The 144,179-nt window shown below is 38.4% G+C and overlaps 5 protein-coding genes across 6 annotated transcripts in view; 3 read left to right on the top strand and 2 right to left on the bottom strand.

Annotated features, from left to right (window-relative positions):
- The window catches only part of LOC121888176 (NACHT, LRR and PYD domains-containing protein 12-like), a 23,236-nt gene extending 5,285 nt beyond the window's left edge, over positions 1 to 17,951 (bottom strand). The window contains exons 1-10 of the mRNA XM_042399579.1: positions 17,900 to 17,951; positions 15,537 to 15,686; positions 14,407 to 14,556; positions 12,180 to 12,427; positions 10,308 to 12,096; positions 8,594 to 8,770; positions 7,404 to 7,577; positions 6,788 to 6,961; positions 6,145 to 6,318; positions 2,977 to 3,150 (exon numbers count right to left, since the gene is read on the bottom strand). Of these exons, the coding sequence (XP_042255513.1) occupies positions 2,977 to 3,150; positions 6,145 to 6,318; positions 6,788 to 6,961; positions 7,404 to 7,577; positions 8,594 to 8,770; positions 10,308 to 12,096; positions 12,180 to 12,427; positions 14,407 to 14,556; positions 15,537 to 15,667 (3,191 nt within the window). The 5' untranslated portion in view covers positions 15,668 to 15,686; positions 17,900 to 17,951. The remainder of the gene's footprint in view (positions 1 to 2,976; positions 3,151 to 6,144; positions 6,319 to 6,787; positions 6,962 to 7,403; positions 7,578 to 8,593; positions 8,771 to 10,307; positions 12,097 to 12,179; positions 12,428 to 14,406; positions 14,557 to 15,536; positions 15,687 to 17,899) is intronic.
- Positions 17,952 to 19,023: 1,072 nt separating this feature from the next.
- On the bottom strand, positions 19,024 to 24,716 carry hus1 (HUS1 checkpoint clamp component). The gene is made up of 8 exons (XM_042399600.1): positions 24,554 to 24,716; positions 23,526 to 23,653; positions 23,120 to 23,296; positions 21,697 to 21,804; positions 21,404 to 21,478; positions 21,063 to 21,162; positions 19,921 to 20,055; positions 19,024 to 19,462 (listed from the first exon to the last, which is right to left on the bottom strand). Exons 1-8 carry the CDS (start codon positions 24,603 to 24,605, stop codon positions 19,380 to 19,382), a joined length of 858 nt encoding a protein of 285 aa, XP_042255534.1. The 5' UTR covers positions 24,606 to 24,716; the 3' UTR covers positions 19,024 to 19,379.
- A 2,045-nt stretch (positions 24,717 to 26,761) lies between these two features.
- On the top strand, positions 26,762 to 33,458 carry cidea (cell death inducing DFFA like effector a). The gene is made up of 5 exons (XM_042399602.1): positions 26,762 to 26,981; positions 28,744 to 28,882; positions 28,985 to 29,137; positions 31,061 to 31,233; positions 32,963 to 33,458. The coding sequence occupies exons 1-5, from the start codon at positions 26,914 to 26,916 to the stop codon at positions 33,063 to 33,065; spliced, it is 636 nt and encodes a 211-aa protein (XP_042255536.1). The 5' UTR covers positions 26,762 to 26,913; the 3' UTR covers positions 33,066 to 33,458.
- Positions 33,459 to 35,993: 2,535 nt separating this feature from the next.
- On the top strand, positions 35,994 to 47,031 carry tubb6 (tubulin, beta 6 class V). Its single transcript, XM_042399597.1, has 6 exons — positions 35,994 to 36,192; positions 40,038 to 40,146; positions 41,569 to 41,679; positions 43,131 to 43,246; positions 43,626 to 43,754; positions 45,073 to 47,031. Exons 1-6 carry the CDS (start codon positions 36,136 to 36,138, stop codon positions 45,889 to 45,891), a joined length of 1,341 nt encoding a protein of 446 aa, XP_042255531.1. The 5' UTR covers positions 35,994 to 36,135; the 3' UTR covers positions 45,892 to 47,031.
- Positions 47,032 to 60,170: 13,139 nt separating this feature from the next.
- Positions 60,171 to 126,997, top strand: dipk1c (divergent protein kinase domain 1C). Of its 2 annotated transcripts, XM_042399590.1 has the most exons (10): positions 60,171 to 62,034; positions 63,306 to 63,373; positions 64,017 to 65,492; positions 107,345 to 107,548; positions 107,649 to 107,702; positions 107,816 to 108,006; positions 110,503 to 110,812; positions 115,397 to 115,561; positions 123,205 to 123,279; positions 124,351 to 126,997. In XM_042399590.1, the coding sequence occupies exons 3-10, from the start codon at positions 65,268 to 65,270 to the stop codon at positions 124,567 to 124,569; spliced, it is 1,443 nt and encodes a 480-aa protein (XP_042255524.1). In that variant the 5' UTR covers positions 60,171 to 62,034; positions 63,306 to 63,373; positions 64,017 to 65,267; the 3' UTR covers positions 124,570 to 126,997. The 2 variants fall into 2 exon arrangements, with proteins under 2 accessions (XP_042255524.1, XP_042255526.1); XM_042399592.1 differs by lacking the exons at positions 60,171 to 62,034; positions 63,306 to 63,373; positions 64,017 to 65,492 and adding an exon at positions 101,034 to 101,100.
- Positions 126,998 to 144,179: the final 17,182 nt, after the last annotated feature.

The following is a 144,179-nucleotide window of genomic DNA, read 5'->3' as shown; positions in this document are numbered from 1 at the left end:
ATGTCTTTAATAGTTACATTTACGTTATCCAAGAAATGCTTTAGTTTAGTGCAACTCCATAAAAACATGAGTATGGTTGGCCACACTGTGTCATACACATTTTATACCATTCTTCAGCTGAAATTTCAATATTTAGCTCTGATTTCCATTTGTTTCGTTATGTATAATGCTGAGCTTCTTCTGCTCTCCCCTAAGGCTTGGTAGAAGGCTAAGATGACCAGTGGTCTGCCTCGGGGCTGGTTTCACAAAGGTATTTTACACTGGTCTGTAGTGTTAGGCCAGTCTTGATTTTGCTCATAGATTAGTCTAATGCAAGTTTGACTGTTTCACAAAAATAAAGACTGACTAATTTTAAGCCAAAAAATGAGACACCTTACCCCCAGGCTAACTAAGGCTAACAGGCCTAAGACCCATGTTACCATGGTTACAATCAGTGACACCAACTGACCAGTAGCACCCAACAAATTATGAGCCATGTTTCCCTTGGGAAACATGGCTCATAATTTGTGGTTTGCTAAAATTCTTATAGAGAGAGCAATGAAAAGGGAAAGAGTTTTTAAGTCCGCAGTAACCCACTGGCTCACTCAGCTCTGCTACAGGTTTGCACTGCATTGAGATTTTGTCCAACAGGAAGTTTCCTAAACGTTGTTGAGGACACTCTCAGCAAATCTTGAGTGTCATGGGTTGTACACAGGGTATCGAGGGCACTTTCAGATAAGGTCCCTCAGTTTCCAAACCAAACTACTGAGCTAAACAAAATCAAAAGTGGGCTCTTCAGCATTGCAATGCTTCCCAATGTTGTAGGAGCCATTGATGATGTCAGAATCCAAGCGCTGTCAACTGATGAACATCTGTTTGTAAACAGAAAAAGATATCACAATCACAATCAAGCGTCGCAGGAAATCCACCATATCAGCTCCCTTGGATCCCTCTGGAACTCCAACAATCAACAGATTTGACTGTCTACTCTTATTTTCCATATAGTCCACTCTTGATTGTAGTGAGGCTTAATTCTTCTCCAGCACTTTTATGTGTTTTAGCGCATCTGCCACATCATCTTCAGATTTACTCACCCTTTGTTGCATTTCGACATATTGCTCTGCCAAGTTTGTCATAGCAATGTGAAGTTGATTGACTTTCTTTTCTGTTCCTTGAAGATTAGAGAGGACTTCTTTTTTGCTGTCCTCAATTGCTCGGAGTTTCTTTTCCATTGTGAATTCACCTGCCATCGTTACGCACACAGTAAAAAAGGTGTTGACTTCCAAATGAGGGTGATTTCACACCACCCTTGGTCCCTGTTAGTGGGTAGAGGGAAATTCCTCTTTTGTGGTGAAAGTGGATATTTCACATATTCTAGTAGTCCAACTGTTCCTATGGTTAAAAAGTTCTCAGAGAGAGAGGACTGTATAATCCAGATGAGGTCTTTAGTGTGAATAGTATATCTCAGTAGACCACCTTCATTCAAAGTAAAAAACACTGTCTGAAAGGCTTTTAAAGATCTGATAGTGCCTGCTATAGTGCATTCCAGAGAAAGGGGATGTGTGTGTGTAAGGCAAAAAAACAAAATATCTTACAAGATTGTCAAAGTAAATCAAAATATCCCATATTTTCACTGAACTAAAAAGAAAACTGCTCTAAAAAGAAAGGGGAAGGGGCAACTAAAATAGACTCAGGGAAGATGGGCAAATATTCATTAGTTTAATATACCAGGGCACTTGTTGCAATAATGCCTTATAGATAAAACAGCTGCTTCCATATTTAGTTAGCATTGTATTACATACTGTAGGGGAGGACTGATTACTTTGGGGGAATCCACTCAAATTCCTGTAGCGTTTCCTTTGCTTGGCAGGCTGCGCCGTCACCCTTTCTCCCCCCATCTTGTTGGCATGGCTGTGTCAGTTGAAGCCACTCCATCGTTGCTTCTGTATCCATGGTAGTGGATTTGGGTATCTCCATGGTGTATCCCTGCTTCATCAGGTCTGGAGTCCCAATGGATTCTTATTTTAGTGAGGGGGGGCCTAGAAACAGATCCCCTTTTCACTCAGTATTTTCTTGATCCTGATGTATGCCTTATGTTTCTGAAGTAGTTCTGTTGCAAAGTCATGGTCAGAATTCAGCTGCTGTCTTTCTAAGACAATTTTCTTTTGCCAAGCTTTTTTCAGGACAATCTTCTTGATATTAAATTCCAGAAAGTTAACAACCATGGACCTTGGTGGTGAGTTTCGGTCTGGTTTCTGGGCTAGCACTCTATGGGCCCATTGGATTTGTAGGCTGACATCTGATGACAGTCCAATGATAACTTGGTTGTGAGTAGTCCCTCAACATACTTCGAGGCTAAGTTCCCTTTTTTGTCCTTGGGTATTCCAAAGATATGAAAGTTATTTCTTCTACTCCTTCCTTCAATGTCTGTCAACTTATCTTGCAGGATTCTCTGTTGTTTCAAAGACCTACACTGTGCATCCTTCCCTTTCATATTCCATTGTCTCTGTTTCGCTGATTTGCACCTCTGCTTCATTGATTTGAGTTTCATGTGTTTATATTGTTTTGATGTTAGCAGAGAGTTGCTGGTATATCTCCTGTTTTAGTTTGTTGAGTTCAGACTCAACGTCTTTTGTGACTTGTTCTTTAAGTGAATTTAAATCTATTTTCATTTCAGCTTTGATGTCATATATCTCTCAGCTAATTGCATCTATCCCAAAGCACATTGTTGCAGTTAGTGGAATGCCAAATTGTTGTTTTGACCTTGTTTCATTTTGAATTGATTATATCAGTTAACGGAAGAATTGTGGGAAGTTGGTTGGTATAGACATCACATATCATCATAAAAGTTTTGATTCAAATAGATGCTGAATATGTTTTTTATTGTCTGATAGTGTGGAAAACATGAATGTCTGCTTTTATTTAAATTAACATAAAGGTTAAATTTAAGACTTTAATGACTTTTATCTCAGCACAGTGGTAAAAATGGTATCTGACCTCAGAGTCTCCAGTCTACAGTGTGGACTCTCCAGAAAATCACACAGCAGCTTCACTCCTGAGTCCTGCAGCTTGTTGAAGCTCAGCTGCAGCTCCCTCACATGAGAGGGGTTGGACTTCAGAGCTGGAGTCAGATAAGTACAGCTGATCTCTGACAAACTGCAGAAACCCATTCTGAATAAAAAAAAGTAAATGATGTCACATTAGAAGACAATGTTCCTGCTTGAAATTATTCAATGTTCATAATCTCCAAAATTGCATGTTGTACAGCCAAACACAAGTAAAAAAACACTAATTTATTTCAGATTCTACAGCACCCAAAGGTTTACAAAAGATACCAAATATAGCAGGATTGATTTTGGAGAAATGTGAACATATTGTTTCTCCAGACACCTACAATAGTTCAAATTTATGGAATGATGAATCAATAAAAACTCATTTAATATTTAGTCTTAATATTTCAGTCAGTATAAACTCAAAATATCATCATAAAAGTCTGGAAAAAGCAGATACTGAATATACAGTGCTGCTTGAAAGTTTGTGAACCCTTTAGAATTCCCTAATAGTAGTCCTAATACTAGATAAAGGGAGCCCAATTAAACAAATGAGACAAAAAAAACATTTTTTTCATTTTTTAAACTCATTTATTGAGGAAAATTATCCAATCTTACATATTTGTGGAAGGCAAAAGTATGTGAACTCTTGCCTTCAGTAACTGATGTGACCCCCTTTTACAGCAATAACTGTTTATCAGCTTTGCATATTGGCTTGGAGGAATTTTAACCCATTCCTCCTTACAGAACAGTCTCAACTCAGGGATGTTGGTGGGCTTCTCAACATGAACTACATGCTTCAGGTCCTTCCACAGCATTTCTTTGGGATTAAGGTCAGGACTTTGACTTGGCCATTCCAAAACATTATACTTCTTCTGGTAGAACGACTTGTGTGTTTAGAGTGGTTGTCTTACTGCATGACACTTTCTGTCAAGCTTCAATTCACAGACAGATACCTTGACATTTTCATGTAGAATTTGATGGTATGACTCAGAACTCATAGTTCCATCAATGATTGCAAGCTGTCCTGGTTCAGATGCAGCAAAGCAGCCCAAACCATGATACTACCACCACCATGTTTCACAGATGGGTTTAGGTTCTTATCCTGGAATGCAGTGTTTGCTCATTGCCAAACATAACTCTTCTCATTCAAACCAAAAAGTTCAATTTTGGTCTCATCCATTCACAGAACATTGTTCTAATCACCTTCTGGCTTATCCACATGGTCTTGAGTGAACCGTAGATGGCAGCAATGTTCTTTTTGGAAAGTAGTGGGTTTCTCCTTGCAACTCTGCCATGCACACCATTGATGTTCAATGTTCTCCTGATGGTGGACTCATTAACATCGACCGTAGCCACTGCAAGAGAGACCTTTAGTTTCCTAGATGTTACCCTGGGGTCCACTGTGGCCTCACAGACTATTACAAGCCTACTCTTGGTGTGATCTTTGTTGTTTGACCACTCCTGGGGAGGGTAACAGTGGTGTTGAATGTCCTCCATTTGTACACGATCTGCCTGATAGTCGACTGGTGGAGTCCAAACTCCACTGGTTTTATAACCCATTCCAGCCTGATGAGTATCAGCAACTCTTCTTCTAAGATCCTTCGAAATATCCTTTGTTTGAGCCATGATACACTTCCACAAACCTGTGTTTTGAAGCTCAAAGTTTGAAAGTGAAGACTCAGATTTATCTTCTTTAATAAGGTAGGGCCTCCCAGACTCACACTTGATTGTCATCCCATTGATTGAAACAACTGACTGTAATTTCCCCTTCAAATGAATTGATAATCCTAGGGATTCACATACTTTTGCCACGCACAAATTCATAAGATTGGATCATTTTCCTCAATAAATGAATGAAAAAATGTTTTTTTGTCTCATTTGTTTAATTGGGTTCCCTTTATCTGGTTTTAGGACTTGTGTAAATATCTGATCATGTTTTAGGTCATATTTATGCAGAAATACAGAAAATTCTAAAGGGTTCACAAACTTTCAAGCAGCACTGTATTTTTTTGTTGTCAAACAGTGTAGAAAACATGAATGTCTGTTTTTATTGAACCCTTTCATGCATGGTGTCCACTACAGTGGACAGATATTTGGAAGCCATCTTGAACCATTTCAGCTGTAGTATCATGTCCCAACTACCAGGTGGTGAACCCCCAAAGTGTTGTCTACAATTCCATCTGAATATCATTTTTGACTCTCTCTGTGATTTTGTGATATTGAATCATAAATTCAAAATGACGGAGGATAGAGGAAATGCACCAAGTAGCTCAGAAAAAAAACAGGTAAAAACAGGTAAAACAGGTAAAGTATATTTTTCAACTAAGTGAGATGTTCTGTCTATTGGGCCTAGGTCTTGTTTTTCAAATATCCTCTCTATTGTTGTTGTTATCTAATGTTCTTATGTGTATTCATACCATTTGCTCTTAGTAATAAAATAATATATATATATAAACATAAATATATATATATTGCCTATATTGATTTCCATAAATCACTTTTTACTCCATTAATGCATGGTGTCCACTACAGTGGACACATTTCAAAATTCAATATATTAAAAAAAAGTTACTGACATGATTTTTCACTTGTTTAAGAGTAAAAGTAAACAATAAAAAATTTTTACTCTGTGATTTAATAATAAATGCATGAATGATTACATTTAAGTTCAAGATCAAATGTTTCAGAGGTTAAGAGTGAATTAACCAGTGTAATACTTTTAATGTTATATTAAGTATATTTTAAATATGACTTTCAACAAGATGTACAGTGTGGGTCAACATAAAATTGGAGGTCAATGCACCATCAAAACTACTGATTGATTTTTCATGAAAACTACGGTTTCAGTGTTTGAAAGAATGTTTTTATAGTGTTAACAATGGTTTACAATGTAATAATTAATTAGTGTTTTCATATTTAAAAAAATTTGAATATCTAAACTTGAAGGGGATTTTTACCTCATAAAAATCATCCTTCTGTTGGTGTCACCACAAGGGTGAGAATCAGAAACAGGTTTATTGCCAAGCAGGTTTACACATACAAGGAATTTGCCTTGGTGTTGCGGTTTCACATCATACTGATCTTAGCACAGAAGTATAAAATGGAGTCTGACCTCAGAGTCTCCAGTCTACAGTGTGGATGCTCCAGAAAATCACACAGCAGCTTCATTCCTGAATCCTGAAGCTTGTTGTGGCTGAGTTCCAGCTCTCTCTGATAGGAGGGGTTGGACTTCAGAGCTGAGACCAGAGAAGCACAGCTGATCTCTGACAAACTGCAGTCTCTCAATCTAAATAAAGAATAAATTATGTTGCTTTAGAGGTAAAAGTTCATGCTCCAAATCATTTAGTGTTTCATTATGTGTTTAGTTTTACTCAAGTTTATCTCATCATCTCATCTCAATCTGTTGAGAGCTGAAGGTTTAGAATGTAGATGTTTTCCTAACACCTGAACCCAACAGGATGCAAGTTAAAAGCTGTCAAATACAAATAGTGAAAAGGAGCTCTCATTAAAATAAATGACAACACGCTGCTACTTCAATAAAGACGTAGTTACTTCACCTCTTATACTCTGCCATCTACACCAGTGACTCCATCTATACAAATATTATATTGTGCAGCCAAACATTGACATTCATTTCAGGTTCTACTCATCATCCGTAAGTTTACAAAGATACAAAATATGTCAGGATGAATTTTGGAGAAATGTGAACACATTTATTTCCTACAATTCAATTCAAGTCAAAAATGGTGTCTGACCTTAGAGTTTCCAGTCTACAGTGTGGACTCTCAAGAAAATCACACAGCAGCCTCACTCCTGAATCTTCAAGTTTGTTGTAGCTCAGGTCCAGTTCTCTCAGATGGGACGGGTTGGACCTCAGAGTTGAGACCAGAGAAGCACAGCTGGTCCCTGAAAAACTGCAGCGACTCAATCTGAAAAAATAATAAATGATGTCACTTAAGAAGAAAATGTCCATAAGGTTTGGAACAAGCAGATATTTAATATATTTTTTATTTCCTGATAGTGTGGAAAACATGAATGTCTTTTTAAAATTTACATCAACATAAGTTTCAATTTAAGGTGAAAATCAAATGTTTAAGAGGTTAAGAGTGGATCACCTAGTGTTTCATTTTTAATGTTATATCAAATATGTTTTAAATATGAAGCTCAACAAGATGTTTAGTGTGGATCAGCATAAAACCTATGAGGTCAAATCCCATCAAAACTAATAACATAAAAACTAAGATTTGAATGTTTGAAAGTATGTTTTTGTATGTATGTATAAATATGTGTATATATGTGTGTGTGTACAAGTTGTCACCACAACTTCTACATGATTTTTATGTCAGCACAGTGATTAAAATGGTGCCTGACCTCAGAGTCTCCAGTCTGCAGTGTGGGATCTCCAGAAAATCACACAGCAGCCTCACTCCTGAATCCTGCAGCTCGTTGTAGCTCAGATCCAGCTCTCTCAGATGGGAGGGGTTGGACTTCAGAGCTGAGGCCAGAGAAGCACAGCTGATCTCTGACAACGTGCAGCGACTCAATCTGAATAAAGAATAAATCATGCAGATAAAAACCTATTAGAGTATAATCAGATCATTTCAGTTTTTAAATGTATAATTCAACATTATTATGTCCTAATCAATGAACTTTTCCCTAAAATGAGCACAGTGACTTTGTCATTGTGTTATTGAGGATCATCATGTCAGCCTTCTACAGACATCCAAATGTCACCACAACATTATCAACACTTATGCATGCCATCACAGATCAGCTAATAAAATGCTGCTAACCTTGATCAAGTCTGTAATAATGATCAAATTAGACATGTTGGATTAAAAGGCTTTTGCATTATTTTTATCTTCTTGTAAATTCTGATAATAATGTGTTGTTTCATTAAAAACAGAAAAGTAAATATTTTTCCTCATAATGAGGCACTTATTTCTGACCACAGATTTACTCTCATCATTACTCGAATGATCAGTGCCAAACACCAGACTTTCACATTCATACACATTCAACTAATTAATTAACTACACAGAGGCTTATCTTCTGTTCCTCACTACACTCACTAAATCTGACAGAATGCTGAATCTGTATTATGTCACAATCTTGATGAGTCTCTTCTGTATGTTATCAATTTCATTCATGTGTTTTTACCCAGAACTCGTTCACCTCTACACCGGTACTCTTAACTACACCCTGAATCATCAATAACTGGATTAAATGTGCACCGAGCACGGTGACGAACATGTTCTCCTAATCCTAAATATAACCTAGAACCATCATTTACAAACATGCCTGCAGTGCCATATTTATGCTGTGTTTCTGTACGTGATTGTGTGAGACTCCCACAGTTTTCTTACAAGTTTTAGCCTCTTTTGGTTAGAGACTAGATTCAAAGTGAAACCAACTGTTTGGGCATTTGACTGAAACTTTAAAAACTTGATGTGATTTGTGGGGCAAAAAAATGAGTCAAGCTAAATTTGAAATTTCTGTCACAGCTTTAAATAATTGGGTAGACATAAAATGTACAAGAGGAAAACAGTCAGTGAACTGACCTCAGAGTCTCAAGTCTACAGTTGGGACTCTCCAGTCCAGCAGACAGACGCTTCACTCCTAAATCCAGCAGGTTCCAGTTTCCACTCAGGTCCAGCTCTTTGAGATGGGAGGGCTTAGACTTCAGAGTTGAGATGACAACTTCACAGTGAGTCTCAGACAGTCGACAGCCAGAAAGTCTGTGATTACAGATAAAATAACATTTAAAATACATCATCATCATGTCATTCGATGTCAAATATGACATCAAACATTTTTATCACAACTATTGATATTGTGATAGAGAGGTCTCCTCCTCTCCAAAAACAAATGTAAATGGGGATTAAAACCAGTAAAAATACTGAATAAAGTTGTTTCACGTAAAAATCTATGTTTCTCCGACGATGTTCGGCGAGCACCGGACTTCTGGGAGGGGCTGCTAGCCGAGCTGCTGCTAATGGTTGCTCAACTTGTTTCTCTGATAACTTAAGATTCAGACATCTGATGACTAAAATTCTACATCCGGTATAGTTAAAAACAACCAAGATCTAAAAAAAAGTTTATCATAAAAATTTGGCTTAAAACTGAATAAAAGTCAATTCATAACAGTTTCTGATGAATAACCACAATGTTGACGTACTACCTTGTATGTGTATACTCTTTGGTAGACGCCATTGTGGCGAACAGCCACAACTCCAATGTATTATTTTGTACGCTTATACTCTCTGGTAGACGCAATTGTAGCAGACAAACAATGCTGACACATGCATTTTGTGCACATATACTCTTTGGTAGAGGAAGTATGACGCCACTAAGGCGACCAAATGAAATGGATCATTACCTTGATTAAAATTACAGATTTCTCTCGGTTTGAACATTTTTGGAACATTTGGGATAATGTAAGTACACAACTCAACAAAATATACAACATAGGTCTAGCTGTTTTTAGACATTTTAATGCGGGATAGTTACATATTATAGCTTTAAAGGTGCAACACATAAGAACTGGCCACCTTATCCAAGCAAATAGGGGTGTTTAGAAGGAGTCCCTCCATTTCCTTTTCATCTCCCATGAAATTAGTTCCTAACTCTTGTTGCATTAACAGTATGATAAGGACTAAAAATTCTATTTTTTATAAATGTATTGGTGTTCAAGGGCTTAATTTCCACACACACTTTTGATTTACTCCTTAAAATCTCTAAATACTGCCCTCTGACTGTCCACCTGCTCGAATCCAGATTAGAGTAGAGAGGAGTTGATGAAAATGTTGACATGCTTATCTAAGTCACCTTCAGCTATCACAAGAAATTAATCTTTGAGTAGCAAGGGCTTTGTAGACTTTTGTGCCCTGTTTTTTGCTTTTCACGTTACATACAAGCTGGTAGCTGCAGCTAATCACAGATATTACATGTATGTGTCTCTCTACTGTAAAATACTGCAGTCTTTTGTCATAAAATAATAATAAAACTAAAGAGATTCATTGTGTTTACTAATTTGATTAGTATAGACACACCAAAAACAAAATAAAGTTTTTCTTGCTCTTGAAGAATTTGTAACAACTGAACATATAGTGAAGCACTTCTCATATATGACTTTAGTAAGAATCAGGTGTAACATGCTTAAAACTTTTATAATGTGCAAGCTTTACAGTGTTCATGTGTCTATCTTTACTGTAATACTAATGGCTTCAGATGAGAAGGCAGCTTTCTAATGTTGATAATCACATCTGGACTTACACAGCCTTTCTGCAGTTCCTCACAGCTGGGATCAGTCTCAGTCGTCCCTCCTCTGATGTGTTGTACTTCCTCAGGTCCAACTCATCCAGAACCTCCTCTGACATCTGCAGCATGTAGGCCAGAGCTGAGCAGTGAATCTCAGAGAGTTTCTTCTCTGATCTGTTCTCTGACTTCAGGAACTCTTGGATCTCCTGATGTACTGAGTGGTCATTCATCTCCATCAGACAGTGGAAGATGTTAATGCTTCTGTCAGGAGAGATATCCTCAGTGCTCATCTTCTTCAGGTTGTTGATGGCTCTCTGGATGACTTCTGGACTGTTCTCTGTCCGACCCAGCAGGCCTCCTAAAATACTCTGATTGGACTCTAAAGACAGGCCATGAAGGAAACGAACAAACAGATCCAGGTGGCCTGCTCTACTTTCAAAGGATTTCACCATGGCTCTCTTCAGAAAGTCATCCAGGGATGAGTAACTATAGTATTTTCCCAGGAAGTCCTTCAGTACCTCTTCCTTCCTGTTGGTGTAACAGTGGTACATGTAGACTGCAGCCAGAAACTCCTGAACACTCAGATGAACGAAGCAGTAGACTGTTTTCTGGGAGATCACGCTCTCTCTTTTTAAGATCTCTGTACAAAATCCTGATAACACTGAGGCCTCTGTGACATCAAGACCACACTGCTCCAGGTCTTCTTGGTAGAACATGATGTTTCCTTTCTCCAGATGTTCAAACGCCAGCCTCCCCAGCTTCAGAAGAACTTCCCTGTCAGCCTCTGTCAGCTCCTGTGGACTTGTCTCATGTCCCTCATCATACTTGTGCTTCTTCCTCTTTGTCTGAACCAGCAGGAAGTGTGAGTACATGTCAGTCAGGGTCTTGAGCAGTTCTCCTCTCTGGTCTGTAGTCAACATGTGCTCAAGAACTGTAGCAGTGATCCAGCAGAAAACTGGGATTTGACACATGATATGGAAAATCCTGGATGTCTTGATGTGTGAGACGATTCTGCTGGACAGCTCTTCATCACTGAATCTCCTCCTGAAGTACTCCTCCTTCTGGGCGTCAGTGAAGCCTCGTACTTCTGTTACCCTGTCAACACATGTAGGAGGGATCTGATTGGCTGCTGCAGGTCGGGAAGTTATCCAGATGAGAGCCGAGGGAAGCAGATTCCCTTCAATGAGGTTTTTCAACAGCACATTGACTGATGACTTCTGTGTGACATCAGACACAACTTTCCTGTTCTTGAAATCCAATGAAAATCTGCTTTCATCCAGGCCGTCAAAGATGAACAAAACTTTACAGTAAGCAAGCTTCTCTGCTGTGACCTTCTGTAATGTTGGATGGAAAATATGGATCAGCATGAGAAGACTGTGCTGCTCATCTCTGATCAAGTTCAGCTCCCTGAACGAAAGCAGAATCACCAGACTGACATCTTGGTTTTCCAAGCCCTCTGCCCAGTCCAGAGTGAACTTCTGCATTGAGAAGGTTTTTCCAACGCCAGCAACACCACTCGTCAGAATGACTCTGATGTGTTTCTGTTGTTCAGACAAGACTTTAAAGATGTCGTGGCACCTGATTGGAGTTTCATGGGGGATCATCTTGGAAGCTGTCTCAAGCCGCCTCATCTCATGTTGGGTATTGACGTCTTCACTCTGTCCCTCTGTGATGTAGAGCTCAGTGTAGATGCTGTTGAGGAGGGTTTCATTTCCTGCTTCATCAGTTCCTTCAGTCACATGTTGACATCTCTCCCTCAGACTGATCTTATGCTCATCTAAAACCTTCTGGAGAGCATCATTCACTAAAACAGAGAAAAATGTGAAACTAAACAAAGGAAATCTGACAATTATTTATTATTATCAACACAAAAACAATCTGTCTTACTTTGTACAGGGCTGGTCTGACTGTCTGTCTGCAGTCCAGGTCTTGTTCTGGATCTTTTTCCACACTGGGGACAGGAGGAGTCGCCTGATGAGGCAGACTGGTCCCTGTATGAGGTGATGCACTGTCTGCAGAACCAGTGTCCACAGCTGGTAGAGACTGGATCCTTCAGGATGTCCAGACATAAAGAACAGCAGGACAGCTGCTCCTTCACAGAAGCATCACTCCTCCTCCTCTTCTTCTTCTTCTCCCTGTGAAGACATTTCTTTATAATTAAAATGTCAGTCATTAGTTGTCATTTGTATTTTGATAGATTACCAACCTTAAGAGGGTGTCTTCTGTAATATAAGCCAGACTGAGGGAAGATGCCGTAAGAGGAGAGGGAGAGAAAAAGTAGTGGACAATGAGGAGAGAGCAGCATGCTGCTGCTTGTGGAGGCCTTGATGGACAATGAATGATAACCCTCATCCCTGAAATAGTTTTTATCTCATGCAGATTACCATCTTATTTACATGTGTATATTTATTACATGAATGAAGGAGACTACGTTTTTCATTGAGATAAAATGACTTTCTTTCTCCCTTCATGATTTCAATGTGCATGCTGCTCCAGCCTCAGGTAACCAGCTGCCAGGCTGACGGGTTGTGCGTTGTGCATTAGGCTGCGGGAGAGGGGGCTGCAGCAAGAAAGTTGAACCAGAATCAACTTTTGGAGAGACACAACCTGTAACACTGTACTTCCCTGCCATGAGGGAATACAAAAACATTAGTAGGAAGAGGGGAGGACATTTCTCTTGGTTTGATAATGTTAAAAGTAAAGTTAGGCTTTGCTGACGGCTTCCTGACTCATTTTAAAAAAGACGAGAGACAGAGAGAGAAAGAGAGAGAGAGAGAGAGACAGAAAGAGAGAGAGAGAGAAGTAGTGGTGAAACGAGCTAGAAAGCGGTTACAAATAAGTATGCCCTAAACCGCACCTCCACACAAACCTGCAGAGGTACGCTGCGATACCTGATAGTGGCATTAGTCTTGTCAAGTTCCTTGTTTCCTTCGACATAATAAAATCCAAAATATGTCCAAATGATTGCCTTCATTGCCGATGGGGCAGGTTGTATTTGTTTTTCTGTCAAGTACTCCACTGCTAGCGGTCTCTCCATGACACACACTACACTTCACCTCCTTCTTGCCCCCATAGTTGGGTCTGGGTGGAAACCAGCACGGCATCATTGCGTGATCTCTAGGATTTAGCGAGCTAACTCATGTCAGGAAAAAATGGAAAACAGCATCATGGCAAGACTGAAAAATGTGAATTGATTCTGAATCAGCAGAGATAGAATCATGATTCTTATGTGAAACAATGTTTTTGTGCACCTCCAGTGTAGAAGTGTGGGAGATTATATGGATTTCCAGTGGTTGAGAATAAGTTTCTTAAATACAATTAATGAAAAAGAATAATCCAACTATGCAGATAACTCACTGTATCCTCTAATACATCTTGAAAAGTAACAAATTGAAAATCAAAATTTTGATTCAAATTAAGTCTTACCCCCCATTATTTCTAATAAACACTTTTCTATATCAAACCAAATCTTTTGGATTTTTCTACAATCCCAAAAAGCATGCATCAGTGAATGCATAATTCCATATTCAACACTGCACTCTCATATATTTTTATTATAGTTAGGCTATTCATGATTATCTATACTTATTTTAAAGTATGTGCAAATTATGTACATTATTTTATATTGAATGAAACAACTTTTCATTGGCTGTAATATTTCTCAACTTTCTTCACATTTTTAATACAAATATTCACTGTGACTTCAACTTAAAGGCACAGATGTGTAAATCATCATTGCGTTCTTTTCATTGACAGGTCTACAGACTGGTGCAGCAGGCAGAGCTGTTTATATGAAAACAGGTGATTATGAGCGTGTCTGCATCCATCTATGGGGAACTTTGGGAGGGGAAATCAGGCTACTAAACCAACTTCTACAATGACCGAGATTAATAAAACAGTAACACAAGTATGCTGTGCTTTATAAATGGAGTGAAGAGTCTGTATGCATATTTCTGTTTTTGTGTGTGCTTTGTGATTTTTGGTTATGAACCAGGATTTATTTTATGAATCTAACCTTTAGTATGTTTCATTGCATTTCCTACAGTGTTTCATTGACACATGTCTAATAATCGAAGCATCTTCAGGCCATTTTAAACTAAAAACAGTCTCTTACTTCATGTCTGAGGGTCCAGGTTCATTACTGAAGTCTGGCGGATGATCTTTGGACAAGTCACTCTTCACTGATGGACAGCTGGATACTGGAGACCCTGCTCTGTCCTCCTCTTCCTCCACACAAAAACTCATCTTGAGGACTTCAGTCAGTCTGAGAGGTAAACCAGAAACACTGACTGTGAGATTACAAGATCTTGCAAGATTCAAGAAAAACAAGTCTGTTAAAGAGTCACAGTAACAAGAGACAAATATTTATATGAATTTATATTCAATGACTCCTCTTCCCTCTGCAGTCCTACAGTCATTGTCACTCCTTCCCTCTCCATTTACAGGAAATCAGCTGAGTTTACCTATGTGTGTGTGTGTGTATGTGTGTGTGTGTGTGTATGTGTGTGTCTAATGCTCACACAAATCAGCTTTTTAACATGATATGTTTGTGAGCATCTCTGTTGGCCTCAAAATGATAAAATAAAATGTATTTTGGTCCAAATGTTGGTACATTATATCATCTTTGTTTATATCATGCAAATTTAGTTAACAATTTAAGTGCTTTTTCTGTAATGATTTCTTATGGACTTCTAGTTATTTATAATTATCTATACTTATTTAAAAGTATGTGCAAATTATGTACATTATTTTATATTGAATGAAACAACTTTTCATTGGCTGTAATATTTCTCAACTTTCTTCACATTTTTAATACAAATATTCACTGTGACTTCAACTTAAAGGCACAGATGTGTAAATCATCATTGCGTTCTTTTCATTGACAGGTCTACAGACTGGTGCAGCAGGCAGAGCTGTTTATATGAAAACAGGTGATAATGAGCGTGTCTGCATCCATCTATGGGGAACTTTGGGAGGGGAAATCAGGCTACTAAACCAACTTCTACAATGACCGAGATTAATAAAACAGTAACACAAGTATGCTGTGCTTTATAAATGGAGTGAAGAGTCTGTATGCATATTTCTGTTTTTGTGTGTGCTTTGTGATTTTTGGTTATGAACCAGGATTTATTTTATGAATCTAACCTTTAGTATGTTTCATTGCATTTCCTACAGTGTTTCATTGACACATGTCTAATAATCGAAGCATCTTCAGGCCATTTTAAACTAAAAACAGTCTCTTACTTCATGTCTGAGGGTCCAGGTTCATTACTGAAGTCTGGCGGATGATCTTTGGACAAGTCACTCTTCACTGATGGACAGCTGGATACTGGAGACCCTGCTCTGTCCTCCTCTTCCTCCACACAAAAACTCATCTTGAGGACTTCAGTCAGTCTGAGAGGTAAACCAGAAACACTAACTGTGAGATTATAAGATCTTGCAAGATTCAAGAAAAACAAGTCTGTTAAAGAGTCACAGTTACAAGAGACAAATATTCATATTAATTTATATTCAATGACTCCTCTTCCCTCTACAGTCCTACAGTCATTGTCACTCCTTCCCTCTCTGTTTACAGGAAATCAGCTGAGTTTACCTATATGTGTGTGTGTGTGTGTGTGTGTGTGTGTGTGTGTGTGTCTAATGCTCACACAAATCAGCTTTTTAACATGATATGTTTGTGAGCATCTCTGTTGGCCTCAAAATGATAAAATATTATATATAATATAATATAATATAATATAATATAATATGATTTCTTACGGACTTAGAGGAAACAAAAACATGTTTAACATCAGCTCCTGCATATTCCACTGGATCTGAAGTAGAAGACTGCATTAGGATTGGGATCCTAATTGGATCCTGGATTGGGATCCTGCGAGTTCTGCGGGACCCAATGCATATCTTGCAGGAGCAGACGGTTTTAACTTTGCTGCAGGTAGGAGCGGGCAGTCAAAAAGAAACTGCAGGTCCTGGGTTTTATGGCAGTTATATGCAGTTGGCCTGCAGCACCAGATAAAACTCCAACAGAGCTAGGCTGAGTGCTCGGTCAGTGCTCCTCCTAGTGCTCCCTGACACTGCTACTTGCTGCTGCTCCTCCTCACACATACACACACACTCATGAATGCACACTACTGCTGCAACCTGCTGACTTCACCTGAACAAGCAAAGAACAGAAACACCAAACAATGTGTGCATATTGCATTATGCGATATCGCAGGTTATTACTACTTTTGTGCTCTTTTAGGAGGTAATGGAGGAGTTGTAAGCTTGCATAAAGTTACATGCCATTATCATTAGGAGCTCTACTCCTGATCAATGCACTAAAAGACACAGGGAAATGAAAAAAAATAAAACAATCTCAGCAAAACAAACAACCACAGCCAACAACACATGTTCTAAAGTAAGAAGCCTAAAATAAATAAGTACAATGTCATTTTGCCTTAGAACAGGAGTACTTTTTGTTATTACCGACAGATATGCATGTCTTTAACAGGCCTACTACACAATAAAATAACGGTAACAGGCTGCAGAGAGGAAACAGCTGCTGGCAATGATAACTGACAGCTGATCCAGCTGTGATCAGCTGTAGCCGTCATCAGAAACGGACGTCGATTACTTCAGAGGAAAGCACGTCTCATATCTCTTCAGACAAATTTCCTCGTTTCCTTTCTCCTCGCTTCGTTTTCTTGGGTCTTTCCATGCATCCTCAATGGGAGGGACGTATTCAGCCGGTGCGGCAAAAACGCCAGTTCCCTCATTCATTTGGATGGGGGTAGTGCGGCTCGGCTGCGGCCGTTGTAGCCGCTGCGGCGCCGCACCGGACTGCGGCCGGAAAGTTGAGACAGAGTCAACTTTTGGAGAAACGCTACTCGACGTCACTGCAGCTGAAGGCTGCGGTGGCCAATCACAGCGGGAGATCAGACTGATAAGAGTATAAATACTGATGACCCCACAAAAGGCCTCATGTCCAATAACAACGTTATTATTATTTATTATATTATCACTGTTAGTGTGAGCAGGAAACCCAAGCAGCCAAGTCTTGGAGCCACAACAACCTACTGCTCAGTACATCCAAAACTCATCAGATATAGCATCTCACCTGACAATAAAACTCCCAGACATATCTCAGGTGAATTATCACACCCATTTAATTTTTCACACACACACACACACACACACACACACACACACACACACACACACACACACACACACACACACACACACACACACACACACACATACCATCATGTAAAAATCGAGCTTTAACTACATCACCAAAAAAAGCTCAGCAGAGAAACTTCATCAGACAACTCAAGAAACTCAGTGAAAATCGTATTTAAGTCATTTTAAGACCTAAAATTCAGATTATTAGATTTTAGACTTTTAAAGACTTTTTAAGGACCCGCGGAAACCCTGATTATCGTTTGTTTCCCAGGGAGCGAATTAATAAGGTCTCGTTATTTATCAAGAACAGAGGCCAATCAGAAAGCGGTAATTTGGTGCCTGTGCCAAACAATAAGCATTCTTATATATTTTTCCAACTGAAAACAAGAGAAAGAAAAAGTCTAACGTTCCTGGACTGAGACTGGTTTATTAACACTCACCGTGCATCGGGCGACAGTTCCTGTCCGTACGCTCTGCTTCATCTTAAAATGGAGTCTGACGGAATTATGGACTGAACTGCCACTGCCACTTACAAGAAGTCACGTGACCGTGTAAACGTGCGTGTGTGTTTGTCATAAACATAAATGTTTATGTGGATATCTTTTGGCTTAAACAGGTTAAATTAAAATGGGTTTTGGTGGAAATGTTAGAACTTTATCTCACCTTTGTATTGAATGGATGGAAATTAATTGATGTTTTTTCTAAGTTTTGTGGTTTTATTTGTTAGTCTAGGACAGGTCTTCACACTGAGCTGAGGGATGTAGAGACAAGAGGCGTGTGCCGCAATTTGTGTCAAAACTCTTCTTCCTTCCTCGATGACAAAGTGAAATCTGAACACACACATAATACACACATTTTTAGATTCAGCGTGACTTACACTCCCCGACGCTATCATTATATGTGACGTTCCTAACGAATAAATGTCCATAAATCTAATTAGAAATCACAGAAAAAAGACGTTCTCCATAAGTTTTCTTCAATAACACGATAATCCAGCAATGTCTATAGATCCATGGCTACACTGCAAATTGAGAATAAAAAGAAACTGATAACTCATTCGGGATATATTTTGTCAGCATGTAAACAAATGGCTAAAGGCTAAGAAACGGGGCTCAAGGTAGCCCACAGCTAACTCGCAGTATCCATAGCTTCAAACTCAAGAGAGCAGAAAATGGTGACAGGGCAAACAAAGCTAAAGTTAGTTGGATTTGGACAAGCTAACGTTTTGTAGCTCAGTTCAACAGCTTCTCTTGCTTCACAAGCAAATGGTCAGGCAAATTATGTGGATCTACACTAATCATACAGGTTCCATATTTGTCATACACCTAAGTGATGAGTTTGCAGCTATGGTACAAAGTCATTCCAGTGAAAACTTTGTATTTTGGACATCTGGGTTATTTTTGGAGGCTTTGAAATGAAAATAAAATTCAATTCACATCTAATGTATTTTAAGGAAGTGAAACCAAAATAAATAAAACCAAACTAAACACCACAATGGATGCATGGAAAAATGTTTTTAATGTGTAAAAAACAACAACAATTTTTTTCTTTTTAAAAACACTTTTAATACAAAACACATACTCTGAACTTTAAATGTCTAACTTCTTTTTCCCTTTTATCTCAACTGTCCAAGTCACTTTTTCACCCTCCTCCTCGATAAATGTGTATTTACCAGCATGTCCACACTCTTACCAAAGGTCAGTGACTAAAGTCTTCCTGAGGTCCTCCAACCTCCAAGTCTCTTTCAAATGTAGGACACACTCCCAGACATTGTGAGTTTTATCTCAGTCTGGGTTGGGTTTGGCGTGACAGAAGATTCCTTTGCCATGTGGGGAAGCACTTGAAACAGACACGCAGTCCATTTTTCTTTTTCCTCAAACTGACAGTGAGCAGAAATAACTTGTGTGGTCTGCAGAACGTCTACGCCACAGCGGGGATAAAATACTGCAGCGACACATCTTCATGAAGCAGAATCAGGTGGACAACGCTATGATGGACGATATCTGAGGGGACAAGAGAACAACGTCGGCGCAAATATGATTTAACCAGCGATGTAGCAAAGAGTAAAATCCTTTACCTAATTAACAGTAGTGCATTTACTGTTTACTGTAGTGCATTTGCAGCGTATTCCAAAGCATAATACTGCCATATTAATAATAAAATTGACAGTAATTGTGCATGCTCAAACCCAAAACTTAAAATGAAAAACAGACTTCAATATTTTTTGTCATACATAATAAACACACAAATGTAAAAGTGTAAAATGTGAATCTACAAAGTAACCAGCAGCTGCAGCCAACAGATAAAAGTAGTGGAGGAAAATCAAAAGGATGTGTCATCTTCTTCCACTGTAAACCTCATATTCAGATCCAGCTCGATGATCATTATGGGAGATATTTTCCAGCATCTCCTACTTTAATTTCCATCTAAGGTGAGTGTGTGCAGCTGTGGGTCGACTTACTGCACATGGCCTTGCTGGGGTTGACCTGCTGTCCCATGAGGAACTGCTGCAGCTTCCTGATGTCCACCCTAGCCTGGGCCATGTTCTCTGGATCCCTGCTCTGAGACAGACCACCGTCCTGGGATGCGTCATCACCTGGAGGGATGGAGAGAAATGAGCAGGAGGATAACGGGAGAAAGGAACAGGGAGAGACATGCGTGAAACATTTCACCCAGCGAGGAGCTGGAGTCGAATCCTGAACCATTCCTGAGCTCCTCCATCAGCTGGGAAATAATGTTTTTCTAGCACATTTAATCTGCTGATCTTGACACAGGATCTCAAGGGCAGGATAATGTAATAATCACACAAGGCTGTGCCAAACCGGTATTTTTATGATAATTTTTTTATTTATAATTTATCATGTTTTTTTATTTAGCAAGAAACAGAGGCAAAATGTCCCCAAAATAATAATTGTTAAAAAGCTTAATCTTGAAGCAGAAGAATTGGAAGAAGAACTAAAGCTCACCATGTTTACTATCTGAGTACTAGCATTAGTTTCGCAAGAATTTGGACAAAATGAACGTTTCACCTCATGATGGAATCAGAGGATCACCAAAGTTATTACAATTCATCCTGAGGGGAACATGAATGTGTGAACCAAATTTCATGGCAATCCATCCAATAGATGTCAAGATATTTCTGTAAAAAACAAAATATCAACCTCATGGTAGACTCACAAGTCAGTCTCTAAATGCTTCGCTCGACTACTAAAAACCCTACAATGCAGAACCAATCCCAAGTCATTATGTAGCCCTTCATATTGGGACGGTAATATGCAGGAGTCATGTGCTACCATTATTTCCGGTACGGCGTTGACAAAATGTAAGGGGTGCAGGTTTGTTAGCAGCTGTACTCTCCGCCATTCAAGCAACTACCGTGCATTTAGAAATCCCCAGACGACTGGCAGGTGGCGAGATCTGTGATTGTCTGGTATCGCGAGACTGACCTTGTAGTGATACTAAAGGAAATGTCAGAGGATCACCAAAGTCAGGGGGATTCATCCTGAGGGGAATGTCAATGTATGCACAAAATTTAGTAGTGGACAGACAGACTGACATAGCTGTGCTGCTAACGTGGCTAAGAAACAGTAACATTGTTTTTACCCCACGGAGGGTTTCCAAGGTCTTTGAAGTGAGTGGTGACAGAAACCAGATCTGTCTCAATCTTCAGGTTCATCTCTCCATTCAGGTTGGCCTCTATTACCTGAGACACAAACACACAAAAACTTGAATTTTACCTCTAACAAACCAAAACTTTAAAATTAGCTGACAAACTAGCCAACATGTTGCAGGTTTCAAAAGGCCAAATATGAGATTTGAACTTTCTGGACCAATTTTAAAGTATAATTCTGGTTTGTTTTAACAAGTTTTGCTAGAAGTAGCTAAAAGTTTTTAGTGGCGGATTTATTTGGAGTTTGGATTTATTTTAAGGAATGTGAAGTTACCAGGAAGTTGGAGAGGTTTTTCATTCTGTCCACAACGTTCTTCATGGTCTTCAGAGGAGGCAGGTAGATACTGACCTGCGAAGAAAGACAAATCACAAAACATCTTTTTTGTACTCCGACATTCACTCTTTTTAGCCAAACACAGCGCTTGTTGGAGACTGAAATTTTTAAATCCACCTTCATATTTCAGAGGAATGCTATCGTCTGAATGTATTTCCCTTTAGAAGCTTTATGTGTATAACATCTCCACAGTTTTTTGGGCATGTATTGCACCTCGTAGCAGTGTCACTTACATCAAAGTCTGGCATGTCTGGTTCTTTGAACTCGTGCCAGAGTCTCCGGGGGATGACGTCAACTGGGACATCATGAGTGACGACTCGGCTGATGCTAGACAGGGTGGGCTGGACAGGACAGAGGGAGAGAGGACATCACTCGGTTAAGTTTCTCAGACATTATGCAACTGTTTACCCAGACTGAGCTGTACTCCGTGAAGTTCCCCTTTAACATTAGTCTAAGAGTAGTACAGAAGTTCCCAAACCTGATCTTTAGTAAAGTTTCTGTGTCTGTTTAGATTTTGGCTTCATCATTTCTGACAAGTGGGTAAATTTTAAGGTCTTTACTTCAATAAATTGTGAGTTTTAAGCTTTTCAGAATGAGCTGCTTATAAGTCAATTCATTCATTGAACTGTTCTGGTATCGATTAATCGTTTTAAGTTGTTTTTTCAAGTGAAAACACAGAACATTTAATAGTTATAGGTTCTCAAATGTGCAAATTTGCAGCTTATTTTGGTCTTACATTATAGTGAATTGAATAATGATAGTGTTATATTTTTGTTATTGACAATCCAATTGACTGATTAATCATTTAGTCAATAAAACAATGAAAAATGGCCCTCACATTATCCTAAAACATAAATTGACGTCATTGTTTCCCTCATGTGGTGACAAACTGTCTGGCAAGAAAACATCTTTCTGATTCCTCCAAGTATCTTTTTTAGTGTGGCAGAGTTTTTATGCCTCCATGCAGACAACAGCTGTGGATGAAGGTATTCTGTTTTCAGGTTGTCCGTCTGTCCCCTTCTTGTGAACGCCTGGAGGCTACAAATGTCCACTTGGACTAAAGGATGAACTGATTATAATTTGGTGGTCAAAGGTCAGGATCACTGTGACCTCACAAAACACGTTTTTGGCCATAACTCAAGAATTCATAGGCTAATTATGAAAAATTTCACACAAATGTCTAATAGGATAAAATGATGAAAGGTCAAAGGTCAACTTCACTGTGACATCATAATGTTCTGCAAAAACACTTTTCTGGCTGTTATTCAACACAATAACTCAGGAACAGAAGGGGAGATTGTGACCATATTTCATATTTGGTCAGACACTTGAACTGGTGACACTAATCTTGGTTCCGACTTTGAAACTGTGGTGATTGTTTGGATCTTCTGTGCTGCCGGGTTGAAAATGTGTGAGAAGCATCCACGTTTTAGAATATGTAGCTTCTTTGCAGCAACAGCCGTACCTGAAGCTTTGTCTACTGTCATGACTACAACTTTGTGTTCTATCAGAATCAGCTTTAGCAGCCAAACGTGAACATATACAAGGAAAACACACTTAATACCTTTTATTAAATTCCTTCAGAGTCTTCACTACAAATATTATACGAGTCTGGACGGACATGGATGTAAACTGTAATTTGACTGGTTGTCTCACCAGCTCAGCGGCAATGGTGAGGCAGGGGCAGTGCTTCTTCGTCAGTTTAACTTTGACGGCCTTGGCGCTCTGGACCGTCTTCAGGGCTCTGGACAAGTTCTCTGGAGTCACCTCCAGACAAATCTCATTGGCCTCGGAGGACACGCCCTCCATCTGGTATTCATCGAAGAAGTTAGCCTGCAGGGAGGAAAACAAACTACTGATTGGTTGGTATATTTAAAAAAGCACAGACAGTGTTATGCTTTAAGATCTAATCTATTGCCTCCATGTCACCATTTCTCTGTTAATTCATCTCTTCTCATTCCAAACTCCATCCTAATCTCTGTTCGGTCTGCAACCTTTGACTGTGTTTTATTTCCAAACAGGTGAAACATTGAGGCTGAACTACAAAATGTGCCGCTGTTACCTGTGACAGTTCACACCACATGCTGACCCCTCCGTTGGCCACTTTACCAGACAGAACGAAGAACAGGTTGTCAGGAGTCAGTCTCAGGACACACATCTTTGTCAGCTTTGAGATGGTGGTGATGACTCCTGGAGAGGACGAGGAAGAGTAAAGTTATTAACCACAGTGACAGAGACTTAACTTAAAGCTGTAAAAAAACTGTTTTCTCGATTAACCAATTAGTTGCTTGGTCCATAAAATGTCAGAAAAAAGTAAAAAATGTGGATCAGTGTTTCCCAAAGCCCAAGATGACGTCCTCAAATGTCTTGTTTTGTCCACAACACAAATATATTCAGTTTACTGTCATAGAGAACTAAAGAAGCCAGAAAATATTCACATTTGAGAAGCTGAAACCAGTGAATTTTGGAAGAAGTATTCCAATAATTTACATAAGTACCAATACAGCAATGTAAAAATACTCCAGTATAAATAAAAGTCCTGCATGTGAAATCCTACTACAGTAAAAGTACATAGGCATTATGAGCTTGATGTAGTTAAAGTATTGCAGTAAAAGTACATAAGTATTATGAGCTTGATGTAGTTAAAGTATTGCAGTAAAAGTACATAAGTATTATGAGCTTGATGTAGTTAAAGTATTGCAGTAAAAGTAGTGGTTTGGTCCCTCTGACTGATATATTATTATATATGACATCATTAGATTATTAATAGTGAAGCATCAGTGTTAGAGCAGCATGTTACTGTTGTAGCTGCTGGAGGTGGAGCTAGTTTACACTACTTTATATACACTTAGCTAGTTTAGTCCAGTGGTTCCCAACCTAGGGGTCGGGCCCCTCCAAAGGGTCAGCAGATAAATCTGAGGGGTTGTGAGATGATTAATGGGAGAGGAAAGAAGAAAAAACAAAGTTCTGATACACAGGATTTCCACTCCGTGGAAGTATGAAGTAGCATCAGATGGAAACAACATTAGCAGCGTCCGTCAGTAAAAGTTTCTCGGTTTCCTCGACGTATAAAAAACTAAAGCGACTTACGGGTGAAATGGTTGAGACAGGCTATATCCACGATTTTCCCTCGAAACTTCATTTTTACTTGTGACAGTAAATATAGTAAATATCAGTTTCAGCTCCTCTTGTTGGGCGCTTCAGAGCGTTTGTTTGGTCCGTCTGTGTCAAAGGTCCGACGGAAACATCAGCCAGCCTCAACGTCCTCTTCTGCTTCTTCTTACCGCCACCTTCTGGTTGGAGCACCCAAAAAATTAATACTTAAGTAACCCTTGGTCTATTTAAATCCATGATCAGAAACCACTCACTTCTGTTTGTACCTGTTTTAATTGATTTGTTTTCATATCTTGTATCTTTTCTTATCTGTACTTATATATCTGTTTTGATTGTTTTCCTTTATTTTGTATCTTTGATCATTTTTAAAATAATTTTAAGCTATATTCAACATCACTGTAAATAAGGGCCAGCCCTCAATGATTTGTTCTAGTTTAAGGGAAGTGCTGAAAAAAACACTGGCCCATGGTTGAACATAATTGCTGACCCTTGACACACTGTATAATAAACATTACATGTCTAAATTATAAGATACATTTTTAAAAAATGAAATAGTTTTACTTTTTCATTTCTTATCATAAGGTTTGACTTAGAATCTAATTATTTTTTTACTGAGCATGAGTATTTTCTTCAGATTTATAACATTTAATCTATGGAAAAGCTGGTGGAGACACACCATCATACAATGTTCTTTGATTTTACTCTGTCTGATGAAAAATATCATCATCATAGCCTTAGGTGATGTAGGAAATAAAGCTGTCAAATAAAGGTAGTGGAGTAGAAAGTACAATATTTCCCTCTGAAATGTAGTGGAGTGGAAGTATAAAGTAGCGTCACATGGAAATACTCAAATAAAGTCACTCAAAATTGTACTTAAGTAGAGTACTTGAGTAAATGTGCTTATAATTTCCACCACTGGAAACTGCAGGCCTATAAAAAAGAACAAAATAGCCAACATGTTGAAGGTATTCTGCGTGTAGGAGAGGGATCAAACAAATCCAGCTTCTCTGGCTGACCTTTACTTGTGTGTAAGTTCATTTTCTACAGGATTCTACAAATAAAGGCTTGCTTATTATTTGCTCACCAAATTAAAATGTTCTCTCTAATCTACAAGCTCATTTAGTCTGAAACAATAGAATATTCTCTGTAAGCTGCTTAAATGTCTGGACCAGAGTCAGTTTGCAGATTTGATCACAGTTTGCAGCCTGGACCTGAACAGCCACGGTGAAATTAAACACTTTATAGGGAAATCCTGTTCTTTTTACTCACTTTAATTCATATAACAACAACTTAAACACTCAAGTGCAATATTCAGGTACTTCTACTTGAGTATTTCCATTTTTTTTCTATGTTGTACTTCCACTCCACAACATTTCAGAGGGAAATATTGTACTTTTCAAACCACTACATTTATCTGACAGCTGTGGTTACAACTCTTTAGATAAATATACATAACAACGGATTCTAAAACAACACTTAAAGATTACTAATAGCATTATCTTTGCGTGGATAAATGAATGAGAAAAGTCTCAGACTTATAGATGAGAGACTTTTTTTCTTTGTAATCTTTGTTTTAAAACGATTTAATCGTATTAATTAATTGCTTGTATGCTGATGTTAAACACATTGAACCACAATTGTGAATGTAAGATGCTATACAAATATAATTTTCTAGTCAGTTTATATAATATTGTGGCATAAATATCAATTATTAATGAAAATAAAGAGAAATCACACACTTGACTTTAGACTATATTTTGGTGACTGTGCCTATCAGTGTAAACTTAATTATTTGTTTTATCATGCTATAGAAAAAGAAGATCCCACCACTACCTCTCTACCCATTATTGTTATTTTGATGTTTTTTCTAAATGTAATTTAGAAAATGAAATATGTAAAAATGTGTTTTAGATCCTTGAAATGTCTTAAGTTTAACAAAATATGTAACAAAGAAACTACACTGTCTCATGTACACACCCTTTTCTTTTTCTGTATTTTCCTGTTTGATTATGTTGTTTTTGTTGTATTTGTCAATTTGAATTGTTCACTTTTTTGTGAATAAAGTATTTTAGAAGGCAGTCGAGGCAGGTTTCTGGGTTTTGCTGCTGTCGTCCTATTGGTTCTGTGGCCTGCTCAGTGACCAATCACAGGCCGTCATTGTTAATAAAGTTCAGTTGGTTCATAAACATTTCTCATTAAGCAGAAACAGGTGATCCGGGTCCAAACTGCAACGAACAGGTCTCTGCAGCCTGACTCAGACCGGCTGCCCGTTAAAAGGATTATTTCTAATCTATCCTTCAGTTAACTGACTGATTGATTGATTGATTGGCATCACAATGGCGCCGCTCTCCATCCAGTCAGGAGTGAAATACGCCAAAACTCTGCTGCCGGAGACTCTGGTGAGGTCGGTACAAAAAACTTCTAATGAATTTTAGTTTAGTTTTTGTTTGTCTTAAAGCTGAATATTAATTTAATTCTTCGTAATAATTTAATAATATTGATTTGGCGCAATGAGTCCATGACACCAGCTGCGCGTAAAGGTTTTCTTTTTGTAAATGAAGGTGCATGTGAGTTAAACGCGCTGCAGTCTGTCCAGAGGTCTCATTTTTAAAACTAAAATAATCAGATTTATAATCCGCGCGAATGCACGTATTTTTCCTTTTTTGTAAATCACAATCAACTTGAAAATGTGCACACGTGGACCTCATATCCCACCTCTACAATCCCACAATTAACCATAAATGGTCAATGCAAAATCCTTCATGAATATTGATCATGTTGTTCCTGTAGTATTAAAAACAGAAGAAAGTTTGTGAGGCTGACAGCTGCAGCAGCTGTTAATACAGTCGGTACAACAAACAAAACAATTCACGAACTTAAACAAAGTGGTCAGACATGGAGGTAGACGCCAAGAAGTGCGTTGCTGCACAATGTCAGGGTATAAATGGACTAATGGAGGCACTAAAGCTCACTGCCTCGTGTTTATATATCTACTGTATATAGACACATACATGACTGATGAGACCATACACTCAATATCTAAAACACTGTATTCATTTATATTTACTCCAAAATCCAGCATACAGGTCTTTCTCTAATTTCCACAGTCCATATATGAGTGCAGGTGGTGAAGATGTACTGGTGGTGACTGGAGAAGGCAGAGTGTGTGTGTGACAGCCATCACAGTATCTCCAGTGACAGTCATGTGTTCACTGCAGCGATTTTACACACAAAAACTATATGAACACTAAAATCATACCTGGTAATATATGCAGAGTATTAAAAGATCTCTGTTCTGCGATACTTTAAAGGTATTTGATGTCATCTTGGATTTCTACAACTGATGATGATGATGATGATGATTTCATTAAGTTAACATGGTTGAAATGTTTTGAACTGTCAAATATATCAAAAAACACAGACAAAAATGTCAGTGTGTTTATGTACTTGCTCTGTACAAGCTTGGATTAACCCTAGATCTATTCAAAACCCTAAAAACACTTTGTTTAAAAGATGTTAGTATTTTTAATGCTGATTATTTCCACCTAAATGAACTAGATGTTTAGGAAAAAATAAACAAATACTGGATTAGAAACTGCATCCCTACTCAACTCAGAATATTCAATCAATTCATTGATCCTACTAAAATGTTTTCAAATGTCTTAAAACACTCAGCTGCCCAGATGAACACTGACAAATGTTTTTTTTTCTTGCTATAATCATTCCTGCTGTTCATACCGGCCATTAGAAGATTCCCTCCAAATGGTACAACATGGATTGCATAAAATGCATTTAAAAGTCTCTGTGAAGCTTATATTCAGCTTCAGCAGTCTGAGTTAGTCATATCAAGTGGATATGACTCTTTGTGTTTCCTCGAACAGTGTTTCCCTGTTGAGCCGCAGGTGGAAGTATAGTAACAAAAAGAGGGACTTTGGCACTAAAAAGACGCTTCATATTAGCTTCAGATAAACTTTTAAATACATTTTTGCACAGAAGGAGGACTGTGGATTTTGTCCCCCATCACTTCCATTGTAAGGTCATTGTGAAGGGATCTTCTAATGGTCAGTATGAACAGGAGGAATGATTACAGCAAGAAAAACAGGTTTCACTGTTCATTTGGGCTCCTGACTGTTGTTTTAAGACTGACTCCTCATGTTTTGTGGCAGGTCAGTATCAACAGTCCAGACCACCATCTCTCGGCACATCCTGCCCTCAGCTCAGCTGCGCTGCTTTAAGGTCTGCACCCACAGCCGCAGGCGGCGGCGGGGTCTGGCGGCGTCCTCTCTGGACGAGCTGCTGGAGCAGGTGAAGAGGGGAGGGAGCTGTTCCACTATGATATTATTATCATAGAAAGATTACTGGGTCCTGACTGTGCTGCAACTTCAGTGACTGGTTTTTGTGCCTCAGGCTGCGAGGGTGTTCATGCTCTCCTGCCACTTGCTGACTCTGGTCCTGGAGGACGACGGGACTGTGGTGGACTCGGAGGAGTTCTTCCAGTCTCTGCCAAACAACACGCCGCTGATGGTGCTGGAGAAAGGAGAAATGTGGACGCAGAACAAGGTGAGAATCAACTGATGAGAGAAGAGGAGGTAAACTGTAATGATTGCAATAATTGATGAAGTTCAGGAGATTTTTCTGAATAGATATAAGACTTAATTGATCTCTGGAGGGGAAATCTACATGTTGCAGCAGCTAATAATCTAATAATATTTACTCATTTAATTATTATATTTAATTGTTTTGTGTCATGTTGCTGGTGCTCCCCGTCTGAGGGATTTGTTGTTTGTTAATTTGTACGATAACTAATAGAAAATAAAATCATAAAGTTGGATAAAAACTCAAGAAAATATTAATACAATCACAAGAGATGTGCAGGCAGAGACAAAACGTCAAAAGGCTTCTCATGTGGTTTCCCTATAATAAGTATCAAAGTTCATATTTCAGGAGAAAAATTACTACAATTGATGTTCTTGCTCTCATCTGTGCAAACTGAATCTACAATATAGGAAATAGAAGGGTATTAAGGGTGCAATGTGTAAGAATTGGCCACCTGATCCAAACAAAAGGGGGCAGCAGAACACCCCTCCACCCCCCTTCCACACGCACACATCACCACCCAACAACATTATTACTCACTGAATGTAGCGTAAAGCTTACTGTTTACAGTGAATCTGTCCTATGATTAAGATATCAAAATGCTACAGAGACATTAGCGTCAAATTACCAAAGAGCTGCACAGATCAGTTCATCAGATCATACAGCTGAGATGACCGACTGTCTCACCAGCCAGCGGCTGCACCAGCAGCAGCTTTCAGCCTGGCTCCACCATTGCTGCTGTTGCCTCTGGGCAGCGCTACTTCCTCTCATGCTGGACTGAGGGCAGACTGGACACTACAGTGATTCACTATCGAGATGAAGTACAAAGTGGTATTAAACAGGATGAGCTGGAGCTAGCTGGTTAGCATGCTAATTTCAGTAGACATCTCTGCAGCACAAGACATTTAGCTCTTTGACATAACGTCAAAACTGTTATTTCTTCTGTTTATAATTTTTGTTAATTTGTGAATGTTTTAAACTAAAATTATGGCCAAATCTTACACATTGTACCTTAAGGGCTTACAAAGAGGGATTTCCTAACATAAATATTTTTTAATCCCAGCCTTTTTTGAAAACTCGGCCAGTTTGTTTGTTAAGGCAAATCATGAACTGTTACTTTCTCCAGTTCTTCCACAAGATGGCAGCACTTTTCTTTATTTTCATTTTTAACTTGTGGCTTGAGGAGATCCTGCTGACAGAAGTGTCCTTTTGCAATAACAATAACTACATGAACCCATTTAGCATTTATCAGTAGTATATAAACATTTATAAATGGTTTATAACAAGTGTTTTGTTTTATGTATAGTATTCATTAGCAGTTATAACTTTTCCTATAAAGACATTTTTATATTATCACAACTGTCTTATTATTTTCATTCATTGTTTATATAGCCGCAAACACTTATGGGTGTCCACAAGAGGAGTTATAGTCGTGTACTAATACATTAATAAACACTTATATCTGCTTATGACTACATTATACTGTTATATGCTGATTATAAATGATAAATAGGGAGCGCTGAGTTTTTTTTTTTCCCCCTCAAACTAGACGTAAAAAAAAAAACAAAAGTGCTGCCATCTTTTGGAAGAACTGGAAAAAGTGAAAGGTCATGATTTGTTTAAAAAAATCTTTCAAACTTCCACCTAAATTTCTTATAAGGTCAAAAAAACAAGAATTACATAAGGTGTATTTCGCTCTTAATCTTCTAAACACTGCACATAGTTTATTCTGAGGCTGTAAATTTAGACTGAGCATTCAGATTGATTGATTGGCTCCCTGTTCTGTGACTGACCGTGACCTCTGACCTCCCTGTTGAAAGAAGGACGGTCCAGATAAAACAGATCTGCTTCTGCACAACTTCAGGTTTGGTTTACTGCACATTTCAGATCTTCCCGAGCTTCCGTCAGCCAAAGAAGAATGGGATTGCTAAACTGACCTTTGACCTCTACAAACTGCACCCTAAAGATTTCATGTGCTGCTTCGCCATCAAGGCCACCCTGTATGAGATATACACGCTCTCCTATGACTTCAGATGCACCAGGATAAAACACATCCTCAAGTGAGTTGACCTCTACTGACCTCTGCTGGTCACCTGTAGGACCTGCAACATATCTTCAACTAATCTCTCCAACAAGTCTGATAATAGTTTTTTATTTAGTCTGCATGCTGAGATTTCTGATTATACATAATTACAGTACAGACAGAGTCAGTGTGTAGCACTAGTGGAGTTGGACACAGTTTAAAAGTCAACAATTACAGAAATATAAATGTAGACAGCTTTCCTTCCCTGCTCCACCTTATGTATGGATGGATGGATAGTAGTTAGTTAGTTAGTTGAAAAATAAAACATTTTTTGTCTTGAGGCTGCCACCGGAGGTCAAACCAGAAGGGTTTGTTTGGTGTCTATTTTAGACCATCTCAGACTCTTGTCTTATCTTTTATGAGTGTAAATTGATGTTTAAATAATAACTTTATTTATATAGCACCTTTTTAAAAACAAAGTTTACAAAGTGCTTTGACAGACAAAGCAAAAGCAGTACAATGCAAAGCAAAGACATGAGACAGAAGACAATAACAGATCTGACCTTTAAAAAGATGGCGGCCAAAGGCAAAGACAGACAATAAAGAGATGATAAAAAGTTTAAAAGAAAGATGATCTAAAGACAACATTACATAAAAGCAAGTCTGTAAAAATGGGTTTTAAGAAGTGATTTAAAAGACGTCAGAGATTCTGCAGCCTTATCTGCTCAGGCAGGTCGTTCCAAATGGTCCTGATGGAAAAAGCTCCTTTTAGATTTAAGCCTTGACTTTGGAACAGCCAGAAGGCCCCACCTGAGGATCTAAGGCTGCGGGCTGGCTCGTACAGGGGTCAACATATCTGTTATGTAGCTTGGAGCTTCAGACCCAGACGTGCTTTAAAAGTGATCAGTAAAATCTTAAAATCAATTCCAAAACGAACAAGGAGCCAATGGAGAGAAGCCAGGATCGGGGTGATGTGATGTTGTCTGTTAAAACCAGTAAGAAGCTGAACTGCTGCGTTCTGGACTAGTTGGAGGTGGAACAGGGATTTTTGTGTTAGTAGCACTCAACCAATTAAGCATTGCACTAGAACATTGTCAGACTCATGATGGATGCAGCAACCTACATTACCCACAATGCAACTCGATTCGATTCACTCAACTTTAGAGTTTCAGGTGCGTGATGCTCGCAGTGCCTGTTAACCTCACTTCTTTTTAACTTCTCAAATTTGAGATAACCTGAATTACTGAATTGTTTATTTATGATTTCAATGTGTTTATAATTTGTGTGGATTATTGATCAGCCCAAATGTTTTAAGGAAGGTGAAAATTATGTAAATATATCTCACATCAAACTATTTTGCACATATGACTGACTAGAAAAGCCATATTTAAAACAACAATAATACATCATGCTACATGCTTCAGTGTTAAAAACATACAACATAAAGAAAATAACGAGTTAAGATTTTCTATCTCAGTTGGTTAGGATGGCTGTTTTAATAAGTGTGGTTCAGCAGAGCAGACGTTTCAATCTCCAGTTCCCCGAGTACTAAGCTGCTGGCAAACCTGAGGATGCAGGTGGAAGTTTGGTGGTGTGATCAGTTCCTGTATGTAGGGAGGCACATGACTGTTGATGGATTTGTATGCGAGTAGCAGGACTTCGTAGACAACAGACTCTCCTCTTTGGTCCTTTTTTAATGCACAGTTAGTGTTTTTCTTTCATCTCTGCAGCTGAACTGACAGTTTGTGTCTCCTCCTCCCCGTCAGGTCAGTGATGCGCTGCCTCACCTGCCTGACCAGACTGATAGGCCAGCTGCTGCTCTGCACGTCCTCATCATTACTGCAGTTCACCGGAGAGGACGACTGCTAGTGTGTGTGTGTTAATGTCACTGGGTCTGAACATCAAAAGCATTTTCACAACTCTCCATCAGACGGAAGAATTGAGTCCGTCCATTTGTGTGTGTTTGAGACAGACTGAACTTTTAGTTTTCCTCTTGTTCACACTGCTTTTATCTTCACTGAATGATTTTCTTTCTTTGTCTGGATACTTTACATGTTTTAACTCTTTTGTGTGTTGAACTGTCACGCAAATTCTATAACTGTGAGGTTGTGGAATTTATTTTTCTGAATGTTTTAGCTTTGATTTGTCTTGTTTTTGTTGAGCTTCGTTAGTATTAAGAGGATAAAATGTTGGGAACTGTACATTTGATTAAAAAAATACTCTATGTAAATCAAATATATGAATAAAGATTTGTTTTCTTAAGTTTTTCTAAGTCATGAGAATCTATTAATTTTAATGTGTCCATATCATAAATCCTAAACCTTTATTCAACTTTTGAGGAAGGACTGCTTCAATTTTTTTACACTTGTTTCATACTGTTTGTACTGTTTAAGTTACTTTTGACTGTTTTCTTCTCCTGTGCTGAACCATCTCTACCAACAGACATTAGTTTTCTCTGTATAAACTGACTTCAGGAAAAGGTTTAAGCATATATTTATCTGATGTACATGATGATATAGAGTAAGTGTTCTCACAGCTTGTTCACGGCAGGATGAAGCAGAGATTGGTGTGTTGTGTGTGTGTGTGTGCACACAGGGAGCAGAGCAGAAGTACGGTATCAGTGATAAATTCCTGTTTTATAGCTCATGGTGCTTTGTAAACTGACACTGCTGCTGGCCTCAGCAGCAGCTGACCCATGCTTCATCTTCTCTCCGTGGGAATGTCTGGCACATGTTTCCTGACAGAGGGAAAAAAAATCCCCTCCAGAAGTCCTTCCTCATTTCTCTGATCAGACTGCAGAACAAATCCATATTGTGAAACGACTGTTTGTTTCACAGTATGCGAATATTCAAACCACCTCTTGGAACCGGCTTGTGGTTCATTCACAAACTCACTCGTTCACATTTGGCAGGCTGCAGTTCTTCCACCAGGGGGAGCTATTTGATCAATCAGATGGGATTTACACCAACAGCCTGCGCCACCTGCAGGCAATGAGTGTTACAGACAGTTTTTTTCTTTTTAATAGCTGCTATTGTCTTTGAGTTTTTACATTTAACATTTTTTAACACCTCAGTCTGTTGCTAGAGGAAACTTATTGGATGGGTATCAGATTTCAGATTTAATAGTTAAATAATGGGAATGTTGACAATATTTCCGTTTTATTTCAACAATATCATGTATGTAACAGATTTGTAGAATAGAGCCATACTATTCAGCAATCCTCTGCCTACTTCCATGACGTGGATCAGTTCACCTGTGTTCACTCACTCCTATCATAGCCTAATCTATACATCCCACCCATACTGATACAGAAAAACTCTTCCGCTTATGGTTTAGGATTTAAATGACTGACCTCAGTATTTATAAAATCCTGGCTATATGTATCGCACATCATAATTGCTGCTGCTGTTACTTTTCTTGCCCGTAGGCGGCGACATCAACATGCCTGCACCTGCAGCTTTAAGTTAATAATCATAATAATAACTTTATTTGTATAGCACCTTTCATACAAAAAATGCAGCTAGAAGTACTTTACAACAAAAAATTACATGCACCAAGTGCTTCACAACAAAAAAGACAAATGAACATAAAACATGTAAATGTATATAAGATGGAAAATAAAAACCACTTGATAAAATAAATAAAAATAAGATAAAATAAAGTGAAAATATGATACATAGAATGTGTACTCAGTAGTAGTAATTTGAGACTTAATAAACAAAGACCATATCGTGTGTACAAAATCTGTAAATTGGCACTTAGGTCTGTGAAGCCATAAGCATAACAGAAGTGCAGCTGAATGATCATTGGATCCTGCGATTATGCTCTGTGACATTGAGTTGAGTTATATTGAGGTTATGTCACTTTAAATTAAGTGGAAGTTTTTAAGTTGTACACCTGTAATTTACCTGACTTTATTTTCTTGTTAGAATCAGAAACTGGTTTACTGCCAGTTAAGTTTGCACATACAAGGACTTTGCCTTGGTGTTGTGATGACAATCAAAAAATAGAAGGTAAGAGAAAATAGAACTACCACGAAAGTCAAGTTATCATAAGTAAGCAAGAAATACAGTAGGCCTACAACATATATATGACCTGACAATAATGTAAGATATTAACCAGGAATGTGCAAATGTTCACAGTATAAATACTATAAACAATACATGTAATATGCAAATGCAATCCTTTTCAATATTACACTTTTTAATATTTTCTAATGAATTTTCAGTGGTCACCCTGACAGTAAACATATAGGTTTTTTGGCTGCCAACAATGTTGAATGCTTCCTTTATTTATTTATTATTACTTTATTTATTATTATTATTTTATTACTTTAGGGTTAGGGTTACAATAAGTACAATAATCACAATTAGTAAACATGAAGTACACACAGTGGAAAATACTTTTTGGCAAGTAAAATCTAGTAAAAATACTGCATTTAAATGTTCAAGTAAAGTTCACTTCTCAAAAGTATAAAAGAAAATGCATTCATGAATAAGCAGTAGGCTGTTTTATTTATAGACAACTTGATGAAAGACAGGAATGCATCACCTTTAATGAGCTTTATTAATTATAGTTAATTAGGATAATTTTAATCAGCAAAAAGTCGTCAGATAAAATACTGAACCTCTAAAATGAAATATTTACTTTCTGCCTCTGGAATCATATATTTGCCTCACTTATGTATTAGTATGTAGTGTGTGGGACAGTAGTAGTGTTGTTGTGTGACAGATAGAGTAGACAGGACTTTCTGCTGAGTGGGACAAACTCTGCCCCCCCTCAGGGCGTGGTCGCGTGTCCGCGCACGAGAGCAGCAGCAGATGAAGCCGGCCGCGCGCTCCCGTGGTGGATCAGACACACGCCGGCATCCAGCAGCGGAGGAACGACTGATCTCAGAGAATCACCGGAGAGAGAAAAAGACCGAGAGAAAAGACGAAAGATGAGGGAAATAGTTCACATCCAGGCCGGACAGTGCGGGAACCAGATCGGGACCAAGGTACAGACCACTTTATATTTCATGACTCAACTTGTAGCTGCAACAAAAGTAATATCACAGTAATATCTCCATGACTTGCATAAAGCATCAGGGTTTCCATACATGGCTAACTTCTGTCATAATTATGAAGTGTTACGATTAGTGAATCAATCAGCGACAAGTTTGGTAATTTATTGATTATCTGAGCAAAGATGATAAAGGGTCGGTGGAGGGCTTAAAGGGTAGGTTAAAAAATTTTTCAAGTGTGTCTTAAAACAGCAGTCAGGTATCCATATGAACAGTGAAAGAGGTTTTCCTCGTTGTAATCATTCCTCCTGTTCATACTGGATATTAAAAGATCCTTCAAATGTGCTTTCAATGGAAGTGATGGAGGCCAAAATCCACAGTGTGTCCACACAGTCATTTAAAAGTCTCTGTAAAGCTTATATGAGGCTTCAGCAGTCTGAGTTAGTCATAACAAGTGGATATCTGACACATTAAACCGTTACACATCACTGTTAAACAATAATGATGTTTTATGATGTGACAATGCTGCGGTTGAGGTCTGGTTAGGTTTAGGGAAAGATGATGGTTTGGGTTAAAATGATCACTTTGTTAAGGTTAGAGAAACATGTGGTGGATTAAAGTTACTACTTCCTTAAAGTTAGGCCACCTTCGTCATCATGGCTACAATAATATGTAATAAAATGTTCTTTAACAAATTCTGTGAAGAAACCAAAACCAACAATGAGCTGATGTACTAACGAGTATTGTGATATATCTTATTCCTCTGTGCTGTAGACTTCTGTTGTTGTCCAAAAACTATTAAAAACACGTCAGTGAGCCACACCGCTGCACCGGGTGACATGTTTCGTCATCACCATGAACACACACACTGTAGTTTATTCTGACTCAGTCCCACACACACTGTCCTGCTGCCCGTCTTCACAAGAAAAACGACAGTATAGGTCAAAAATTCAGGTCAGCAAAAACAGCCTATAGTTACGTTTACGCCATCTAGTGGTCGTAGTAATTATGACCCGAGGAAGTGACGCAGTTGGGTGGATGGCGAGATAGTTAGATGGCAAAAAGTGGACTTAGCTGCAGGAGACCGCTGTTTTGCTTCCTGTTTCCAACCACGATTGTCATGTTTCCAACCACGAGTTGGGACAGTTTTTTAAAAAAAAACAAAGGTTGTGCAACTTTAAGGAAGTAACTAACCCACTCCATGTTTCAAGTGATCATTTTGACCCAAACCATGATCTTTTCCTAACTCGAACCAAGTGGTTTTTGTGCCTAAACCTAACCAGATCTTAACAACAGCGTTGTCACACCATAAAATACAATTATTGTTTAATATTACTGCTGATAGAAGCAGCATAATACTCACTAGAGCACCAAATGTGGATCCATCCGCCACAGAAAATAGTCCCCAACAAATGCAGCTCCCCCTGTGTTTGTTTGATAAAAACTACAGTGACCAGCTGTTTTAGGAAAGTCCCCCTTCTATAAATGAAACTGTATTTCTGAGTTGAACCAATGGGCTTATAGCTGACAGAGTACAGAAGAGACAAGCTATTGTTTTTGAGGTTAATATGATGAATAAAAATTAAAACAATGGATAGCTAACAGTACATTTTTGAATGAATGAATGAATTCATTGGGCCTTGGTTCCTTTCTGTTTAGTAATAAACTCTTCACAGTGGTGCGGAGGAGTGAACTTAGAGCCACTGTGAGACTATTCAAGGAATCTGGATAGACACACACACACACACACACACACACACACACACACACACACAACTACACTCTGACTCACACAACTATTTCAGTATGAGTTTTCTGGGCTGGAAGTCAAGTGACCGAACATAGTTTTAGTAACAGAGAAAGTGAAACATGAGAATACAACTTTGTTGTCCACAAAAATGGAAAACTGTCTGATCCTATCCGGCAGTTCATTAAAACATGAAAACATACGCAAACCACACAATAACACTGACACTATACTCCAAATAATGAAGTGACTGTAATCGATATTTTTATAATAACGTTGTCTGAACTATCAGTGTGTAATGTGTTGGTTGTGGCTGGTAGTGATGAACCTACAGAGAATTATCAGTGACTCTGCACCTCCTCTTGGCTTTACAGAGCTTTATAGTGAGTTTCAGCTCATTGTTTATCTGTCCGGCTGCAACTTTACTGTTCTGGTTCACTCTCAGCGCTCTCATAGTGTTGTTTTCAGAGAAAAAGCTGTAAAAAGCCACTGTACACTACCTGCTCAGCACCGAACGGCAAACAGACACAGTTAGCTGTAGACTAGCTGGTGAACATAGTGGAGCATTTAGCAGCTAAAGAGCCAGATATTTCCCTCAGGAGTTGGTAGAGAGTAAAAACAGAGCTAAATGAGAGTGAATATTGGACTTACATTCACCAGGTGGACAGAAACACGACTAATGTTGCTCCGTAACTGCTGGATGTGGAAATAAGCAACTGTTTGCTAACAAGTTCAACATATCAACTTAAAAGCTGATGATATGTCAGAGTTGTGTTCACTATTTGTTTCTGCAAAAAAAACTAGTGGACAAAAAATTAGTTAATGCGGATTTAAAGCTGGAGGGTAGGACTTTTGTCTCCCCCTTCTGGCAGTGAGAGTAAAGGGAGGCGCTCAGCTGTGAATAACAGGCACACAGAGAGTGTGTTGGTAAAAATGGATATGTTTTGACAGTGTTTTGGTCTATCAGACCAAAAACATATTTTATGATGGTACACCAGCCCACCAGGATTTGTCCCAGTATGCCTGATGGCCAGTACACCACTGGCCGTAACCTGCTGTTGCTGCTGTAAAATGGTGGATAAATTGTTTTGAGTGTCATACAACTCCTGCCAAATGACTCCTTTCACTATCAGAATTTGATCCATTTGGTCCAATAACACTTGGAAAGTCTAGAAGAGCCACACGATTAACAGCCAAACGGCCAGCATGGGAATGTCGCCACTGACATGAGATTTAAAAACTCTTGACTTGAATGTAATGGACGTTCATTTATATGTAGAAGTTCCGCAGAGCAGGATTAAACAAAATAAAAAAAAGACGAAAATTATAATCAGAGAAACAACAAACACTCAATGAGCAGCCAGCAGGTTCCATAGTGCAAACACAGAGGCTGCTGGGTAACGAATCCCTGTGACTGTGTGGAAAGTATGTAACTCAGCAGGTTGTAAACAAATGTAGAGAAACGGCCACAGCATTGTACAAAGTATCTGACATTGTTTAAGTTTGAATATTTATCTTGCTGTTCGACGTTTTATTATCAACCTCTAACGTCTGTTTTCACCTTTTAAACTCTTATTTAACTCATGACAAACTCTTTAAATTCCATCCCAAAGTTTCCAAATGAATACATTTCCCCAAATGTAATGATTCACAAGTTAACTGAATGTTTTTAAATATTTTATGTTTTGGACTCTATTTGATTTTTTGGTTCAAAGGCAAAGAACTAATTAAAAATGTCATTCTGAATTTTTAAATTAAAAGCGCATTTCATCCAAATCACTATATATATATAGTATATATAGTATATATATATATATGTAGTATATAATTTCTGGTAATTATCCATGCAGATTTCTTGGTAATTATTTCCTCAGTATAAAGAAATCACCATGAAAACCTTCTGTTTTTTTCAACCATCGCTGGTTAATTATCTTCTAGAGAAAGCAGTGGTTACCTCTGTGACCCAAATATGCTAATACATAGATGGAAGGAGCTCTGTGGGAGAAAAAGGGTTTAACAAAATGTTCAGGTTAACATCTGAGTTCTTCTTCTTCTTCTCCTTCATCTGTTGCTGCTTCTGTGACTCGATCAGTTCTGGGAAGTGATCAGCGACGAGCACGGCATCGACCCTGCAGGAAACTATGTGGGTGACTCAGCTCTTCAGCTGGACAGGGTCAACGTCTACTACAATGAGGCATCCTGTAAGTAAAATAGATAATGAGTGTGTGTGTGAGTGTGAGTGTGTGAGTGTGTGTGTGTGTGTGTGTGAGTGTGTGTGTGTGTGTGAGTCACTGTGAATATTCCCCTGAATCACCTGCGATGGTCTGAGTTTGGCTTCTACTGGAAAATTAATCACAATTCACCTCTTAAACCAACACAAAGCTTGTTTTTTTTCCCCCAAGTGTTTCCAAATTGATGGATAAAACTATAACGCTCTGAAATGTTAAGAAAATAATAGACACAAGAGAGGAAAATTGCCATCTTTTTTTGCATTTTTTAAATATTTGGGACACCGCACATTGTTTTATATCTTATTAATATATTTTTATCTACGGATTCAGAAACCTTTAGTTGGTTTGCTCTGGTCCGTATCAGTGAATGAGTTGCATTTTCCTGTTTGTTTGGTTACTTTTCACACAGAAAAAACCAAAATGTATTACTAAACCATTCTCACTAAACATTCTGTCATTGGTCAGTTGTGTCTGGGACGGTATTGAGAACATAAACACTGGAAGAAGGTGCTGAGGAAGCTCCTTCATCCAAATTCTTTGTTGTTTTAGTCCAGGTTGGACCTTGATTCATTTTCAGAGTAGCTGCTAGCAACTGTTGAGTTCATTCATCCACATCCCAGCATGCAAACCACTTGCAGAGTACACCTAGTTGTCAGATCAGATGGAGGTTGGATCACAAGTCACAAGTCACTCCTGTCACAGGTGAGAACTTGTCACTCTGTGTATTTTAGGTTCGGAATTTCTAGGACACACAATCACAAACCAAAGCAGAGAAGTTTAACCAAATTTTAGCTATATGTTTTTAGAGTGTAGGGAACATAAAATGCAAAGAGTAGTAAAAAATATAAAAACAGTAAAAATGGAAATAGAATAGATTCTTAAATTAAAGAAACACTAAAAGTATATAGTGCTTATCTGAGGAACAGTATTGCAAATTGTTTTCTTGGCAAATGGCTGCTATGTTGTGCGTAGTTTGCTTAGCTGGCCTACTGGTAGTAGCTGGATCTCTGTCGGATCTCCAGTCTCAAAGGGTCCAAACCCAAGTATGACTGCTGTGTTCAGACCTGCCCAAATGAATAGTACCAAGGAGGAAGTACAAGAGTCTCCTTCAACTGGACTAAACATGGCAGGTTTGAAAACTCCTTGGAACAAGGGAATAGTAACAGGAGCAAAGTTTGTTCATCACAAAAACTCAATGATCAGGATTTGGAACAATATATATAGTGAGCTTAACAGGTGAGGCATGAATCGAGGCAAACAATTGGCCACCAGTCCCCACCAATGGGACCTGAGACAACTCCAAGAGGTCACTTAACAGGAAAATGTAAACAACATAAAAATGTGACATTTTGGTGCCAGAAAGTATCATGTTTCTTATGTTTGTTTGTGCAGCACATAAATATGTCCCCCGGTCAGTGCTGGTCGACTTGGAGCCAGGAACCATGGACAGTGTTCGTTCAGGAGCCTTCGGACAACTCTTCAGACCAGACAACTTCATCTTTGGTAACAGTCAACTGCTTTAATTCAAGGAATATGGAGGTTAATGGAGGTTTTAGCAACGAAGTTGTAAGTTTGTGTAAGTTTACAGGGTTGTTTATGTAAAAATGCCCATTATATTTACCTAAGGTTCAATAATGACTGAAGACCCTTACCTGGAAAATGATCTGAACTCTTTTAATTTGCTTTAGGATAAATAAGATAAAAAGTTTTGAGATAAAGGTAGTTTTATGGCATGCTGATCTCAGCTTAAATGCTTCATTATATCAAAGAAAGCAGCCTAAAACTCAGGGGGTTGATTAAGGTGCAATTCTGCAAACAATTATATAAACCAAATGTATTCTTCTCCTCATTAATGTCTTCCTCAACTAAGTCACTGATTGAGGATAAAAATGAAAGAAAATCTTTATTATTTAGAAATAAAGAGATAATAATATTATGAAATGCTCACATTGACACATGGCTCACCAGAGAGCTTCATTTACACAGCAAATGTCAAACTCTTCTGCATAAGATTTTTCCAGAATACCAACATTAGATAAAAAAAGAAATGGAAAAGCTGCAGCTATGAAAAAATCCAAACATAACTGTAATTAAAGGAGCAGGAGATTTTTATTTTTAGAGCACCAGTCAGCAGGTAAAAACCCTTAAAGCTGCATTAATTGAATTGTGGCCTCTTGGGGGCAGCAGAACTAGCTGTAAACACAGCATATGATATATTATCGGTTTATAAAGCAGTTGTGGTTAACATGTCAAGAAACAGCTGCCCACTTCCACATCCTGCAGACACATGATCATCCCATTATTGTTGACAGTGTCAGTAATTACTTGTGGAGTTTCTCAGGGTTCCATTCTTGGTCCTTTATACTTTAAATTTGATTGAAGCTAAATTAAAGTTTACTTTTTTTTGCTCCATTTGGTGGCAGCATAAATAACACGACATCTGACATATTATCATCTTATAAAGTAGTCATGGCTAAAATGTTAGCAAACAGCTGCCCACTGCCTGAAACTAGCGGCTAAAAGAGGCTAAAATGCTCTGCAGAACTGCAGAGATGGTGACATTGCTCTCTGGGTTTATTACTACAAGATAAACTTTATAAAAAGTATGAATTATTGCAGCTTAAGGAGTTGTAGGGAGGTTTGTGTTATCACAGAGATGGAACAGCAGTGAAACTTTCCAGCGTGTAATTTGTACAGTAAACACAGTGAAGTAAGTCCAGCATTTGTTTTATAAACTGATGTCTGAGTAGGAGAAGAAGCAGGGAGGCTGTAGATCTCTCCATGTCTCTCATGTACACACACATGAATTAAACTCTGTCCTCTGATACCCCGGCTGAAAATGGGTCACCAGTGGAGTGTGGGTCTGCGTGCACATTCCCATCTGTCGTGGTGATCATTTTACATTTCACAGATGGATTTGCAAAATGTTTGTGCTGATGATTGGTTGTCTGCAGGTCAGACAGGTGCGGGGAACAACTGGGCTAAAGGTCACTACACGGAGGGGGCGGAGCTCGTAGACTCAGTCCTGGACATAGTGAGGAAGGAGTGCGAGCACTGTGATTGTCTCCAGGTGAAGAAGACTAGTCTTCTTTTGGCTTTTCTGAAGAAATAATCAATAATCTCATTGGTTGGTTAAACCCTAAACCAGGTTAAAATTAAGCACTTTTGTAGTAAAGATGGAAACAAAACATTTTTATTTGAAATTGCATTTTTTTGTCAAACATTTTTATATAATATAATATCATCAAAGGTGATTTTAAGGTCAGTGTATTACAATGCAGTAATTTGCATGTCTTTACAATTTATTTGCTAGATTACATGAAAAGGACAGTTCTTTACTGAAGCCAAACCTACACCCATGACCAATTAATAAATATCTGAAAGCAGACTGTAACTTTCTCATCACTGTTTGCTGTGAAATGACAGAAATAAACAACTTCTCCTCACAGGGTTTCCAGCTGACTCACTCTCTGGGAGGGGGCACCGGCTCGGGTATGGGCACCCTGCTGATCAGTAAGATCCGAGAGGAGTACCCTGACCGGATCATGAACACCTTCAGTGTCATGCCCTCACCTAAGGTATCAGGAAGGAATAATCTGTGTTTATTCCCTCTCTTTTTTGTGCTTCATCCTACTTTCTTTCATCTTTCTCTTATAATACCCTTTCCACTTATATTCTTCTCTCACAACCCAAAACCCTTTCCATATAGTCCATGGTGTTGCTCTGATTTCTCTTTAGAGCCCAGTCACACCAGAAAATAATAAGTAGAAAAAGTAATATAAAAAAAGATCAAACAGATTAAACCAAAGTGAAAATAATTGTTAAATATATCCTTAAAAGTAAGCAGGACAAGGTTTTTTTTTGGCAAACTCAAAGCTCATGACAGAGCTATTAACGTCAACAGTACACAATTATATAGAAGGTCTTTTACTTTTTATATGCTGCTTGAATTGGAATAAAAAGGGATTAAGTACTCTTAACCATAGCATGCTCATGCAGGACTGTGTGTGCAAGAATTACTGCAGATTATGCAACTGTTTTGTGGAGCAGTTTATACTCCAGTAGAGCAAAGTTAAATATAATTGCTTCTTCTGTTTTGGAGACTGGCCCTATTCCTGGTCAGTAGTCAGTACTGTCAAGATTAGTAGAGGGAGTTACCATCATGGATTAAAGGACAAGCTTCATAATTTTTCAAGTGTGTCTTAAAACAACAGTCAGGAACCCAAATGAACATTAAAGCTGTTTTTCTTGCTGTAATCATTCCTCCTGTTCATACTGACCATTAGAAGATCCCTTCATAATGACCTTACAATGGAAGTGATGGAGGACAAAATCCACAGTCCTCCTTCTGTACAAAAATGTATTTAAAAGTTTATCTGAAGCTAATATGAAGCTTCATCCATCCAAATGAGTCAAATCAAGTAAATGTATATGTAAATGTTTCAGATATCCACTTGATATGACTAACTCAGACTGCTGAAGCCTCATATAAGCTTCACAGAGACTTTTAAATGACTGTGTGGACACACTGTGGATTTTGGCCTCCATCACTTACATTGAAAGCACATTTGAAGGATCTTTTAATATCCAGTATGAACAGGAGGAATGATTACAGCGAGGAAAACCTCTTTCACTGCTGATATGGACACCTGACTGTTGTTTTAAGGCAGACTCTAAAAATTGTGAACCCATCCTTTACAGTCTGAATCCTCCTAAACTGGTATCATGGGAAATTTTCAAATTCTTCCCATTTGGCTGACAATGTGCAAATGAAGGATAATCCTGTAATCCTTTAATTTCTCTTCCTCCTTGTCTTTCTTTTTCCCTGTTCCTGCTTCGCTTTTTTCATCACACCTCAACATCCCCTCATATCTGATCTTCTCTCTAACTCGTCAGGTGTCGGACACCGTGGTGGAACCCTACAATGCCACCTTGTCAGTCCACCAGCTGGTTGAAAACACAGATGAGACCTACTGCATTGACAACGAAGCTCTTTACGACATCTGCTTCCGCACTCTCAAACTCACCACACCCACCTACGGCGACCTCAACCACCTGGTTTCGGCCACCATGAGCGGCGTGACGACCTCTCTGCGGTTCCCCGGACAGCTCAACGCAGATCTCCGCAAGCTGGCTGTCAACATGGTGCCTTTCCCCAGACTCCACTTCTTCATGCCAGGGTTTGCTCCTCTGACGGCGAGAGGCAGCCAGCAGTACCGAGCACTCACCGTTCCCGAGCTCACCCAGCAGATGTTCGATGCCAGAAACATGATGGCGGCCTGCGACCCTCGACATGGACGCTACCTGACCGTTGCCACTGTTTTCCGCGGGCCCATGTCCATGAAGGAGGTGGATGAGCAGATGCTGAACGTCCAGAACAAGAACAGCAGCTACTTCGTGGAGTGGATCCCCAACAACGTCAAGGTGGCCGTCTGTGATATCGCTCCCCGGGGGCTCAAGATGGCAGCCACTTTCATCGGCAACAGCACGGCCATCCAGGAGTTGTTCAAGCGCATCTCAGAGCAGTTCTCCGCCATGTTCCGCCGAAAGGCCTTCCTGCACTGGTTCACAGGCGAGGGCATGGACGAGATGGAGTTCACGGAGGCGGAGAGCAACATGAACGACCTGGTGTCCGAGTACCAGCAGTACCAGGAAGCCACTGCCAACGACGGCGAGGAGAACTTTGAGGACGAGGAGGACGAGATCAACGAGTAAGGAGACCGAACACGACTGGTAAAGCTCTGAGGGAACGCTGGTAGAGCAATCATGTGACATCAGAATAATAATGCTCAAATCTAGTAGTTCTGAAACAGTAGTAGTAGTTCTTTTAATGACGTCATCTCGTTGTGTCCTCTTCTTCTGCAATGGTTTAATGGCACCAACTGAAGAAGCGCCACCTACTGTTTATCTCTTAATATTCACACAACAGCAGTGGATGGAAACAAACATTAAATTTAATTTTCTTTTGGCGATTTTCTGGAAATTTGGTTAAAACTTAATGTAAACTTGGCTAATAAGACAATTCGCCAGTTAATAAACTAGTCAGTTTGAATATTGATAGTTGATTTTTACTTGATTTTTATGAATGTAAAAAAATTTGCAACAACTGCAAAAATCCAAAGATTACAATGGATATTTTCTGGGTTGTTTTGGGGTGCTAGAACAACTTATATAAGAGAATGGAGTCATTATTTTCAGCATTTAAAATCTAGACAGCTAATGGAATGATTGAAAAAATAATCAACAAATATATTAAAGTAAAAATAATTGTTAGTTGTTTTTTAATTTCAAAACACCACTGACAAATTCTTAAAAATATTTTCTCCCACGATGAGCTCTTGTTTCTACAATGTTTCTGAAATGTGGGAATATAATATTGAAAATAATTTTTCTCAGTGTCCTTCCAACAGTCAACAGTGGTTTCTTCTGACAATGACCTAAATGTAACCAAACTAACCATAAAGCTGTCAGATCAGAAAATACAATGAGCCATTTTGTCATTTAGGTTCGAGGATCTGTTGATCGTTAGGAATACAAAAAAAATGTTTGGTAACAGTTAAAAATGTAAAATGAATATCTAACAATTCAATTTAAAGTAGTGAATGAAGTAGGTGCACTGACAGGATGCTAACACTTTAAAGTGGAAACATGAAGGCATCTTTGACATTACCTTTGTCTTTTCTACACAGACACATGCTACTCGTTTTTTATTTGACCACTTACTTACAAAATCCTGATTAACTGTTTTTGTACTGTACTGTGTTTGCGTGTGTTTGTTTTCAAACTGTGATTTTTGTACATTGTGAGCACGTCTGGAGTGGCTGAAATTAAAGCATTCAGTGCCTTAAAGTGTTACATGTCTGCCGTGTCAGTGTTTTCTGGATGTGTGAACTGTAGTCTGTTATGTATTGGATCTGTCCCTGGTGTATTTCGTTTCATTATTCTGGTGGTTTATTAAGTTACCACAGTCATTTGAATCATGAAACAGCTTGTTTTTACAATAAGAAGATTAAGTTATTAAGTATATCACTTTTTTAAACAAAAGCCAATCATTTATGTGAACTGACCTTTAGAGATTTTGATCATTGTTCTGTTCCTGTTTATGTACAAAAATGATGCCTGTCTGAGTCTGCTTAAGTGTGTGCATATTTGACCCAAAAACTTTCTTTTATATAAAAAAATGCAAATTTTCTGTTGAGAAAACGTCAACTTCCTGTTTGCTACAGATTAGGGCTAGTGAACGAATCTTAATCAGAAATGTGTCTGTACCACTGATTATTAAAAACCTTCTTTACTTATTATTTGATAAAATAGTTCTTAAATTAAACCATAATTTTTTCCAGTTTTTAGACTGCTTTTTATTTACACAAAGTTCTTGCATGGCTGCTTTGTGTTGAGATAATGCATTTGATAAGTTAAGATTATTTTGTTAAAAAGGAAAAGGGATTTATAGAAAAGTGTGTTTATATCATGTAAAGTGTCTTTTTTTAATGTTTTTTTTTATTGGAGCAAAATGACAACAGAAACAACATGAAATATAAAAAGACAAAAGGACAGAACATAACATAATTGTTGATTGTAATTTAGCTAAAGTTGGCAGGGATTTGCACGATTGTTGAGAAGTAGTATAACCAGGGGGAGGATAATGAGTGAGGAAAATTGGATGAATTAATGGATGAACAAATGAGGAAAACAAACACATGAACAAACAAACAAAACAACAACAACAAGAAAGCATCATTTTGGTGTCAACAATGAAAACTGGACACAGAGAGCTGAATGCCTTAGATGAAGAGTAGGTTTCCAAACCACAGATAGTGAATCTGTCAGGACCTGAGCTCACCTCCCTGCACTCACAAAATACCACATCAGACAGAGAGAATCAGCCCGTCAACAGCTTGTTAATCTCCCCCGCCCAGCTTTGTGTGTGAGAGTTGATTTCCCAGCAGTTCTGTTTGTGTTGTGGATTACGGGGCGAGCAGCGGCAGCCGTCAGCTTCAAAGACAAACGCTTTGCTCATGTCTGTCGGCCTGAGCTGATGTCTGTGGATCTATTCTCCACCTGCGGGTCTTTGTATCTCTGTCTCTACATCACTGGGTATTCAACAGACTCATCAGTGCTGTTGCCATGGTTACATGATGTTTAAAGGATAAGTCTAGTGATTTTTCTACATTATTCTTATTGTCAACAAATCTCATATGCAGAGCCAAACCAACAGTGAACTCATCCTACTAACAAGTATTGTGTGTGGATCAAAGCCTGAGCCTGATATATCATATTCCTCTGTGCTGTAGACCTTCATTGTTGTCCAAAACTATCGAAAACAAGTCAATGAGCCACTCCGCAGCATGTGCAGGAAGGTTTGGACTACAAGCTGTAAACAGAACCATGTTCCTGCACATGCTCAGTGGCGTCTGCCTTACACAGAACTACTCTCTGGAGACTGAAAACATGATGCTGTTATTAGTCTTTGGAGCCGTTTCTCAACAAACTAACGTGACCAAACTCTTCATGATGAAGGAACATGTCACTCAGTGCAGCGGTGTGGCTCACAGACACAAGAGAGGTCTATGGCACAGAGGAATAAGATATATCAGGATTTGGATACACACACAATACTTTCTAGAAGACCAGTTCATTGCTGGTTTGACTCCAAGCATGAGATTTGTTGACAATAAAAACATTTTTGAAAATCACCAGCCTTATCCCTTAAAAGTGTGGACATTTCCCACTCCTGACTTCTTGATAGGACTGTTTGTGTGGATAGAGATATTTTTTCAACCTGATGTATTTCCCATAAATGTGGCAATTGTAGCTCTATGGGTCATGCTAACTTTGCACTTGCTAGCTCTGTTATAGAGATTCAGGTGAAATGAGGACTCGTATATCAGACAACAACAACGAATATCAGAACAATCTGCTGACACCCCTACAGTTTTGCAAATGAACATTTTTTGCATGAATCATAGAACCTGGCCTGGAACGGCCATGATGGAGATCTATATCTGGGGGAACTTGCACGTCGGTTTGTTTACGTGTATGAGGCTGCAGATAGCTTTCCATTTAATGTGTATTCAAAAATAGTGGCATGTAGACGAGATCCAGTTGATTTTAGGGAGATAATGTTGATAAGCGCTGCAAATTAATTTGTGGTAGTTAAACAGCTGGAATAACTCTCATCTCTGGATACCTCTAGATTTTCCAAGTCTGGCAACAACAGGTTCACTTGGCCAGGCAGCTGGATTCACAAGATTACATTTTGTCAGGCTTCAAGTTATGTGCTTGTGGCGAAACCAATGGTGGTTCGGATCAATCGGCGTTGTGTGAGGAACTACTGGCAGCTACAGGCATGGTTTAGATGTGACAACAGCAAGAACTGACTGTTTGTTTCAAAAATTACAATGGCAGCTCCGAAAGAGGTTAGTGTAGATGCTGCTATAGCATCAGTTATATCAGAACTGGAGAGTATTTATATAACTACACCACCTAGATACACTGACTTGCTTGCTAGCTTTCAAAGTTCCTCAGACTGCAGCTTGTTGCTGTGTTTCCTCTTTGGTGCTCTCCTATTACGTCATATGGTTTGTGGATTTGATTGGTTGAAGTTAGCCGTGATAGACGGTGATAGACTGTCACCTGTCAAGTATTTTTTGAAAGTGCCTGTCCTTATCCAAACAGTTTCCAAGGACGACTTCTCAGATGGTTCTGTGTAACAAACCATTTGGTGCATCAGGTTACCAACCATGGATGTATAATAAGAGCTAGACACTCGCGGTATTGCAGTGAAAAATCCCCCTGCGGCCCAAAAAGCATTTTCCCCATAGACTACCATTATAAAAGAGACATCTATCAAACTGTTGACAGGACACCTTGAACTGCAAACAATGTCAATTATGACTCTTTCTATTATGAACTTTTGGTCCATGGGGGTTTTATATTTGTGAAACTCTCCCTGCGATAAAACTGTCTTTTTTGGCGTATGCGCCAGCTGAGCAATTCCTCTAGGACTGAATGGGTGCCATTTTTAGTCTGGTATCCAGCTCTTATAAAACATCCATGTTATCAACAGGTCCCACTCTGCAGCAACATTTCTCCTCTTCACTCAGCAGGAGAGCAGTAACTGTCTTTCAGGATGGTACTCTTGCCTTTCTGCCTCAGCCTCTATTGATTGTTTTTGTCTCTTCCATTTGATTGAGCTCCTCTCTGTGTGTCTCTGTGCCTGTGAGAGACAAGCATTTAAAATGACGACTTTAAAAAAAATCATGTTTATCTAGAAAGCTGTTTGAGGCTCAGCGGCTTGTTTTGTGTCAACAGTTTGTATTTGTCCTTTTCCTGTTTCAACATGACAAAAAAACAACAAACAAACAAACAAAAAAAGTGTTGGAAGCTTTTGTTTACTAAGTTTGTCAGAGTGATTGATGAGAGAAATTGCATTTATCTGTCTGAAGTTTACTGTTTTCCCTCCAACAGGAGCTGGGATGCAGAGGGGCAGCTTGATGAGCCAATCAGAGAGCAGGAAGACAACTTTAGCCCAATTAACTAAAGGCAGAAGGGGGTCATCAGCTAAAAGACAAAACAAAAAAAACAAAAAACAACATACAATAACAATAACAACATCCAAAACCAATCTGGCAAATTCCTGATTTTCTGAAAAGTGTTTGAAGATGTGTGACTCATGAAGAGCAGCAGTGCTGATCCAGGATCGCTGTGTGTATAACGTGTAGGTAATGACTCCAAACCTTTAGTCTAAACAAACAGAGCGTTAATTCTGGATAATTCTGCAAAACACTGGATCATGTTCAATTATATTTTTGAACATTAAATGTGGTAATTAATTATTCTTGCAATATCTCCACATGACAACTACTGGCTTCTGGTTAAGGGAAAGATTGTGACTGCGGTTTAATATATATTAATAAGCCATGGATGAAAGTTGAATGTGTTTAGACTAAACAAGTCTGACATTTCACATTAATTCATTATAAAAAACTTCTTATCTATGATGTCTTGCACAGAGTCAAGAACTGTCCTGCTGTAACGGTGCCTTGTACTTTTTATTTGTAGATACATAATGCAAAATTCCCTGAAGTGCTTCTATTTGTAGTGATGATTTTACTGGGATTACATTTCTGATTGTTTCTACTTGTTTGTGTGATGGGAAAAAAAAAACTGTTTTTACTTTTTACCAAAATCAAAAATACAGATTAGTCGAGCTAAAAACAAGTCTGCAGTTTAGACCATGTAGAAACACACACAGTTATGACTCTTAAATCTCTCGTTAGTATGAGAGGCAGTCAGAGGCTCCAAATGAGCACAGTGCAGGAAACTTGAAAACTGTATTATTTTAGGACGAGTGTTTTCTGACTGCCTCTCCATGCTGATGTATAAACTGGGACATTTTGAAAGTATTTGTTGCTGTGAGTGTAAACATAAAAACTAATAAAGATGACTTGTGTAAAATAAAATGTTTTTTATGCACATTTCTTTTTGTCAAAATATTAGCAGAAAGCACAAATATCCACTCATAATCAAAGGAAATAGAGCCCTCCAGTGGTGAAAACACCAGATTAACTACACTTGCATTTCAACATACTTTGCCAAATAATAATTAATTTTCCTTATTGAGTTTAAATTATGAATTAATTTTAAAATGGATTTTATTTAACAAGGCTGTGAAATTTTACTTTCTATTTTCCATTTCTGTTCCATCATATTCCATCTCACAGTTTATGTCTTCCTGCTTTAACATTTACAGTTTCTCTTTCATGACAGCTCCCTTTAATTTAAAGTACCTATAATTGATATTTTTTTATAACTACAGTCTGATCTGTCAGTGTGTTGGTTGTGGCTCGTAGTGATGAATCTACAGAGAATTATCAGTGACTCTGCAGCTCCTCTCGGCTTTACGGAGCTTTATAGTGAGTTTTAGCTCATTGTTTATCTGTCCGGCTGCAACTTTACTGTTCTGGTTCACTCTCAGCGCTCTCATGGCGTCCTTCTCAGAGAAAAAGCTGTAAAAAGCCGCTGTACACTACCTGCTCAGCACCAAACGGCAAACAGACACAGTTAGCTGTAGACTAGCTGGTGAACATAGTGGAGCATTTAGCTGCCAAAGAGCCAGATATTTCCCTCAGGAGTTGGTAGAGAGCAAAAACAGAGCAGAGTGCCACCAAAAGAAGTGGAAAATTTAGAGCCATTGGTTCAAAAGTGAGTCTGAGCTGAGGGTTTTGGCCCAGATTGACAACCCCCTGTACAAGCTGTTTATTTTAAACAACAACTTTAGCACAATTTGTTTGTTCAGTGTCAGAAGTTTGCTGGTTTATTTGAGTTATGAAAGATGTGGTTTCAGCCTTGTATGGACTGTGGAGTAAATCTGTCTGTACACTTGATGATGATGGACAGTTGATTCTGTCTTTCTGATTGTTGTGATAGTGTGTTCATAGTTCTGTGGTGGTAAAAAAGAACTTTACAAACTTTAATCAAGGATTAAAATGAAAAAGCACACTATTTTCTCTCCTCTTCATCTTCTCTGCTGCTCTCCAATTTCCTCTCCTGCTTCCTCATCATACTCCTTCTTCCTCTTTTCCTCTCCTGATGTACTTTTCATCTTTTCATGTAACTGTCATGAGCGGCCACTAGGAGGTGCTGCAACACAACTCTGTCTCCAACCGCCTGACTTACCAACCTCAAATGTTTTATTACTAATGACTGGACTCTACATAAAAAACACTTCTGTTAATGTTTATGCACCAATGCATTCACTCAGCACTTCAAGAGCAGCAGCCTGAAGCGCCTCTGTGTGTGTTTGTGTTTGTATTACTTATGTTGTGGGGACATCTGTTTACACAGTCACACTGTGGGGACCTGTCTTTGTTTTGGTCAAGTCCTCATAAAGAAAATCATTAAATTTTAGTGGGACAATTTGGTTTAATGTGAAAGTAAGTCTCCAGGAAATAAATGTCAGTCAGTGTAACGTCCTCTTAAGTGATGGAAACATGATTCTGTGTGTGTGATAATACCTCCAATGCAAACAAATGCATGTACTTCAATGAATAATTCACCCACTTTCAACCTAATTTAAGCAGCATGAAGAGTTCTTGCTTTCTTCTCCCCTGAAAAACACATTCTCCTCAGACTGAACTTCAGGAAACATGAAGGTGAAAATCTCTGAGACTTTTGCTAAGCCAGCAACTTGTGAATATATGTTTTAGTCAATTAATGCACCTGTGAGATAAGTAGCTGCCCTTAACGAGCGACCTTAGATAATTGGCTGCGGCTAACGAGGAGCCTGTGATAAGTGGCCGGCTGCAGCATGGCGGCTTAGATGAGTGGATAATGTTAACGAGAATACTGCTCTGTGATCGACTGCCAAAAGCAGCGGAGACGAGCTCGCCACGCGCCAGATGGTTTAATTGGCAATTACAGGGACAAAAAGAATATTCAGAGAGGCCGTCTGACCGGCCGCAGTCATCTTTAAAAAATGGACTTGGATTCTGCTGCTGGATGCAGTCTCTACTTTCAGAGAACAGGTTTCTGTTCCAGGTCTTTCCCATCCTGTCTGTCTTCAGCATCAGCCCCTCTTCTCTGTCTCACAGTCTTTGTCTCTTGTCCTTATTCATTCTACATTCAATGTCCGATCAACCATTTGGTGGACATTTTTATTGTGTGGCCCAAAGCAGCTACACACAACAAGGTGTCCTCCCTCATATACAAATAAAACATACAAGACAGACTCGGTTATTTCTATATCAGGGCCCTGTTCTTCAAACGTCAAATGTGGTTTAACTAATTCAGGCTAACACACTGTTATCAGGCTAAAATAATCCTGTTTGAGGATTGATTTGTTAATCCTGGATGACGTTATCTTGAATAACAAAAGGAAATTGAGTAGAGAGTTGAAACCATGATCAGTGCTGATCATGCGATTGCAGTTAAATGAGTTAAATGTGTTGGGAACAAGCAGCAGATCCACGTCTTGAGGCAGAAGTACTTTAAAGTGCTAATGACAGCTGCCAGATGCTCCAACTGACTCCCATTCAAAAAGCCTCAACTTCTCATGAAATACTGAGTCAATCATTTTTTTCAATGAGTCATTATGGTCAATTCAGGCCCTCTAATAAGTGTGCTGGTGGTCATTTTGGAAATTATTGCTCTATTAAAAAGATTTGAAGACTTATAGTCTATGTCTATAGTCTATATACTCTATGAGTTGTTAACAGCTCCACCAAATAGTGATTTTTCCCTCTAAACTTCTCACATGCTTTCATTTCAATAAATGTTCAAATGATCCAATATTTCAGCAAAAATCAAAGATTAGAGAAAAAGTCCAAAAACTGAAAACAGATTTGTGTATCAGAACTTTGTTTTTTCTTCTTTCCTCTCCCATTAATCATCTCACCACCCCTCAGATTTATCTGCTGACCCTTTGGAGGGGCCCGACCCCTAGGTTGGGAACCACTGGACTAAACTGGCTAACTGTATATAAAGTAGTGTAAACTAGCTCCACCTCCAGCAGCTACAACAGTAACATGCTGCTCTAACACTGATGCTTCACTATTAATAATCTAATGATGTCATATATAATAATATATCAGTCAGAGGGACCAAACCACTACTTTTACTGCAATACTTTAACTACATCAAGCTCATAATACTTATGTACTTTTACTGCAATACTTTAACTACATCAAGCTCATAATACTTATGTACTTTTACTGCAATACTTTAACTACATCAAGCTCATAATACTTATGTACTTTTACTGCAATACTTTAACTACATCAAGCTCATAATACTTATGTACTTTTACTGCAATACTTGAACAACATCAAGCTCATAATACTTATGTACTTTTACTGCAATACTTTAACTACATCAAGCTCATAATACTTATGTACTTTTACTTAAGTAAAGGACCTCAGTACTTCTTCCACCACTGCAGTTACAACATAACTTCTAAACATCACCATTACCATGTTTTCTACTTTAATATACTATGTGCACTTATATAGAAGTACTTAGAACATACATTATGAATAAATTACAATTATTTTCCATGGCCATTGCGTAAAAAGGCCTAATAGTTCATTCAGTAAACACTGTGGCTGCATGCAGTTTCAGTTCCTCAAATATTTTCCTCTCAAATTTGCTTATAGCTATCTACAAGTGTTTTCACATGTGCAGATTTTTGTTTTTATAAATGTAACAGCAGTTTTTTGTTTTGTTTTCAGGAGCTGGATGTAAAAAACTTTTCTGCAAAGGTTTAAAACATGGCTGTATGTGAAATTAAATTGTTAAATCAAAATGTCAGTTGATGTATGAGTTGATAAACTATCAGGACACACATTTACAGCTTAAAGGTTAGTGTACAAAGAATAGAAAGAATATTGTGTTTCTTTCTTTCATATTGTTCCTGTTTTTTTCCTGCTGCTCAGACTCAAAATGAAAACAAAATCTTTAATTAAAACTGCAATCCTTTGAATAAGACTCTGAATTCTGGCATTGTTGCTACACCAGAGGGCTTTTCTGTCATTCTCTCTATCTTTTAGATTAATGTTTGCAATCTCCGAGCCGACCACAGATTGCACTGAGGGCAAACACAAAGAGAGAAAAAGAGACACAGTTAGCTGTAGACTAGCTGGTGAAGAAAGTGCAGCATTTAGCAGCTAAAGAGCCAGATATTTCCCTCATTGAGGGAAGTTGGTGGACACCAGACCACAGGTAACATGTTAGCCACAGCTACTTTATAAGCTGATGTTATGTTTTCAGCTTGTTCCTTAATTTTCCTCCAAGTGGCCCAAAAATAAAATAAAGTTATAATCTTCAAACCTGCAATTTTCTGTCTACAACATTAAAAATTCCCTAGCAAGTCTATCTGAATTCTGCATATTTCTTATTCATGTCAGGTTTCTGAAAGAAGGATAATGATTAAAAAAACTGAAAGTATACTATATACTACATAGTAATATGGAGTATTTTTGGAACAGGGACTAATTTAAAATGTAGTTAAAATGTAGTCGTAAAAGCTAAAGAACCACAACTGTTCTGGTTAGCTAAAATGTGAAGAAAGAACTTGACTTAAAATCATCCATTAGTGGCATTCATGATGCTCAAAGGTTAGCAGTTCAGCTAGCTAGCTTATTGTGATAGCATTGTTTATGTTGAACATAGGCCTACTGTAAATGGTCAGCTAAGCTAATTAGCGGATCATGTCAACAAAGAAAAGTTAGGTTGTAGTTTATTAACAAGACCACTACTTGTCTACTGACATATCATCACCTTTTAAGTTAATATGTTGAACTTGTTAGCAAACAGTTGCTTATTTCCACATCCAGCAGTTACGGAGCAACATTATCATTCATGTGGAGTCGTGTTTCTGTCCACCTGGTGAATGTAAGTCCAATATTCACTCTCTTTTAGCTCTGTTTTTGCTCTCTACCAACTCCTGAGGGAAATATCTGGCTCTTTAGCTGCTAAATGCTCCACTATGTTCACCAGCTAGTCTACAGCTAACTGTGTCTGTTTGCTGTTTGGTGTTGAGCAGGTAGTGTACAGTGGCTTTTTACAGCTTTTTCTCTGAAAACGGCGCTATGAGATGCTGAGAGTGAACCAGAACAGTAAAGTTGCAGCTGGACAGATAAACAATGAGCTGAAACTCACTATAAAGCTCCGTAAAGCCGAGAGGAGCTGCAGAGTCACTGATAATTCTCTGTAGGTTCATCACTATGAGCCACAACCTACACATTACAAACAGACAGTGAATACAGTAGTATTATGAAAAATACTGATGATAACCTCTTTAAGATTTCAGTCTTGGTGGATTTGGCAACACCTGTGGTTAGTGGTGGTAACAGCAGGTGTGTTTTAGGAGTAATTTTTATTTCATAACAGTAAACAGGCTTGAGGAGTTATGGAATACATGGAACGCTGTTACGCAATTAGGATACAAAAAAAGGAGGGCTAACTGTATTCCGTTAAAGGCACAGAAAAAGGACAATCAGATTACCGATACATTTAGTAAAAATTATTAGCAGGATTACAATTTTAAAATACAATTTAAAATAAAGAACGATATTCTGCCATGCACTGTAAACGTAAGCAGAGCAGGAACGAGGAGGCAAAATAACTCACTGATTCACCATGGATGTATAAAGAGAACTGGATACAGGAAGAGCGCCAGGCTTTGAAGCAAATTTGACATAGCGGCCAAACCGTGTAACTACAATGTCACGTGATGCACACTGGCTCAAAAAGACTTTTTCCCATAGACTTAGATTGTGAAAGAGACATCCGTAAATCAGCGAATACATTTTTTTGAGCATCACAACCCCCGCGAAATGACTCGTTTCACTATCAGAATTAAATCCATTCAGTCCAATCACATTACAAAAGCCTAATAGAGCCGTATGATTGAATTGTTTTATCCCCATTCAAGTTAGCTGGAGGGCTAAACCGGAAGTAGCCGGCTCGGCCAGCGAAAGTCACTAGTGCGCTTGCTCTTTGGGCCACACAATGCGGAAGATCCAGGTAAGTTAAAAGAGAGCTTGAGTATATGACAGCTTGTAGCGTCACCGTGATGACTGTTTGTATGTGTGATGTTCCCAGAGCTGACAGCACATCAGTGGTCGCCGAGCATGTTCAATACTGAATGAGTTAGAGGAAATGTATCACGCAGATAGAACCGAATAAAAGGACACGGTGAAGGCCATAATGCTGTAACACATATGTCTGCCATTGCCATTCCTCTGAGAAGAGCTGTGGAGGAGGATGAAGCTCTTGTAGAGTGGGCACGAATACCCGGGGGGGGGGGGGGGGGTCTTCCCCCTGCTGCGACATACATTATACCTGTGTGATAGATTCACACAGCCAGTGAGCCGAGCGCTGTTTCATCAGAGTCTTTCCCTGAGAATGTTCTCTGTAATGCACATCATGTGTTGTGCACTTTCATTTTAGGTTTCTAGGCTACTGCCTGAATTTGCTTAATGAAAAGCAAGTTTTTCTATAAAAATACACTTAGCAGAGGACACATTATTGATGCTAAAAATCTTGGTTTCCCTGTTTTTTTTTCTAAGGTTACATTGTTCTGTTGTCTTACAGAATACACTTAAGTAAAAGTCATCTTATTGATATTTCTTTTCTCTTGTCTTTATTTGCATATTTGGTATTGAGGTAATCCAAGAGTAACAGAAAGTAATCAAGTTATGTTATTTTAATAGTGTGATACTTGGATCAGGTTACTGCTTACATTTTTTAGGGTTAGGGTTAGGGTAAGGATTAGGGTTAGGGGTAAGGATTAGGGTTAGGGGTTAGGATTAGGGTTAGGGATTAGAGTTAGGGTTAGGGGTTAGAGTTAGGGTTAGGGTTAGGGTTAGGGGTTAGAGTTAGGGTTAGGGGTTAGAGTTAGGGTTAGGGGTTAGGGGTTAGAGTTAGAGTTAGAGTTAGGGTAAGGATTAGGGTTAGGGGTTAGGATTAGGGTTAGGGTTAGGGGTTAGAGTTAGGGTTAGGGGTTAGGGTTAGGGTTAGGGGGTAGGATTAGGGTTAGGGGTTAGAGTTAGGGTTAGGGGTTAGGGGTTAGAGTTAGAGTTAGAGTTAGGGTAAGGATTAGGGTTAGGGGTTAGGATTAGGGTTAGGGTTAGGGGTTAGAGTTAGGGTTAGAGTTAGGGTTAGGATTAGGGTTAGGGTTAGGGGGTAGGATTAGGGTTAGGGGTTAGAGTTAGGGTTAGGGGTTAGGGGTTAGAGTTAGAGTTAGAGTTAGGGTAAGGATTAGGGTTAGGGGTTAGGATTAGGGTTAGGGTTAGGGGTTAGAGTTAGGGTTAGGGGTTAGGAGTTAGAGTTAGGGTAAAGATTAGGGTTAGGGGTTAGGATTAGGGTTAGGGGTTAGAGTTAGTGTAAGGATTAGAGTTAGGGTTAGGGGTCAGGGTTAGGGGTTAGAGTTAGGGTTAGAGTTAGGGTTAGGGTTAGGGTTAGGGTTAGGGGTTAGAGTTAGGGTTAGGGTTAGGGTAATTAATAATTACATATAACAGGTAATTAATAATTGTATCAGAATACATTTTTAAAGTTACCCTCCCAACCCTGTAAACAGACATGGAGAAGTGTGGAGAATTTGAACTGGAGATGTGATTATGTGGTACACTTTCTGAGACCACAGAGTACAAAACCACACTGATTACCAGTCTGGTGTGTACTCCTACAGAAGCTGACCTCACACACAAACACACAAACACACACACACACAAACACACACACACACACACACACACACACACACACACACACACACACACACACACAAGTGCATTTCCAAAATAACCACCTCAAACATTTTTTACCCCTGAAGACATCAAACTCCACATCAAGCGGCCTCCGCTGGGCTGCCCTGTCTTTATGTTTGTGAACTTTATTGGCATTTTTACAAAAGGGCAATTACCAACATGCCTTGGGCCTCTGAGCTGTTTTTATTGGAGCGTTTGTCATGTACGGCACAGGAGGGAGAGGAGGGGGGGAGGAAGCAGGGAAGAAATGGAAAGCGATGGGAAGGAAAGAAGGGAGATAAATGGAGTGAGCTTTTAATTTGGCTAGGCTCCGTGAAGCTGCATGTGGGGACTGATCCTTAGCAAAGGCTTGCTGCCGTGGTAACGGGGTAAAACGTGGGAGGAGCAGGAGGGTGGGGGGGGGGGAGGGGGGGGTCAAAGAGAAAGAGAGAGAGAGAGAGAGAGGTACAGTAGCATGTAAATATAAGAGAGGGGTGAGGAAGGGGAGGAGAGAGGAGGTTTGAGAGGAGGGACGCCGGAAGATACGCCTTCACGGAGACACACACAAACACACACACACGCGCACACACACACACACACACACACACACACACACACTTGATAGGAAAGGAAAGAAAAAGGAAAAAGCTGGGAGTGCAGTAGACTGAAAGGAGGAAGGAAGAGGCTGAACGAACAAGCCTGAGTGCGACACACACACACACACACACACCTTACATACACACACCCACCCACCCACACACACACACACACACTTTGCTCCAGCCAGGCAGTGTGTGGAGCGTCAGACAGACGGGGAGAGAGAGCGAGGCAGCAGCAGCAGCACTGTGAGGAGAAACCAGAGCCGCTGAAACACCAGACGTCTGCCGGAGCTGCCTGACAGTCCTAAATCAGGGTTTACAGCAACATTTGATGTCAGTTGTGATCCTCAGTGCTGACAGAAGGCTCGTCTCCTGGTGGGAAAGTCCTACAGTTGATCTCCCCGAGCATCTTTACGGACTGAGACCTGCTCCAGAGAGTTTTCACTCAAAACAGACATCTGAAAGGATACAGCAGGATTGCACTCTCTTTCACAAGGAGAGTTTAATCATCTGGACTTTGCAGACAACCTGCAGACTTTCTGACAATTCTTGAGTTTACTTCAGTAGGTTTTGTAGAGTTGAATGTCTGATATAATCCTTTTTTTTTTTTTTTTTTTTTTTACAGTTTTGTTACTCTCTTCAAAGGAAACCCAGACAACTAAAGGACCCACAAGCCGCAAGGATTACTCCGAATTTTTTGATTTCTTTTTCACAAAGGGAGAAGTTATCAGTATTTTGCAGACAATTTGCAAACGACCTTGTGGATAATTTCAGTAGTTGTTGAAGAGTTAAAAGTCTGAGCTAATCATGGTTTTGGAGTTTTAAAAAACCCATAGGATTTACAAGCAACAGGATTGCAAATATTTTTAGGATTTCTTGTTCACAAATGAAGGAGAGAAGTTTAGTCATCTGGACTTCGCAGACAACCTGCTGACAATTTATTTCAGTAGCTGAAGAATGCTGGTTTTTGAGTTTTGTCCATCACACCAAACTAAAACCAGACGACTGACGTACCTACAAGCAGCAGGATTACAAACCTTTTTCACAAAAGAGGTCATTTGAGTCATGAGTTTACAGACAATCATTCATTTAATTTAATAGGTTTTGCAGAGTTAAAAGTCTGAGCTAATCCTGATTTTGGAGTTTTGATCATCACTTTAAAGGAAAACCAGACAACTAAAGGACCAACAAGCAGCTCGATTACAAAGAGTTTTTTGAGTTTAATAATCTGTTTTCTGCAGACAACTTGCAAACAAAAAAAATATTCTGAAGTTGGAACTGTTTAATGATTTAACGATATCCTGACTTGCTGACAATCCTTCAGTTAAGTTCAGTAGGTTTTGTTGGATCACTTAAAGGCAAACGACAAGCACGAGGATTACAGACAGATCACAATCAGGGAGAAGTTTAATAATCCAGATTTTACAGACAAACTACCAACAATCTTTGGATTTATTTTACGAGTTGTTTTAGAGTGAAATGTTAACCAGACAACTGAAGATTGTGTTCACCTGATTTTTATTTTGCAAAGAATAATTTGCAGTGAAATTATAAAATTTGGGAGTTTTTTGTGTCGTTTCAGAAGCAAATCAAGGACAACTTTACCCAGATCACTGACGGATCTGAAGCTGACAGGATTACAAAACCTCGTCAGATTTTTACTTTTATTTTTTTCCTTTAAGTGAGAATAGTCGTTTGGATTTTGGTTTCTCTGTCATCTCATGAGACTTCTACTAAGGACACTGTCCGCTGAATCTTTTCTAAGGCAGCAAGGAGTTAACTGTGACTCTTAATGTCTTGTGGTTGCTCACCAGACTTTTGCGGACATCCTTTTACATTTTCATAGATGCATGACGGCTCTAACAGCTGCTGCTGCGACTCAAGGACTTCAAGGACTGTCTGCTGTCATTTTTTAAGAGACTGTAAAAGTTGACATTGAAGAAGCAGGATTTGGCTCTGATTAAATAAAAACTGCACAGATCGGCTTCAGAGGCCACATCGAGAGCTGGGTAAGTGAAACAAAGTGGCTGGTGGTTTTCTCTGGAGGAGGAGATTCTCAGGGTTACTTGGGGATTTTGCAGTTTGAAGTTTGGCACCTGTTGCATCTGTGCAATCAACTGCAGCTACTGTCTGATTCAAGGACTCCCACTATGGTGGTTTTCTGTAGAAGAGAAGTAAGTTGAGAGTTTATTATCATTTGCACGTGGAGCATAATTTGGATTTTTGCTCCTTCCTGCACCCGTTCTGCCACAACTACATCAGTGAGCTCATAATGAGAGAAGAGTCTTCAGTCATGCCACCAGCTCTGTGAGGCTGCACTGACACTTTAATGTTCACCTTTTTCACTATCCTAGTTAAGCTTGTTAGCAAGCTAATTTGCTAATTAGCCCTAAACATAAAGTAAACCTGAGGTTGATGGGAATGTCATTAGTTTTGCAGATCTGGCCATAAACCAAAGTCACAAAGTGGAATTTTGACCTCATGATGGTGCTAGATGAAAAGTCAGAGGATCACCAAAGTTAACACAATTTATCCTGAGGGGGAAATGAATGTTGGTACAAAATTTCACAGCAATCCATCCAATAGTTGTTGAGATTTCACTCAAAATCAGAAATATCAACCATCTAGTAGATGTTGAGATATTTTACAGGATAAATGAAACTTTTGACCTCCAGGTGGCGCTAAAAGAGAAGTCAGAGGATGACCAAAGTTATCAGGATTCATCCACTGGGCACAATGAATATCTGGGCCAAATTTCATATCAATCCATCCAGTAGTTGTCAAGATATTTCAATGAAAGACAAAAATGTGCAACCTCATGGTGGCGCTAGAGGGACTGTCAGAGGATCACCAAAGTCAGTAGGATTCATCCTTTTGGGAACATGAATGTCTGCACAAAATTTCAAGGCAATCCATCAAATAGTTGTTGAGATATTTCAGTCTGGAGCAAAGTGGTGGACCAACGGACAGACTGACATTACCATCCTTAGAGCCATGCAGCTAGTATGACTAAAAACTGCCTGCAGGGTAGAGTTAGAGTTAGAGTCACAGTCTTACATACTGTACATTTGAACTTGTTTAGTATGGACGTACTGCAAGGATCAAATCTATGAGATCACATATAAATAGTGTTTTTATCTCCTGGGAGCAACTAAGGAACAGCTGCAGCAGCCGTAGCCTTTCTGCCACCCACATTCCCATCAACAAGAAACAAACGCTGATATTTTAAGAAGCAGGCAATGATTGACCTTCTCCTGGTTTCAATTCTTCTTCCCTTTAGGATTCGGAGAGTAAGATTTCATCTCTCTGTGACAGACGATAACGACGAAGTCCGCCTGGCAAGAATCTGTGAGTTTTCCAATTGCATTTTCTCCCTCCTCCCACCCACAGTTCATGGTTTTGGATGCTTCAGTGAGGAACAACAACAACCACATCAGGAAATTGTAATAAGGGCTAAATAATTGGAAGGCAGAGTTTTGAGATGTGTCAGCGAAAATCTTTAGAAACCGGGAGACAGAAAGACACCAGACAGCTGACACATCTCTGATAGTCTGATAGCGAGAGCAGTTTGTTTTTCTTTAGAAAAAAAACCAAAAAGAAAAACAGGAAACAGATAAAAGTCTACAAACTTAAATCCAACTGACCCCATAAAAAGAACAGATAATTAGCTTTTTCAACAACAACATCGGAGGAAGAACCCAGATAGCTTTCAGAGCGGCTCTCTGAACCCTTCATGAACTTTGGGGAAAAGAGGAGTTTTTATTAGTTTGGATGCCTTTAACTGAAAAACTTTCGGCAGATAAACCATCTGAGAGAAAGCAGTAAAAGTTAATGATATATTAGAGTTTTTCATAGTTCTGGAAGGGAAAAAGAATTTTAGATGATTTCAAAATTTTAAAGCTTGAGTTCATAAAATGAAAGCTCATGAAAATGAAGGTTTATTTGCTCCTCTTCTTTAGGGTGAACCTCATTCTTTTTCTCATCGTTACAGGTCCAAGGACATCTTTTTCCATCATTCACCATCTCCTTTTTCAGAGATCAGAGCTGTAAAAAAAAAACTCCTCTGCTGACACCAACAAAGCATTTTTCTCTTTTTCTTCTTCAAAGACGCTTGTTAAAGGACATTTTCCATCATCGCAGAGCTCTTTTCTTTGGATATTTCCATCGTTTCTTTTTCCAATCTGAAGATTTTGTTGGATGTTTTGAAGTTTTTTTGCCCTGTAAATGATTTTCAGCTCAATGGTCAGATGACCACAGAAACAACGGAGACCATGAGGAGGTGATGCGAGGACACTGACAGCTTTTGGAGGAAGCAGAGGGTCCGATGGGAGAGTGTGTGTGTGTGAACAGAGTGTGTTTATGTGAAGAAACTCTGTGTTTGTGAGTAGAGTTGCACGCATGTGCATCCAAATGCTACAGTGCACTGCAGACGGGCCCAGACACCCATTGATTGTTATTTCCTGTTGCTCAATATTTGTTGACTCGCTGTGAGGAAAACAAATCAACCAGTCAGATATGAAAGAAGGAAATCTCAGCACGGACAAACAAAATTTCCAAATATTTCTTGTGGAAACGCTGCAGAGCCAAGCTGGAGGTCGGACCAGTCAGCTGTCACAGTCTGGAATGTGTTGCTCTGATTTCATGATTACGGAGAACTCTCCTCTTCTGCTGTTTTTGTTTTTCGGCAGAGTTTTATCCTAAACTGATTGTTTTTTGGGAACAAAGCGGTCCAAACACTTGTTTTCATTTCGCTGAGACGGACCATCAGACGGCTGGCGGCGACACACAATCTCGGAAAAAAACAAAAAAAAAAGGTCTTGATGTCACAGATGTGTTTTGATGAGTGACATCTTGGATTACAGCAGTGCTTCAAAATTTCCACCTAAATTAATTGCAGGAGCATCATGGGAGTTGTGACGACACAATAAAAGTCTGGGTCTTAACTGGTGTAGCAAGATGCACTGGCAATATCATTAACTATATTATAATACGAATGTACAATTATATATTTTAATCAAACACAATAATTGATAGCTTAACAATATTATTTTTTTTTTCAGTTTTAACAGCACATTTAATCAACATGACCTCATAGGTATTTATTTTCCTTTAAGAGGATTATTTAACATTTTCAATCTACTAAATTTAGCTTTTTTGTCCTACTGCTACACCAACATTTTTGAGAACTTTTTAGGAGACAATTCACCAGCTATTTTGAAGATTTTGGACGCTTTTTGGCAGCATGCTCCCAGGAGGACTGATGTCAGGCGGAGGGGGTCGTGGTGGCGGCGGCCTGTGCCTGCTGCGGTGGCTGGGTCTCAGGCTGTGGTCCCGTCGGGGGACCCTGGTGTTCGCTCTGCTCTGGTTTGGCTCCTGGTTGTTCCTGAACGGCCTGGTTCTGGTCCACAGGAGCATCCTGTCTGACTACTGCACCGACGACAAGAGCAAGAGGATCCTGCACAGACTGGTGAGTCAGAAACCTACTCAGACGTTTTTATTATATTTATTTTATTTTATTTATATAAGGAATTTACAAAATAATCTGAACTCAAGGTCCACTAAACAAGTAAAAAAATCAAAATCATTGACCTCAAGATTTTTTTTGTCATATTTTGATTATATATTGACTTATTACCTAACTGACATAGAGCTGCAGCTGATTAGTTGACCGACAGAAAATTAATCGGCAACTGTTTTTATAATCGAATAATCATTTTAGCCTTTTTTAAAAGCAAAAATACCAAACATTTGGTGGTTCCAGCTTCTCAAATGTGAGAATTTGATGCTTTTCTTTATCATACATAATAATAAATGAAATACCTTTGGGTTTTTGAACTGTTGGTGCGACAAAAACATGTATTTGAAGACGTCAACTTGGACTGTGGGAAATTATAACAGCCATTTTTCAATATTTACTGACATTTTATAGACAAAAGGATTAATTGAGAAAATAATCGTCAAATTGGTTTGTCTGATTTATACAAATCTGATACGACCTGCAGCCACTTGATTACAGCCTCTGTGTTTGTACAAGTCGGACTGACTTTTGTTTCCACTGATGGTTGTGAAGCTTTCTGAGTCACAGTTACACCAAATTAGTACACGACAAATGCATTAATGCTATAGATGGGTTGTGTGTTTGTATTTGCGTGCCGTCAGTCAGTGTGTTTGTATATGAAGGTGTGTATGAATCAGGATCTGTTGCAAATCTTTGTCTAAAAATACAAAAACCTGTAAAGCAGCTCTGTGCTGAGGTTTGGAGTCGAGTCGGTACATTTTTTATTTTGATCATCAACAGTGTCAGCTAACCTGTGTCCTGTTTAAGTTTCATTTTAATGGACTTTGGTTTTACCTTCATACCTTGATATCGTACTGTCTATTAAAGTTGCCCTCTGCTAAAAAAAAAACATGCCTTTCTTCTTGTTCTTGGTTGTTCTCTTCTCTCTGCAGAATGATGTACGTGCAAAGTTTGTTTTCACATTTATCAGCTGAAGCAAGAAAGTTTCTCTGAGCTCAGCTTAAATCTCAGTTTAACACCTGGACTAACCAATCAAACCCATCATGATCCAGTATGCAACCTGAAACCTCCAGCGCACAAACACTGAGAATGGACTTTACAGTGAAGTAGGAGGCATCTTGTGTCCATCAGTTACACTTCTGAAATGAAATACATTTGCATATTCACAGATTCTGGAGTTTTACATGAAGACAAGGAGGAGATGTCGTTCTAAGAATTTCTATGAAATTGCACTCCTTTGTGTCTTGAAACATGTCTGGAGGGGATCTTTAAATGGTAAAATAGTTGCTGCATCAATATTGCAGATATAAAGAAGTAATTCTAAAAATGTTGGCATTGAACATTAAACCTCCCCTCCAGACATGTCATATATAAAAAAATAGTCATTGCATTGGAACAATAATGTTTGTCTGATTTGGTTTTTCCACTGAAACAAATAATTTCCAGTTTAAAATCCTTAAAACTGCATCTACTCCTTCTCTCTCATTAAAAATTCCAGAAGCTATAAATATGCAAATATATCTTATCTCAGAAGTTTTCATGCTGGACTGAAGATGTCTCCTTCTTCACTGTAAAGTCCATTCTCAGTGTTTGTGCACTAGAGGCTTCAAGTTTCCACATCGCAACTGTGTCAGTTGCATACTGGACCACAATTTGGCTGATAAACTAGTTATGATGTCACAAATCCTGCTTGTAGGCCTGACACAGATTTTCAGTGAGCTCAAACAGACTTTCTGTTATCAGCAGATGAATGTAAAAACAAACTCTGCACATACATCATTCTGCACAGAGAAGAAGAGAACAACATCCAACAAGAAGAAAAACATTTTTTTTTGAGTGGAGTTTTTTTGATAGCTGGTCGTCCAATAATTGGAAGATCGGCGGTTCGATTCCCGGCTCCTCCCGTCCGCATGTTGATGTGTCCTTGGGCAAGATACTGAATACCTAATTGCTCCTGATGGCTGTACCATCAGTGTGTGAATGATTACATTTCCTTTGATGGGCAGGTTGGGACCTTGCATGGTAGCCCCTGTACCCATTCAGCATATGAATGTGTGTGAATGGGTGAATGTCATTCATAGTGTAAAAGCGCTTTGAGTGGTCAGAAGACTAGAAAGTCCATTTACCATTGACTTGTTTTATCTTGTGTTGTTCAGAGTACTGATACTTGTGTATATATAACAAAAAAATCAAGTTGGTTCCATTCTGGCTCTGGTGTTACTAATCAAATTAAAACCAGCTTTTGTTGCCTGCTATCAATTATCTGATATCTGAGTGTGCTTGAATGCATCACCAACTTGAAAAATACGATGTTTCATAGTGATGGATTATCTCTCTGCAGAAAGTCTTGCATGTGGATTTTTATAGTAATTAATGGAAACCAAAGGGTGCCTGGAAGGAAGGAAAACAATCTAAAAACTGATGATGATTTGGAAAATGATCCACAGGAATGTAAAGTAACTCCAGTTAATGGGACACAAACATGCAGAAGCCTCAGTGCTGTGTGTGTTTTAGTGTCTGCCGCTGTGTTTACAACCCAAACACCCGTCTGTGTTTACTTCTGCTTGTTTGTCGTCTCTTCAGCTTTAAAGACTTTCTTCAGAATATTTACGGTCTGAAGGACAAACTGTGGCTCCCATCGACTGTCTCTGTGAAACCCGCCGACGATCATCAGTCAGGCAGTTACTGTAAACAGGCAGGCGAGGGGAGATAAACGGCCAGAGGTCAATAGCTCTTAATGGCCTGCTGCTCTTATCCACTGCAGCATCTACTCGTGCACTGTGGGTAAACACAGATAACAAGATGCTCTCTCTTTTCTTTTCCATCTCTTAGTCTTCCAAACTTCCACTCGTCACTTTCTGCACTTAAGAACTTTAATTCTCTCTCCCATTTCTGGATTTATTTTTTCTCTATGTCAACTTTACCCCCCATACTCCATTCCTCACTCATTTTCCTTCCTGAGTCTGTATTCCCATTAAAACTTTTTTTTTTTACACAATATCCTTAATTTTAGTGGAACATAGGAACTCAGGGCTCTCCTGGATAGTGTAAAAATCTTATAGATTTATATTATGACCACCAGTTTAAATTATTAAACTTTATTTCTGAGAAATCATGTTCTGTCTGTCATTTTGGTGGATGACTAAATACTACAATGCCCATGAGCCTCAGCTGCTGTTGCTATGGAGAGAAAACCAGTCATATGTGTGAATCAGAGCGGTAATTGATTCACAATGCTTTGCTGCTGAAGTTATATTGAAAAAATTTAAAAGCAGACCAATTTAATCTGTGATCGAAACATTGTGATCATCAGCTTGATCGTATTTTAAATGGGACATATTCTGCTTTTTGTGGTTTTCCGTAATTTATATCCTGTGCTGATGTTGGATATTAAACATGGTCAAAGTTCCAATGCTTGAGGTGAATGTGTGTAGAAATGCTGCCTGCAAGTCAAAGCGCAGGGCTTCAACCTGCTCTGGTCGTTTGTTTCTACTTCTCTAAAGAGCTGGCTCATCACACATGCCCATAAACGGCCATCTATTCTGTAGCCCTGGTTGCTAAGGTGGTTGCTAAGGTGTTTCCATGTGTTGTCCACTCTCATATTTCAGATGTGATTCAGCTCCAACATGTACGGATGGATTTGAGAAGTTGACATTTGGAGTAAAGAAGGAGAAAAAGAAGTGAAATCCTGCTACTATAGTTTGTTTACGTAGCCTCCGGAGGCGGAGGAAGCTTCCTGAAAGCTGACCAATCAGAACAGAGTGGGCTCATCAGGAGGCGGGGCCTTAAAGAGACAGGCGCTAAAACAGCCTGTTTCAGACAGAGGCTGAACTGAGGGGCTGCATAAAGGACCAGTAGAAGATAAATAAGGAGTTTTTAACTGGAAATCATGTAAAGATATTCCAGTAGAGCCCCAGAATATAAATATAGAGCTGGAAATATGCAGAATATGTGTACTTTAAGCTTGGTGATTGGCTGTTTTATCTGAAGAACCAGATATTTTATTTTAGTTGTTCATCTTTTGTACTGATGATTTAATCAGGGGAGTTTCATGTTAATCCAAGCTGTAGATGAGACTAACATTGTTTATGGGAAAAATGAATAAGACCAGAAAGGAACCAGAAGTGTCTGTTCAGCTCACCACACCTCCTATAACAGCCCTCATGAGTCTCATGTTTTACATCACGTTTTAATGCTTTTGTTCATCACTTGTGATGTAAAAACATAAGATTTCCACACAGTCAGAGAAATAAAAAGCATGCGTCCAGGGTTAGGGTTAGGGTTAGGGTTAGGGCATTTGAGTGACAGCTGCCATCTAGCGGTCATAGTAACTGTGAGGTGGGACAGTGGTGCAGTTCAGATGATGTTTATATATGTGTACTGATTTCCTCATTCAGCGGAGGAGGATGGATGGAGGCTTTAACCCAACAGTGGACTTTGTTTCCTGTTTCTAACCGCGAATCGGGACAGTTTTTCAAAAAGTGTAACTACAATCGTCCCCTAACCTTAACCCCGTGGTTATTATTGTAGCCATGACGATGAAGGTGGCCTAACTTTAAGGAAGTAGTAACTTTAACCCACCACATGTTTCTCTAACCTTAACAAAGTGATCATTTTAACCCAAAGCATGATCTTTAAACCTAACCAGACCTTAACTACAGTGTTGTCACATCATTATAGTTTAACAGTGATGTGTGACAAACAAATGATGTCGTCCAGCTGATTACTGCCGATAGAAAACGCTCCGATGTGTCGTTCTGGAGTCACATGATCAAGCCATGTATTTGGATGGTTAATTTGAAGGACTTGTTGAATCTTAGCGCATCACTGAGCATCAAACGCACATTAGAGGAGGTTATACCAGCGACTGGTTCAGGAGTAGTTTAGTTCAGTCTTTCCATGACTCTTCTTATTTTCCATTACAGTTATTTTGTAGTTCAGTAATTTTGAGACAAGAAACATTTATAGCCTTTCATGCTGTTATTCTGCGTCTCTGTGGACAATTGGCACACCCTACAAAAACAATGATTCAACTGACAAAATGAGACTTGGAGGCTTCCCAAATTATCAAAGTTTGCCCTGAATTGTAGTAACAACATAGATCATCTCTGCAATTATTACAAATCAGAGGCGATCCACAGATGGTCAACACAATGTGAACAAAACTGAACTAAAACTCAAATCTTCTCTGTTACTTTGGCCTTTAACTTTTGGTTTTTGTTCCCCCTGAACAAACAATGTTTGAACATTTCAGTGACTTGATGAAAGCAAAAAATCTGTTTGTCTTTAGAGTCGGCGTCTCATCAAAGTTTTCCATCACACAGGCCGTGATGTCACTCTCCCTCCTGATATTAAAACCTCTTACAAATCCAAAGTGGAAACTGATGAAATCCCAAATAAACAGAGAGATCCAAAGTCAACAAATACCGCAAGTTTTCTGAACTAACACTGCATTTTTGCTCCATCCGTCACATTGTTTGAAATGCTCTTGGAAGTTCAGAGAGGGGTTCCAGTAACATATTGACCGAGAGCAACAAGAGGTGTTGTGTTTCCAGAAGCTGATTTGGCTCCTCACACAGCAGTAATGCAGTACAGATGTAGTTCTGCTCCATGAAGCTCCATTTACCAAAATCAGTTTGAAAATGTTGAGAGTTTTAAAACAAAAAGCTCAAGTTGTGTTCGCTGACTGATGGATAATGCTGCTGTCGTTGCGGTGAATTACCGGATTACTGCTGAGATTTCACCACGGCCGGGGGTTCAGGCTTGTCTTAACTGCTCCAGGTGTCGTAGTAACCTGAACGAATCTTTTCTTCCTTCCTGTGGGCTCATCCCTCCATTCTTAGACTTTTCAACCTGCCTTTGAAGAAACGGATTAAACAGCGTGTATGTGTTGAAACTGCTTTTCAGCGAAGTACTTGACACTGAGTAAAACATGAATGTAGAGGTTCTGAGTGAAAAGTTTAGCTTTGTGTTTACATATGAGTAATAAATTGTGAAAAAGAGAGACGGACAAGGAAGAAATTTAAAGTGAGGCAAAGAAACTTCCAAAGACAAACTAAATACTTAAGTAAAAGTACCAATACAGCATGTAAAAATACTCCATTACAAGTAAAAGTCCTGCATGAAAGTGAATAAAAGTACATAAGTATTATGAGCTTGATGTAGTTAAAGTATTGCAGTAAAAGTACATAAGTATTATGAGCTTGATGTAGTTAAAGTATTGCAGTAAAAGTACATAAGTATTATGAGCTTGATGTAGTTAAAGTATTGCAGTAAAAGTACATAAGTATTATGAGCTTGATGTAGTTAAAGTATTGCAGTAAAAGTACATAAGTATTATGAGCTTGATGTAGTTAAAGTATTGCAGTAAAAGTACATAAGTATTATGAGCTTGATGTAGTTAAAGTATTGCAGTAAAAGTAGTGGTTTGGTCCCTCTGACTGATATATTATTATATATGACATCATTAGATTATTAATAGTGAAGCATCAGTGTTAGAGCAGCATGTTACTGTTGTAGCTGCTGGAGGTGGAGCTAGTTTACACTACTTTATATACAGTTAGCTAGTTTAGTCCAGTGGTTCCCAACCTAGGGGTCGGGCCCTCCAAAGGGTCAGCAGATAAATGTGAGGGGTCGTGAGATGATTAATGGGAGAGGAAAGAAGAAAAAACAAAGTTCTGATACACAAATCTGTTTTCAGTTTTTGGACTTTTTCTCTAATCTTTGATTTTTGCTGAAATATTGGATCATTTGAACATTTATTGAAATGAAAGCATGTGAGAAGTTTAGAGGGAAAAATCACTATTTGGTGGAGCTGTTAACAACTCATAGACATGTGAAATGTGACCCCGACTACACACTGCTTTTTGTAAGACGTCAAAAGACAAAAAGGTTGGAAACCACTGGTTTCATCTTTAACAATGTGTTGTATTTTAAAAGCTTGTTATATTATCCATTGTGTCGAATCTTCATCTGAAAAGTAACTAAAGCTGTCAAATAAATGTAGTGGAGTAGAAAGTACAATATTTCCCTCTGAAATGTAGAAAGTAGCATCACATGGAAATACTCAAGTAGGATTTTTCATGCAGGACTTTTACTTGTAATGAACTATTTTTACGTTTCTATATTGGTACTTTTTCTTAAGTAAATGATCTGAATACTTCGTCCACCACTAGACACAGCATGCAAATCATTTGCTATATTATCATAGCAGCAGTTGGATCAGTCCAGAAGGTTAGATGTTTATATGTTTACTGTGTGTAGGACTGTGCTGTCGTGGGACAAAGATAAAAATACACTCTTGGGAAACTCTTGGTTGGTGCTCAATCATCTCAGAGACGTCCACTCTGAGCTGGAAGCTGCTGGAGATTTCAGTATGAAAACAAACCATCTTATTTTGAGGCTTAAGTCATACAAGTCAAACTCTGTCTGGTTTGGGAATTAGTGATAAATTTCAGCAAACAGCAAATGTTGACTGACTTCACCTCACTTTATTTTCTGTCCATATTCTAAATTAAATTTGTTTCTACTGCTGCAACTTGTCATTTTAAAGGCAAAACAACAATTATTATCAGTTTTTTATCACAGATACACCTTTCTTTCCACCATGTGCCTCATTCATCCTGCTGCAGAGTGAACAAAGAAAACGTTTTTTTTTTATTAGGACACACATCAAAGAAGAACCATATTCCCTTTGCCATTACCCCCGTGTGCCCTGATGTCAATATTACAACATCAAACAGAATTATAATGTAAAATTCCCTATCAAGTCTATCTGAATCCTGTATATTTCTTATTCATGCCAGGTTTCTGAAAGAATGATATTTATTTTTAAAAAAAAGACATCTAAAAGCATCAATGTTGGAAAAGCCAAAGAACTATAACTTTTGAAAAACTTATCCACAACCTGAAAAAAATGTATAAATGTAGGTGTGACCAGGCTTAATATGATATAATAATAAACTGTGGTCATACGTACATTTCTTTTCAATTCAGTGACTTATTTCTATCCAACAAATCACACCACTTCTTGATTTTTCCACAGTGAGGTATATGCAGCTCTGTCACTTCCCTTCACATTCTCTGCTGTGTAATATTTATGTTGACTCTGCAGCTCTGCACATATGGTTTGTGTTCAGGCACAAATTTGTGTGTTTCTGGAGACCCTCTGACTATTTATGGTCTAATGGCTGATGTGTTTCTAACCCTGTCCCTGCATGTCTCTGGCATGCCTTTGCCTATTTATGGCCTGACGCTACATTTTTAATGGCCTACCTCTATTTTCTAACGCAGTCTGGTTTGTTCTTTCACAGGGGGAATATCAGGTTTATCTATACCCAGTGACTCTGACTCTGACATATCATGAATCTAACTTAGTACATTTGTGAATTTATGATCTCTTGCAAACTTTGGTGTTGTGTCTTCTTGCATGCTCATGCAGGAGTCACGAATATAGTGTTTCTTTTGATTAAACGTCAAAATTATTGTAAGAGAAAATTATCTCGTGTTGCAAATTTGATGGAACATGTGCCAGAACGACACATACGAGCAAGGTCATGGTTTTAACAGGAAATGAACAGTGATCTCCGATGTTAAAGTCTAGTGTTTTGATGACCCATCCATCCACCTCGACCTTAAAATCATTTTTACTTTTCTTTACAGATACCTGATACTAATGTTTACTACAAACTTAAGTACAAAGAGCGCTGCGGTTCTTATTTTTAACTGATGTTAAATTTGAGCATCTTGATGAGTAGTGTCTGAATTTATTCCTCTTAGGCAGCAAACAGCCCCAACAACCTTCACCAGGGCTGCCTGTATGTAGCCTGAAAGACAAAACCCAGGGCAAAAAAATGTCAGAAAGGCACTCAATGCACTCACTGCTGCTCATTAAAGGACACATATTCTATACATTTCCAGCTCTATATTTATATTCTGGGGCTCTACTGGAATATCTTTGCATGATTTCCAGTTAAAAAACTCCTTCTTTATCTTCTACTGGTCCTTTATGCAGCCCCTCAGTTCAGCCTCTGTCTGAAACAGGCCGTTTTAGCTCCTGTCTCTTTAAGGCTCGCTCCTGGTGAGCCCACTCTGTCCTGATTGGTCAGCTTCAGGAAGCTTCCTCCGGCTCCGGAGGCTACGTAAACAAACTATAGTAGCAGGATTTCACTTCTTTTTCTCCTTCTTTACTCCAAATGTCAACTTCTCAAATCCATCCGTACATGTTGGAGCTGAATCACATCTGAAATATGAGAGTGAGCAACACGTGGAAACACCTTAGCAACCACCTTAGCAACAAAGACGACACAACAGACAAACATTTATTGATGCGGGACAAGCTGACGTTGTCTCATTGGGAAATTAATAAATCTTGCAAATGAAGCATTCAAGCAGTTTGAAGCCCTGACTTCTGACTTGCAGGCAGCATTTCTACATACATTTACCTCAAGTTTTGGAACTTTGACCATGTTTAACATTTGACATCAGAACAGGATATAAGCATGATACATCCTCATTGATGTTTAAGATAACTGAATTAATGAAGGCGGCTCAAATGAGTGTATCAACATTTTCATCAACTCAGATCTTTTCTCATCTGGTCGATGTTCAGAGACACATCAACCAAACATAAAAATAAAAAGGAGGGGACAAAAACAGGATTCCCCAGTGGAAATGACACCTTTGGGTATGATACAGTGAAAATCTGAATTTAAACTCATCTACTGCCTAAAAAATTATATTTTTTTGTTAGAAATTTGTAAAAACTAAAAACACTGGAAGCAAATGAAACAGTGACAGGTTGAAAGTCAGTACACAGGAGGGAGGTTTGTGGAGGTCTTGACACTCAAAACAAACACGCTGACATTTTAGTGTGACGGCGGTGAGGCGAGACGACCTGACGATGGTCTCTCTGTCGCCTCTGGCAGGAAGACTTAGCTCCTGTCTCTGAGGAATGACACAAACACACCGTTTAGAAGCTGAAGGTTGACGGACTGAAACGCAGCCGAAGGGTAAAAAAAAAACATCCCTGATGACATTTTTGTTGTTGAAGTCAAAGTTTACACTGTCTTTCATGTTCTGACTGAGTTTCATGATCCTCAGACCCTCGAGAACTGTTGAAAACCTTCTTGTATCTCAGAAGTCAGCAGAAACATGGAAAATACTCTATTACAATCAAAAATCAAGCAAACAACATTTTATCAAAGATCTGCCGGTTTTAAAGGTATAATATGTAATTATTCCACATTAAAATGTCTAAAAACAACTAGACCTATGTTATATATGTTGTTGAGTTGTGTACTTACATTATCCCAAATGTTTCCAACAGAAATCTGTAATTTAATCAAAGTAACGGACCGTTTCATTTGGTCGCATGTCAATGGCGTTATACCTCCTCTACCAAAGAGTAAACATGCACAAGATGCATACGGCGGCGCTGTGTTTGTCCGCTACAATGGCGTCTACCAAAGAGTAACTTACACACATACAAGATAATACATCGGCGTTGTGGTTGTTCCACAGAAACTGTTATAAATTCTCTCTTGTAAGTTCTCTCTTGTTCTACAACTGAGCCTGTGCAGATGTTAGAAGTCAGCAGCTGTTGGTAAATCAACCCAGACTGTAAGATAAATACAGAGAACTGACAGGAGGATGAATCTCAGGTAAATCCTGGATTTGTGTTCTACAGGTGATTTATAGCTGCAGGTCACAGAGCTGAAGGGAAATCAAAGAGTTCATTTTCTCATCTGGCTTTTCTACAGAAACTCATGAATGTCGTGTTTGATGTTTGAGCCCCGACAGCAGGAAAAATTCTTAAATCGATTCAAAAGAGGGATGGAAAAAACATGCATGTAATTTCATTTCCTGTGACTTTATTTCAAACAGCGTCAGAGTGATTTTTGTTGGAGTCCACCCTCCACCGTCTCTGAAACTGTGAAGATTAAACTGAACATGACAGCTGTGATATAACAAACAAAACTAAACATATTGTTCTGCCAGCGTCCCCACATGGGCGCCTAGTTATAGTTAAAAATGCAAGTGCAAGATTAATTGTCAGGCGGTATGGCAGGAAATCATTCATTCATTTAATTAACACCTGAAAGTGCCATTTCCTGCAATGCAGAGCCTTCAGTCATGACCAATAAAGCTGCTCTTTCACTATGAAGCTCAGTTTAATTTGCACTATATATTAAAATATTAGGTCTCTTTCTGTCCTTCCTGAGTCTGCACTTCAACACACTCATGAATACACTGATCTGGTTTGAATAAGTGAACTTAGGCTACTCATGAAGAAGTGGAGGGAGAGAGTGAATGAGGAAGAGAGACAGTATGGTCCAATGCTGTGTCTCAAATCTCATACTTCTGTACTTACACTTAACATTTTGAGTGCATAAGTGCGTTCACACTGAGAAGTATGGGAAACGCAGTGCACTCAAAACAGTCAAAAAGTTGAGTGTGGAACTGTGGACACTTCTCGCCCTCAATGATCGCCATCTTGGCTACGTAGCAGAAGGGGAGGGACCGCTTTTCAAACTGGAAATGGCGGCCGGGTATGTTGTAACTACGGTGAACATCGCCGCATTATACAAATGTAAGTTATACATGTGTTTTTTAGCACTAAGCACCACTATACTGTTGTCGGTTATAAGCAATCAGTATGTTTGTTGGGTTGATTTAGCAGTCTGTAATGATTTGGTAGCGTGAACGATAACGCTAACGCTAGCTAATACTAATTTGCGATCGTCATTTCCGGTAAGTGCACAACGGCTGTGTTTGATTTGAGACAACACTACCCTGTAGAAATTCTCGCACTACGCCAGTAATATATAGTGCACACAGTGTACTACATGAAAGTGTACTAACAGAAGTATGTGATTTGAGACACAGCTCAGGTCTGTTAGCTATGTAGTGTGTTAGAGTAGCTAGCTAGCTAACACCAGCTAGCTGAACAGCTTCTCCATTCACATCCTTGCACATCACACCATAACCTATAATATTATACCTGGCTCAGCCAAGCTGTTTAGCTCACTAATAAATGAAAGTAGATGTGAAAGAGACACAAGTGTTGGCAGTTCTTCTCTCTCTGTGGCTCCTGCAGCCAAATCCTTAAATGTTTCTCTTCATAAATCAGTGAAACACACTCCAAAACTGATTTGTTATTCAGGAAATAACTGCTCATCAGTCTGCTCACTTATCCACCGCACTAAATCCTTTCTTCATAATCACTAGAAGGGCTTCAGAAATCACACACACACACACACACACACACACACACACACACACACACACACACACACACACACACAGGCAACCTAAACAGATCTTCTAGGCAAACAATCAAGTGGTTTGAAGTGCAGAATGTCGTCCCAAGCAGCTGGCTGACAGACAGGTCCGTCGGGGGGTTCCTGTACCCACAATGCACTGCGGTGTGGTGTCAGAGAAGTAGGTCCTGCAATGTCAGCCAATACCAAGGTCACACACACACACACACACACAGAAAATTGAGAAAACATATAAATAGACAAAAATGAACATTTAAAATGGAGAGTTGATTGTTTCCTTCAGGTTGCATTTAAGATAACTGACCAAAACAAATGTTTGTTGATTTTAAGATTTATTTTTCTAACTATTCCAGACATTCATTAGTCTCCATTTGTTTATGTTTGCTGTGAAAATCAATTAGAAGACTCTGCAAACATAAACTCTGCATACATTTTCATCCAGGCTCACGGCCATTTTGTGATGAAGCGCAGATTGATTTTAAAAAGTCTGCATGTCATTATCTCATTATGATAATGTAACTTTAACAGCCTTGCTGGTAATGAATGTGATGGATTACATCATGGATTCATAATCATTTTCATACTGACATTGTTTGTAACACACAAACACGAGGACCTTTAGCTCCCTGCCTCATTCTGAGGAAACTCCTACGGGTTAACCGCAATATTGTCACATCATAAACCATCATTATTGTTTAACAATGTTGTGTAACAGTTTGGAAAACACAGACAGATGATGTTGTCCTGCAGATTACTGCCTCCAAACTGTCGTTGTGGAGTCACATGGTCAAAACATGTATCTGGTCTTTTATTTTGAAGACTTGTTGAAATTAAGGGATTCTGTTCATTAATTATTTAAACTTGTTCCTTCAGTTGAATGTTTGAACTTCTCTGTGCAGAATGATGTATGTTCAGAGTTTGTTTTCACATTCATCTGAGCTCATTAAAAATCAGATTTAAGGGGGATGGGCCTATGAGCAGGATTTGTGACATCACAACTAGCCAATCGTGGTCCAGTATTCAAGTTACACAAGTGTGATACTTGGAAACTTGTGTCACGTCCTGCCTGGACTTTTTCTGTTATTTTTGGACTCTTTGTGTATTTTGTTCTCTTGAGTTTTCAGTGTTGCATTTATGTTGCCTGGTTTTGGTTTTATCTGTTTCCCTTGTGTGTTTCCTCCTGTCTTTATGTGCACCTCCTCTCACCTGCCCTGCATCACCCTGGTTAGCCCAGCCCTGCTCCTAGTGTCTCCCCCAGTTTATCTGCTCCCAGTCTGCCCGTGTGTTGTGTCACCTGTTGTCTGTTTTACTTTAGTTCCTGTTTTATTTTGAAATATTTTCTCCTTGTGTCTTTTCACCATTACTTCCTGTGTTTGATTACCTCATGTGTTTCACCTGTGTCTTGTTTCCCTCACCTGTGTTTAGTTTGCAATCACACCCTGTGTATTTATAGTCCAGTTTTCAGTTCAGTCTTTGTCGAGTTGTCTGCTTTTGTTCTATGTTTATTCCATGTTCCTGGTTAGTGTTCCTGTGACTTTTGCATTTTCATTAAATATTTCTGCATCGGATCTTGCCTGCCTGCTGTCTCTGCAAATCCTCTGAGATTAGATATATTTGCATATTTATAGCTTCTGTAATTTTTAATGAGGGAGAGGGAGTAGATTTAATTTTAATGATTTTAACATGGTAATTATACTTTTTTTTGTGGGAAAAACCATATCAGACACACATTATTTTTCCAAGGAGAGTATCTGTGTTAATACACGTCTGGAGGGGATCTTTAAATCTCCCGACACGTCAACAGGATTGTTCAGGATCTAACAGTAATTAATGTCCTGTGTTTCCTGGTCTTTAACACATTCCAGGTTTATACAGCGATGTGTAATAAAACAGCTCCTCTCAGGATGAATCCTGAGCTCTATCAGAGTTTTTCATTTAAAGCTAAAAGTCTAAACTGTGTTTCCTCTGGAGAGTTTTCTCTCTTGTCAAGTTCATAATTACTTTTGTCTCACAGTATTTGCTGCAGTGACATAACGGCGCAGATGATAAAACACAAAAGGTTTCTAATTACCGAAAGCACCCTTTCTAATCATTAAAGTATTGTATATCTTTGTAGTTGCAGCCTGACTGGGCAGGTAGGCCTATCATTTTGTATTTCAGTGTTATCAATGTGTTTTTGGATGCAGGAAGTAAAGATTTTAGTTCCTCAGATACCTGTACAGATCAATACAATATGATGGGACATGCACAATAAAGATGCTCACACTGCTAATTTTAAAAGAAAGTTTTTTTTCTTTAACAATTTACACCCCATGGTAAACTTTACTGGTATTTAAGAAGCAGTTTTTCCTTTATGTAGTGAGGTAAAAACCATAGACTGCATAAAAATATGGACGTAGTTACCGTGACGTCACCCGTTGGTTTCTGAAGAGCGGTTTTGAAGCTCAAAGTGAGCCGCTCCGGCCGTCGCCATCTTGGCAGTGCGTGACTCTGCCTAACTCCCAGCCAATCAAAAATGGGCAAGGAGGCGGGCCAAATGGCTGAAACAAGCCACCTAGCGGCTGGCGGACCTGTCACTCAAAGCAGCCATGTCCTTCATTATGCAGAACTTTACGGCTTAATAAAATTTAAACAGGTGAGTTATAATAAAATTCACCCCCCGTACAGTTGTCATAAAAGAGGAAATTAGCTACAGAGACCAAAACCGTTGTTTGTACCAGGCTGTAAACATGTTTATTTCTGCTGTAAAGTTGGGCATTTTAACATGGGGGTCTATGGGGATTGACTCGCTTTTGGAGCCTCAAGTGGTCGTTCAAGGAACTGCAGTTTTTGGCACTTCAGCATTAGCTTAATTTTACAGCCCTGGAGATTTCCGCTTGGTAAAAACAACAGTGTGGAGGTCGGGATTGTGGATGAGTGTGTAGCACAGCTTACTTTCATGTGGTAGACCAGAGTTTGAATTCTGTTAGCTGCAACCTCTCTCTAACCTGAACCGTACCATAGCTGCCATGTGCAGATATGTTAAAAAGCAAAAATTTAAATTGAATGTTGCATTGAACATAAAAAAACGGTGTTACTGAACATAATCTGGTGTGTCGCAGAGTCATCCTATATTCACTTTCTAACAGAAACAGTATTCACAACTGTAAAACACAGCGAACAAACAGTTAGCTGTGATGTTAAGTTTATTATAAATGGATTAAAACAGGGAAAACCACTGGATTGTTCCTTTAAGACGTCAAAACTCACCAAAATGTTGGCTGAAGAATGATCACAGAGATGCAGAGAGATGTAATAAAAAGCATTATGTTGTACAGATGTTCATATACAACCAGAAAGGACGCAGCAACACGAACCCACTTAACCACAGATCATTCACAGCGTGTTCAGACAAATTAATCACAGCTACATTTCATACATTTAATTATAGCAGCATCGGTCACTGTCCTCTCATGTAGTATCTGCACTCTAGCCTGTATCTCCGAGGCTCCATCAGTCTTACATGTCGTGTGATAATTAAAGTGGCAGCTGATGGAAAGTCTCTCTCTCTTCTGTTAGCAGCTGTTTGAGCTCAGTGCAGAGCAGAAAATGACTGTGTTTAACCTTCAGTTAACATCGCTGTGTGCTCAGTCAAGAGTTTATGTCTCAGGTGACTTCAGCAGCGGACGAGTTTCTCAGAGACAGAAATGATCCGGCTGTCTGAGTCGAAGCTACAACAACTTACTCTTTCCTCTTCACCTATGTTTGCAGGTTTTATTGGTTTTCACTCCCGTTATTTACAGGCTTTTAGTCACCACATGTCATATATTGCTATTGCCAGAATAAAATGTTAGCACTGTACATTTCTGCAAACCACAGAAACATTGAATATCTACGTTTCAACACATGAAATACATAGCATATTAACATTTCACCAATACGTATGATATCAAAATGTCAACAAAACATATATCAACATTTCTAAAGTGATGTAGTTCACATGTGATCTATATGAGCTGATCTTTCCTATATAGGAGGAGGAGGAGGGGCAGGTGGACGGTTAGTAAGTTTCTTGAAACCGAAACCAATGTCCGCTTCCCGTTTCAACTGACAAAAGCGAGTGTTTTTAGCAAGACGTCGGGACAATTGCAGCGGTTTTTCTGGCCCAAACAAATTTTAACCCAAACCATGATCTTTCCCCTAACCCTAACCATGTGGTCTTTGTGCCTAAACCTAACCAGACCTTAACCACAGCGTTGTCACACCATAAAACATCATTATTCAACGGGTAGAAATGTTAATATGCTATGTTTGTAGAAATGTTGATATGATACGTAATTCACATGTTGAAACGTTTATATCCAACGTTTCTGTGGTTTGCAGAAACGTTCAATGCCAACGTTTTGTTCTGGCGACTGGGTTGCAGAATAAGTTCAGCTACTTAGAAATGTCATCAGTTTGAATGTTTCAGATCAGTTGTTCTGAAAATAAATAGTGGCAGAACTTCAAATGGTTTGACTTGTTTGCCTGTATGTTAAATAAATATCTGGACATGAATGGAGGAGACATAGGAACCATGTTGATGGGGCACAATGTTAGTTAGTTAGATATTTATAGTGTCATGCGCAGTCCACATGCACTTACAGGATGCTAAAATACAGTTACAGTGGTGAAACATTTTTCCCCCTCAGCTGGTCATCATGGTCTTGTCACTCATCTTGACAAGCTGCCATCCTGCCTGAGGCTGAGAGAGTCTGTAGAGCGTCTACAACAGCTGGAAAAACTGATGGAGAACACAGGAAGTTGGCAAGAAAAACCAAACACACAAACAGACATCATTAAGTTGCAACATTTTGAAAGTGTACTTCACAGAGTATCACGAGAGTCCTTGAAAATTACTAGCCTAAATGCTATTTTATCGAGTTCTGGATGGTTCTGCTGTTGACTTTTCATCCAGCACATTGTAAACTGAGGGCTGAGCTGCTTGGCGGTTAGAGAGACTGAAAGGTTGCAGCTTCACTCCTCTGCTCCCCTCAGTGTGTCTGTCAGCTGCTGTCAAACTGTCCCCCGACTCAAACGCCGACCTCTCCACCTGCTCACTCACTCTCATTTCTTCCAATAACGGCTGAGCGTTGAAAAATGAGCAATCTGTTGTCTCCTGACTCCTACTGCTGTTGCCAAGTAACCGCAAGGAGCCAGATTATAGTACACAGCTTTTCCTCAGATGTTTTTTTTTTTTAAATTTAGTGGCTGAACATAGTGTTACGTGTCAGATTTTCAGCACAGTTCGAAAGAAAAACCAGCGGACACATGCTGTTAAATTCATGGTTATTTTCTTGGGAACAAAGGAGCATTTTGGAGGAATGGAGAAACTGCACTCTCAGTACTTTTGTAAATACTGGGTACAGTACTGCAAAACAACACTGATGTTATTTTGTGTAATTATGGTACAAAAACAAAAAGTATCTTTTCTCAGAAGAATAAAGGTCATGCAAAATTCAAGATAAATGGGAATAAATCGTTGTTCATACAGTATGAAACAACACGTGAAGCATTTCACTTTAAGTTAATATATAGAGCTCTAGCCACAAAACAACCGTTAAACACACAAGGTCTTGAACAGTTTTCATTGTGCAGATTTTGCAACCATAACAAAGTATTATTAACTCAAATTTTTTGGTTTTGCTCTCCAGTTGCACTGATCTGGACCCAGAAACTAACTCAAAGAATGTAATATAATAACAGAATTTAATACTCATGGCAAATCCCAGTGATGGTCAGCATAACTAGCATCCTTGGAATTTCTTTTTCTATTTTTAACAGAAAACTGGCAAAATAACAGAAATGTAGAGATTTAAACCTGCAGTAAAATGCTGGAAACACTAAGTATAGCACATATGAACAAAGATGTGTAATTATGTAATTATGTATTTCACAATTACAATATGTTTCCACAACTGTGCAGGTATGATAAGGCAATGAAGGGGGAGGGGTTTTTGAAGAATATACTGCTTATATAAGAATATACTTTTGCAAGATTTGTACTACTTTTCTTCAAGCTTTCTATCTTAAAAATACGTTACTGTGTCCTGTTTTTATTCCCATGTTCAGTTTGTGCATTAATTTTTTTTTTTTTTTTTAAAGTGGAAATGGCATCATGTGACTTAAACGTCACTGAAGAGCTGAAAACATCAGATCTGTGTGGAGCGATGATGAGGAGACCGTAACCTTCCTCACATCAATACATGAAACTAACAGAAATGTCATATTTCCATCATGTTTTCCATTGTTTGAGCTTTGATTGTTGCTCTTTTAATGACGTCATCTCGTTGTGTCTCTTCTTCTACAACAGTTCAATGGCACCAACTAGAGAATTAGCTTAGTTTATCTGCTAATATTCACACAAGTGTGAGTGTTAAAAAAATGTCTTCTTAATGACTATTAAACAATAGTGACCGGAACCGAACTATCAAGATTTAACAGAATTTATTTTCTTGTACAAGAAGAAGCATTTCACAATGCAACACACAGGATGGGGTTACAAAGAAAAAGGCTCCCAGTGGAGCGCCTACAACAGGGTTTTATTACAGTTCTTTTCTTAATCTATCAAATATAGACTTATAGATAACATCATGTCTGTTTTCAGTTCTCCTGTCCAGGAGCCATCTTGCCCAACTGACCCCCAGATAACATGTCTCACCTTGTCTCCAACGAATTTTAATTTCTACATCTTCCTCTTTACAAATATAAAACTGAACTTCCCTTAACCTTTGCTGATAAAGTCTGCTGATGTTGCAGAGTTGCAGTACAAGACAGGAACAATTCATCATGATCTAGATAAAATAGTAACACTCATACACAGTGTAATCATCATTTTTTATACCAGTGAGTATTAGTGGGTAGAAACAAACATTAATTTGAATTTTCTTTTGACAGTTTTCTGGAAGTTTGGTTAATATTTGCGTTACATTTGGATGGAAACCTGATTATTGAGAACACTTGTCGTCGTTTTCTGAACGTAACCTGTATATTTTATGCTCTTCAATAACTCCTTCATTCCTCCAAAATGCAATATTGTTACCCCCTTTGTCTCATAATCCTGTTCTTTTTCCACTGTACATACATTTAAGTAAGTAAGTATTTTATTGGTACCTAATTCCTACAATGGAATTACACTGTGTTTTAACATGTTGCCAATTGAACTCCATTAAAGTGAACCTAAAACTTAAAACTGTACTCAATTACATGACTTGAGTACATGTAATTTTGTTAGTTTCCTCCTCTTCAGCACAATAATCCAAATAACGCCACGGTTTCTTGATCTGTATTCAACCATGTCTGCTGCTTGGAGAGCAGAAGAGAGGCAGGGAGAACAGAAGGTCAGAGAGGGACAGACAGAGAGACGAGAGGACAGATAAGAACAAAGACACTTAAAAAGAGCGAGCAGCAGTGTTTGAGATGAGAGCTGCATACCAACGAGGAGGCCTGCAGGGTCACAATAAAGCTGCCTGAACAACGTCAACAAGGCTCTGCTATTCTCTCTGAAGCTACGGCTGACCCCAAAACAGTCTCTTTGAGCTCCGTGTTCAAACGGCAGAGCTGCGTCTGAACGTCATGCCACATTTAGATCTTCACTTTATACAATACTCTTACATCCAAACAAGTCTTTTAATCTGTAGTTCAGCATTAAATTATTATTAATACTGCTGTAATTTTCTGGGTAAAACAAGTTTTCTTATCAACTTGTTTGTAAGTTCGGGTCAGAGAATGAGATGGATAGCTCGAGATAGTTTGAAAATATCAGCCTTTGAAAATAAGTTTTGGTACAAGAACCAAAAGGATATCTTACATTTCTGAAACCTTTTGTAGATGTATGTTTTGTAGAAATGTTGATACGTTATGTTTTGTAGAAATGTTGATATGCTATGTTTTGTAGAAATGTTGATATGCTACGTTTTGTAGAAATGCAGTTACGCTACATTTTGTAGAAATGTTGATACGCTATGTTTTGTAGAAATGTTGATATGCTACGTTTTGTAGAAATGCAGTTACGCTACATTTTGTAGAAATGTTGATACGCTACGTTTTGTAGAAATGTTGATATGCTACGTTTTGTAGAAATGTTGATATGCTACGTTTTGTAGAAATGCAGTTACGCTACATTTTGTAGAAATGTTGATACGCTACGTTTTGTAGAAATGTTGATACGCTACGTTTTGTAGAATTGTTGATACGCTACGTTTTGTAGAATTGTTGATACGCTACGTTTTGTAGAATTGTTGATACGATACGTTTTGTAAAATTGTTGATATGCTACGTTTTGTAGAATTGTTGATACGCTACGTTTTGTAGAATTGTTGATACGCTACGTTTTGTAGAATTGTTGATACGCTACGTTTTGTAGAATTGTTGATACGATACGTTTTGTAGAATTGTTGATATGCTACGTTTTGTAGAAATGTTGATACGCTACATTTTGTAGAAATGTTGATATGCTACATTTTGTAGAAATGTTGATACGATACGTTTTGTAGAAATGTTGATACGCTATGTTTTGTAGAAATGTTGATACGCTATGTTTTGTAGAAATGTTGATACGATACGTTTTGTAGAAATGTTGATACGCTACATTTTGTAGAAATGTTGATATGCTACGTTTTGTAGAAATGTTGATACGCTACATTTTGAAGAAATGTTGATACGATACGTTTTGTAGAAATGTTGATACGCTACATTTTGTAGAAATGTTGATATGCTATGTTTTGTAGAATTGTTGATGCGCTATGTTTTGTAGAAATGTTGATACGCTACGTTTTGTAGAAATGTTGATATGCTACGTTTTGTAGAAGTGTTGATACGCTAGGTTTTGTAGAAATGTTGATATGCTACGTTTTGTAGAAGTGTTGATACGCTAGGTTTTGTAGAAATGTTGATACGATACGTTTTGTAGAAATGTTGATACGCTACATTTTGTAGAAATGTTGATATGCTACGTTTTGTAGAAATGTTGATACGCTACATTTTGTAGAAATGTTGATACGATACGTTTTGTAGAAATGTTGATACGCTACATTTTGTAGAAATGTTGATATGCTATGTTTTGTAGAATTGTTGATGCGCTATGTTTTGTAGAAATGTTGATACGCTACGTTTTGTAGAAATGTTGATATGCTACGTTTTGTAGAAATGTTGATACGCTACATTTTGTAGAAATGTTGATATGCTACGTTTTGTAGAAATGCAGTTACGCTACATTTTGTAGAAATGTTGATACGCTACGTTTTGTAGAAATGTTGATATGCTACGTTTTGTAGAAATGCAGTTACGCTACATTTTGTAGAAATGTTGATACGCTACGTTTTGTAGAAATGTTGATATGCTACGTTTTGTAGAAATGTTGATATGCTACGTTTTGTAGAAATGCAGTTACGCTACATTTTGTAGAAATGTTGATACGCTACGTTTTGTAGAAATGTTGATATGCTACGTTTTGTAGAATTGTTGATACGCTACGTTTTGTAGAATTGTTGATACGCTACGTTTTGTAGAATTGTTGATACGATACGTTTTGTAGAATTGTTGATACGCTACGTTTTGTAGAATTGTTGATACGCTACGTTTTGTAGAATTGTTGATACGCTACGTTTTGTAGAATTGTTGATACGATACGTTTTGTAGAATTGTTGATATGCTACGTTTTGTAGAAATGTTGATACGCTACATTTTGTAGAAATGTTGATACGCTATGTTTTGTAGAAATGTTGATACGATACGTTTTGTAGAAATGTTGATACGCTATGTTTTGTAGAAATGTTGATACGCTATGTTTTGTAGAAATGTTGATACGATACGTTTTGTAGAAATGTTGATACGCTACATTTTGTAGAAATGTTGATATGCTACGTTTTGTAGAAGTGTTGATACGCTAGGTTTTGTAGAAATGTTGATATGCTATGTTTTGTAGAATTGTTGATATGCTACATTTTGTAGAAATGTTGATACGATACGTTTTGTAGAATTGTTGATGCGCTATGTTTTGTAGAAATGTCGATACGCCACATTTTGTAGAAATGTTGATACGCTATGTTTTGTAGAATTGTTGATATGCTACATTTTGTAGAAATGTTGATACGATACGTTTTGTAGAAATGTTGATATGCTACGTTTTGTAGAAGTGTTGATACGCTACGTTTTGTAGAAATGTTGATACGCTACGTATTTCATGTGTTGAAACATCGATATTCAATGTTTCTCTGGTTTGCAGAAACGTATAATGCCAACGTTTTATTCTGGCAACCAGGCTGAAGATTCAAATGTGAGAAGAAATATGAGGTAGTTTGGAAGCTTAAACAATAAAGCTTTCTTCTTTTTTTTAGATTTGAGACCCAGCGTCGTGCAGAGTCATATCTCAAAAAGTGTTTGTATGTTTGCATACAGAATCATAGATCAAAATCACCACGGTGGTTCCAACAGATAGACATCATTTTCATGCTGTCTTCAGAATCAGCCTTTTGTTAGTAGACTGTGTGTGTGTGTGGTCTGTGTTCATATTTGAATGCGTCCCATCTCTTCATCATGCTCTCTTTAAGCTCAGTCTGAGAGCAGGAGTGTCTCTGTGAGGATGAATGTGAGTTTTGACGGGTTTGAAAGCCTGCGGCCAAAAACATGACTCAGCACAAGGCAGCTCCGGCTCTCTGATTGCATCATTGTCTCAAACTATTATACGGTTCATGAAATATTCACCCTCACTATACGACGCTAAAACAACAAACCTGTAGCTGAATGAATGAGGCAGCTGCTCTGTGTGAAGTGTGTTAGTGTAGGAGTCTGTTTCCGTCTGGAGCTGCTTTAACTTTCTGCAGAACAATGTCTCTGCAGCTACCAGAGCTGCTAGATAAATATTATTTTTCCTAAATCATTCCTGTTTTTAAAGGGTCATACATGTGGTTTCAGCCCATTAACTACAAATCATGTATATTTCCATTATTATCAGCTTTTAGACTGATTTCCTTCCTTCCAGACAGCCTCTCCTTTATCGTCTAATCGTTGCAACTCTATTTTGAAGTGCTGTATGCTGTCTGCCTCTTTAATATGTTATTCAAAAATGTGAAATAATCCCTAAATGTGTCTTTCTTTTAGGCTAAACATTTAGGCCAAAATCACTGGCCCAATACTGTTATACATAACAATTCTATTTATATAAATATACTAACTTTATGTCTCAACATGAGTGTTTTATGCCTGCTTTAACTGCCATTGAAATAGCCCTTGGTCATGTTTTAATTACTATAATTAGTCAGATATGCAGTCTGCAGGGAGAGATGGCAGCTAATCAGTGTTTTAGATAAACGATGTGATTTGTATATTATATGTGTGTGTGACTGAGTGTTCACATGCAGGCTTGTTGGCAGCATCAGAGTTATATTTTATTGGGTTTATTTTTATTTTCAACACAGAGGCGTGCTCTGGCACTGTAAGTTTATGCCTACGGGTTCATGGTAAACACCCTGACACTCAACTTCAGGCTGAGTCTCAACATGCTGTTTGACCACAGGCATTTCAGTTCACTTGACAATCACAGAGACTGTCGTGACTGAGAGAGAGAGACATTGACTTTTGCTCTGCACGGTGACATTTCAGTGTCCATCATCACGCTTTAATGGATGACTGATTTATCAGCCAGCAACAGTATGGTGTCTGGAGTCTGTCTGCGTACGACTGCACATTTGGCTGCAACAAAACGGTTTGAACTCTGCAGAGGCTGGTGCAAAAAAACGTCATAAAAGTAGAGAAGGAGCCATCACACGCAAAGTATAAAGGTCTGCCCAAAAAGTTGCTACATTTGCTTCTAGGTGCTTTTTTGAAAAAAAGTTGTTAAAACGGTCTTAAAAGTCGCCATATCTAGCAAGAAAGTCACTAAGGTGGCAACACTGCATGAATCTCAGCCAGCCACAGCAAGAATTCATCACTCTAAGACTCATGTATCATGTAGTCTGATCTCAACATGTGAAACATACTTTACTTCCAGAACCCTCTTGGCCTGAAACACTGTATATAAAGATCTACACGGCGAGGTGTGACGTCACCCGTTGAAGCTGGTTTGAAGCCCAGAGTTGCAGCTTCTGGTTGGCGCCATCTTTTCCGTTTGGAGCCAGAACCCAAGCTAATGCTAGCTTACTGGGAAAACTGAGCACTGCACACTTGGGCTAACATTAGCTACTTTAGGTAGATTGTGCTAGCAGGGCAGATATCAGGTAACATTAAACTTAGTGAAATATTGCAACAATAGTTCGACTCAGTGTGAGTCCGGAAGCCAACTGTCAATCACAGCTGTCAATCAACACCCACACAGCAGACATCAAAGCTGCTATAAGTCTTCAAATCCTATTAATGGAGCAATAATTTCCAAAACGACCACCAGCACACTTATTAGAGGGCCTGAATTGAGACCAGAATGGCTTCCTGAAAAAAATGCCTGACTTAGTATTTCTGTTGAGACTTTCTGAATGGGAGTCAGTTGGAGCAGCTAGCAGCCGTCTACGACACTTTAAGGTGCTTCAGCGTCAGGCTCCTCAGCAGCCTTTTTCCTTCTTTGTACTTCTTCCCCAGGTCATTCACGTTCCAACACTATTGAAAAGAGTGAAATCTGTGTGAGAGCTGCTGTTTATCAGCTGACAGATGAGTGTAGTCGCCCACAAGCTGGCCACAGTGTTTAGTGCTTTATTAAGTCAACATCTGTAAAGAACAATCACCTGCTCGCTGGCTCATTATGGAGGCTAACTGCTGCCAAAACACTCAGTGTTTATGTGTGCATTTAACAGAAAAGGGTGTGTATTTGTGTGTGTGTGTGTGTGTGTGTGTGTGTGTGTGTGTGTGTGTGTGTGTGTGTGTGTCTTGTGGGTGTTCATTAGCAAGGAAACAGTGGTGCAGACTGTGTTGTGACCTGCGGCTGTGGACTCACCAGCTGTGAGATCAGCCTACACTTCCAGTGAACTGACCCCAGGTCAACTGGTCCACCTACGCTGTGTGTGTGTGTGTGTGTGTGTGTGTGTGTGTGTGTGTGTGTGTGTGCAGAGATATACATTGTGCACATGCAGTGTTGAATACAAGCCATTCAGCCCACACTTTATGCTTCCCACAGGCTGTAAAAATCACACTATTGTTCTTGGACCTCTGAGCCTGCTCAGCACAACAAGAGCAGTTATGAAGTGTTGATTCACACTCCAGGCTTGTGGGGATACTATACATTACTGCACTTGACCTTTGATCTTCTGTCGTTGGTGATAAATCACTCCTTGTCGACTGTTTAAGAGCTGAGGCTGACGGAGATGCTTTTTACATACAGTAATGTGATTGTTGCTGTTGATCCTCATGGGAAATTTAATTTCCTCTAGCACTCCTTCCTTTGTGTTTGCCACAATGGTTTAACTTTGGTTTCACAAGTGGTGGGGACAACAACAACAAAGTAAAAACAAACAAACAAGTAAAAACATATTTGTAACATGTATAAATACACTCAGTGAGCAATCTAATGCACAGGTTTGGTTGAAATGGCTGCTGTGTATAGTTCAGCCTCACAGAGCTGCTAGCATGGCTGTAGACTCGTTATTACAGATGTTTTTTGATTGTTGATTTGTTAATTTAGCTGTTTACTGCTAACCAAGCTAGCTATTATACTAGCTGTCTGAGGCTACTGTGTTGCTAATATTAGACTGTTACTTTACTGTATTTTACTCTTTACTTTTACTCTTGTGGACCCTAAACTGTATGTTAACTTGATTTTGTACTTCATATGTGGATGTAAAGCTGATCTTTCACTGTTGACACTTTCTGCCTGTCAGGATGAACCTTATTTGACAGTTATTCTACTTTTATGAGTCCAGTTTATTTTTTTATTGATCTAAATATTGAATTTGTCATCCAATACTGTTTTCACAGCTTCATAATCACCTCCAGTTAAAACTTTCAGAGGCCAAATGCTGTCTTTACTTTTATTGGACGTGTTTTTAGCTGTGCATCTTCACACATACTGAGGGCAGACGAATCAGAAAGTTTTGGATCAAAGAAAACAAGCTTATTAAACTGACCAGAGATTCAGTTTGGCCATTTTCTTTATTTGATAGTTTTCAATACTTGAAACAGCATCATACTACATTAATGTCACCTTTCAATTATACCCAAAAATTGATGAGATGCCAAAAAATGACACTACTTCTCAGTGCTGTGTCTGTTACTGCAATGGAAAATTCTAATAATGAAGTTATAGAAATAAAAGATAACCTCCTGCTTTATTCAGTTCAATTCAAAATATTTTATTCTTCCCTCAAGGGGCAATTTGAGGCAGGCGACAAGTACACATATACAATTAATTTACACATGTAAAAACAATCTAAAAAATGCAAATATGACAACATTAGAAAGAGTTGAAATACATAAGGATTAATGGCAGTCTGTTGCTAGCCAACAATATCCAACACCACAAAGACACATATTATGTCAAAGTGCATTTATTTTTGGCATTTCTCAGTTTATACACTGCAGCTACATTTGAGGAGCGAATTTCCAAAATGCCTTCTGTCTAATTTGAAGGAAAAAAAAAATCTCACATTTATCATTCAGGTTCTTTAAATTTTAGAAAACTCCAACCTTGAAAAGCACTTCAGCAGCTCAGGGCTGCAGCTGCTGTACTTTAAAAAGAAGAAGCATCAGTTTCTTTTAATTTGAGGAAAACCTTCTTTCAAATTCAATGAAATGTTTCACTGCACTGCTGGAGATTATTTTAATTTGCTTTGATAGTTTCCAGTAAAATGCTTCAGGCTCCTAATTCTTGAAAAAAACTTTTATAATTACGACAGATTCAGACAAAAGGTTTTCAGGAATTTTCTACAAAAACTGCTGGAGCTCGGTTTCAGCCGTCTCTCAGTCTGCTGCTGCTGCTCCTGTTGCTGCAGCCTTTGGGCTCAATACACACAGGAATGTCATTAAGGCGTCTTAATGTTCCTCGTGTGTTCGGGCTTTACCATTATGGAATGTAATGGTGAGAGCCGAACAACAAAGGCCGCCTTTCAATGTGAATGAGACCGTCCGAAACGTCTCAGCTTTCTGCGGCTGCTCTCTACCTTCTGAAGAAAAACCCTTTAACTGAAGTTAAAGTATTAATAGCAGGAAGGAAGCAGAAAAGAAAATAAAAGAAAGGAGGAAAGAAAGATTAAGAAAAGGAGGAAGGGAAGAAGGAAAGGAAAGATGGAAAGACAGAAAAATGATCGGGGGGGGGGGGGGGGGGGGGGGGGGGGGGGATGGGGAGGAAAATCAGGAGGTGGGAAAGTAGGAAAACATGGCAGAAAAGAGAAAAGTAGGGAAGTTAAAAGCAGGAAAGTGGAAAGTTTAGAACATTAAGAAAGGAAGATAAAGACATAAGAAAAGAGACGAAGAAAGAAATTAACACAGGAAAAAGTAGGAATAAAATAAAATGAATGAAAGGAAGAAAGAAAGCAGGCCTGCTGTTATATTTACCTCATGTTAAATGTAAAATATGAATCTACATAGTAACCACTCAGTTTATATTGGTGATTCTCCAAAACCACAGATTGAATGCAAACACAAACAAATGTTTTTAAGATTATTTTTCATACAATATTTGCAGATGTTCAAGCTACGGGAAAGGCATGTCAAATAAACCAGCTGCATGATAATAATAAGAATAATAATCTTTATTTACAGAGAACTTTTCAAAATCCACGTTACAAAACGGACAAATCATAAAATCATCAGATTCTAAAAAAACAGATCAATTTAGTTTAAGTTTAATAAAATAAGAGAAAATTTTAAAGAAATAAAAACAGAAATAAAAGACACTAAACTCAAGTAAAATCAGGAAAGTTTCAGATGAAAGTATGTTTCAAGTAGAGACTTAAAAGAAACTGCTGACTCAGCCGACCTGGTTTCCTCAGGCAGATTGTTCCAGAGCCTCCAGATCCCAACTGCAAACACTCTGCAAACACTCTGCAAACACTGTTCCCTCCAGTTTACAGCCATCAGATAAAAGACCTCAGAAAACGTACCAGCTCGTACTGAGAGGTCAGAGATACACAGTGCTGGAGGAAGTACTCAGATCCTTTACTTCAGTAAATTACCAATAGAGCAATGCAAAAATACTCCATTACAATTAAAAGTCCTGCATTTAAAATCCTTCTACAGTAAAAGTACATAAGTATTATGAGCTTGATGTAGTTAAAGTATTGCAGTAAAAGTACATAAGTATTATGAGCTTGATGTAGTTAAAGTATTGCAGTAAAAGTACATAAGTATTATGAGCTTGATGTAGTTAAAGTATTGCAGTAAAAGTACATAAGTATTATGAGCTTGATGTAGTTAAAGTATTGCAGTAAAAGTACATAAGTATTATGAGCTTGATGTAGTTAAAGTATTGCAGTAAAAGTAGTGGTTTGGTCCCTCTGACTGATATATTATTATATATGACATCATTAGATTATTAATAGTGAAGCATCAGTGTTAGAGCAGCATGTTACTGTTGTAGCTGCTGGAGGTGGAGCTAGTTTACACTACTTTATATACAGTTAGCTAGTTTAGTCCAGTGGTTCCCAACCTAGGGGGTCGGGCCCCTCCAAAGGGTCAGCAGATAAATCTGAGGGGTCGTGAGATGATTAATGGGAGAGGAAAGAAGAAAAAACAAAGTTCTGATACACAAATCTGTTTTCAGTTTTTGGACTTTTTCTCTAATCTTTGATTTTTGCTGAAATATTGGATCATTTGAACATTTATTGAAATGAAAGCATGTGAGAAGTTTAGAGGGAAAAATCACTATTTGGTGGAGCTGTTAACAACTCATAGACATGTGAAATGTGACCCCGACTACACACTGCTTTTTGTAAGACGTCAAAAGACAAAAAGGTTGGAAACCACTGGTAACTAAAACTGTCAAATAAATGTAGTGGAGTAGAAAGTACAATATTTCCCTCTGAAATGTAGAAAGTAGCATCACATGGAAATACTCAAGTAAAGTACAAGTACCTTAAAGCTGTATTTAAGTACAGTACTTGACAAAATGTACTTAGTTACTTTCCACCACTAGAGATATAGCAAGTCATGAAGAGCCTTAAAGGTAATCAATAAGATCTTAAAATCAATTCTAAAACATACTTGGAGCCAGTGTGAAGAGGCTAAAACAGGAGTGATGTGATCATGTCTCTTGGTTCGGGTGATACTGTCACAATTTTGAGGATAAAGTTTAACTGAACTGAAATATTCTGACATCCACAATGAGCATTCATCAATTTATCTGTGAATTCCTACAATACCAGTAAAATAAGTTGGAAATATGAGAGAGAGAGTCTTCCCAAGAAAAACAACAGAATCAGTTGTTTCAGCTGCTGCCCCGACACAGCTGCGTATGAATCTATGTTTTAAGTGACAGACATCACCTCATAAAACTTACAAGAGCTTGCAAGTTTGGCCATCAGCAAAATCTAGTGTGTGCAGTGGAAATTCTCAAAACTAAAACCCGACAGAGCCTCCAAACTGCACTGAAGCACACAACTGGAGTAAATGGACTCAACTCCCTGCGTGAAATGAGATGAGACATATAATCAACTGAATTTTCCTGAAGATTTAAAGAAAAAAGGAACCATGGTGATATTTAAAACCACATTTCCTCCCTCTGCGGTTCCGTTGGAGTTTGGCAGACATGTTGCAGCTTGGCAGACAGACCCAGAGTTCATTAGCAGATCTTAATGTTTCAGTCTGGTGCTCATTTGCTTCCAGTACCCATTTGTTTCTGTCATTAGCTTGAGGGGAGTTGGCCAAATAAACATTCTGGATTGTTCTGCTGTTTGCTGGCATGGATCAGCTGCTCTGAAACTTGGCGTCGACACAAACGGGGACGAGACTCAGACGACAGCGACTGACAGACTCTAATTGAAACCATGTTGTTCATTTAGACCCCAGAACTCGCTGCCGTTTATCAGACCCAACCAGTGCTGAGAGCTTCCTAAATCACCACTGGGTGGATTTGGACATCTGTACTCACCCGAACACACACCTGCTGTCATAACGAAGGCCTGTCCTGTTTTCTCTGAGAAATGTACTGAATTAAAAAACATGAACAGTGAGCTCAGAAATTTTGGGAAATGTTTTATAACAACATAGCGTCTTCTTGACGGTCAAGATGGACAAAAACATGAGGCAAATACATATATAGTCAGCCAAGAATAGGTGTACAGTTGTCATTGGATGATTGGTTGGACAGGATTTCAAATCGATCACATGATGGATCCAAGGACGGGAGTCGCCATAGCCAACGTCCAAATGCCAAATCCCTACACACTATAACAGTGGTCCCCAACCCCCGGGCCGTGGACCGGTACCAGTCCGTAGGTCATTTGGTACCGGGTGGGTTTTCCTGCAGTGACGGCAACCAAAACAAAATTACGGAGTAGACTGGACATAAGCAACACACTTCGGGTGTCATTGTCTCCCGTTACCCCTAGATGGGACCATCTCGTTGCAGAGAAACAAGCTCAGGGCTCCCACTGATTCAGCGTTATGTCGAGTTGTATTTTTCATGCACTTTATTATTGTTTAAGGCATGTTTAAACGATACCATAACGAGAGGATGTAACTCATGTTATGTTGTTGGCACAACACAGTGGGTCAGGTTTATTATTATATTTAGAAAATACCACAGTTTGGTATCTGTCATATCATTTTAGTTTGTTGTATTTATCCACTGCACCTCAAAGGCCGGTCCATGAAAATATCGTCTGACATTAAACTGGTCCGTGGCGCAAAAAAGGGTTGTGGACCTCTGCACTATAATACCATCATGAACACAGATATATTTTAAAGTTACAAAAATCATAAAGTACTGCACCCATCAATCACTTCGACTAACTCAGTTCTTCATTGAGGTAAAAAAACTCAACTGTGAATCCCTTCTGTGATTTTTTTATCTGTGAAATTTTAACTTCCAGGAAATTGGCAAAAGAAAATCTGAATTAATACACGTTTCCATCCATTACTATTGTGTGAGTATTAGGAGGTAAACAGTAGGTGGCGCTAATTCTCCATTCAGTCCCATTAAACTGCTGCAGAAGAAGATGACACAATGAGATGACGTCAGTAAAGAGGGTTGTATTAATTTGAGGAACGTTACACTCTCCTCACTCCACACAGATCTGATGTTTTCGTCTTTTCAGTGGAAGCTTTAAAGGACCAGTGTGTAGGATTTAGTGACATCTAGCGGTGAGGTTCAACTGAATTGGTTCCTCCAACTGAATACCCCTCCCCCCTTCCCTTTCCTAGGGAAGGTGGAGGGGTATTCAGTTTACCAGTGGTGGGCTTCAGGTTAGGGATGTGCAGAGGGCCCAGTATTTGTATTTGTATCTGTATTTGACAGCACAGCGTGTAGAAGAACTTCAGAGGCAATTATTGCTTTGCACTTTTCATTTATTGCCTGTTTTTTACAACCTCACTTTGTGGAAAGGAGAAGGGGAACAACAGGATCTGGAGAGTCCCTTGGGAGCACTTTGCGTTGTCAGTATCTCTGGGAAACACCCCCAACTCCAGGAGTGATGTCCAAATAAGGAAATGTGCGTCATATAGCAGGTGGATGTGACTCCCCTTGTTGAGACCTGCTGATAGACGTAACAGCTGAGCAGAGGAGAGACACTGAGATAGCAAGGTTTTTTTTTCTTCCTGAAAACAAATAATTAAAAAAATATTTGTATGAAATAAATATTCATAAAAAACCCACGATTTGTGCTTTGCCGAATAACGTATTTGTATTCAGGCACACCCCTACTTCAGGTGCGTTTACGCCACCAAATCCAAGCTGCTACTTCAACGTAAAAACACAAAAGGAGCCAGTGTTTGGTTTGTCCGTCCTGGGCTACTGTAGAAACATGGTGGTGCAACATGGCGGGCTCTGTGGAAGAAAACCTGCTGTAGATATAAAGGGCTCATTCTAAGCCAATGAAAATATAAAAATTCTTAGTTTCAGGTGGTTATACACTAATTAAAACATACTTATGAATATTATATTCAATTTCTGCTGATAGATCCCTCTAAATCCTACACGCTGGTCCTTTAAGTCACATGATTCATGATTCATCATCATTTATTCACTAAGACTGTTTACATTTTGTTTTTATCTGGACATCAACTTTTACACCTCAGACAAGAGGAAAAACTTTTTTGAATATGCGCAGATTTTTACATTTTTAGTTTTAGTTTTTTTTTTTTACGTGCAAATTGAAAATGTGAACAAAAACAGGTGGATTGAAACATACTTAATATCACCTCCTCTATGAGAGGGTGAGATTTTTTCTATTTCCCAAAACTTAAATGCTGCAGAGCCACCATTAGCATGTGCAAAATGAAACTCGATATCATAATCCCTGTTTTCTGTGAGTTTTGTGCTCAGATATATGAATCTTTAGAGGCCTTTTTCTTTCAACAACATAAACCAGATCATAGACACATTTCAGCATGTAGAGCACGTGTGCTGCTGCTGTTAATGATAATGAGGTTTTATGGTTGATGGAACAAACAGTATTTGGTGTCTGATGAGTTTTGTGCACAGTGGCCATAGCGAGAAAAATCTGATTTGGCAGAAGACAGTGTTACCTGGTTACCTGTAAACCAGGTTTCTCAGATTACAAAAATGTTTAAAAGTCATGAAGGAAGGCACTGAGCTGAAATTATTCAGAGACTTTTGAGGATTCAGATGGATTATGATGTATGGATTTGGGCACTTGGATATTGGAGTTTATCTTTTAAATGTTTCTTAAATTATTTATCTGAAGTTTCAGCAGATTCAGATATTTTTATTTATATACTTATCTCATGCACACACACAAATGCATGTCTTAAATCCAAATATCTCCCTTATACACACACACATAGACACACACCAGTAAGTAAAGGACTTGAAGCTGATCTTCTCTAAACACTGCGGTGGGAAAGTTTACAAGCTGCAGGGCCGAGCAGGGAGGAAGCAGCTGGAGAGTGTGATGTGATGCAAGGCGGAGGAAATCCAGGGAATTAACAGATATGTGAAGGCTGCAGAGCTTGCAGCACTGCAATAAAGACCAGAGTCTGCAGATGTCCGAGTCTACTGGGAGAATTCCTCCACTCAGCGATCCTCATCCTCCTCTTTTAAGAAAAGGACTCACAGTCATCTGTTCCCGATGGACACGAGGCGCTGCAAGATGAAAGGTTTACGCAATAGAGTGCATTTCAAAGGGTTTTCAAAGGTTTTGTTGCACAAGAGCCACAATTATCAGTTTGAACCCTAAAAAGATTCAGTTTGGAGCTGTGAGTTGATATAAAGTTGGAGGAGAAAGTCTGAACCATATCTGTTTGAGTTTAAGGGCTGCTGTGAGCTACAAATCAAATGATACTGCGCACGTGTGTGTGTGTGTGTGTGTTTTGAGTCCTAGGATGCTAAAGGGTGGGCATATATTCAAGGATGAACCCATGTGACAGTAAAGGCATGAATGCTTTTTCATCACTAATTATTCACCAACAACAGTTTGCTGACTGCACAGACATCAGCCTGCAGCTCAAACAGAGAAACGTGAAAGGCAGCATCATTCGACCTTCGTCACTGTTGACACATATCGACACATCATAATTCACTACTGTCTTATTTGACCGAGTTTATTACCAAGAACTTCAATTCTTTCTGTTAAGTTTCCTCCATTTTCTCTCCTTTTACCTTTTATCTCTGTACAACGATCAAATGGATTCAACAGCAAACACAATTCTGCTCTTGAGGAACATCTCGATGGCCAAAGTGCTGATTCTTTCTTTCTGATTGGCGGATTTTACTTTGTAGAGAGGCTACAGCACGAGTGGGTTACGCAATCACTGAACATTCATTTCCAGTGGACAAGGAAGCAAATACACAGAATTTAAGGAATTCTGACCCTAGTATATTACAATGTAGTAACTATTACATTTACTACATCTTTTTACCTGAAAACAAACTTAATTTTATTTTTAATTTAATCTTAATTATAACTTAATTTAGAGCATCGTTTTGTAGAACCTCTTCCAACTTGCACCAAGTGCAAAAGCTCCTATCTGCACTTTGCGAGGCATTAATATCTATAACACATAATATAATAATATAGTCCAAAAACAGTGTTTTATGTATTGGGTGTCCTTAACAAATAGCATTCTGCAAGAATAGTTTTCTCAAAAAAGTGCATTTTTCAGATAGGAGGTTTTGCTCTTCGGCCATCGATTTGACATTGTTGTGCAGCTTCTAAACTGTGACTTTATTTCTAAATCTTATTAACAAACAACTTTTTTCTTGACATTTTCTCACCAGAATTTCACTGCAGTAGCTGTTCAGTCTAAAATCCTTGTTTTTCCTTTGGTGCTTGCAGCGACCACCAGTGCATTCACACATCTAGCTAAAATGATGTGGGTGAGGATGCTTTCAAAAATAATTCCATGAAAAGTTTTTATTCATCACTTAACTTGATCCAAAGTTGAGAAAACAGCAGAAAGATAAAGTGAATCAATATTTGGTGTTTAAAACAGCAGCAGTTCTCCTCAGTGTTTCAGGTACTCGGCAGCTCGGTTGTTCCTGCATCTTGGAGAAGTAAGTAAGACTGACTCCATGATGTTGAGACCAGAGACCATCTGTTGCAGGACTCCTTGTTCTTCTTGTTGATGTAGATAGATCTGTATGACTCTGGATGGATGTTTGGACTCGTTGTCCTGCTGCAGAATGAATGTGGGACCATCAGATGCCTCCATGATGGTGTTGCATTGTGGATAAAAATCTGAAGTGCGTAAAATATTTGCACAGTACTGTATTTGATATCTAATCTGCCCAATGAGCATGATCATCCTGCATGGTCACTATATATTCTTTCTACTAAAACTCTGATTGAAACAGCTCCACTACAGCTACAATACACAACATCTCACACACACACACACACACACACACACACACACACACACACACACACACACACAGTAGTGGTTATCATTCATTGTGATGAGAGACAACAGGAACTATTAGGAACTCAAAAGGGAGGAGGGGGGATGATAATTGCAGAGTCTTCTATTACTCTCAACACCTCTCCTCCCACTGCTGTTGAGTCCATCAACACACACACACACACACACATACACACACAGCAGCCCCAGATAAGGAAAAACACTTCCAGGTTTTATCTGAGGGAGGAGAACAATCCAACAAGAGACCAAAGCAGAAAGCAGAGACTTGAAGGAGAGAGGTGAAGCAGTGAATATTTCAGGTATGTGAGGAGTTCTGTTAAATCAGCCTCCAGCTGCTTCTGTTTCCTGAGACACGTTTGCACCAGACCGTGAAAATCTGTGAAATAAGTTAGTACAAGGTCAGGATTTTACAATTTATCATTCCTCAAACAGGTTTGAATGAACCTTTAATGCGTTCAAACCCGTCCCCAGTAGACTCACCCGCTGCCTCTGTGTTTCATGATGGATGGAGGGCTGATCTCAGGCTTCTAGACGAAGAAGAGGAAGAAAAACAACCCCAAAATTACTAAAAAAAACCCCCAGAAAAACAAAAACTGATGACATTTTGATTGACCTTCTACACAGGAGACATCTGCTTTCACCAAACTATGTAATAAATACAATAGAATAAAGACACAGCATCACTTTATTGATCCTAACAAGAGGAAATAAGGTATTATTTACTTATTTTATGAAGTAGAATAGACTATAATACAAACACAAAATGCATATTTCTAATATGCATTTGTATGTAAATGTATACTATGCTGTTAATATAGTATAAATATACACCTATATTACATATAATAATGTAAAAGCCATAGACTGTATAAAAATATGGACGTAGTTACCGTGGCGTCACCCGTTGGTTTCTGAGGAGCAGTTTTGAAGCTCAAAGTGAGCCGCTCCGGCCGTCGCCATCTTGGCAGTGCATGACGCACATGACGCTAACTCCCAGCCAATCAAAAATGGGCAAAGAGGCGGGCTGAATGGCTGAAACAAGCCACCTAGCGGCTGGCGGACCTGTCACTCAAAGCAGCCATGTCCTTCATTATGCATAACTTTAACCGTTTTTTTGTACCAGGCTGTAAACATGTTTATTTCTGCTGTAAAGTTGTAAAGTCTGTTTACAGCCCCAGAGGTTGCTGCTTGGTAAAAGCGAATAGAATATGAATATATGAAAATATAAGTACAATAAAATTAATAGAAGAGGGTCATGCATGCTGCAGTTTGGACTTAAAATGGGATCGATTGTTCCAAAATTGATCAGAGCATCTTTTGAACCATCTTCATTATTCCCTTTATTATTCTTGAATCTGTCCTTACTTCTCATATTGCACTATAGTCTGGGCAAATACATTTCCCATAACTCTTCACTAAATCTTACCTCTACAAAAACAACCCACTCACATCTTTTCTTCCCCATCTGCTCCTTTATTTCAGGAAACTCGGCTTCTTAAAATATATGATTTTAACGTTTTCCAGGCAAAAGTTTTCACACACATTCTCTCAGTCAGAGGAAATGGGAAAGTGTGTCCAAACTCATTTCAGGATGTATTTTGAAACTACGATTCTCTGACTCAACCAGACATTCAATAATCTCCCCAAACATCTGACAAGCAAAGGCCAAATCAGATACAGCGGTTCTTATGAAACTATTTTTAATAGTGTTTAACAGTTTGTGTCTTTGTTTGAACTTGAATAAACTTGTAAACTCAAACTTCAAAATGAGCTCTATAATATAGGAAAATATTAAAAACTGGACCTCATAGGAGCAGATAAATCACCAACCATCCAGACCAGAAGGTAATATGAGTCGTGGGTTAAAAAGGCAGGAAGTGTGACAGACAGGAAGACAAGACTGCGACAGAAACGAAGAGGACACACAGAGATAAGAGGCAGGTATGCAGACGGGTTAATTGGCCTGAGACAGAGAGAGAGTCTGTTATTAACCGCAAAAAAATACTCAGATAAAAACTGATGAAAGATGAACGATGATGGACGATCTTCCATCTTTCCAATATCAGACAGTTAATATGTTGAAGGGGAGAGTTTAGATAATATGGCTATTTAGCTCTCCATCTGTTTTTTGATTCCTAAACATCTGCAGATGTTTCTATAAATCTGCACAAGAGTGAATGTTAACATTTCAAAGTGATGCATATCTCAAACTGACACGATTCTACCAGCTGGTTCTGATCTATTCAGACCAGGATCAGCTGGATTCTCATGAACTGAGGCGCCCACATCACTGATCAACATTTTATACATCACACCATTGGATTTCCCTCCCTCCAGAGAGCCATTACTCTCATTTTATTTCCATGAAAATGAACTCGTAGAAAGTTTAAACATGAGACTAAAGTTGTCTTGACTTTTAAATCCTTTTTATTGTTGTATGATAATCTCAGACTGTCGCTCTGCCAGTTACTGGAGCCAGAAAATCTGCTCCTGATCAAGTCTGTCTTCTCAAGAAAAACGACAACAGGTTGAAATGTAAGACGCCCAAAAATGAGCTAACTTAATCTTAACCCCTGTGGTTATTATTGTAGCCATGACGACGAAGGTGGCCTAACTTTAAGGAAGTAGTAACTTTAACCCACCACGTTTCTCTAACCTTAACAAAGTGATCATTTTAACCCGAACCATCATCTTTCCCTAAACCTAACCAGACTCGAACCACAGCGCTGTCACATAATAAAACATCATTATTGTTTAAACGCACAATATGTAATTTCAGCTGCTAGGGGTCTCAATCAAAACAATAACAAAAGACGGAGTGTGATGACAGTGTGAAGTAGCAAGGGATCATGGGAGTTGTTGTCTTCGTTGTTAAATAACCAGCTTCACCGGGATAGGATTACTCCAGTGTTCATCATTCAGGATGTTTTTACCGGCAGAGGTCTCCTCCTCTCCAGAACAAACATACACGCAGATTAAAGTTGTTAAAAATACTAATTAAAGCTGTTTCACCTAAAAAATCAGTGTTTCTCCGACGATGTTTGGTGACCACCTGACTTCCTGGAGGGGCTGTTAGCCGAGCTGCTGCTAACGTTTGTCCAGTTTATTTCTCTGATAACTTAAGATCCAGACGTCCAATGACTAAAATCCTTCTTCCGGCTAAAAGATATAGTTAAAAACCACCTAAATTTATCATGAAAATGTGGCTTAAAACTGAATAAAAGTCCATTTATAACAGTTTCTTTGGAACAACCACAACGCCGATGTATTATCTTGTATGTGTGTAAGTTACTCTTTGGTAGACGCCATTGTAGCGGACAAACACAGCGCCGCCGTATGCATCTTGTGCGTGTTTACTCTTTGGTAGAGGAGGTATGACGCCATTGACAGGCGACCAAATGAAACGGTCCGTTACTTTGATTAAATTACAGATTTCTCTGGGTTTGAACATTGTTGGAAACATTTGGGATAATGTAAGTACACAACTCAACAACATATATAACATAGGTCTAGTTGTTTTTAGACATTTTAATGCAGAATAGTTACATATTATACCTTTAACAGATGTTGTCCAGCTGATTACTGCTGATAGAGGTGCCAGATTAGAGAACGCTCCAATGGAGTCACATGATCAAACCACGTATTTGGAGGACTTGTTGGCCTCATATATTCTTTAAGCCTCTGTATCTTTTTAATTAAAGTGAAGCTGAAATATGAATTCCTCCTTTTTGGGAATGAGGAAGGAAGGAAACTATAACGATACTGCAATAGATTTTTCCCATTTTTTTGGACATAGTTGTGGACATATTTGTAGAAACAGCGTCTAGGCCTCAGGCCAGTGTTTAAATCTGAGTTTTCATCAAGCATCTCATGGCCAACTTCATAAATTTAAGCAGCTTTAATGTTTGTTCAACATCCAAGAATTCAGCGTTGGCTTACAGATAAAGTCCATTTTACTTTTATAGCCCAATACCACACATTTTTTCTCAGAGGACTTTACAGTCTGTACATCATGAGCCCCTTGATTCTGAGGGTCATTTCCTTATCGTTTGTCTTCAGAGTTTGCTTTCCCGACAATGCTGCACATCTATGGTGTTCAAGTTCTAACTGTTAAATGTTGCATCCCTGAATGAACCACCTCAAAGAGTTTTCCAAGTATTCGTATTTGAAGGGGTTAAACATGCATTACAGTGACTGTCCATCCAGGTGTTAGTGAAGTAGGAGGTGTGTGATGTCTGGCTTTAGTCTGTGAGCTCCTCACTGACTGATGTTTGTGTTGGAATGTGGGCAGAACGAGGATTAGCCGGGTAATCCCTGACCAGAACAAATCTAATCCTCAACCTCATCCCTCACACCTCTGGACACTGAGCTATTCAGACAGCACACCGGATATATGTATGTGTGTGTTTCTGTAGCGTGTGTGTGCGCATAACTGTGCTGTAGAATGATCTTTAGGCTTTCTCGGGTTAGAAGAGAGAAAGAAAAACAGATGGGAAAGGAAGGAGAGAAGGATAAATGTTACAATGAAGAGACAGAAAGATCAGATATCAAGCAACAGCTAAATGAGTTGCTAAATGACCTCGGAAAAACTGGATCTTTTGTCTGTTTTGCTGCCTTTACATGTTTGGATCCAAACCAACAATAAACTGATCTACTAACAAGTATTGTGTGTGTATCAAAGCCTGATATATCTTATTCCTCCGTCGTTGTCCATGAAGAGTTTGATCATGTTAGTTTGTTTAGAAACGGCTCCAAAGACTAATAACAGCGTCATGTTTTCAGTCTCCGGAGAGTAGTTCTGTGTAAGGCAGACGCCACTGAGCATGTGTGGGAACGCTGTTCTGTTTACAGCTGCGCTAGCTTGTTGTGCTACATCTGTGCAACATCTGTTTACGCTGCAGTGACTGCAGCGCCCTCTAGCAGCTGTAAGTAGTCATGACAGGAGCAAAGGATGAAATCAGGTGACGTTATTAAAGAACAACAAAGTCCGAATCAGACTTTAACCCTAGAGATCACTGTTCACTTCCTGTTTCCAGCCCGCAAGGCGGCATTGTTGATTAGATATTAAAATAATGTTTATTGATGGGAATGTGACAGTGACGGGAAACTGACTCTTCCAGATTTCAGTTAATTTCACAGAAGATTCCCAAATTTTGGCAGCAGATGACTTAAATTAAATTAATTTACTTCTACTGATTCGCTGGTTTATGGTCCTTGATGGATCTTAAATGGATAAATGTGAAAAATTTTGCAATGAAAATGTGTATTAAAATCTATTAAATTGAATATTAAAAGTGCAATAACAGATTGAAATGTGCAGATTCGTGACCCAATAAAAAAAAAAGACAGCCATGAAAACCTGTTCCTGTTTATACTCAAAGTCCAGCCTTGATGATGTTTATGATGTTTGTCAGCAGTGTGTGAACTGCATAAATCTGCTTTATGCTGCTCCTTTGAAATCAATCCTAAACATTTGCCATCATACAAAAAGTCTGTTTGCCATAAACAGTATGCGCAGCATCAGAAATCATAGGCCAGGAGCTTCCATCCCTTACTGAGATCTACATCATTAGACTGAAGGAAAAGGGACACAATATTCTTTAAGACTCCCTTCACTCTGCTAAACATCTTTTTAACTTCCTCTCTTCTTTTAAAAGACTGAGAAGTATCAGAACCAGGACAAACAGGTTCTGCAACAGCTGTTCGTTCCCTTAACTACACCTTACCACACCGTAGCAGGTTGTGATACTGATAGCCTCCCTGTGGGAGTGTTGTTTTAATTATTTATTATTGTTACTATTAATTAAATTGCTTTTGTGTCCTAAGGTGTTCATTGTACGTGACTGGGGTTTTTATTCTGTGTGAGCTCACTAAACCAAATCACTATTTACTTTATTTCCACTTCACTGTGATAAAACAGCAATAAAGTATTGAAACCTTGAAGCCTGAAACCCAAAGCAAACGCTTGATAAATAATGATGAAATTGAATGAGTGTCTGAAATTAAATTTCTTCCTGTGACAAGAGATAATAAAATATGCTGGAAGCCACATATAAATTGTATCAAAGCTAAAATGTCAGTCAGTTGCAAACTATATATATATAAAGTTAAAGACCTTTTAAATTAAGCTTCATTATATACACCTCATACTGTTCCCTTATAGTATCATATATAACTTAGTGTGTACTGTATATATATATATATAACAAATACTAATCCAATCTTCATACTTATAAAGAGAGACATAAGAATTATAAACAAAACTACTTATAGAGAACCAACAAACTCACTTTATTGAATTAAAAGGCTCTAAAATTTAAAGATTTGGTCGACTTTAAAATGGTTCAATTATGTATAAAGCATAAAATGAATTCGTACCTGAAAGTATCTGAAAGTGGTTTAAAATGAGAGAGAGGCGTTATGATTTGAGAAGAATTTTCATGTTTAAAAAACAGGAAATGAAAACATGTTGACGTTATACGCCGCAGACTGCAGAGATCTTGAAGTTGAAGCTCTGTGTGTCCCTCCTGCTCTCCTGTACAGTGTCTGGAGTTCGGCGAGGGTTCGGTGACGGGGGACATGTGTGAGGATCTGTGTGTGCTCGGCCTGGTCGAGTACAAGCGCTGCCTCTACTATGAGAACGGGAAGAAGGTGATCGAGGCGCGCTGGAGAGGAAACCCCATCATCCTCAAGTCCAAACTGGAGAATTTCTCCTCCTACGAGCCACTGGGAATACTGGACTATCAGGTGAAGTTTCCAGTCTTGATCCAGGGAAGCTCAACTTTACTTCCAATCAGAGTACATTAAAAAGGATTTACTATTATTAATCTTTTGCTCTCTTCAACAGGATACAGCAGAGGAGCTCTCCCCTCTCGATGTGGTTTTCTACGCCACTTTGGAAGTTAGTGATTTGAGACATTTGCTGCCAGTAAAGCCCACAAACTCACATCTCTGCCTGTTTTTTTTTGTAAAATCACACAGTTTACAGTGAATATTCCTTTCCTCTGATCTCAGGTGCGAAACTCTCTGGGCCTGGCTGAGGAGGATGAGGAGGATGAAGGAGGAGGAGGAGGAGGAGGAGGAAGTAACAGCTCTCTGGCCAGACTGTGGGGGAAGAAACTGAAAAACAGAGACAAGAGCTACTCCAGAGCAGAGCTGGCTTCACTCTGGTCCCTGCTGCAGCAGGAGGAGTACACCTTTCTCAGGTAAAGGCCTCCTGTTGTTATCTCTATCCTACAGTTTGGAAAAGTGGATTTATTCCAGGAAGTGAGTTTAGCGGTTGGCATTGGCAACGTTCTGGCCATCCCATCACTTGCTGGTTCGCAGTCTGCTGTTATTTTAAGTCTTGCTTGAGCTTTTTCATATTCTCTCGGCACTGTTTCAGATTGTGGTGAATGTTCAGCTGAATGTTCAAGGTCGCTACCTCAAATACCTGCTGGATGTCATCCTCAGTAAATATACCTAATAAAACCTCAACTTCACCGTCACTCCATCTATCAGAACATCTCTTCTGTAGCTCCTCAGCACAATGAACTTAAAACCAGACTTGTTGTTTGCAGTTGCAGGTTTATAAAAATGGGAGTTGTAAAATGTGGAAATGGCTAACATACTCAGCCAATCGTAGCAATGCTTCCTGTACTACCCCCCCCACCACCAAGAAAAAAAAAGGTTCTTGGTCCCCTGAGAGGATTCCTGCAGTGCAAACTGCATTTTTTTTTGTCACGACGCAATGAACTGTACAGATGGGGATAACGATGCTGACTTCCATTCATGGTTTTGCACTCAAGCAGTGACAGAAGTAGCTGTGTGAGTAAAAAAAAAAAAAGTTTGAGAGAGAAGTTGAGTCTACAGGCCACTATGCTCGTTACACACCGTTAACATACTATCACATACTTTGCTTTTTAAGATCAACTGATTGAATTTGTCGTTTAAACCATGAAAAATTGCTGCACAGCTAAGATGAATTCTTGTTGCTATAGTATCAGGGGACAAAAACATCAAGACAGTACAAATGCATCAAAAAACTGATTATGATGAAGATGATGATTTCATTATTCAAAACAAGAGTGCATATGGCAGGGTAAAAGGATAAAAATGAGGTATATGCATACATTTACAGTATATATTCCTATTTATAAGGCTGCGAGGCCAAAATGTGAAGGGTTTATCCTCTGGGAAGCAGGAGAATGCCCAGTAAATTGAATGGATTTATCACAAGAAATGTTGTTATTTATTGTGCGAAATGACTTACATAAAGGAAAAAGGGTCACCAAAGTCATTATGTGTCATCCTCTGGGGAGCAAGAATATTCATATCAAGTGTAATGCCTGTCTGACCAATAGCTGTTGGGATATCTCACTCTGGGCTGACTGACTGATGTCGCCAATCTTAGTTTTCACCAATAATGAGGCTTTATAATGATCTTTTTTTCATATCTCCCACTAAAAACCTTAACAATTCTCTGATTTGATATTTAAGTCTTATCAAATAAACCTTGTCTCATCCCTGAAATGTCAGAAGTATTGTGGGCAGAGCTGGCGGATGAGAGGAAAAAGACGTTAGTTTGTTTTCAGCTCCTCCGACTCCTCCGAGTCTGAAAATAAAACAGGCGAGACGAGGTGACCCGCACTGCTGCTTATCTGGAGGCCAGCAGGCAGAGCTGCAGTGACTAATGGAGTGTAGGATATATACAAAAACAAACTGTGTGTGAGGGTGGATGGCTGGAGGAACAGAAACGAGAGAGAAAAGGGGAATTCTGCTCAAAAAGAACAAGCTCGTCATACATCATAAGTGTTTATAGCTGTTCTTTAAGGAAGGTGAAATGTAGGTCATCACATAGAGCGGAGTGAGATGCTATAAATGTTTAAATATTAGTATGACGCTGCGCATTTTCAGGCAGTTTCTCCTCAAAGCATTCACAGTGTTGGACTCATATTTACACCTGAAGAGTTTGAGAGAAAAGTTCAAATCCCGCTTTCTTTCTCTCTTCACTTTCTGGGCGTAAATGTCGGATCTTGTTTGCACAAGTTATTATCTTGGTCACACAAGATCCATCCTGTTTACACAAGTTTTTGTCTTGTGCTCACAAGATAATGATAATTTAACAATAACAATATATTATCTTATGCACACATGTTCATATCGGGGGGTCTTGCTTGCAAAAGATAGTTGATCCACTTGTGCATGTGAGGTAAAGAAATATAATGTTTCAGGACTTCAGGGGCTCGGTAAAAATGTACCAAGACATCAGATAAGTCACTGTTTATAAAGGGTTTATAAGGTGCAACTCATGGTTTTATTAATGGTTACTAAATCGTTTACACATGCTTTGTAAATCAGTCATGAATTTAAGAGAACGACTTCTGGGTGGCCAGGTATAAACAAACTCTTTGAGTGGTTGGACTATTTGACTACTTACTCATTGACATTTGCAGCTGCAGACAGGATTGTTTCAGCTCAGTGTCTTGTTGAAATGAATAATATTTAGTTTACTTAAGCAATGACAACAAAACACATTGGATATAAATGACAAACAAATAAAAATGAAGATGAATAAATACACATAGTAAAATCAAAAATAACCAAAAATACACTACTGTGCACGTGCCACATTAATAATAACCTACAGACCAGCTGTGTAGATGGATTGATATTCTATCGTTGCCCTCCTGAACCTCCATCTTCCCTCCTCTGTTCTCCAGAGTCCTGCAGGACCTCAGCACCCACGTAGCCAAGGTGTTGGGCTCCTGCGGACACTTCTACGCTGTAGAGTACCTGTCTGCTGGACACGCCTGGGACCAGAACATCTTCTCTCTGGAGGAGGTGGCGGTTTCTGGACTGCAGGGTCCGAGCCAAACTGGAGCCCGAGGGAGGTGGGCCGCCCGGGAGATGGTGCAACGCATCGCGCTGAGTTTTCTGGACATGGTGTGGCACTTTGATAATGACTTCACCCACAAACTGCACCTGTGTGACATCAAACCTGAGAACTTTGCCATCAGGAAGGACCTGACGGTGAGTTTAGAGTCACTTTGAAGGCAGTTAGATGACTTTCTCCTTAAGAAATACTCACAGTGAAAACCACCAAGCGAGCCTGAGTGGCCTTAATGTTTTCTGAGAATATAATTGAATGGCCTGAGAATATAATGAACATATAGGATAAAAGTAAAGCAGGGAGTCGGGAGAAGAAAAGCAATAAAAGGCCAGGGATGTTTTTTTTTAAGAAAGCTATTAAAGAGATCGGAGAGTGGATGGCGGATTACGTGAGATTTTTCTTGAAGAGATGTTTTTTCAGCCTAAAGCAGATGTGACCCTGCAGCGAAGAAGAGAAGGTCACTCTATCATCTGCTGCAGGCTTTACAGTCCAGGCAAAAAAAAAACAAAAAACCCTTCATCTAGTTTGAAAAGGTCTTAACTAGGGCTGCCTGTTGTTTGAAATGTTAGTACTAATTAAATAACTGAGTGTCTTTACCAAAACCTGAACTATAACTATACTTTTTTATACTTTTTTTATACTTTATTTCTTCACTGTTCACTTCCTGTTTCAGAATAAGTCGCTTTTTAAACCATAATCACAATCCCATAAACAGGTGTCTGATAGGCCTTAAAGAATTGGCCAGATTTTAATTTAAATTATAAAATAATAGATCAAAGAATAAGCCAACAAGATTTGAAATTTGATTTGATTTGTGAGTCAATGTTTCTAATAGAAGTCTGTAATTAAAGCTGCAAGCAGCGTTGGTCGGGACCTCGCACTCTGGCCCGTCGGGATCAGATCATTTTGCTTTTTAAAAATGAGAGATATTTCTTACAAGTGTGGTGTGCTTTTATTTTGAAAGTTTGATTGACATGTGTACTGTCAGGTGTGTAGAGACAATAAGTAACTGCAGCTGGACACAGAAAAATACTCATATATTTGAATGGAGACTGTGAGTGAACCCACACCTGTTTTTTCTATCTTTTATTGTTTTTGAGATATTAGAGTGTGAGTTTTAAAGTCTTTTCTTGCTCCTCCTGTGATTTTATAATGAGTGTGTATTGCGGAATGTTTCACAGCACTGAGGAAGTGACATCACCAGGAGCAGTTGGAGAGGAGGATTTTAGAGTACACTTCTTGTGAAATATCCTCATAAATCCCATGACTTTGGCCAAATCTAACATTAAAAATCATATTTAAGTAGGAAATTTTGTGGTGAATCCATTGATACAGGTTTGAAAGTGGTCAGACTTATAGTTTAGATGTAAGAAGCCTCTGTTTGACACAAAGTTCATGCCTCCCCATTGTTTTACATTGTAAGGGATTTTGAAGCTGATACTATTGACGCCCTCGGAGGAGATAGCGTTTGTTTGAGGGCCAACAGTGGGGGAAAGTCTTATTTTGAAAGTCTGATTATGGACTTCCTGTTGGATTTAGATCAGGGGTGTCAGTGTATGATTTGTAGGTCTTGATGAGATGAATAATTGAGTTTTTGTTTGATCTCTCTATGACATTCCTACGGGCCGTGGCAGCCATTTTAGTTGCATAGGTGGCGCTAGAGAGCACATTTTGGCACTTTGGGGGTTAATTTTTACATTTTATGAAATTTTTCACCAGACCTGATGTGTGTGCCAAATTTGGTGAGTTTTTGAGCATGTTAAGGGGGTCAAATTAAGGGAAAGAAAGAAAGAAAGAAAGAAAGAAACAAACGAACAAACAAACAAACACACGAAAAACAATAGGGTCCTTGCCCTTAGGTGAGGAGTACTGTTTTACAGTAGTCCTCTGCCTTTTGGACTCGGTCCCTAACTATACAGTCAGTCTTTGACAGTAATTCTACGGAAGGGCAATGCATTCACCAAAGAAGAAGAAGAAAGCAGCAGTAGGCTATGCACGTCATTGTCAGAGGTATTATATGAATCTATTTGACACAAGTCAAGTACCACAGTCAGTAAAACCAACAGATGTTTGGGATTGCTCAGGCGGAGAACACACTGATCTGCATGTACATCAGTAATGCATCCAAAATACTGGAACCAACTATCAAAGCATGCAATAAGTTAATAATAAGATAAAACAATGCTGTTATCTCATAATCATGAGATCTTTTCTCATCAAGGAGGAAGTAAAAGCAGATTAAATCAGGTAGCGTTGTCATGCCTCTGTCTTCTTACGGGATGATCGATAACCACCAACGAGATCAGAATCTTTTAATAAAGAGAAAACTACCTAATTATAATGACTTATTATCTTGTAATTATGAGATAGTAAGTCATAATTATGAGATTAGGACTCCAGTTTTTTTTAGTGGTGAATGCAATGCACTTCAGTATAATTCACTCAACTAAAGATGACTTGGATGCTTCCCTTGTTAAAAAAAGATCTTTGCACAGGTGAAAATATGGCTGTATGTAAAGTCTGCTATGAGCTGCAGCCAGCGATTCTTATCTCAAAGTCACCATTAATCACTAAGCAATCAGACCTCTCATACTGATGCATTCATCCTCTATTTTTCATCTGAAATACATTAAAAGTTGAAGTTTGCTGTTTTCAGCTCCAAAAATAAGACCACAGAGTCTGACAAAGAGAAATGGATGTTCTCCCTTCTGTTTTCCTTCAGTTAAAAACCAAAGCAGAGTTTAAATGCATCAGGAGTGTTTGGACACTGCAGTGCTGTGAAAATAAAGCGAAGGTCTGCAGTTGTTATTCCAGTGTTATCAGATGGTTTATGCAGCAGCCTTGCAGTCATTAATTCAACACCACGTCAGGTCTCCGCTGGGTGCCGGCCAACAATCACAACTGAATCTAAACTATTTTATCTTTTAAACTTCAGCCTGATGATTACTGGAAAAGTAGCAGTAAAGAAAAAAAACCCTATTGTGTATCTCCAACAAATGTCAAGTAAAGCAGAGGCTCATTATTGCTCTGATAATATTAGCAGGATTTATGTTTTTCATGTAAAAAAGCTGACTTAGAACAGATTTAACGACTCACTGTTTATAATGCCAACATTGTAAAAAGTTGCACATAAAGAAAGAACTCCCATAATGTTCACCACGAAAACAGAAAGAGGTTTGTCTGTTGCAGCTCCAGCTACACTGCTCATGTTGATTTCATGTATATATTTCATAGACAAAACAGGGATATAATTTGAATGAGTTTCTGTTGTCTTACAGTAAAATTCAGTAAAAATGATTAACTTTATTTAACTTAATTTTAACTACTTCAAGTTTAACTGTAGTAATATTCTATGTTTCTCTTAATCTACATGCATTGATCTACAAACAGGCAGTAGTGGAAGAAGTACTCAGATCCTTTACCGCAGTAAAAGTACTAATACAGCAATGTAAAAATACTCCATTACAACTAAAAGTCCAGCATGAAAAATCCTACTACAGTAAAAGTACATAAGTATTATGAGCTTGGTGTAGTTAAAGTATTGCAGTAAAAGTACATAAGTATTATGAGCTTGATGTAGTTAAAGTATTGCAGTAAAAGTAGTGGTTTGGTCCCTCTGACTGATATATTATTATATATGACATCATTAGATTATTAATAGTGAAGCATCAGTGTTAGAGCAGCATGTTACTGTTGTAGCTGCTGGAGGTGGAGCTAGTTTACACTACTTTATATACAGTTAGCTAGTTTAGTCCAGTGGTTCCCAACCTAGGGGTCGGGCCCCTCCAAAGGGTCAGCAGATAAATCTGAGGGGTGGTGAGATGATTAATGGGAGAGGAAAGAAGAAAAAACAAAGTTCTGATACACAAATCTGTTTTCAGTTTTTGGACTTTTTCTCTAATCTTTGATTTTTGCTGAAATATTGGATCATTTGAACATTTATTGAAATGAAAGCATGTGAGAGGTTTAGAGGGAAAAATCACTATTTGGTGGAGCTGTTAACAACTCATAGACATGTGAAATGTGACCCCGACTACACACTGCTTTTTGTAAGACGTCAAAAGCCAAAAAGGTTGGAAACCACTGGTTTCATCTTTAATAATGTGTTGTATTTTAAAAGTTTGTTATATTATTCATTGTGTCAAATCTTCAACTGAAAAGTAACTAAAGCTGTCAAATAAATGTAGTGGAGTAGAAAGTACAATATTTTCCCTCTGAAATGTAGTGGAGTGGAAGTATAAAAGTAAAGTACACATACCTTGAAAATGCAATTTACCATATTTATGGTCATCAAAGAATGAAATTTAATAAATAAACATATTAAGTTTTTAATTTAGAAACTTAACTTTTGTTTTAATTGATCATGTGTAATTCAGTTTTTTTTTAGCAGGGAATTGTAATAGTTAAATTTATATTTAAATGATACAATTTTTTAAGAATGGGTATAAATTTATCACTAAATGTAATATTTATATGTATTCAAATTAATGATTTTAATAACAATATAATAACCTATAATACTTTATTTTTTAAAAAATGAAATTACCTGCCATATAAAAGTGTAAAAGTATTCAGGTGGCCTTTTCCAAACTTCATACAGCATCGTCTTAAAGGTTCTTGTGGTGCCTTTTAATGTTGATGCTTTTAGTCACTGTGACAAAATCAGTTTGCGTATCTATAAATACTGAACTTGTGACAACAGTTGAAGTTTTTGTCCTCTGCAGGTAGTAGCCATCGATGTGGACATGGCGTTCTTTGAGCCGAAGATGAGGGACATCCTGGACCAGAACTGCAGCAGCGATGATGACTGTAACTTCTTCGACTGTTCATCCAGGTGTAACCTGAACAAACGCAGGTGCAGCCCCCGCCGCAGGAACAGCAACCTGCAGGTAAGACCAGCCGGAGGAATGATCGATTTCACACTGTAGTTGTGATTCAAGTAGCCAGTTCTGTAAGAAGTGCACTTTTGTTGCTGCTTATAATGAGATATTGTACCATAATACTTAAACACAGAATAACAAGAGGATTACAGGTGAAAAATGGATCCCAGAAACATTGGTGACATTACTTAAGTAGAGTTTTGAGGTACTTTTATTGACTTTCATTTTTACATTTTGACATTTTTACCTCGCATCATTTATTTTAAGAATCCCTGCAATTACAATCAGTATATAAACAGTTCATAAATGGTTTAAAAACTGTTACTATAATGATTATTAATGTATTAGTCAACAACTATACAAAAGTAATGAATGAAGAGAGTTTAAAAAAACAAACATTCATTAAATTATTATATACTGATTATAAATACTAAACGTGGGGACTTAAAGTAAATTGCTACCGACAGCTCTAATTACTAAAACTAGATTCAAATTTATCCAAAACCTGTGATGAGCTTATAAAATATTAATAATGAATGTTATACCCTTTTTACACCAAAATTAGTGCGTATATGCAGGTTTTTTAAACGCAGGTAAACCTGCTAAAAATAAGCAATTGACTCCTTTCCCATTGCCAGTAGATGAGTTTGCCTTTCTGTTTTTTTTGTTTGTTGTTTTGTTAGTAAATGGTAGAAAGCAGCATGGAGTCCAGTTACTTTTTTATATCTTTTACTTCAGTCTTTCTTTCAAACTCAATGCCGACTAAACAATGTTCGAGCCCTGCTTGAACGGAGAAGGATGTAGTTTGTTGTACGTTGTTACCATAGACTGCAAAAATCAATAATTAATGATCCTTGCTATTTACGCTCCAACGTCCAGAACTTCAACGCGCGTCACAGCATCGCAATGGAAAAAGGGCAAAAATTAGCGCGTCTATCCAGGTGTCATGTTTCCATCACTGCCGCTCGGAGCTGGAGCCAATAAATACCGACACCACTGCAGAGTCATGTGACCCGGGAATGAATGCCGATGTACCCTTTCACATTGAAGACCAAAGTCAGATGTTTGTGGGGGTTTTGTCCAGTATGAAGGAGCTTTAGAGGATAAAGTAGTCAGATTTGTCCAGAACTACATTTTTAAAATGTAGCTTAGAAATGAATGCATCAATAATAATAATCTGTTTATTTAAAATATGAAATCATAACCCTGACAGGAGCCATTCAGCTGCGTAATGAGTACTCTCACTTATTTTGCTGATGATACTTTTAACTACATTGAGATTGCTGGACTTCTAAGTGTGATGGAGTATTTGTCTACTGTGTTTTTGTTACTTTTACTCCAGTTTTTTTTTTTAAATCTTTCACTTTAATCTTTCATTTAGATCCAATAAAGTGAATTTCACTTTCTCTTATTTTTCTTTTCTGTATTTTGCTTTCAGTTACTTCCCTAAGTAAAGCTTATTTATTACTCACTGTTTTCAGTCAGAGGACTGTTTGTTCTTCTCCAACTGACATTTTCTGTGTTAGACAAGTTTCTCTTATTTTCTGCATTTTCTGTTTTACATGCAGGAAATCACACAACGCAGAATAACCACACATTTTCACCCAAGTACAAACATTTTTATCTCAGGTAGACGCGTCTTTGTCATAATCACAAGTTTGTGATTCATCATAAATGTAGAATGTAGAATGTTTGTGGCATCGGCGGAAGAAGAATTGAGATCTTTTACTCGAGCACCACTGGTTTGTGGCTTTCCATTATCTTTGTTGACACTGATGCTGCCTCTTAATTAATATATATTATTGAATTTTAGAGCATTCATGTGTTTTATATGAAAATTTGAGTTTTGTGACCCAATAGAATGTTTGGAAAATCTTAGATTATTACATTTTCATTGATCAATTCAGACACGACATTTACTCTTCATTTGATTTAAGTTAGGCGACAATTTTCTTTTAAATTAAAAAATAATTAAAAATCCCTGATTAAAATACAAACAGCTTTTTATAACTAAACATTAAGGTAAAAAAAATGCAAAATTTCAATTTCAAAGTGTAAATTTGTCTCTTTAATTCTCCTTTGCATCTACGCCATATTTAATGCGCCATGACCTCTGACCTCTACTGTTATCAGTTTCCTGTGAGGCTTTTCTTCTCCTCCACACGTCTGAGTCTCAATGTTTTCCTGTGGCAGGACGATCGTTTCACGACTAATAAGGAGGATGATAAATTACAAGGTTGTGTGTTTCTCCCAGGCGCCACAGGAATCCATTTTTCACAACATTTAATTATACATATGCAGTAAAGAGACATGTGGAATGATAATTACTGACCAGAAGAACCTGCTGACACGTTGTGTTTTCACATCTATCATGAAGAGATATTTTATTAGAAACCTGGAGATGCTTTTAATGTATTTATGTATATAAATCTGTTTTTTTTCTGCAGGTTCAATGTTGCAGGAAAACAAATAAAATCTTATCGTTTTTTTTCTAAAAATGTCAGTGACTCAAACAGGACTCTAATTTAATTGCTTTAACTCTGTATCCAGCATATTCTGAGATCACCGTATGAATCTATTATTATTAAAATTATAATTATAATAATAATTATAATTTTAATCCAGACTCATTTAACTAATTTTAGAACAAAACAAATAAAAAAGCTCTTCATTCATTACTTAGAGTTCAAATGAATAAATGAATTGTTAGCTTTATGCATTAGATGTCATTTTAAATATTTACAAAAGAAAAAGTAACATTTTTGCACATCAGCACTTAGTTTATTAGATATACAACATTTTTGGTCAGGAGGGACATGAAACTTTTTTCTGCATGACTTTATTTTTTTACCAGGTGAACAGTAGACAATACTTGTTTTAACTTTTTAAATACAAAAGTCAAGTCAGTTTTATTTAGGCCTCATCCTGCATTAGAAAAGTATGCAAAAAAACAACCAAAGAGTTAATAGAATAATGGGCAAGTGCTAGGGAGAAGAAAACACTGAATTTGTCAGAAAGAGGTCTATTACGTATGTATGATAGTTAAAAGTCTAAAAAGTATAAAATACAGACAGAGAATTGTATAAAAAGTTCCTAAAAATATCTCTGATGCAATATTCACAGGAAATAATCTGTTCAAAATTCATCCAAGTTGCTGGTTTTACACAAACTTCCACATGTGAATAAGACATGAAAAAAGTCAAATGTAATTTGTTGTTGTGTCACAAATTACACTTTCTAACTACAAAAAAGTTTGGATGATTTACATCTTTCATCCAATGAGACCTGTTACCTTTTTAAATTAAAATTAAAGGAAAAATACACCTTAATAATAAAATAAAAAGTCATAATTATGTTTTACATTTATACTTATTCCCCATTCTTCTATTAATACCGTTCACTTTTTTAAATGGTTTATAATGTTTCTAATTACTGTATCGTTATGATGACTGTTTCCCTCTGCTATTAAACTCTAACAGCTCTTCTCAGTTTATTTATATATATTTTTTTACATTTTTTATTGCAAATTCTACATTATTTCTATTATATATTATTTATTATTACTTGACTTGTGGTATTATCTCATACTTTGCATGTTTTGATCGTTATGCACCACAACACTGAGGCACATTCCTTCTGTGCCAACCTGCCAACTGATTCTGATTTATAATTTCTATTTTTATAATTAGTATTTTGTTTAATGACTCTTTCTGAGGCTATTATAAATAAATGTGCTCTGCAAATAAAGTCACAAACAACATAGAAATTTTTGCATATTTCTCTTTTTTTTTTAAGGTGAGGAATTCTAAATTATTTTAAACTTATAATAATAATAATAATAATAATAATAATAATAATAATAATAATAATTTATTATCCTAATAATAAACGTTTTTCCTATCATTATTATTATTATTAGTAGTAGTAGTAGTGACTGTAGTAGTAGCAGCAACATCATGTAATATAAACAATACATGTTTTCATGAGTAATTATAACAAATTGCATCATTATTTTGTCATTTTTACATGATTACAAATATGAAATATTGCTATATATATATATAACACTACTAATGTTTTTAATGTTTCATGGCTGGATGTTTTTTTTAGCCTAGACAGGAGTTATCATTATTATTATTATAAGTTTATTAATAAAATTATTAGTATTACTAGAAGTGGTGTCATATTGGTTCAATATTATGATTGATTAATTTGATCAAATACAATCATTTAATAAAATGAAATTGTGAAACTACTTATTTTCAAGGCCAATTTTTAAATAATACAAAATATTACTTGAAGAGATACTACTACTACTAATTATAATAATAATAATGATGATAATAATAATAATAATAATAATAATAATAATAATAATAATAATGTACATTTTGGCTGTTTGGATGTAACTCTGTGAATCACATTAACAGTAACACGAAGCCATTTTGAAGCGTCGGCCTGTCAGACTCGGAGGAAATGTCTGGGACACAAAAGCCGAGCCGGACATCACCGTCACCGCCGTCATCACCATGACAACGCTCGGACAGACTCTCATCACCCTGCTGCCTCCTGTATCACATGTCATATGATACAAGATACCTGCATTCATCTGAGGAGGACGTGTGAATATGAGACCAGAGGAGACGATGGGGAGACCGAGGGACGGTGATGACGGGACGTGACCAACAAACACATCAACCTGTTGGTACACAGCAGGGATTCAGAGAATGGAAACTTCCATTTCACAGCAAAAACTGACCTGTGATAACAGCTGGTTATAATGTCCAGTTCCTAGGCGATGGAAACGTGATAAAAGAAGAAAATCAAGCAAGAAATTAAATAAAAAAATAGCTAATAATATGAGTGTGGAAGAAAGCAGCAGAGGAGAGAGAAAAGTAAAAAAAAGAAAGGAAGGATGAAAGAAAAATGAACAGCCGTTAAAATAACTGAAGAAAACTGAAGACAAAGTAACAAAAAATAAGAATAATTTTAAAAAAATCAATGAAGAAGAGAAGAAAAATTTATAAGAAGAGAAAAGAACCAAAGATGAAAAGGAAAACATAAGGGAATAAGACGAACAGGACAAGAAGAAGATGGGGAAAATATATAATGAGACAGAAGACAAAACAAAATAAAAAAATGTACAAAACTAGAAACAAGAAAAGAGAAAGCCCAAAAAAAGGGTAATAAATAAAAGAGAAGGAGAAAAATACAGATGAAGATCAAAGAAGAACAAAGAAACAAAGAAGAAAACAACCAAAGATGAAGATAACGAAAGGAGAAATTAAACAACAATCAAGAACTGGATGGTGAATGAAGATACAAAATAGAAAGCAAAGTAAACATGTAGAGAAATGATTAAAGTATTTCAATCCCTTGTTAGTTTTAAGTGTAAAGAGAGAGATTTTGAAATCTAAGGATATTGAAAGACTTGTGGACATGATGGGTCCCATTTACACAAACGAAAGACAAGTATAATTTACAGGATTAAGACTTCTTAACCTATATGCAGATAAGGCTGCAGCTTTGTAGCTATTTGCGGCAGACAGTGATTATACCCAAACCCTCAAAATTAGGAGATCCGCAAAATTTAATAAGGGATAAAGAAATTATTGCGTCCAAGATTTACAAATTGCAGAATGGAGTGCCCCTCTAGGCACTTGGGAGAGAGACCTGGGGGTGACTTTAGAGAAAGATGTTTGGGATTCAATTTGGAAAAAACTTCACAAAGTCTCTAAACTGGTACACAGGATATATTTCACCCCAGCGAGAATTAACAGAATGGGCTTGTTAGACTTTGATGTATGTTGGCATTGTCTACAAGATGGACACCTGTCTATCATGTGGTCTGCTATCGGTCAGTTTTTAATTTGTCAAGTACTTCTGCTATAGTAGCTGTGGCTGTAGGACTATATGACAAGTCTTAAGTTTGCCAGTTGTGAGAGATTTTAGAGTGTTGCAAAGTGAGAGTTGCTATTTCAGGCACCCTTTGGTTCCAGAAGTAAAAGATTAATTAATTTTCCTCTACATGCAATGTTACGCGATTGACGGTTGGTGCACTTCCAAGACTTGGATTGGCATGAAACTCTTGTGGTTGAATCCTAAAAGATGAGCAACTGTGTTAACAAAATCTTTCTGGGCTGCACAGTTACCAGGGATCCTCTACTGTGCCTCTTTAACTACTCACCTCAAGGCTCTTGGCCCAAACATCATAAACAACTACTAATCATTGGTTGTATGACAACCAAAAGACTTATCGCACTGCACTGGATATGTGCAGATTTAGCGGAGGGTGATTAATGGTTAAGATCCTTTCTTGACATGCTGGTAATGGAGAATGTCGAGCTATATAATGAGGAATAGTCTGAGTGGTCTGAGTTGTTGAACAGATCAAGAAAAAAATCCTCTTTTTCCTAAATTGGACTTACTTCTGTATCACTTCTGTGTATTTGTAATTGCTTTATTTTATAATTTATTTATTTCTATCTTGTTCTATATTTTTATAATAATTTATTTTTATTATTATTGTATGTCCCACATAGAATAGCCTTTGTTACTATTGTCTAGTATGCTATTATTGGTTTGCCTCCGTAATGTGCATGTTTATAACTTTTTGAAATAAAAATTAATTATCGAAAAAAAGTGGGATAAAAAGAGGATGACCCACAGTCACAATAATCAAAGAAAAATTAAGATAGCAGGAAAAATACAGATGAAGAAATAGAAAAGCAAAGAGAGCAAGAAAATAACAGAAAATAACCAGATGAAAAGAACAAAAGGAGAGATTCAAAACAACAGAACCGGAGGATGAATGAAGAAAAGAAGATAGAAAGCAAAGTAAAAATGAAAAACTAGAAGAGAATAGACACAAAGAAATAAAAAGAAGGAGAAGATGGGAAAATATGTAATGGGATCGAAGACAAAACAAAAAAAATGGACAAAACTTGGGAAGAGAAATATGAGAGAAAGAAATTTTAAAAGAGAAAATATGATTTAAAAAAGAGGATAATAAGCTGTTATACAGAAGGAGGAAAAATACAGATGGAGAAAAGAAGAGAACAGAAAACAAAAGAAGAACAGAATGAGAGAAAATGGAGACCAGATACAAACTCGATAACCAATCAAGAACTCGATGATTAATGTAGAGAGGAAAATAGGAGAAAACAAAAGAAGAGACGAGATGAAAAGAAAAAGGAGACGATTGAAAAAAGGGGAGATAATGAACAAAGAAAGAGAAGACGAGTAGATCGAAGCTGTTGATGACACGTCCATGACACGTTGCTCCCTGATTGGTCCATCTGAGGCTGCACAGGTGACTCCTGACCTGTGATGACCCCACTTTGTCAATCATGTCCTCAGAGAAAGGAGGCATTGTCTTTTTAACTCTGTGTGTCTGTCTGTGTGTGTGTTGTGCTGACTGATGTTTGGTAATGAATAGCGAGGCGTCATCTGCATACTGATGTTAAAAACAGACCATCTATACTGACCTCTTCTCTTTGTTGTCTCCTTTCATTTCATTTCTTTCCTCTCTTTTCCATTCCCCTCCTCTTTACCTTTGCTTCTCTTTTTGTTTCCTCAACACTTTCTCTTTTTTTGTCTTTTTCTCTCCTGATTTTTTTCCTCCTCTTCTGTCTTTAATTTTTCCTCTCTAGGTGATTTGTGAGAAGATTTTCAGGCCGTGGTTTTCTCCCACACTGCTCGGAGCCAAAGCAGGACTCCCTCTGCAGGTAGGATTGTTTTTTATCTATATTTATATTTACATGTTCTTTGTAATATATTTTATATGAAACTTTATTTTATGGATCCCTTACTTTCTTACTAACTTCTGGGAATGTTTTTCAATAATTTCCTAAAAGTAGCTTCTATGTAACTGTTCATTCCAGTCATTTCTTTGAAAGGGTTACATAATTTAATGTATACAGGAAAGAATATGCTTATGTCTAGTTTAACACATGAAACTACAATTGTTAACAATCTAATTTATATTAAAAAAAAATGCAAATAACAACTAACCCAAATATAAAGAGTTGGCACTTACCAACTAAACCAACTCAACACTATTTATGTTTTTTTCTATAATTTGGACCCACACCTTTTCTTCTAAATGTCTTAAAAATGAACTGCTCAGAATTTTTGCTGGAAATTAGTATAAAATTAAAGGATCTGTAAAATGATGCTCAACCTTTATTTGGAGTTGTTTTTTGATTTGTTTTTCATACATTTTTTGTCAAATAATTTATCAGAAAGTAATACAAGACAATAATCATTCAAAGCCTCTTATACTTAATGAGAAACTCAGATGTCCTTTGCACACAGAGGCTGTTCAAACACATCCAGTGGAAACAATAAAACATTAAGAAAAGGCTAAAGGTGCACTGTTCTTATGTTCAGTAAAAATACTGTACATTTTCTGTGTTGAGGCATTTCTTTCTTTGACATTTATTACAACTACAGCGACCTGGGCCTCCAGAGTCCTCCTGGTGTCAAAAGCTCCTGTAAATGATCACATACATAAGTCTATGAATATGAATAAACCTATTTGGAACAATTCTAAGGTAGTTTTAAGTTATGCCACTGCCAAAATGGAGAGCGAGAATGACAACATTAGTTAGGTAAATAAATACAAACATATATTGAGTAAATATTATAATGCAGTGGGTTAAATAATTTCAGGAAGAGTGTAAAAGTATTTAAAACTGAAGACTGTGGTTCAGAGAAGAAACAGAGCAACTTTTTTATTAATGACAGATTTTGGTGGGTCGTCCTCTAAAAAAAATGTCTTCGGTTTGTTTGAACAGGTGGAGCTGCAGCGAGCCGTGCAGGAGTGTTCAGAGACAGACGGAGGTGTAGAGGAAAGAGAGGATGGAGGAGGAGGAGGACGAGGAGGAAGAGGCAGGGATGTCCATCAGCGCCTCCTCAACATCCTGACCCGCCTCCTCCAGGAGGGAGAGGCTTCAGATGAAGGGGGAGGGGCCTGGGAGACAAAAGGCCACACCCACACCGCACTGAACTTCTGAGGTGGTGAAGCGAAGGCCGACAGGGACCTAAGAAGAGCACTACAGAGGAAGGATACTCAGAAATACACAAGCACATTCTTCAGACGTTTTTCAGGAAGAAAAACATTAATGTTTCTGCGCCAAAAGTTTCTTCTTGGGCAAGTTTTGAAATGCTCATCCTGGAATCAAATGACTCATTGAGAGAAAACAACATGCTTGTTTACGTGTTGGCTGATGGGAGAGATTTAGCTTATTCTTTAGGTCAATATGGATGCTTATTCTTGGATCAATATGCAAATCAAACAAGATATAGATTCACAAGGAAATATGATGCATTGCTGAGACATATTCAGGATTTTATCTGAGCGAATATAAATATAAAATTCATGGACAAACGTATGTGGAAACTCCTGTTGTGTATATTTGGTCTGAGTTTAGTTTGGGCCTCTCAGTACCTAAGAAGGGAAAATTTAATGTAGTATGCAATGATATTTTTGTTTGTTTCCAACTTTGTGTCAACAGTTTGTGTTTGTCCTTTTCCTGTTTCAACATAACAATGCCTCCGAGCACAAAGCCAGCTCCATAAAAAATGCTTTTCTCAGTTTGGTGTGGGAGAACTTGAACTGGAACGTAGACTCACTGGTGCTTTTGTTTCCAAGTGGGAGCAAATCCTGCAGCCAGGTTCCAACATCTGGTGGAAAGACTGGAGCCAGGAGAGGAGAGGCTGTAATGTTTGGGTGTCCACGTACTTTGTTTGTTGTCAGGGAGTGTTTGGACTTCATGTCAGTCTTCTATCTAGACATAAACTTTAGGGCTGCAACTAACAATTATTTTGTTATCAATTAATCTGCCAATTATTTTCTCAATTAATTGTTTTATCTATAAAATGAAAAGAAAGATATTCAGTTTACTATCGTTTTTGACAAAGAAAAGCATCAAATCACCACATATGAGAAGTTAAACATGCCTAAAACAGTTACTTGATTTATCAAAGTACAGCAGTCAAAGATTATTTCTCTGTCAATTGTTGCAGCTCTAATAAACTCTGAAGATGTTGTGTTTGGGGAAACATCCAGGCCAGGACTGGATGGATGGAGAGAGCTCAGTGATGCCTTAAGTGTCTCCTCATCAGAGGAATATATTATGGGTCGAGTGTCAGCGGATCCTCTCTGATTTTTTTTCTTCCTTAACTTAAAGGCACCCTGTGGAGTTTTTGTCCTTCAGTAGTGCTGTGGAGCAGTTTTTTATGAGTCAGTCTCCATTGTCTTTATTTTGGGTGACACCTTCCTTCCAATGTTATCACACGATTATAATGATCCACAGGTGATTCATGAGGAAGTGCACGTTTGTTAGAGCCCGAGGATACAGATATAGATATAGAGATATATACATATATATATAGAGAGAGAGAGTTTGGTGATTTAACACTTGATGTAAAGATAAACTCCACAGGTTACCTTTAACCAGCTAGTCTCAGTGAGATTTTAAAAACCTCTCTTGTTTGAAGAGAGACTGTGGTAAGAAAACATCTGTTTACATAAAGTGTAAATGCTGTAAAAGCTGCAGATAAGATGTAACAATGTAGAAAATGTATTAATCACTAATAACACCAGTTATTTGGTGAATTAATGGCTTTATTGGTCAATTTAAGGTTTTCAGATCGGCTGCATTTCAGCCTTTTGAAGACAGATAACTGATATTTTTTGACTGAAGCTGCTCCAATTCAACAATATGAATTTCTTCCTCATGATATCTTTATTTTGTACATTCGATCTGTCTGATTAATTTTGGTTAAATCCATGATGGTGAGAGTGATACTGTAATAAAGGTCAACAGGGACAGAATACAGTTTGTTTATTTAAATGAGTGATTAATGTTGCTGTTTGTCAGAAAAACGTCCTTATTTCATATTCTAATAAAAAAGTGTCCCGGCCCCTAAAAATCAGATTTTCAGCAAGCTCAGATAAAAACTTTCCTCCTTCAGCAGATGAATGTAAATACATCATTCTGCACAGAGAAGAGAACAACATCCAGCTGAAGGAACAAGAGGAAAAACACAGTTTTGAGTGAAGTGGGACTTAAACTTTCCACCAAATTTCAGTGAAATCCTGCTAACAGACAACCAAAAAAGACTGTTAACATTCTAGCTGGTAATATTCACCAAGTTTAAAAGCGTCATGCAGCCTTGTGGCGCTTCTGTAGAAAACAGAAAGGATAAAAGATATAAAATAACCACCTTCATCCTTCAGCAGCACACAAAGCAGCAGTGGTTCATTTGTGTTTTTGTGTTTTGTTTGTGCTGCAGTTGGACTGGATCTCAAGGGTGTTGTGATATAACCGAGTCAGCTTAATTTTAATGTGTAGCAGCTAAATGGTCTCACTAAGACCAGCCTTCTGAAAATAGACTGACGAAACCTAAGTACCATTTGTTTTCATATGCACAGTTCAGCTGAATAATAAAATCTCTTAAGATGTTTTGCTGTGTTGCTTCATACAGAGCCGGCCAACAATACTGCAGGCTCCTCATTAAAGCTACAGTGTGGGACTTTTACATATAAATGAACATCTGTTACATTCAAGTCATTGCCGAACGAGTTCACACAATGCTGATTAAGCCTATCACCAGATAAATCTCTCTGTATTTCACAGTATAGTATCGTGTAGTATAGATTAGTTCTTAAATCTGGTATCTGTGGCGAATGAATGCACACTGAGCATGCTCTATGGGCAGAGCATGCGCACCAGAGACTTCCGCCAGCCGATCCGGCTAACTTCTGGTTAGCCCTTCGCTAACTTGAATGGGGATAAGATAATTTAATTGTGCAGCTCTTCTAGACTTTCCAAAAGTTTTCGCACCAAATGGATCAAATTCTGATAGTGAAATGAGTCATTTTGCGACAGCTGTGTGACACTCAAAAACAATTTATCCACGGTTTTACAGCCACAATAGAGTAGGCTATTATGACGTAAGCATGTGTCAACAGTGTTTTTGTAATTACTCTCACTTCCAGAAGGTCCTGCTCAGCCGGTTTAAAGAACAGGTTCAAGTTTTTTCCAAGTCTGTCTTAATCCAATAGTGATGTGCTGATATATGATATATTCCTACTCTCCACACTGACCCTGAACGCAACTACACTGTATGAGATGAGGGACAAAATCCACAGACCTTGTTCCAAAGTTCAGCTGAAACTAAACTGAGGCTTCAGCAGTCTCAGTTAGCTGAATCTAGTCTGTATCTTCCAAAATTACAGCACATAACAACATTTAGAACCAAATTCCCTCTTTTTGTTTCCTGGTGCGTTCCTTGCCAAGCTGTGGTGGACTGATAAAGTCTAGTAGTCGCGTGTAGATTTGTTGCAGGAACATGCTATGTATTTATTTACACTGACCTCCATGACAGCTTTTGTCAGCTCAGCGGGTGATGACACACCAGATTAACTCACACTGAACCATATAAATGTCTTATTAGGTGCAGAGGCAGGAGCAAATCCAGGAGGTCTGGAGGACAACAAGAACAGCTGGAGATCAACCCTGAGATGTCACACATGCACCGAAACATGAAAAACACATTGAGCCTCATGCAAGAACATCTTCTTCTAATAAACCTCTTGACTTTTTTCTGTGATGTTTGTTTGTTCCGAGTTGAATTCAACAAACTCTCATGGACGGCCATGACAAACATCACAGACTTGTATTAAATCTCTGGTTTCAGTCTGATGAACGTCACCTGTTCATGAGATTTCATCATCAGCATCATCGACGGCCCTAAAATATCCATATAAGGAGACCCGTTCCGCTTTGTTTGTGGTTGAGTTTCATTCCAAAAAATGTTCCCAAGAATTTGAGGTTGCCGCTGTCAGAAACCAGCAGACACATTTATCAGTGTCAGTAGTCGTATTAGAGGAACTGAAACAACCAGAAAATATTAATCCATCAGAGCAGCACTGTAGTGTGACTGTTACGCCCAGGTCTAAGGGAATGAGGGCACAACATAAGGACAAAGTAGTGGAGAGTTAGATGAATGCAAAAAAGGAGCAATTTATTGCTACACCAGATGACTTCATTTTCAATTAATGAAGTTGGGCTTCAGGGTGAATCAAGGCCAAAACAATTAACAAAACCAACTATCTTACCAAAACAATTTCTAATTCTTCCCTGAACAAACAGAAGAATGAACAAAAGACATTTTCTAAACCTAACTCCCTACACTAAGACAAACAGGAAAAAACTGTGCACAAAAGGAAATGGTGATTCACCCCTACTGCCTCAGGAAAGTTTAGTGATCTTACCTATTTACAAAGTTTGAGCCATTTACAGGGTGCATGATTTACGATGTCTAAGCTATAACGCTATACAATGCGAGGAAGCGTTAGCAAAGTGCTAGGCTAATACAGACTAACAAGTCAGCTGCACACGCTGACAATGACCCCAAAACTACAGCAAATGAGAAATCATACTCAGCCTACGCTCACATTCCTGTCACAACATCCAACACACATCGCTCTGCGAAGGTGGGAGGACGAGGAGGGATGAGGCTCCGCTGCCAACACTGACCCTCGGCGTCACCTGGAAACCGTCTTGAACCGGCCGATCCACAGCGGCTGCAGCACTGGAGGGCTGCCAATCCGGGCTGGAACCTGTCACAGATCCTCACAGGAAATAGAGAGCTCTCACTCTGTTATGAACAGCGTTACACAGTTCAGTATTACACACACAAAAAAACCCCAATATGGCTCACAAAAGTGAACGTAGGGGAACAGTGAACCTTAAATGTTGTGTAATTATAATACACATGCTGCACAGTTGACCCTGTTACATCAGTATATTTAAACTCCAAAGTCATTAGATGAAGAGATTATGTTTGCAAGTCAAACAAGTGTTTCCTCTCTTGTGAAGAAACGCAGATTTGTACGACAGGTCTGAACTCGAACTTCAGAGAAATATCTAACAACGAGAAAACTGATGCCATAGATTTTCTTAAATCACTCATACGTGACTTTTAAGAATGAATCCGTTCATACGAGTGCTTCTTGCATGAGGCTAATGCTCCAGCTAGCAAATCTGCAAAGACAAAAAGAGCAGTAAAACCTCAACCAACTTACACATGACCACCAAAATATATCAGTCCATGAAAGACTTGAACTTGTCCTTTAATATACTACATTATTCCCAGACTGTTTACTGTTACTCTAAAGCTACCAAGTCACACTTGTGAAACAGGTCTGGTATAAAACAGAGAGATGGCAGGTGTGTCTGATGTGACGTGGATTTAGGTTTACTGTATGTGTGAGTTCATGTGTTTGGACTGTTTGTCCCACTGCAGCAGTCTGAGGATTTATTCTTATTGTAAAGTCCTTCACATAAACACACAGTCCTCTCTGCGTCTGTCTCTGTAGGATCAGATTCCAGATCTCCTCCTCATCAGTATTTATGTGGAAGTGGAGGTGTGAGGCTATTTTGCGACCACAATAATTAATTCCTCTCACAGGCAGAGAGAGTTTCATTGGTCTGAATATCAGGAAACCAAGAAAAAAAAAACACTACAACTCACGTTTTGTGGTTTTCCCTTGATAGCAGCCATATGCATCTATATTTCCTCCTCTCCTCTCCTCCAGACGTTGGCCTCCGAGCAGATCGAGTTTCAGCGTTTCTGCATAAATCCAGAGGAAAGCTGAGACGATGCAGAGAACAGAGAAGAAGAAGCAGCAGCAGGAGACATAAGGTAGACACAACATGTCAAACACAAGCCTCCATCCTTCCAGACACAGAGTCCAAAATATAAACTGAAGCTCTTATTTACTAAATAATGACACTTATGAGAATTTCCACTCAGTTTGAAATGAGACTGTAAACCCGAGTGGGCCTCAGCTCTGATGTTACACTATTCTACGAGTCTGTCCTCCCAAGAAAAATGACAGAATCAGTCGTTTCAGCATACAGTGATCAGTTTTTGTCTGTATTTCTTCTGGTCTTCATCTCAGCACAAATATGTGTATATGAGAGATGTATTTTGGCTGTTTGAGGCGAATAAACACTTGTACCAGTCCATTCTCTTCAATCTGCGTACAAATAACATGCAAAATTGGACTTTGGCATATGCACTGCACACAATTTGAAAGTGTAAAGTTGTGTTATTTGTATGCAGATTGTAACTTGGTAACTTGTGCAAGTAAAGCATGGTGAAAATTTGTCTGAATGTCTGAACACACCATAACTGTTGTTTCAGTGGAGTTCTGTCTGATAAGATACAGCCTGTTAAAATGACCTGTTACCTTGTGATAATCATGACAGTGTTTATTCTGTAATCTCCAATATTACTAAATCCAATTGCTGTAGCTGTTGGACTACTACCTACCAGTCAGCATGACGAGAATAAATCAGCTTCCGACCTCAAACTCATCCACATCCTGATAAAGAAGTTCAACATGGTGCAAGGAAAGTGTGTAAATAAAGACTAGTGAGAGGCTGGAGGAGCTTATGTCTATGTCATATTGGTCATATGTAATGTAATTGATTTATTGAACAGGACAGTGTGCAGTATTAAGCATATATGATGCACTGCACCGGAGTTAGCTTGAAGCTAATTTGCATCCGTAGTCCATTATAATCAAGACATACAACAGCACAACAACAAACAGTATAAAGCAAAACGAACAAACAAACAAATAAACAAAACACAAAGAACACACCATACAAAATACAAAGCTACACACAACAGCACATCGCATACACCCACAATGTCAATTAAAAATTAATAATGTAAACTAGGTTCAGTGGTCACACAACTGATTCGTCTTTAGTTGATTTTTAAAAAAAATTTTTTATGAGAGTTTAAAACACTGCGCATTGACAAAATTACAATATATGCATTAAATTTGGGTTTAATTACATTGAACAATTGACTTTGGCTGACATGAGGCAACACCAAGTTGGACCTTTCAGAAAAATCACAGTTTTACAGTTGTAATTACAACCTGTAGGTCAATGTGAACACTATTTACAAATCAGAAACTTGTAATTCACTATCTCCAGCATATGAGTGAACTGTGGGCTACAACTCGGTTTTTTTGCCTATTTTGTTTATATTTCAGCAAATTGGAACCATTAAAAGTATGCTATATTAGCTATTAGTAGTTCCTGTTTGCAACGTACCCAGAGATGTACAGACAACTATCACTGGATTATTCTGATACTGAAAAAAAACTTGATGATTCTCAGGCAAGTTCTTACAGGGAGCGTCTTTGTTCTCTGATTTTTATGCAGATTTATCGATGCTTATTTGCAATGCACATCAGAGATGACGATATCCTGGTGAGGTGTAAGTCTGAATCCAAAAATATATGTATCATCTGCTTTATGTCAGTGATGGTCCTCACAAGTATAGTAGTACAAACAGAGCTAAGAAAGACAGCTGGGGAAGAGAGATACCTCGACGCTGAAGGTTAAAAAAGCAATAAAGAAATAGAGATAAAACTCTACACATGAAAAGAGAAAAGTACACAGTACACAACATGAAATGCTGATCCTGTAAAGTGTTTGTTTGCTGAACATTTAAGAAAGAAACCAAAGCAGAACAACAGACAAACTGGTGTTACCACTGTCATTTTATGGAAATCCTCCAGAGCTCTGCTGGCATCTTCCCACTGTTTTCACTTTCATAACAACAAACACTGCAAAAAGATATCAACGTCAAATTCAGATTGAAGACTAAACATGGTGAGATTTTGATGGAAAGAGATACTGTTTGGTTTCTGTTGGTATCAAACACCAAAGACCAGACGGGCTGGTGAACATGAGCTCTGCATTTCACTAAGAAACAGAAACTGCTCTCCAACAATGACCTCATGCTGTTTCTCTGCTGCCAACATGCGACGTTGCTTTGTGCAGATTTAAAGTCTTCTTCTGTCAGTGTGGATGAGCTAATTCCTGGAGCTAATTCCAGGGTAGATCTGTGGCTTTTTTCTTATTTTAGCAAGGCAGATAAGCAGAAGCATGTTACTGCACTGCTATTCATAAAACACAAGATTTAGATTTCAGTAAAAATTCAGAAAACAGTTGTCAGTTGTGTGTTCATAGATGTCCATAGCTATAACTTCATCACCTCACACTGCAATTTTCCCAGCGCCTATAAGTGTGTTTCCAACCACCTGTTTTTTATTCACATTTTCAATTTGTGCATAAAAAAACCCCAGAAAATTTGAAAATAAAATTGCAAATAGTTGTAAACTAGGCTATTTTTGGTTGGTCTTATTGTCATTTATGCTTATGTGAGAAAGTTTATATTTAAAGAACAATTAATCCTACACATCTTTTGACTGTTTTCTTTATAGTTTCACCTTTGCTTCTTGTCAATAAACCTGCAACTACATAACTGTCTCCAGAGTCCTGATGAGAGAAAGGCATTTAGCTGCCTGCCAACACATACACGCCATGTGTATTTAGGACTAGTTGTTATGTGCAGATACTGTAGAAAGAATTTAAAAAACGATGACACTGAACATAATCTTGAGTTTTGCAGAATATCAGTGTACTTGTCTGGCATTAGGGTTCCACAATGTTTTTTACTGGATGACCCTTGAGATCTGTTAACACTTTGTCTTTCTTTTATGTTTTATTATGAAGCACTTTGTGGCATCTGATCTGGAGAGGCGCTATGTAAATATGTTTTACTTACTTTAGTTGAAGTATTTCTTGCAGTGCAGACAGACACAGACAGCTCCAAGCAGTTTTACAAGAACAGCGTCGTTAAACTGGCGTCACAGATCATCAGCTGTTTGTCTCGGAATACAAACATGGAGGAGACTGAAGTGTCGCTCCTGCTGATTCACATCAAATCACTAAACCAAGAGTTTAACATCAGGCAAAACCCCTGCTGTGACGTTATATACTGAGGTGTTTTATGCATGGTGTGATCTGGTTTGTACATTTTAAGGGGAAACAAGTACAGATTTTATTGCTTTATCCCACAAAATAAGCAGAATTCTCAGTAAAATCACTCTGACAGTGTGAAACTTCTGGCACTGAACCTTCCTTCCAGTCTGAACTTGCACCTTTCCTTTGCAGGAGGAGACAAGTTCAGTCACTGCTGTAGGAATCCTGCATGTTTGCCAAAAGAGGTTGATACATTACAGGTTACTTAGTTGCTTTTAGGAGATAATTTAAGATTTATGCCGTTTGTTATTTAGTGGCCAAAAAAATCTGATTAATCAAAGATGTGCTCAGCGCTGGGAACTCTCACTGTGGTCTTTCTTCTTGACAGATTTTAATTATCTTGTTTTTCTTCTCCACATGATTTTGCCAATTAATATTTAATAGGTTTTGGTGATTGTTGCATAAAAACATCCAGCTACAGGGTTCATTCAGCCTGTCATGGGTATTACAAGAGATTGGCAGTTAATTTCCAGCTCTCAGGTTTTAATCACACCGTCTGACTGAGCTGTCAGTCACTGCATGTTTATCTACATTCAGGTTTCCACTCGGTTCAAACAGAAATGCAGTAGCTGTCAGCGGTTAGTTCTCTTATTTTAAAGCTCTAGCGGATGTTGTTAAGAAATAAAATGAGAAATCCACTCTAACTACACCTCCACGCATGATTTCACTGCGATTGAAGTTTAAGAGAATAAAACCAGAGTCAGTTTCGCCCGAAACAAACACATTTTCCTGGATGGAAATCAGTCATCTGCTTTTAATTTCTTGATATCTAATGTTTCCAGCGGCAACCAGAGGAGCCAAGTAAAACTGATGTTCATTATCCCTGAGAGGAGAAGTTTATTGGAAGCCACACCTACTCTTAAACATTAAATCACTTCAGTTTAGTTGCACAAGGGAGAAAACTGAAAGTTGACGGAGTCTGACAGCCGAGGAGTTACACACAGAAACATACAAAACAGGCAGAAATCTCAGAGACAGATATCTCAAAACCAAAACTATCTGCATGCATGCATATGTGTTATTTAGGTGAATCAAACCTTTCATCGAAACTGCAGTTAGATCTGCTGTTTAGAGATTTACTGAGAGCTGAAGAAAATGATTCATGACGAGCTTCCCAGTAATTCACACAAATGCAGAGCTTAACTTCCTTTTGTTGCTTTAGCAAATTTACTCAATAAACATTATTTACCATTATAAACTGAGCTTATTAATCATGAAACATTGTTGTACTCTGCATGATAGTATATTAGCTGCTTTGAATTTGAAAAAAATATACTGGTACCAATTTTGGAAACCAAATTTTGTGTACCTTTAGCGGTGTGTGGCCTCATCCCATCCCAGCTCACACTTATCAGTGCATGTGTTTGACTGACAGCAGCTGGGGGTTTGTCTCGGTGTCTGTGTTTGATTGACAGCAGCTGGGGGGCATGTTGATGTCGGTGTTTGATTGACAGCTGGAGAGGTTAGTCTGTGTTTGGTTGACAGCAGCTGAGGGTTTGTGTTGGTGTCTGTGTTTGATTGACAGCAGCTGGGGTTTGTCTTGGTGTCTGTGTTTGATTGACAGCAGCTGGAGGTTTGTGTCGGTGTCTGTGTTTGATTGACAGTGGCTGGGGAGCGTGTTGGTGTCTTTGTTTGATTGACAGCTGGAGAGATGTGTCTGTGTTTGGTTGACAGCAGCTGGGGTTTGTGTCAATGTCTGTGTTTGGTTGACAGCAGCTAGGGGTTTGTGTCGGTGTCCGTGTTTGGTTGACAGCAGCTGGAGGTTTGTGTCGGTGTCTGTATTTGATTGACAGTGGCTGGGGCGCGTGTTGGTGTCTGTTTTTGATTGACAGCGGCTGGGGGGCACGTTGGTGTCTGTGTTTGATTGACAGCTGGAAGGGTGTGTCTGTGTTTGGTTGACAGCAGCTGGGGAGGCGTGTCGGTGGCTGTGTTTGATTGACCGCAGCTGGGGGTTTGTCTCGGTGTCTGTGTTTGGTTGACAGCAGCTGGGGGTTTGTCTCGGTGTCTGTGTTTGATTGACAGCGGCTGGGGGGGCGTGTCGGTGGCTGTGTTTGATTGACAGCTGGAGAGATGTGTCTGTGTTTGATTGACAGCAGCTGGGGGTTTGTGCCAGTGTCTGTGTTTGATTGACAGCAGCTGGAGGGGCGTGTCGGTGGCTGTGTTTGATTGACAGCAGCTGGCAGGCTACAGGTGTTACACTAACAGGGATTTTATAGAGAACTTTTTTTATAGAGAACGACTTTTCCCTGGTGAATGTTTGTTTGGTGGCTCGTTCAAGTAAGTAAGTTAGTAAGTTAGATAAGACGGTGACTTTAGCAGGAAAGTTAATGTGGGTTGTTGTTCAGAGTCTGTGGCTCTTGTATTTAGTACTTATGCCCCTAAAGTATGGAACAGTCTGCCAGCTGATTTGCAGTTTGCACCAACACTGTCCTATTTTAAGAATAAACTAAAGACATTTTTATTTTGTCCATATTTTAATTAGGTGTGTGTGTGTGTGTGTACGTGTGCTTTTTTGTACCTGTGTGTGTGTGTGTAATATCTGCCTGTATCTATATCCTATCCATATTTTCACTGTTTTACTGTTTTTACTTGTTTCTGTATGATATTGGCCTCTACAGATAAACTTGACTTGTGTTGTGTAGCCGGATGCTATCAGGCTCAGTGTGACCGTCTGCTCTGCCTGTGAAAGAAGCCATGTTATTGCTTTATTCAGAATTAGATTTGCTATGTTGAAATAAGGTCTCCAGCTACATAAGGGGGTGATGGAATGATATTAAATCAAAATAATACAGAACTAGGATTTAAAAGATAAATTTATTTATTTCAAGTACCACATTTTTTTTCTAAAAGGCGAACACAGGACAAGAGCAGATACATGTATGTTGCTGTGGTAGACAAAAAAAGCAGTTTAATTTCAGTTGGACTTTAAATTTTGCATTTAAATCTGAAATGACTTCACAGCCAATTTTTGTAGGTACATAACAGTTGTTTCATGTGTTGGTATATGGATCTGAACAACAAATTTATAACAAGATTCGTAATATTTTCATATTAACACAGACAAAAATGGTTCCTTTCACATTTACACTTACATTCATTATTAAATTAATCTGACCCTACAGAGATATGTAGGGTTTTCACCATGCCTCCTCTAAACTGCAATCAAACACCAGCTATTTGAACCATATTTGTGTGCAATGATGTTTTCACAGAGTTCTTACTAGTTAGCTGCAGTGTTTGAGTCTGACTGTGTAATTAGTTCATTGTCAAGTCCAGTTCATTCAAAGTTTGAGCTCTGCTGCTCTGCTCCAGTTCAATTAAAGTACATGAGATAAAAGGTGATAAAATGCCACTTTGGTTCTGTTTTTTAGAAACTAATTTCACACTGTGTTAAATCTGAACTGGGAGCAATAAACACTCTGAGCTGTGATGAAGAAGAGAGAGAGAGCAGCAGGATGATTTCGTCATTTCCATCTCCTCTGCCCATGAAACCAGAGATGTTTGTGTTAATCACAGTGGTCTGTGTGAATGTGGAAGTTCTTCAGGCTTAAAACTCGAGTGCGAAATTGGGTGTGAAGCAGGCTTTGTGAAAAAATAACACGAACGTAGCTTCTGTCTGACCTCCACAGTCTGGATGTGAGAGTGCTGAGTGGAGTCGCTCAATTAAACCTGCAGGAATCAACAAAGAGTGAAATCCTTGACATGTAGTTGTTTAGCTGTTCTGCTGGTGTTCCTTTCCACGTAACAGTTTGGTTTCTATCTCTGAATTAAAAAACAGGAGTGGGGAAAAAAGAAGGAAAATATGTAAAAGCAAGATCAGGTCCAGGAGCAGTGAGCTGTAATTGTATGTAGAGTTGGAGGAAGCAGAAAGTGTTACATCACCTGACTGTGAGCAGGCAGAAAGGGTTTGTTGTCCTCACTCACACTGAAACACAAAACCAGAGTTTTCACACTTGTCAGTGAAAACACACACACACACACATTCCCAGCCTGTTCCAGGTGACCTCTCCTGGATCTTTGACGTGCGATGAGGCGTTTCTAACATGTGACCAATTTCCTGCCATCTGGCTGCAGTTGTTACTGCTTCTCTGATCACAGACCAGCAGACTTCAAAGACAACCTGCAGGAGGAGGTTCATAGATGTAGGACAGAGACAGAGGTATAGTTTTCAACTTTCATTGTGATTTCAGATTTCTTTATATGGTCATCCGCTGCAGTGCTGCAATGTGTGTGTGTGTGTTTGTTCACAGGGGACCTATTATGCTTTTTCCTTATTTTCAGTTAATGTTACAGTGTTGGATGTTCATATTAAAAGTTTCAAACAATGAGGTAAATGTATGTAGTAGTAATCTCCCTGTGAGCAAAAACTCAGGCTTCAAACGCCTCTGAACTCTCTGTTTCCAAAAGTTTTTCACCTTTCATTGTGATTTCAGATTTCTTTATATGGTCATCTGCTGCAGTGCTGCAGTGTGTGTGTTGGTCAGCTGGTCTCATTTGTCAGAGCTGGAGTTCACTGCTCCGCTGCGCTAACATTATGGCATTTCTGTGTCTGTTTCTGCTTGTACTATTCCTCCCTGCATTATTTCTAACTAATCTGTTGAACAAAGAGCTCAAATTATCTCCAGATGTTTTTGTGTTGACCTGTTTTTTTATTGAAGAATAGCACCACTAATGAAGCTCTGATAATTTGGTGATGAACACATTTAATTTCCTGTAAATTCTCCAAATTATTTAAAAACTTTTAATATGAAACAGTAAAGCAGGAAATGTTGGGTTTTCATCAGCAGTAACTTAACACGACTGATACAGCTGAAAGTGATAAAAGTAAAATAAAACTGATATCTGAACAGGAATGCAGAGAGAAACTTCAACCCACAGATTCAGATAGAAGCTACAAAAGTTCTGAGAGCTGAACACAGAGATGTCACACAATAAGCAGGTAATTAGCGAAATGTTTACCAAACAGAGACGTCTAGCTGTAATCTTTGTTGCTGCGGGTGTTGTCCACTTGCATATTTCTACTCAGATTTTGGCTCCAACATGTACGGATGTGTTTGAGAAGTTGACATTTAGAGTAAAGGAGAAAAAGAAGTGAAATCCTGCTACCAAAGTGCAAGAACAATTTTGTATTCTTATACAAAAAAAAAACTCTAAATAAAACTCTTATTTTTTTCTCAGACTGAGTGTTCCAAGTCACAGATTTCATCTTTAGTTGAACCTTTTTGTCAGGAAAAGGTGAATAAATGTAAATACTCATCTGGACTGAAGCTCATGCTGGTTTTCACTCTGGGCCTCCTGTGGAGATTTCTGGAAGTCATCAGAGAGGAAAACGAGAATGTGTGTGTGGTTTAATGCAACCTGGAGTTATGATCAGGCGTCGACACGACCCAGAGGCCCTGCACTGATACTTCATATACATGTACGTATGTATCTATGTATGTGAGTTCTCATGATCTCAGTAAACGGTTTCACATGTTCACCACACACGTTGTTTTTTTTTTTTTGTATTCTACCACCTGATGTGGACCAGACTGTGTTACTTCAACTGTAAGAACCAAAAACACTTGAAAGCAGATAATAATGTCTGTTTTGTACATATGACTATTACATTTCAGGAAGTCATGAAGACTCAGGTTCCAGCCTCCTGTGGCTGTAAACATTAGGGGTGCAAATATGTTATTCGGCAAAGCACAGATAGTGGAGTTTTTTTTTTTTTACAAATATGTCTTTCATACAAATATTGAAAAATGATTTGTTTTCGGGAAGAATAAAAAACCCCATGTCAGATACAAGCGCACAGGTCAGTTACATCACTATCTCAGTGTCTCTCCTCTGCTCCGCTGTTACGTCTATCCGCAAGTCTCAACGAGGGGAGTCACATCCACCTGCTACATGACGCACATTTCCTTATTTGGACATCACTCCCGGAGTTGTGCTCGCATGGGACTCTCCATAACCTGTTGTTCCCCTTTTCTTTACCCACAAAGTTAGGTTGTAAAAAAATAGGCAATAAATGAAAAGTGCAAAGCAAGAATCACCTTTGAAGTTCTTCTACATGTTACACGCTGTGCTGTCTCTGTGTTATGGGTGTATAAATAGGTAGAAGTCTGTCTGCAATGAGGAGATAAGTAAAGTTTTAGCTCAGTAGTCAGTGCAGTACTTGTGGGGACCTCCTGCATAAGGTAATTTATTCATGAATGCTTGTTGTAACACTTTAATTTTCTAAAATTAAAAGCATAATAAAAACAAAAACAGGATTTCTAAGCCTCTTTCCACTCTTATTCAAATACAAATACAAATAACTTTGCTGCCTCAACAAATATGATACAAATACAAATAATGGGCTGTCTGCACATCCCTAGTAAACATAAATCCTGAATCCTTATATCCATATTTCTAGAAACAGAAGAAGTGTACAAAAACTGAGCCTGTCCTCTCAAGAAAAACGACAGGTCTTAATATCAGTTGCCCAAAAATTACCTATAGTTAGTTTGAGTGACAGCTGCCATCTAGCAGCCGTAGTAACTGTGAGGTGGAGCAGTGGTGCAGTTCAGATGACGTATATATATATATATGTGGACAGATTTCCTCATTCACAGGAGGAGGATGGATGGAGGCTTTAACCCAACAGTTGACTCTGTTTCCTGTTTCCAACCGCGAGTGTAACTACGATCGTCCCCTAACCTTTAACCCCGTGGTTATAATTGTTGCCATGACAAAGATGGTGGCCTAACTTTGAGGAAGTAATAACTTTAACCAACACCACATGTTTCTCTAACCTTAACAAAGTGATCATTTTAATCCATTGTTGAGAAAACCAAATAGTTACATCAATAAGTCTGTTGACGGAAAATTAATTGGCAGCTATTTTTATAATTGAATAACCACTTCAGTCATTTTTTAAAGCAAAAATACCAAATGTTTGCTTGTTGCAGCCTCTAAAACGGGAGAATTTGAAGCTTTTCTGTGTCATACGTGATATTAAACTGATTATCTTTGGATTTTGGACTGTTGATCATAGACAATAAGACATTTCACGATGTCACCATGGACTCAAGGAAGTTATAATAGGTATTTTTGGTATTTTCTTACATTTTACAGGCAAAACGATTCATTGATAATGAAAACAATCATTACTTGCAGCCTTTCTAGATAAGTGTGGCACCAACTGTTGTACTGATATAAATAATTCAGTAAAAATATAGATTATGCTGAATTTACCTTGATAAACATTATGGTAACAGATAGTTTTTTGTGCACACTTCACTTAATCTTAATATGAAACATTTAATGGGTTCCTTGGTATAAAACTTCTGTTCTGCTAAATGTCAATTGACTTTCAAACTGATCTGAGCTGATGTTCACGGTGTATTATTCAGAGTCAATGCGTAACAGACGCATGCGTCATTTTCTCTGTGACTAATCAATTTTCCAGCAGCTGATTCAAACCAGCAGCTCAGACCAAAAACCTGCTCTGCTGCCTGATTTCACCCACAGACCAGAAATACAAAAACACACAGAAAGAAATATCGCTGTTGTATTGATCAGCTGGTCAGTACAGAGAAGGCAGGTCGGAGAGCAGCATTTACTGTAAAAACGGATTACGTCACGCACATGGAGATAGATTTTCAAGGCTCTTTGAAGGGTTAACAAATATTAAAACCTTTTATGGTTTAAAAAACCATAAGAAGAAAACAAAACCAAACAGTAAATAAACAGTAATAACTGACCTTTACAGACATCTCTTTTATAATAGAGGTCTATGGGGAAAATGTTTTTTATGGATTGCAGGGGTCGTGTTGCTTCAGGTACCGGCATGTGGTAGAAAGTACATTTAGTCAAGTACTGTACTTAAATACAACTTTGAGGTACTTGTACTTTACTTGAGTATTTCCATGTGATGCTACTTTCTACATTTCAGAGGGAAATATTGTACTTTCTACTCCACTACATTTATTTGACAGCTTTAGTTACTTTTCAGATGAAGATTTGACACAATGGATAATATAACAAGCTTTTAAAATACAACACATTGTTAAAGATGAAACCAGTGGTTTCCAACCTTTTTGTCTTTTGACGTCTTACAAAAAGCAGTGTGTAGTCGGGGTCACATTTCACATGTCTATGAGTTGTTAACAGCTCCACCAAATAGTGATTTTTCCCTCTAAACTTCTCACATGCTTTCATTTCAATAAATGTTCAAATGATCCAATATTTCAGCAAAAATCAAAGATTAGAGAAAAAGTCCAAAAACTGAAAACAGATTTGTGTATCAGAACTTTGTTTTTTCTTCTTTCCTCTCCCATTAATCATCTCACCACCCCTCAGATTTATCTGCTGACCCTTTGGAGGGGCCCGACCCCTAGGTTGGGAACCACTGGACTAAACTAGCTAACTGTATATAAAGTAGTGTAAACTAGCTCCACCTCCAGCAGCTACAACAGTAACATGCTGCTCTAACACTGATGCTTCACTATTAATAATCTAATGATGTCATATATAATAATATATCAGTCAGAGGGACCAAACCACTACTTTTACTGCAATACTTTAACTACATCAAGCTCATAATACTTATGTACTTTTACTGCAATACTTTAACTACATCAAGCTCATAATACTTATGTACTTTTACTGCAATACTTTAACTACATCAAGCTCATAATACTTATGTACTTTTACTGCAATACTTTAACTACATCAAGCTCATAATACTTATGTACTTTTACTGTAGCAGGACTTTTCATGCAGGACTTTTACTTGTAAAGGAGTATTTTTACATTGATGTATTGGTACTTTTACTTAAGTAAAGTATCTGAATACTTCTTCCACCACTGCTGACTGAATACACAAACAATCTGTTTTCATATCATCCAGCTGTGTGTTGTTTCTTCTTCGCTGGACATCCATGATGTGTCCAAATGTTTCAACTGTGCAAAAACCTCTGGAATCAAATGATTAACAGACACTGCGGGGTGTCCTGATGCTAATAAAGACGTCCTACTGAATGAAAAGAGTTGTCAGGTTGATGTTGTTTGACGGGTTTGCAGTTGTTTGCAGTTTACAGCTGTCAGCAACAGTTAGCAGGCGAGTGTGACTTATTTTATTATTTATTTCTTTGTTATTTCTAACCAAATCAGCCCTTTAAATACCTTCAGCTGTCAGTCCGCTGGTCCCCAAAGTTCCCACAGTCCTTTGAGAACTGGAGAAGCGCAGTGAGATGATTACCCACAGGACTCCTGACCCTCAAAGGTCAGAAGGTCAAACTAACTGTTGGTGTAACATTACAGTCGCCTCGGGCTCTGGTTTAGTTCTGTGACACGTGCTGATGCCTTGATACACCTGACAGAGTCAGATTTCACCACCTCGACCCCCCGAACACAAACACACGTTCTTCATTATAACTCAGAACTTTAAATTAAAGAAAAAGAGTTTTTATTGCAATGTTTTGGCCTGCAAGGTCTTCGTCAAGCAAACATTCATATGAACAATACACAAGATGTACCATATACACAGGCAATTATATCACATGATGCAAAATATTGAGGGTGGGAATGTTTGAGAATGTCACGATTTGATTCAGAAACGATTCTCGATTCAAAACCGATTCCTAATTGATAAATAGAAAAGGAGGCGCTATTTTTAGTCTCTTACTCCAGTAGACTTGGTCCACTGAAATGCAATATGAAACATAACGTGTGATGACGGTGTGAAGTAGCAAGGGATCATGGGAGTTGTTGTCTTTGTTGTTAAATAACCAGCTTCACCGGGATAGGATTACTCCAGTGTTCATCATTCAGGATGTTTGGTGACCACCGGACTTCCTGGAGGGGCTGTTAGCCGAGATGCTGCTAATGTTTGCCCAGTTTATTTCTCTGATAACTTAAGATCCAGACGTCCAATGACTAAAATCCTTCTTCTGGCTAAAAGATATAGTTAAAAACCACCTAAATTTATCATGAAAATGTGGCTTAAAACTGAATAAAAGTCCATTTATAACAGTTTGTGTGGAACAACCACAACGCCGATGTATTATCTTGTATGTGTGTAAGTTACTCTTTGGTAGACGCCATTGTAGCGGACAAACACAGCGCCGCCGTATGCATCTGGTGCGTGTTTACTCTTTGGTAGAGGAGGTATGACGCCATCGACAGGCGACCAAATGAAACGGTCCGTTACTTTGATTAAATTACAGATTTCTCTGAGTTTGAAAATTGTTGGAAACATTTGGGATAATGTAAGTACACAACTCAACAACATATATAACACAGGTCTAGTTGTTTTTAGACATTTTAATGTGGAATAATTACATATTATTGCTTTAAATGTTGAATTCTGCCCAATGATATTTGGGTTGAGCTAAGATTACCGTTTTTAAATAAATAAACTGAAAAATAAATGAATGCTTTACTTTCACCCAATAGACTCAGACAACTGAACTCATGAATATGTGAATCAAGTTAAAAACAGAGAGAGAAGTTAGTTGAATTTTGTGAAGAGTTAAAGACGGATGATTCACAGGAAGAGGATCCAGAGGAAGCCTCAGGCTTTCATCTGTTGCTCTTCTTAATTAATCGCACCTCCAGCAGCAGAGTTCAGCTTCCTCCAGGCTCTTTAATTAATCACCTTCACTCTGAAACATTCATTACATCTACCTGACGGATGAGAAAAGTGGAGGACATTTGTCACGCTGCACAACC

The sequence above is a fragment of the Thunnus maccoyii genome, chromosome 21 (genome assembly GCF_910596095.1).
Source record: "Thunnus maccoyii chromosome 21, fThuMac1.1, whole genome shotgun sequence".
Lineage (NCBI taxonomy): Eukaryota > Metazoa > Chordata > Actinopteri > Scombriformes > Scombridae > Thunnus > Thunnus maccoyii.
Note: the sequence above shows the minus strand (reverse complement) of the source record. Positions and strands in the feature narration are given on the sequence as shown.

Bases quoted from the DNA above. Each gene is read 5' to 3' on its own strand.
- hus1 (XM_042399600.1), bottom strand. From the start codon at position 24,605: ATGAAGTTTCGAGGGAAAATCGTGGATATAGCCTGTCTCAACCATTTC. The intron at 23,297-23,525 runs GTAACAGCGGCA...TCCTCCCTGCAG, and splicing joins TGTGGTGTGAACTGTCACAG to GCTAACTTCTTCGATGAATA. The intron at 19,463-19,920 runs GTAAGTCGACCC...TTGTCCCCTCAG, and splicing joins CCCCAGCAAGGCCATGTGCA to ATATCGTCCATCATAGCGTT.
- cidea (XM_042399602.1), top strand. From the start codon at position 26,914: ATGGCGCCGCTCTCCATCCAGTCAGGAGTGAAATACGCCAAAACTCTG. The intron at 26,982-28,743 runs GTCGGTACAAAA...GTTTTGTGGCAG, and splicing joins CTGCCGGAGACTCTGGTGAG to GTCAGTATCAACAGTCCAGA. The intron at 29,138-31,060 runs GTGAGAATCAAC...TGCACATTTCAG, and splicing joins AAATGTGGACGCAGAACAAG to ATCTTCCCGAGCTTCCGTCA.
- tubb6 (XM_042399597.1), top strand. From the start codon at position 36,136: ATGAGGGAAATAGTTCACATCCAGGCCGGACAGTGCGGGAACCAGATC. The intron at 41,680-43,130 runs GTAACAGTCAAC...GGTTGTCTGCAG, and splicing joins ACCAGACAACTTCATCTTTG to GTCAGACAGGTGCGGGGAAC. The intron at 43,247-43,625 runs GTGAAGAAGACT...TTCTCCTCACAG, and splicing joins AGCACTGTGATTGTCTCCAG to GGTTTCCAGCTGACTCACTC.
- dipk1c (XM_042399590.1), top strand. From the start codon at position 65,268: ATGCTCCCAGGAGGACTGATGTCAGGCGGAGGGGGTCGTGGTGGCGGC. The intron at 110,813-115,396 runs GTGAGTTTAGAG...TGTCCTCTGCAG, and splicing joins CCATCAGGAAGGACCTGACG to GTAGTAGCCATCGATGTGGA. The intron at 115,562-123,204 runs GTAAGACCAGCC...TTTCCTCTCTAG, and splicing joins GCAGGAACAGCAACCTGCAG to GTGATTTGTGAGAAGATTTT.